At 48.2% G+C, this 144,179-nt stretch overlaps 1 protein-coding gene across 1 annotated transcript; it reads left to right on the top strand.

The window, feature by feature from the left end:
* Positions 1 to 34,701: 34,701 nt before the first annotated feature.
* Positions 34,702 to 118,748, top strand: PAX2 (paired box 2). Its single transcript, XM_056352296.1, has 9 exons — positions 34,702 to 35,135; positions 36,197 to 36,394; positions 64,911 to 64,996; positions 67,079 to 67,198; positions 88,949 to 89,124; positions 90,953 to 91,079; positions 107,411 to 107,512; positions 113,513 to 113,599; positions 114,967 to 118,748. Exons 2-9 carry the CDS (start codon positions 36,309 to 36,311, stop codon positions 115,086 to 115,088), a joined length of 906 nt encoding a protein of 301 aa, XP_056208271.1. The 5' UTR covers positions 34,702 to 35,135; positions 36,197 to 36,308; the 3' UTR covers positions 115,089 to 118,748.
* Positions 118,749 to 144,179: the final 25,431 nt, after the last annotated feature.

Genomic DNA, 144,179 nt, shown 5'->3' with positions numbered 1-144,179 from the left:
ACAGCAACAAACTTCAGAAAGTCAGTAATTCACACACACACACCAGTCACATTGCTGAGGCTTCATCTGTACAGCCACCAGTATTCCCCAAGCCTAACCAAAAAGCATGTGGCATGTCCCATTTGACCCCAGGAGGTAACTGGAGTATTCCTGTGCAGGCCACTGTGTGTACCCTCCCCTCTGGCACACGAAAAGATCGTGCAGAATAATGCAGCCGCCTGTTAGCACACCACCAGAGAAGACTGCACTGTGAACTGCAAGGGGAGATGGGGACACTGGGATACAGCATGGACACGCAGCCCAGATGACTGCCACGGAAACAACTTGGCTCGCCTGGCTCTGCCAGGAGGAATATCTGCCCTAGGCCAGTGACCCAGCAGGGAGACTGTGCTGCTGAAGAGACTAGGAACTCACTTCCAGACCACTTCTTCCATTCCCCTGCCAGCCTCACCTGTTCCCCTGTTACCAGGCTTTGGCCAGGTGCTTCCCATCAAAAGTATTCTCAGGATCTGCTTTCCATTTTTCCCAGGCCAAAGTAGCTGAGGTTACATGGGAAGATCCCAGAGTGAGCAACATATTGCTTAAGAGCTTCAGACAGCAATAGAGTTTTTGATCCTGGAGCTCTTGGTTGAAAAAAGCCAGGTAGGAAAGTGTTCAGAAGTATTTAACCTGGCCTTCTAGACAACAGAGATGAGAAACAATCCAGGTGTGCCAGGGGAAGCAAGACAAGCCACTTCCCTTCTCAGTGCCTCTTTTTCCCCTCTTCTCAGCTTTTCCCTTCCAACCACTTCACACCTCCCACCCTGACGTCTTTAGATGTATGTGCTCTGTGTGTTCGCACAGCACCTTGCACACAGCTATGCTGGCCTCTGCTGGGCTACCTGGCCTCACAGCACTAACAGTGATAAGCACTGTTGCCAAGCAGTCCACTGGGAGAGTTGGGAAAGGTCTGGAACACAAATGGACTTGTGCCAGTACAGGAGGGGAGTGGGGCAAGTCCAGCAGTACTGTAGTAGCCTTGAGAAAGGGGCCAGGCAAAACCCTAGTAGGAAAGCAACACCAGATGGGCTTGCACAGAACACTATCCCGTGGGCTGACACCTGGCTGATGGCCCATGAAACAAAGGTAAGGTAACACAGTAATGATCAGCACAGGGGAGGGGATAGCTGAGTTTGGTGTCAGGCCAATTCACAGGTTTATTAATGACACAGAGCAAAGCATATCAAACACTATAGTGGATGATACCTGATTCTCTCATTTGTCAGCTCAGCAGCTAAGACAGGGCCAAGTGAAGGCTCTCCTCTCTTTTTATGCCTATGGTCTAGTACACATAAGGTCTTCTACCACAGCAATGGCGACAGCACCCACAATTCATTGATCACGTCCCTTTCAAGAATGAAATAAGCCTCAACCTGCTCAGCATCCAAAAGGATAAGAGATCAATCCACCCAGCAAAGCCAAAGGCAAGCTCACGTGCTGGGTTGCATGAGTGCTTTGATGGTTGGATCACACTATACTTAATCATGATAAAATACCAATATGAAAGCAGACAGGGCATGAACACCAGCTATACCATAACAACTGCCCATGGGTGCTTTCTAATACCTAGGAAATCCATGGTAGCTTAGCTTTTTTTTTTTTTGGGGGGGGGGGTGGGGGGGTGGTAAAAAATGGGGTGTGTTTGCCCTTGATGACTTTGCCCTTAGTACAGAGTGCTGCAGGACAAGGACATGCACAGAAACTGCCTGAAATAGCCAACACTCAAGGCACACTCCCGAGCTCATTTCACCCCATGGTAACTCCTTCAGTTGAATCCCAAGCAGCCACAGATGAGAACCTGCCATTCCCTGTTACTCTCCGTGGACATTTGTACAATAGGACACCATGCCAGTGCATCACAGAAAGCAACTATCAAGCTGGTTGCCAGGATGTGTGCAAACTAATCAGTTTGACTGAGAGTACCTGAGCAGGCAGGCACCCTTCCACACCATGGATGCCTGTGGCATCAGAGAAACTGGCCGGAAGAAAAATAAGGAGGAAGGTGGAAGGTGGCTTTCCAGCAAAGAGATGGGAAAGTCAGGTCAGAAGAGATAAGTGAGTTGGCCCTCAGCTGCAATATACAAGTCCCGTGAGCAAAGATAGGTTTAGTTCATGAATGAGAGAAGAAAAAAGCAGCATCTCTACAGAGCACCAGAGACAGAGGAAGGTCTGGGAGTGAAGCAAGTAAGTCAGCTTGCAGGTTATGTGGAAGTGCCCCACAAGAGAGGGTGGAAGCCTTGGAATTAAGTCACTTGAAACTGGCCTGGTTAAGGCATCTAATCACAGAGTGAAGAATAAGCTTCTGTTGACCACCTGGGGAGGGCAAGCCAAAGGACAAACCCATATTCCCTAGGCAGGAGTGGCTCCCACCAGGACACAGCTGATGTAGCATTCAGCTACCCCAGAGCATTGCTCAGTGGGCAGCAACGCAGCCACAGGCAAGCACAGCAATACTGAGGGCTCCTCGCAGGCTCCCAAATCGGTATTGGGAAGTTTGGCTCATCATCAGCCCCTGATGTGAGTTCCTTCCTTTGCCCAAGCAGACTGCTGATTAACTAGGAATTAAGCTGGCATGAGACAAGAGCTTGTTGATGTCTCTATAATGCTTCAGCTGATAGACAAAAATAACTTCCGTGTTGTCTATTCTGCTTCATCTTCTGCAAACATGCTTGGTACTGCCAGACTGTCAGCCAAGGTCCTCCCCATGCTGCAGTTTTACGCTTGTACTCACCAGGAGGAAATGTACAGCTCACTCATGCTCCCTTTCCCACACATCCATGCTCAACCATGTGCAGACTCACACATTCACGTGTGCCCACACACGTTCACACTCATAACTCAGGCACCCACACACACGTTCGTGTACAGAAGTCCCCAAGCTGCCTGTGTATGGGCATCCACCAAATGCTCAGGGGTACACAGGTGTGTCTGTATCATGGCATACAGAAACACACTTTCCTACCTGCCTCTCAGGCACAGTCATGTCAATAGCATGGGGTGTGGTGCATTTGAAGATGCTTCACTTAAAGGTACACATTCCTTCTCCTATACATTCACCACCCAAGCATTCACACACACCCCAGCACAGATACCGTATGCAAATTCCACACCTGTACCATGCTGAGACATAAATTAATATTTACTTACAGATGAGACATATGCATACAACATGCATATTTAAATGTGCCTGCAAAAGAGTGTGGATACACTGCAAACCTACAGAGACACTTTTAAGTCACATTCATGTATGTACGTATGAAGCAGCCTCACTGAGAAATGAATTGCTGACAATTCTGTAAGGGGAAAGACTTGCTCTTTAGTAAAAATCAAATTCTTTGTCTCTTTGCAGTTCATTATTGTGGCAGAAATATGGAGCAGTTTTAAACTGCAGATATTTGTTACCATAATTGACATAAAACATTCCTCACCAACCAGTTTAAGAGAGCAAAAACCTCTGCCCTATCTCCTGTGCCCAGCATACAGCCCGCTCCAATGCCACCATTGCTGCTTGTACTGCAGCAGTACCAGGTCCTGAGCGAGGAATCAGGACCCACAGTGCTAAGAGCTGCACAGAGCAATCCTGACTAAAGAGTTTACAGCCGACATCCCAGCTCCTCGGTGCCCAGTGCAGCATGACAGCCGATTACAGTGGTAGGGCCTGTTTTGCCTGGGTGGGCACAGCGCCTGCTTGCACACTCTCCCCCTTCCCGCCCTGCACTCGCCTTCTCACCACACACCTCTGTGCCGCCAGCTTCCCAGCAAAACACCCAGTTTTCCTCTCTGGACTCACCAGCGGGCACCCGGGGTTCACCAGCCTCCGCGGAGCGACGGCACGGTGCAGACAGATCTGTGCAAGCGCCAGAACAGGCGGCAGCGCAGCCGTGACAGCGCGAAGCTCAGCATGAGCTGCCAAACCCTCCCAAGAAGTGAAGCAGGTATTAAGCACAGAGTCCAGCTTGGACTAGTTATGGATTACAACCAATACCCAAATTAGCAAGTTTAAAGCCAGACCAGGCATGTCTACACAACATAATGGTCTCTGACACACATTTACATTGTCAACACAGTCACTGATATAAGTTTGCATTTTCAGCTGCTTACAAAAATATTTTCCTGTCTCCAGAGGTGCTAGTTCATCAGTTCTGATCTTTCCAAACGTAATTTTTCATACCTTGTTTGAAAATAAATTTTCTTCAGAAGTCAGTGATCTGCTAGTAATGGAAAAACTACACATATGAACTTACTTGTTTCAGAATTAAGTCTTTTCTTCTCCTTTCCTTAACCCCATCCCTGAGAAGTGTGAGACACTACCTAAGTCCAGAACTGCCAGCACTTACACAGAACACGCTTTGGCAGATCTGCCTCCAAATCACTTCAGCAGTCACAGGCTACCTTCAAACTGAGTATAAATCTTTTCAGAAGAGAAGCAGTGGGTTTGTAGAAAAAAAGAAATAATAATTATGAGGAAAAACTCCCCACTATAATTTAGTTGTTAAAATGAAGGAATTCAGGTTAACTTTGTATTGCGTGCCAATAGCAAACACATGCGAGCTGCTGTTCCAGGCTAAGAAAACACTAAATTTAGAGTCAAGGCATGCAATTTTTCATACAGGATTTTGGACATAAGGACTCATAAGAGCGCAAGCGTGGTTGTACCAGAAAAGCATCCAGCAAGACATACTCTGAGCATTCTCCCAGGCTTCAAGAATAAACGGTACTGGCACTAAGATACCCTAACATATATGTTAAACAGGAAGGGAAGGAGCATAAAGAACTTTAAAATCTCTATAAGGAATAAACAGAGACTGCAAAGGTTTTGGCAAAAAAAAAAAAAACAAAACCAAAAAGAAGTACATAAGCTGAAGAGGAAAGGAAAAGGGGAAAGGTACTGTTCTTAATCTCTCCATCAGGTTTTGTCTGACCTAGAAGCCTCCACTGACCATAGAAAATTGTTTTGAATATTAATTTCACAGACAGCAGAAGAGGGACTGATGCCCCTCAGCCACCAACTCACAAGACACTAAATTATTACCTTGCAAGTATTTCTTGAGCTCTGATGGTGAAAAAACATCAGGGAGCATGGGCTTTTGGCTAATCTTTTGACTTTTTGACTGCAACCAGGACACAAATAAACAGTAGCAAGAACCCCAAATAATTCAACAGAGCCTTCACACATCTGTTTGCAACATCAGCTCCCAAGAGCAAGTGTAACCTCAGCAGGAAGCACAAAGGGCCCCAGCAGCTCTGTGGGACAAGCAGAAGCATCTGCCAGAGAGGAACAAGGGCCAGCTGTCCCCTTAGGGGGGACAAGCCAGGGGCCAAGGGCAGCCCCAGCAGACAACAAGCAGAGACAGGAGTCAGCAGCAGGCTCTACCCACAGACCCAAGCAAAGCAGGCAATGAGCCAGCTTCCAGGGTCCATTCCAAAGGAGTCCAGCTGGGAAACAACAGCAGACAGGACTGGAGAAAATACTGCACTATGGGTCCAGAGCCCACACAAAAGTAATGGCTGAAAGACATGACTGGAGACAAAGTGCAATGTACCTACAAGGGTAAGCACACAGGAGACACCTACCTACAACACAAGCCTAAAGTCCGCCCAAAGGACCAGGGGAAGAAACACACCTACAGCACTGCCAAAGCCAGGCCCAGGTCTGAGCTTAAATGGAGCTCCTTGGAGCCCAGCCCATGGGCCAGAGGGTGTGGGGCATCTGGAGGCTCCAGGTAGGGCTGGTCAGGACCATTAAAACCTTTGCAGGGCATTTGGGCCCTTTCCTCAGGAGAAGGTAGGTTTGTCCAAACAGAATGTGACCAGCGTAACACCACAGCCCTGCTCAGCCCATGTCATTACAAGATGTCCCGAGAGGCAGCCAGAGACCCCGGAGCACTTCTGCAGAGGGAGGCTCAAGAACGGTCTGGGCAGGACACAGCAAACCTGGTGTGACCTGATGCTCTCGGGACAAGATCAAACCTGCTCTTGATTTTGTCCAGGCCTGAGGGGACAGCTTAGATATTTAGTGTAACAGTCCTTCACTAAATTAGCAATGACCTGGTTCCCAGCTCTGCTGCTGTTTGTGTCTTCCATCTACTTTTGCCTTTGCTCCTCACCAGCAACATTGAAATACTACTATTGCCTGGTTTTCCCACTTATCTGCTCTGTACTAACTCTGAAAAGCATCCCATGAGGTTCTCAGACAGGTGCTTTGAAGAATAAGAGTTCTTTCCTAAATCAAGATTTTAGAGCAAATGCTAGTTTGTATTAGATCTTTGCCTTACAAGGTGACACCGGAGTATTAACTAGTTAAATAATAACATTTCTGTTAAAATAATCTAACCCCCTGCACTGTTTCACTTTTTTTTTTTTTTAGAGAAACTTGCACCTATTGGACCTGTTCACCTTAAAATAAATGTAAAAAAAAAAAAAAAAAAGCAAAAAAAATGAAGAAGCAATGACAATGAAGTTATAATATTTGTTTAAATAGTATAACTGAAAAAGAAAAATAGTTGCTTTGTGTACATGTGTTTTGTTTTCAGGTTATTCTTTAACCCTGGATCATATGAATTAATGTGATTGCCCAGTTGTAGACTTCTAAAACAAGAAAATGATCTTTATACTCTGAAATGACCATAAAGACACTTTTAAAAAAACGTGGAAGCTGAGAGTTGCATATAATCACTTGACTCCAGGAGCCAGGACTGAGAGAAATTGCTGTTAGGATAATCTCGGGGATAATACCCCAGAAGCTGTAGGAGCAGCTTCTGGGAGGTAGCTGGTAGATAAGGTTGAAAGGCAGCCCTCGCCCCTGCCCTGCAACAGTCACAAGCCCCTCCAATATTTCATTCATGCAAGATTCAGGCTGAGCCTGAGAATAAAGTTCTTAAATGCTAACAACGACCAAGGGAAATAACAACATCCAATCCTTGTTCAAAATACGCTCCCTGGGCTAAAGGGCACTCAGTTCATTACTGCTGAGTGATTCCTTTTTTCTGCTGGGTGTTGATCATTTGCGCTTGCAAGTCTAATTCATTTGTAAGGGCATCTAGAGTTTGGGGAGTTGGGAGTGGAGTAGGGTGGGGTGATTTCCTGCCTTATTTACATCTGAAGGGATATATTTTATTGAAAGTCCATCTGAGTGTATCTCCTGTGTATGTACCTCTTCGAGAGCTGCCTCCAACCGCCCAGGAAAACAAACAGCTGGGGCTGGGGCACCTCCAGCCCAGCCGAGGTCAAGGGAAAGCAGAGAGCGAGTGGAGCTGGGCCGGCTGATGCCGGCAGGGCTCGCGCTAAGGATGCTGCTCTGTGGCGCATCCCAATCCATCCACAGAGGGAATGCCAGAAGCAGCAAAACAAGTGCCTAACTTTCCGTTCTGGTGGGCAGCTCCAAGAAGGCCGCCAGCTGACGCCTGCCGGCAGCCCAGCCTCCAAGCTGCCCCCCGAAAACAGCAGCAAGGACTGGGGGGCAGAGGGACCAGGGCGAGCAGGCTATGCCCCCCCCACCCCCGTCCCCAGCAGAGCGACAGGGGCCAGGTGGGCACCATCCCTGGGCCCCCTCTGGCTCTGCCACAGGCACATCCCAGGGGTGCAGGACAGAATGGGGGGCTGGAGGCTCCTGAGGTGTCACCCCCTCCCCAAAAAGGGAAGCTGAAATAAAAGGCAGAGGGAGCCTTGTGTGTGTTTTTATTATTATTATTTCTGATTAAAGAGGAATTCATTTCATCTTTGCCTCCTGCCAGGGGCTGAGGTGCCGCCATTGAGGTTAACGGTGCGGAAGAATACAAAAAAATTTCATTGAGGAGGATTATAAAAGTTACTAGCTGGAACATTAACAGAAGAGTAACTTGTAAAAAATGCAATATTACAATATTCAGAAGGACGGTAGAGCGTGGTAAAGCTATAAAATTCAACATTAAAATCTTCTACAGCCTAGATAACCTAGTTAACAAACATTGTATTGGAACTACTTTTTTTTCCACGGCGCTGAGGATGCGCGGGGCCAGGGCCGCCCGGGGCAGGGGCTGAGCCCCCCTCGCCAAAAGCGCGGCCGGGGCCCGGGGCTGGGACCCCCCGGGGCCGGGGCTGAGCCCCCCCCCCCCCCCCCCAGGAGCGCGGCCGGGGGGCGCGGAGCCGGGACCCGCCGGGGCTGAGCCCCCCCCGCCAGGAGCGCGGCCGGGACCCCCCGGGGCCGGGGCTGGGCTGAGCCCCCCGCCAAGAGCGCGGCCGGGGTTGGGGTGCGCGGGGCCGGCGCGGCTCCGGCCGCGCAGTCAGCACTAATGAACTTTTTGTCATTAGCAAGGCGTGGGAAGTGATTTGGTTCGGCCAGACCCTCAACCGGGAAGCACCGATTCGTGTCATTTGTCACCGGCACCGAGCGCGCGGACAAGGCGCAGCCAACGCGTCCTCCGCGCCGGCGGGATCCTGCAAACACCCACGGCGGTGTATTAAAAAAAAAAAGAAAAAAAAAAAAAAAAGAAAGAAAGAAAAAGAAAATTAAGGACAAAACGATGGAGGGGAATGAGACTTTCCTACTGTTACTGTCAGTGCCGCTCTGGCCGCCGCCCAGCCTCGGCGCGCTGCCGCAGGGACGCCGGCCCGGCAGCCTCCCGCCCGCAGCCCGGCCGCGCCGGCCGGCCCCGCTGCCCTGGCCAGGGGCGGGGGGCTCCGCCCGGCCGAGCGGGGCCGCAGGGGCTGCGCCGCCGCAGCGCCCCCTCGCCCCCCGCCCGGGCCCTCCGCGCCGGGGGCTGCGGGGCCGCGAGGAGCAGCGGGTGTGGAAGGGCCGGGAGAAGGAGCGGAGCGAGAACCGCTCCGAGCGGCTGCGGAGCGGAATTCAGCTCCCCGGGGAGTTGGCAGACAGTTTGTGGAGATGTTACTCCAGAGTTTCAGACTATGATAAATATGATAATTTGTATAAAATTTGAATGGGTTCTTGTTTTCAGGGAGAATGCCTCCGATGATGAATGTTCATGATTTTCAGATAGATGGCTGATAAAAAGTGTATTGAATTGTTGAAAGCGATTTTAATTTTAATTCTCTACCTGCAGATGTCTGATAATAATAATGTCTCCTAATAAAATAGGAAGGTGTCAGTTTAAGCAGCAGTATTTCGCTTCACTTCATCCTTCCCATCCCCAGACTGTGGCAACATTAACCTCTTCTTATAAAAAGGCACATAAAATTATTATAATTACAGAGTTATTAATTTTAAAAAGAGGGTTAGCAGGATTTTTTATTATTATTAATAGAGCTCGCACAGTACCCCTGCAAGTAAATCCCCGTGTGAAATGATGGATCCGATTGCTAATTCTATTATTAGATATTGCCTAGGAATTGCCTTTCGGGTTTTTAATTAGAGTAATTGAAACTAGAAGAGGCGGGGCTAATTATTTTTATTTTCCCCCTTTGTTATTATTTAAAAGTCATCGATAATGCTCCCTGCATTCAGATCTCGGCTTCAGAGGGAGACCTGCAACAAAGCAACAAAGGGAGAACAGGCAGATCCCCGGCTCTGGAGGCTGCAACTCCCGAGCTGGCAGCGTGTGTGGCGGCCGAGCGGGGTGTTGGGGGTCTGGGGGTCTGGTAGGAGCCCAGCCTCAGCGCAGCCCCTGCTGCCTCTGATCCGGGCGGGTACTTCACGTCAAAAAAAAAAAAAAAAAAAAAAAAGGGGGGGGGGGGGAACCCAACTACAACAACAACTCCGGTAACATGAAATCAATGACCTGGCAGTTACACTCTAATTAGCGCCTCCTGCGAAGCTGCCCAGAGCCAGCCCAGGAAGCGCTGCGGCAGGGCAGGCACCGGCACCGGCCGGCACCGGCCGGGAGCCCCGCTCCCGCGAAGCCGGCCCTGGCCTCCCCCACTCGCGGCGGGGAGACGCGGGGGGCGGCCGGGCCGCTGCCCTGCGCCCAGCCATGGGGGTCCCGCAGCCGCCCAGCAGCCCCCGGCTCCGCTCGCGTCCGCCCGAGCTGTTTTTCTCTCTCCCCGAAAGGAGCAGACGATCTTGTCCATTCATCAGACAGGCAGGAATTTGGTGCTTCTGGTTGACTCCGAGCCGGGTGATTCAGGGAGAAAAGCAAGCTGGACGAACGACTCGGGAGTGTAAATTGGAGTGGAGGGCGCAAACCGCCTCGCGGAGAAGTACGGTCTTATAAACAACAGCATCATCTGGCAAAAGGGTAAAGAACTGTGCCGAGCTCACCGCTTTTCTAAAGCATCACGTTGATATTTTATACATGCACAAGAGGGGGGAGAGAGAGAGATACGTGTGATATATGTGCATAAGCACAGGCTGTGCAAGCACACAGGAGCGTTCCCCCTCAAATCTCCGCACAGGTGCATCTCTCCCCATGTTAGATGCTCCCTAGCTGTCTCCGAAAGAAATCGTTATACGCAATAAAATATATATAAATTAAAGTATCTCCATTTTGATATAGAGATTCGGGTTTATACTATACATTTCGTGCATATTGCCACGTATTCCTCTCCACAGACGAATGTATTTCGGGTATATGCGCGTAGCTGTGAATATAACGTATATACTTATAGTCATGCAGGGAATCTGAGAATTGGCAATACGTCTAGCAATAAGAGAACTCGTTAGATATATAGTTGCATAAAGGATCGTGTACAGTTACATTAAGTCCCATTAAGAGAGAGAATGTCGGTCTGCGCCGTTTCGCACACGAAATTACAATTACAAGTTCATCGCGACAGAGTGGGAGGAAATTGCCAGAAGCTGGGGTGGTCCGGTTCCCCCGCCTGGTGCCTGCGACCTCCTTCCCACCGGGGTGCTGAGGGGTTTAGGGAGCCGGAGATGGGGAAAAGGCATTTATTCAGGGCAATTAGAAAGCAGGTACCGCTTCAAAAAATGGATTTATTAAGGGGGAAAGGAGTTGAAATTATTGTTTAAAAAAAAAAATTGCGCATAAACGAGTCTAACAAAGTAGGGAAGCAGAAGCAGCTTGGCGTGTAAGGTATCGCACTGGAACTGCTTCTACTTCAGACCTCGGGATTAATCAAAGAAATCGGTGCGGCTGATGAGGAGTTATTCAGCAGCTGAGCTCTGGAAAACTGCATCCATGCTTTCTTTATACATTTTATTATTTTCAATTGGGTTGAAAAATTAGGAGTGTTTAGAGAAAAGAAATACACATTTCTTCTTCCAGCGGGCTGGAAAGCTTTGATTTCATTTCCCCCCTCTCTTCTTATCTTTCCTTCCCTTTCTATTTTGCCTTCCTCCCAAGTTTGCGGTGGGGGCCGCAGGGAAGGATGCGTTTGAGAAAGTCCGAAATTGAGGCGTTTTTCTGGAGGGGGCTGCGGCCCTCCGCCCCCCCGCACCCGCGACTCCCGCTGACACCACTCCCCCCGGCGCGGGGAGCCGGCAGCCCGGCCGTCCCGCACCCGCCAGCGCCAGGCGGGGAGAGACAAACGCGGGCGCGTCCTGCCCGCTGTCCCGCACCTGCCTGCAAACCGCGCCCGGAGGGCTCAGCAAGTGCCTCTGTCCGCTTGCGGGCGGCCCTGGCGGGGGGTGGCGGGTGCCCCCCCTTTACGTGGACGTTCGTCGATGACCAAACTTTGTCGGGAAACTTGCGGGAAGACCCTGCCCCTGGCAGTCAGGGGAAAGATGGCAGCTGCCGGGGATGCCCCTTGCCATCAGCCCTCCGCAGCTTTCTCCGCTTTCCAAACCAAGGGGAATACGCCTGTCCCCGGGCTGGCCGTCTCCTCCCTCCGTTATTTTTAAGGATAAATCTTTAAAGCGGTTGAACCAGAATCTCCGTCCCTCGGCAGGCTCGGAGGCAAAGCTGATAGGCTAAGGGGATGCTGGGGAGGTAAAGTTGCTGACACGAGTGGGAGAAGGCAGGAGCGGCCGCAGCCCCCGCGCCCACCTGCGCTGTGCCGCGGCCACGCACGCCAGGGCCGCCCGGGAAATACCCCCGGGGGCGTCCCCGGGCGGGGAGCGCGGAGCACATCTCCCCCTATGGCCGGCGGGGTGGGGGGGCAGGGAGGAGGGAAAGGAGCTCTTGGGCCACTCTATCAGTTATTGAAGGACCCTTCCTGGACCTGCAGAGCTCAGGGGCATTTCTCATCTCAACTCCAAATAGGAAAGGAAAAAAAAAAATGCAGTCAGCTATCTTTAATCATTGACTCGAGGGCACATTTCACATCATCTCTCAAATCTGCATTTTTTATGAAGTGGCCAAACGTGTGCTGTGTGCCTAATTTTCTCTCCCTTATAGCGTTAAGAAGAGTAATGAGAAATCGGCTGGAAATTACTTGCTTCTGCCCCTGCAGCCTTCTTCTTCTCATTCGCAGACTGGAACTTTTATCCCTCTCGCACACACTTTTATATCAACTGGTTCAGAGCCCGGGGGCTGCCGGGGGGTGGCGGGACAGGCGGGGGGGGGGGGGGGGGGGGGGGGGGGGTGTTGGCCGCAGCGGGAGTTAGGAGACAGACCTGCAGAACTCCCTTTTCTCTGCAGCTCCCAGACCATAACAGAGATTCTTGTCACAAGGACAATGGTTGTGTTCCCGGTATAAGGTGAAAGGCACACGAGTTACACCTCCCCCGGCTCTCACTCTTCCCATCAATGTCCCTCTCTCGAACCCACCCGGCCCTCGGAGCACCCTCAAAACTCAGCGCGTCCCAGAAACCCGGGGAGCGGGAGGCAGCGGGTGCAGGAGGACATTTCCTAGGTTTTAATATACGAAAACGCATTATCACTGTTGTCATTACTGTTCCTGTTATCATTATTAGTGCCTGGAGTATTGGAGTTTTCCACCGAGGTTTGGAGTTTTCCACCGACGTGGAGGCGGCGTGTAAGGACCGGCTGCTGGGGAAGCGAAGTGGCTTTCGCTTCCCACTTCCCTGCACCTTGAGGTCCTTCTTTCGTCGCTCCCGCAGCCGCCCCCCAACCGTCGCCCCCGCCCGGCAAGAGCGGAGGAGCTAGACAGCCTGTCCGTGCCTCCCCCCCGCGCGGGGCCGCCTGTCCTCCTCCCCACCCCGGGGGAGCCGTGCCGGGGAAGGGCAGGTCCTTCCCCCCCCTCGACGTGCCGGGGAACTGTTGCTCCTGCCCGAAGGCCCACCCCGGCGGCTGCGGGCCAGCGGGGAGCCGCCTGCTGCTCCCCCGCGGGGACCCCTGGTCTGCCGAGGTGGGCGGGGGCGGGGGCGGGAGCCGCCGTGTCCCCCCGGCGGGAGGCACTCGCTGTGGGGCGCCGGGCGCCGGCTGCCCCCGCTGCGAGGGACTGGCGATGGCAACTGGAAGTGAACCTAGAGCAGAAAAGTGTGGGGGGAAATAACTCTTACGGCTCAAAACAGCGTTAAGCGGAGATTTAGGAGCTCCATAAAATGCCAATGGGGGAAAATCGCCTCGGCGCGGGCTGCCATAAATGCTTCTGCTTTTCTGTTCTAATTCTGATGTCTACCAACTGTTTGACAGCTCTTAAAAACCTCTTCTCATGTCTTTTTTCCTTTCCTTTCCTTTCCTTTCCTTTCCTTTCCTTTCCTTTCCTTTCCTTTCCTTTCCTTTCCTTTCCTCTTTCCTTTCCTTTCCTTTCCTTTCCTTTCCTTTCCTTTCCTTTCCTTTCCTTTCCTTTCCTTTCCTTTCCTCTCTCTTTTTCCCCTCACTCCCTTCTTTCGGTCCACAAATGCTAGAAGGGTTTTTTTCACCCCTCATTTTCTGTTGCCCTCTTCTCATATTTTCCATCTTTCCCATTAAAATATTATCTCTGTTCTGTCTATTTATCCATCCATCCATCCATCCATCCTCCTTTCATCGTCAAATTAAACGTCCCCTTCTTTATTCAGCCCCTTTTTTTTCTAATATTAGTAAAAATCAATGTCTGTCTGTCTGTCCATCCATCCTGATTTCCACCTTCTCACTTAGTTTCATCCATCTTTTATTTTCCCCTTCTTTACACATTAGTACAGGGCGCGCTCTGCGCCTCCAGCCTCTCGGGTTTTTTAAGTGATCTTCCACTTTCCCCTGCCCCTTTCTTCAGTCCTGGCAACGGCGAGGGGTGCCCCCCGCGCCCGTGCCCCCCGCCCTCATTCCTCCCCGGCCCACGCAGCGGCCCCCCCACGCTCCCCGGCCCCGGGGCAGCTCCCCGGCCCCGCCAGCCTGGCGGGCTCCAAGCGCAGGGCACCCGCAGGCCGCCGGGCCCCTCCCTGGGGCCACAAACTTGTGCTGAACTATCCGGGGAAGGAGGGAGCGCTCACACCCGCCTGTCCTGAGCCCCCGGGGGAGCGCTGCCGCACCGGGGCTGCGGCACACCGGACCCAGGGAGCCCTCGCCCGATGTTGCCAGCTGCCAGGGGACGGGGGGGGTGAGCGTGGGGAATGTGCTGGGCGGCGCTCCTGGGCCCCAGCCCTCGCCACCGGGGCTAAGCGCCGCCGTCCCCGCCGGGACCGGGGCATAGGCCCCCTGAGCGGGCCGAGGCCGCAGCCCTGTGCCCGGGGGGCCCGGAGCGGAGCCCGGCACCGCCGATCTGCACTGCCCCCTCTGGCGGGACAACGGGCAATGGGGCCGGAGCCGCCCGGCGGCTGGGGCCCGAGAGCCGCGGGGCCAGCGGGGGTGCGCCCCCGGGCCCCCCCGGGCCGGCGCCGGAGCTGCCGGCCCAAAAGCCGGTTTCCCGCAGCCGGCCGGGCTCGGTGCCCCGGGGCGGCAGCGGGATCGTCCGCCCGCCCAGCCCGCTCCTCCCCGCGCCGCGTCCGGCCCCGGCCCCGGTCCCGGCCGCAACTTCACGCCAAGGCCGCGACACCGGCATCGCCTGCCGCAGCTCCGCCGGCCCCCACCCATTCCGTCCCCCCCAAGCCCCCGCCAGCTCCGCGATACCCCGCCGGAGAGACCCGGAGGCAGCGGGAGCCCTGCGGGAGCGGGTCCCCCCCCTCCCCCGCCCCACAGCAGCCCTAACCCACCGCCTCCCCAGGCGCTCGCCCCCCGCCCCACACCTCTCGCGACCCTCTTCCCACTCCACTGCTCTGCCACCAGCCCCGTCCCCAGGAGGGCAGCCTCCCCCCGTGCCAGAAGCATCCCTCCGACCTGGGTAGTTCAAAGTTGCTCCCGCTGGTCCCACGCCCCCCCCCCCCCCGGGCAGCCCCTGGCCGAGGGGGAAGCCCACTCCACCCTCTGCTCCTCTCCCCTTCCCTGCGCCCTCCCCGGCACCTCCACCCCCGCCCAAAGGCACCGGGGGGGCGGGCCCGGCGCCGGGGCACCGCGCGGGGCCCGGCGGCAGCGACACGGGCGTCCCCGCGCCCCTGAAGGTCGCCCCCGAAACTCCCGGAAGGGGCCGGCTGGCCCCGGGCTCGGCTGCCGAGGGGCCGCGACGCTTGGGGGCCGCCTCACCTCTGCCCTTGCACCCCCCGCGCAGGCTCCTCAGCCCGTCCCCCCCTTCGAACCCTTTCTATCCTTCCGAGCGCACCCGACCTCAAAGGGAGACGAGGCACCGGACGAAGGAAAGGCACCCACTTCCTTACGCCGCTCTCCAGCCGAACGGCCAAGCAGTGTGCCCCCTGCTCCCCGTGTCGCTGGTGGCTGCCCTGTTACCTGTTGCAGCCACTTTCTGCCTCGGTCTATGGGAAAATATCCTGCCTCCCTCCTGCATCCCACATCCCCATCAGGAGTTTATTCCTTTAAAACACTCCGTCCCCAGTTTCCCTCCAAAAACTCGCAGGCGCCCGGACCCCAGCCCGTGGCGGAGGAGTCGGGGAGTTCCCGGGGGGGTCCTTGGGGGCCGGGGGCCGCGCTCCCGCGGCCCGGGAAGAGGCGGCCGGTGCTTGGCGGGAGCAGGGCGAGCCGCGCTCCCTCTGCCTCCGCATGTCCCTGGGAACTTTCTGTTCCGGAGTTAACTATTAACTGCAGGAAAACAGGCAATTTTCTTCGGAATGTGAACTATTTCCTTTATCCACCAGATAGATGGGGGTGATTGATTAATATGGAAATTTATATTAAAATATGGGTCGCAGGCATGAACACTTTCCCTGTAGTCACAGCCGCACAGAGGAACAGGCGTCCAGCGCAAAGCGGCGCACGGAGCTACTGCCGGGGTTCTCCTGGCCCGCCAAGACGCGTTAATGGGGAAATGCACGCGGAGGCAATTAGGACAGCTCACGTTAACACATTCCGAACAGCGCTGAGGGAAAGGGCGCCCGGAGGGGGCCCAGGAGCACCCACACGGGGGAAGAGGGGGCCGGCGGCCCCGCCGCGGAGGCGGGGGGTGCTGGGACAATGCTCGGTGGCCACCTCGGGAGCAAAGGCGGGGGTCCCACATGCTGGCAGGGCCGGGGGGGGGGTGAAAACCAAAGAGAGCCAGGCACGCGGAGACGGCGTGCAGCCAGCCAGGTACCCCCCGCCCGTCCGCAGGGAAAGCAGCTCGCTGCGAGGGGAGAAGGCAGGAATTGCAGCGGCAGGTCCGTGATTGCGGGCTCGAGTTGGGCAGCACCTCGGCAGGGCTCCCGGGCAGGGACAGACGTATGCCCGCGGTGTACCGCGGGTCCCCCCCTTCTCAGCCGCTCGCCCCTTGCACCCGCGGCGAGCAGCGGCACTTGCGGCCCAGGCCGCCCCCCGACGGGAGCTGTCGGAGCCCGCAGCGCGGTCAGCGGCCCGGTTGCCGCCTCCCCGGCCCCACCGCGCCCTGCCGTTCTCCCTCGGCCGGCCCCGTCCTAATTAACAGGCGCCTCTTTTAATTAAGAGGAGGACCGGCTCGGTGGCGACCCCCGCTCTGCCCGGGCCGCCCCCCCGCCGGCGGGACCCCCGGGGGCCCCCGCCGCCCCCGGCCCCGCAGGAGCGCTTGGCGAGGCACCTGCTCCGCCCGGCCCGCTCGGCTCAGCCCCCCGGCGGCGTTTTTCGTGCTCCTTCCCCCCTCCCTCTCCCTGCCGATTCAGATGTTATCCCACTCACCCCCCTCCCTTCTCCTCTCTTTATTCTGGGGAGGGGGGAATTTTCCAGTCTCCTTCGCCGCTTTTTCCTCTTCTCCGGGTCTGCCCCTCTCCCCCTCGCCCCCCTTCCCCCCGTTTCCCTGCTCCTCGCCCCCCCGCCGACGTTTGCTTGTCCCGGTGCCCGGACGATCATCGCGGTGTATGAAGTTCTAACCTGGTTTGTGTCAGGCAGCTCTCTCTAAGCAGCCTGGCGTGACGGATTAAACATCAACTAGTTAAATAAAAATTAATATCAACTGCCTCCTAACTTCTAATGTCATGTTGTTTATAACTAATGAACTGATTAGGGGATAAACACATCAGGAAGACATTTCTGCTTCCCTGCTCTTTCGAGAGAGATTTGCAGAATTCAAAGTAAATCTCCCAGAGTCCCTCCTGGTTTTTCCCACACCAGCCTGGGAGGGAGGAGGGGGATCCCGCGGGGTTCGCTGGGGCCAGGTCGGAGGGAGCCGGCGCCTGGGTGAGGGTCACCCGCGCTTATGTCAGCATCTCCCCGCGGCAGCGCGTTTCGGAGCGGCGGGCAGGGCTGGGGCTGCGGCGGGGCGAGGAGCCTCCAGACCCGCGGCTGCTGCCGACCGGGGCTGCAGACGGCGCCTTGGAAAAATGCTCATTGCTGCCATTATTGACTTTTGGCGTCCCGTTTTAATATTTAAAATTAAATTTCTCTTCCCCCCCCGCCCCCCCTTGCTTGAAGCGACAATCGATGCTTTTTAAGTGTTACGAAGGAAAGCGCTGCCTCCACCTTCTTTATTTTTACAACGATCCACTTGTCTGGGGCACGCTTTTCGCCAGTCCGCGTTGTTAACATTTTCCTAAACACTTTAGAAAAAGAAACACATGCACACACAAAACCCCCAACAGCCTCATCTTGGAGACGTCCCAAGCTTTTAAAATACTGTTTGCCCAGCACCGCCGGCTCTGACAAGACAATAATAACAGGGGAAGCTTTTTAAAACCAATTTAGCAAATGCAGAAATGTAATTTTAATGAAGAATCGATAGCAGAATGGTTCATTTTTCCTGGGACTCCTTGTTGGAGCTGAGAGAGACTTTCAATCAATGGGAGATGGAAGAGGGGGGCTGGAAAAGAGAAAGAAAAATATTCGCTCGGTGATGTCTTTAGCACTGGGAATTTTTCTTCTTTTCTTTGGAGCTTTGTTTTATTAATTATTTATTTTCAGTCGCGAAGCCTCTACCAAAATGAGGCCGTAAGAGCAAGGAAGAGGCGAGTGGACAGATAGATGGACGGACGGACGGAGGGGATGGGCAGGCAGACAATCCCGCAAGAGCACAAAGCCGGGTGCTCCCAGGGGCAGACTCCACGGGACTGCCTGCCGCCCGCCTGCCAAGTCTGGCGGAGCCCCCGGCCGGCTCCCCCGGCCGCCCCACCGGGAGGCTGCCCGAGCCCCGCGCGGAGTGCTGCCGGCCCCCCGGGTGGGCTGCGCCGCCGCATGGACCCCCCTGCCCGGCTCCCCCCGGCCCGGCCCGCTCAACCCCACCGCCAGAGCCCACCGCCTCCCTCTTCAACTCGGAGGAAGTTCCTCCTCTGTCCCGCGTCCCCCTCTCCTTGCCAGCCCCTCTCCGAGCACATTTTTATGGTAATAAGACAACAAATTAATCTGCTGTTGCAACAAGACTTCCCTACAGGTAGCCAGTTTGCGGGAGGGGGGCAAGGGGAAGCAGATTCAAAGTCCAGGCGCTGCCCCCCCGCAGCCCCCCCCCAAGCCCCTTCCCTCCCCGGCTACACAGCCCTGCTACACTGGAGCAGGTGAGACTCTCTCCACTTTTATAAGCAGCAGCGCTGCACTTGCTTTGATTGTTATTTATTTTCTCCTCCTTTTAGCCTGTCCCGCTCAGCAGAGCGGCGTTTCTTCCTCTGTGGCTGGCCTTTTTTTTTTTTTTTTTTTTTTGGTGGTGGTGCTCTGGTGTGTGTGTGTGCGTTGTTATCTAAACCGTTTAGTTTTGGGTGGTTGCGCCTAGATCTCGAAAGTCAGCGGGGGAAAGCAAGACACCCAAGCGGGGGAGAGAGAAGCGAAGAAAAGGCCGCGGCGGATCTACTGGTTTGCAGCCGTCCCGGGGAGACGGGCCATTAGGCAGAGGAGCCATGGCTCACAGCTCAGGGAGAGCAGGTAAGGGGGGGGGGGGGGGCGGCTGAATATTCAGCAGGGAGGGATGAGATCGTCACCCCCAACTCCCTCCTTTGGCAGGAGGCAGCTTGCCTCTGCTCTCCTTCACACACACCCCTCCTCGCCTTGCCAGATTCCCCTCTAAGACTCGTCACCTCACCTGCTAAATGCCCCGCTGGCCTAACGGGGGCCCGCTCCAGGCCCCCTCGACGGGCTCGGTTCCCCCGTTCGGACCGGGAGGGCTGTGCCAGGACCCGCAACGCAGCCGCCCTTCAGGCGCCAGGGCGAGCCGGGCCGACCCCCGGCCCCAGCCCTAGCCCCGCCGCCCACCCCGCCGCCAGCCCCCAGCCCGCTTTACACGCCAGTTTTGGCGATTTGCCCCTGCCCCGCAGCTTCCTCCCGTCCGTAGAAAGTTCAGGGCATCGCCTAAACTCTCCTCCCCGACTCCCCACACCCGACCTCGGCCCGCTGTGGGGCCCTTGGCGCCCGTCCCCGCGCGGGGCTCACCGGCCGCCCAGCGCTGGCCGCTCTCCGCGGGGCCGACCCGGGAGCCGCGGCAGCATCGCCCCCACGAGGGTTGGCTCTGCTCCCCCCGAAACCTGCCCCCGCCGCCCGGGAGGCTCTCCGGATTGCCCCCCCCCCCCCCCCCGGCCGCTCCCCGTCGTCAATTTTATGATTTGCAAACAAAGCTACAAACCCCGCCGGAGAGGAGGCTTTCCCCGGCGCTGCCGCTTGCGGTAAAGGCACCATTACGCGGATTTGGTTCCCTCAAATCACGTATATAAATGGAGCTGCTTGTAATTTAGAGATCGGGGAGGGGAGAACACAGAGGTTTAAAACGCAAACCTCGCCGAGCGCCAGTACGGGGCCGCTGCCGGCCGGGGGGAGCCCTGGCGCGCGGGGGGCCGGGGCGCGCGGCTCCGCTGCCTGTGGCCCTTGCTGCTGGGGTCGCAGGGTGAGGTGCCCCCGTCTGGAGAGCGGTTCGAACAGAGGGACACGGACGGGAGGCAAATAAAACCACCCGCCCTTCAGGAAAACACATCTCTTTTCTGTCGATAGATTCCCTATATATAAGCGCGCGCGCACCGCCTCAGTAAATCTTAATATCAAATACGCTGTGTGTGTATATATATACGCGCATATACGCACATACACGTGCGAGCGTATATTTTCATAATCGAACCAACAGAGTCTATTATATATGCCGTATATTACATATAAACACCACGAAGATTCACCAAACGTAAAGGAAAAATATAAAGGCAACAAAAAAGGCCTCCCGAAAGAAAAGGCCACAGCGGCTTTTTTTCTCTGTTCTGCACCGAAAACCTTCAAAGTCGAAACTAAAAAAAACCTTCAGAAAGTTTGCAACTCCCTCTGCTCCTTTTCCCTTCTGTGTTTTTAAAGGATCTGCCGAAGTCCCTTTGCATCTGAGGTTTAAATAGGGAGATCAATAGAAAACAGTTGTAATGATCTAATTAATTATGGCAAAATTAAAAGCGAGTAGAAAATCAATCTCTGATGGTGTTGAAGATGGAATTAAATTGATAGTCCATCTGTTCACCTCCTAGACCGTATAAATATGCAACCCAAGGACGGAGCTAATGGGATCAAGCTGCCTGGGAGACTCTCTCTCAATCTCTCTCTTCTTTTCACTCCTTCCCTTGCCGAGGTTGAGCTCCCGGGCTGTCCCCGCTCCCACCGCGGCCCTGGGGCTGCCCCGCGCCACCCGCTCCGGGGGGCAGGCGAAAGGAGCTTGTGCCGAGCAACTCACACCGACACCAGCAGCCTGCAAACCCGAGGGCAAAAAGCTGTATGGTTGGGAGGGGTGTGTGTAAAAAAAGGGAAGCTGAGGAGACAGCCTTCAGTGACAGCGTGATCCCCATCGTGCTGTTTTTAAATCAAACGGACAGGCTTGATGATGATGATGATGATGATGATGGCTACGGAGTAGGCTGGGGATGCTCGCTCTCCCTCCCTCTAAGCGTCTTTTTTACATCGGTGGGGGTTTCAGAAAAGTCAGCCGTTTCTTTAGCCGGATTTCTACAAAATACCGTGTGTGCGCTGGCAGGGAGAGGCGACACATTGAATTGGTTTTGTTTGTCGGGATTTTCCGACTGTGTGAAGCTCTGAGGGCAGAGACCCAACGGGAGGACCTCGGTGCCGCCGTGTCCCGACGCCGGCCCCCCCCGCACACCTGCCCGGTCTCCGCCGGGCCAGCCCCCCCCCCGGGCTGCCCCCAGCCCCCTCCCCCCCACACCGCCCACCGCGGCGGGCTGCGGGGCTGCCAGCGCCACCTCAGAGGGAAGGAGCGTCGGTGTCGGTGCTGAATTAAAGAGGGACAACGCAATTCCTGTATTTACCCGTTGAAAAAAAAAAAAAAAACAAACACCAATACCGAAAGAGCCTTTTCTCCCCATTTCCCGCTGATTCGCAGGTGCGGGGCCCCCGCACGCTAAGCGCAGCGAGAGAGGACGAGCTGTGGGGCTGGGGGAGCTCCCCACCGCCCCGGCCCCTGCGGACTGTGAAAAATGAAAGCCAGGGGCTGCGGGTCCGCCGCTGTGTATCGCCCGGGTTAGAGCTGCGTGGGGTGGGACGCAGTGCGGGGGGGGGAGGGGGGGGGAAGTGTCGCTTAAATAAGTGAAGCCTAAATATAAATCAGCTAAGGCGGGGGGGCCCAGGCCCGGCTCTAACCGCGTGTGCACACCCCCACCACCGCCCCTGTGGGGGCCAAAAACCCGGCCCGTCTGCCCCCGGGCTGTGTCATGCAGCCCTGTCAGAGCCCAAGCCCCGCCGCGGAGAGCCCCCCGGCTCCGGCTGCCGCCACCGGGCCCGGGCCGCGCTGCCGGGGCTGGAGCCGGGGCCGGGGCTCGGCGCAGGGCCGGGGCAGGGGGCGGGGGCCGGCGCTGCCTGCGGGGACGGCCCTGCCAAAGTTTGCCTTCCCCTCACACTTCCCCATCCGGCCAGAAAGAGTGCCCGGGGGGGAGCAGCCCGCAGCAGCAATCGGATTTATTAATTGATGTATTGAAAAGAAGGATTGATTGACATCTCCTAATGGAAATTACAGCCCCGCTTTCCTGCTGCACGCTGCCCTCCCGGCTATCCCTTCATAAAGAAACCCTTGAGGCGAAAGGTAAATTTTCATTTAAAGTGCCCAATTTCAGTCCTCAATTTCACAGATTAGATACATTTTAAACACAGACACACATATTGCAAATCAGAAGCTAATTTAATTATAAATCAAAACTGGGCATAAATCTGCACTCACCACAAAGGATCCATTTAGCAGAATGCAACCACCTCCCCTAACCCTGGAAATCTGCCTTGCAGAAATAACATTGTATATACATTGCCAAAGTTATGGCTTGTGCACAGTTCAAAGAGATCCACGGGAGATATTTTTTCCCCACGCTGGGGGAGGGGTATAGCCCCGTGTGTCAGAAATTAGCCGATCACATGGTGACAATTTCTCTTTCTCCTAGAGAAAGGAATTCTCCGATAAATAAAAGTTTGCATAGATGTAGAAGGTTGTAATTCTGAACTTACAGGCTGGGAGGGAGTCGGAAGCGGCAGATTTTTGAAGTCCAGCAGGTCAGGATCAACACACACGCTCACACACACTCACACACGCACACACACGCACCCACGCACCCACAGAGCCGGGGTTCGTATTGATTTGGTGACGTTTGGTTTGCAGCCTTCAGAGGGCTGAGGAAGGAGGGAAGGGATCAGGGTGCAAGAGAGGAGAAGGCGAGACAGGCAGCCAGGAAAAGCGCTCGGCGGCTCGGACGGGCGCCGTCCCTCCGCCCCGCCGTCCCTCCGTCCCTCCGTCCCTCCGCCCCGCCGCCCCGGAGCCGCTCGCCCGCTCCCCGCTGCGCGCTGCCCGCCCTCGCCCGCAGTTGCTCCCTGACTCCATCCTTCTCCCGAGTCTGCCCGGCTGAGGCATCCCGGGGAGCTGGCGGGGAGATCCGGTGTCGGCTCACAATCCAGTCCTTCCCCGCCCCCTCCACCTTCCAGCTCCTCTTTTTAAGTTAAGATTCTCCCCTTCCCTCCTTCCTTCGATTTCTCCTTCTCTTCCTTCACCACGCCGGAGACTGCCCTTCCCTCAGCCCCGCCGTTTCCCCGCACTCTGCGTTCCCCTGCCTCTCGCTCTGCGTCTTCCTCAGATGCACTAAACTCCGAGGCCATTAACAGCTGATGTTAAAGAGGAATGACTCTTCCTGCCACTCTTTTTAATTAGGCGCCGAACTTGGGCTGTCGCGGCTCCCAGCCAGGGGAAGGGAAGGGAAGGGAAGGGACTGACCGAGACCCCCTGCGCGAAGGGAACGGGCGGGGAGAGAGAACTGAAACCGCCCGGGCTGCCGGCTTTCCCAGAAAGAGGGGAGGGGAGAGAAAGTTTCCCCACCGACTTACGAGCAGTTTCTCCTGAAGCCCCGCAGACCCCCGCTCCCCTCCCGCCGGTGCCGGCACTGCTCCGCGAGCAGGACCCCCGCGCCCGGCCGGGCGAGCCCCAGCGCTCACCTGCGGCGCTCGCACCGGGCGGAGGGGCCGCGCCAGGTCCTTTGTTGGTGCGTGCCCAGCCTTTGTTCGGCGGCGGAGAGCAGCCTGCCTTCCCGGCCCCCGCTCCGGCGCGGCCCCGCGGCCCGGGAGCCGGCCCTGGCGGGGGGAAGCGGGGGCCGCGCCAGGGCTCGCAACGGGGCTTGGGGAGCGCTGCCAGGAACGCGGCCGGGGCAACTTTCTCTGGGGAGGTGGGTTCGTGTGTGTATAGAAATTGTCCGGGCTTAGCTTGGCGGGGAAGGGAAAGAAGACGGGCAGGGGAGAGGGAAAGGAAGAAAGATGGGAAGAGAGAAGGGGGAGAGAGAGAGAAAGACAGAGAGAAAGAAAGAAAGGGAGAAAGAAGCTGAGAGAAAGGAGAGAAAGAACGAAAAGAGAGAGAAAGGAGAGAGAAGGCGAGAAAGAGGGAAAGGGGGGGGGACGGGACGACGGACACAGAGGGAAAGAAGCAGAGCAGGAGAGAAAGAGAGAAAGGAGAAATAAAGTCTGGAGGCATATCTATCACTTTCTAATGCATGTGTGGAGAAGCCTGCGCCCAACTTCCCCCGGCCCCGCGCAGGACGCGGAGCGCAGCGGCCGCCCCGCTCCCCGCGGGTCCCTTTGTGCCACCAGTTTGGCGATGGGAATCCCAGGCAGTCATTACCACACTTTGGCCCCTCTGACTGCTGGAATTACCCTTTCCGGGGACTTTAATGGGCAAGCCATAGGGTTTTTCGCTGATCCGCAGCAGTTTTCGCTCCCTCCCCGTTTTTATGGGTGTATTATAGTTAGGGGTTATATAAATGTTTTTGCGTGTGATAACTGTAAATCCTAACATTTGCAAATGGCCCGGAGGCAAACTAACCTTGGACGGGCAGAGAGAGGGAGGGAGGGAGGGTCTCCCACTACTGCTGATTAAAAGGAGACTTTAATAAGCGTCTAATTCACTCATCGGGAGTTTTATGGAGAAATTAGAGGAGGACAAAAAAAAGACATCTCCAGCGCGGAGGGAGGAGGCGGCAGGCAGAGGGGGGCTCCCACGCCTCCTCCCCGGCGGTAGCCCAGGGCAAAGGGAAGAGGCAGCTGGGCCTCGCCAGCGCCGCAGCCTCCCATCACCAGAGGGCCGGGAGGGTTCAGATCTGGGCCAGCTCCTTTGGGCCAGGCGCAGCACGGCCCCCCCGCGCTCGCCCCCAGCCCCGCTGTGGGCAGGCAGAGGGGTAGCAGGGCCGGGGCACAGACAAAGGCAGCGCTCCGCGGCGGCGGCTTCGTGGCGAGCGGGCGGCCGAGCCGGGGCCGGGCCCCCCGTGGCGGCGAGAGCTGCCCCAGCCCGGGGCCGGAGCGAGGCCCAGGCCCGGCGCCGGGAGTCGGGAGCCGGGAGTCGGGAGCCCTCTCCCTGCCTACCCGCCCGGGGAGGGCGAGGCTGGGCCGGCGGGCTGCGCCCAGGCCGGCCCCGGCCCCATGTGTCTGTGCCCGGGAGGCTTGGCGACTCGCCCCAGCTCCGGCCGGCCCCGTGCGCTGAGAGCTGGCTTTGTTGCAGAAGTGTCTCTTCACATTGTTGGCTTTTCCCCCCAACTCTTTCTTTCTCCCCACCCCCCACCCCCTCACCCCCCACCCCCAATGAGGCTGCAAAAGGTCTCCGGCTTGTCTCGTTTTTGTGGCAAACGCTCTCTTGTAAAGAGGAGAGGTTAAAGTGTTGGTGACTGAATAAAGAGCAGCACACGTGGGCTATTACCATTCAGGGCAAACAAATGCAGAGCAGGGAAAAGCCAGCAGCAGGCAGGGCAGGGGGAGCGCGGCCCCCCGCGCACACACGCACCCGCCCGCCGGCAGGGCCCGTCCGCCGGCCTCCGCGCGGCCCCGGCGCCCCCCAGACATGCAACCCACCCATGGCTCACAAAGGAGTGAGAGAAAGGGAGAGGGGGAGACATGAGGGGGTCTTAGATGGGAAAAAAAGAAAGTAGCTTTAGGGGGAATGTGCTGTGGAGTGTGAAATTGCAGCCCGTGGTGCTCCATATTGTACCAGAAGCTCTCCAAAAACTCATCCTCCAACGTGACCAGAGGTGCTGAGAGGGGGAGAGAGAGGGAGAGGGGGAGAGGGGCTCAGAGACACAGGGGGAGGGGAACGATGGGCATCTTTTATTCTTTTTGCTCTCTCTTTTTTATTAATTGTTCATTTAAAATCTAACTTCGTGCTTATTTGTTAAACTCAGCCACCGAGAGCAATCTTGGGTCTCCTGGGCAGAGCGGCTGGGGGGGCAGCCGGCAGGGTCCTGCTCCACTCCCCTCGCCCTGCCCGGCCCGGGGAAAACCTCTCAGGCAGCTTTGATCTTGCTCCCACATCTCCACACCGCTGCCTGGCACCTCGTCCCTGCCCCATCGCCCTCTCTCCCAGGAAGATCAGACCCCAGCACCCCTTATAGCGAAGGAGTGATCCCTGGTCCAGACACCCCCTTCCCCTGGGTGCTGGCTGGGGAGTGGCAGCAGGATGTCTGCTCAGGCCAGAAATCACTCTGTCCTTAGACAAAGCACCCCAAAAGTCGCCTGGGAAGGTTTTATCAAAGCACTCCCTTCCTTGAAGACCCTTCTCACACTCACACACATGCCAACTCCTTCCTTTAAATGTCCACAGCCCTGCCCCCCCCCTCCTTTTTTTTAAATCTTTTCACAGCCAGGGATTTTGCCCCCAACTTTCTCACATGAGGTTAACTTAGTTGTTGCAGGTCAGGAAAATACATACAGAAGGTCAGTGCACATTTCTCCTGCAAATTTGTAAATATGGTAACGTGGTGTTGGGCAGCATCAAGGGCCTGGCTAAACCACCTCCGAAGCACCAGCACTATGGCTGTAGATGCTCACCTGGTGCTCACACGGGGAGGAAGACAGGCGGTGCGTGGGGCCAAGGGACTCATGGCACCTCGATGCAAGGTCAACACAAAAATTCTGCATCCTCAGCATGCCATCCCACTAGCTAAGGTCGCGTTTAGCTGGTTTCCAGCATAACCAGTGACAGAAAACCTGTAGAAAACTGGGAGCCAAGCTGGGCACAAGCCCTGGCCCCAGAGAGGATGATGATGGCAGACATGAGGGCTTTGCTGCAGGCCTGGCGTCTCCCAGGGGCTCCCGTCACCTCCCGCATTGTTCCCGGCCCGAGCGCCCTTCCCAGGGCCAGCAGCCGGCGGTGAGGAAAACGCCAGGAACAACACTTGTTCCACCCGCATCCCAGGGACACGGCCAGCACGGCAGGTTGGCCAAGCCAAGGAGCACGGGGCAACCGCAAAGGCCTTGGAGGGAGCTGACAGGGCCCTCCGGGTATGTGTATTGGGGCCGGGGGTGGGAACAGGATCAGTGGAGAAGATTTCGGCTGGATCAGCTGGAGAAAGCCGGCTAACGAAGCAGATCGAAAGATAGCTATCGCAGCAACTCCCCCCAAAAGTTTATTTTTCTTGAAAGTTCCGCAGAAAGGCAGCCGTCTCTTTTGAAGTGTAAATGTTCCTAGCTGGGAGGAAGGGGGGGGTCTGGGTTTGCGAAGAAGGGGAGATCCTTAGATCCTCTTTGAGAAAGAGTAAAAGAAATAAAAGGGGGGAGAAAAAGAGAAGAGAAAACAAAACAAAAAAAAAAAGAAGAGAAGGGAAAAGAGATGAAAAGAGAAGAGAAAAAAAGAAGATATGAAAAGAGAAAAGAACAGAAAAGAACAGAAAAGAAAAACGAAACAAAACGAAACGAAAAGAAACGAAAAGAGAAGAAAAGGAAAGGAAAGAAAAGAAAAGAAAAGAAAAGAAAAGAAAAGAAAAGAAAAGAAAAGAAAAGAAAAAAGAAAAGAAAAGAAAAGAAAAGAAAAGAAAAGAAAAGAAAAGAAAAGAAAAGAAAAGAAAAGAAAAGAAAAGAAAAGAAAAGAAAAGAAAAGAAAAAAGAGAAAGAGGAGAGATGGAAAGGTTCATTTGAAGTGGGATGAGGAAAAAATGCACCCAGGGCGGGTGAAGTGGGAATAGGCTGGGGAGATGCATGTGGAGCCGCGGGAGCAGGAAGAAGCCCACGGTCTCGGCCTCACCCGGTCCCGCAGGGAACAGAGCCGTGCCGGGGCCATGGGGACAGGCCGGTATTTTTACTTTGGGCAGACAGAAATTGTTCGGTGGATTTAAATGTTGACAAAGCAATTCTTCCAGGAAGTCTGGTGCGGGATGGGGTACCAGGTGATACTGTGGTATGCGTGGTGAGGGTAGGGGACAGCAAGTGAGGAGCTTTTTCCTTCTTCTTTTCCCTTCCTTTCCCTTCCTTTCCCCTTTCCTTTTCCCCTTTCTTTTTCCCTTTCCCTTCCTCCTTGCCTTCCTTTCCTAAGAGAACGGTCCCGTTCTACCAGGCAGGGGCTCCCCCGTTTCCACAGGTTCCTCCGCACCGCGGGACTCAAGACTCGCAGAGGGCTCACGGTGTGTTTCTCGCGTCCCTCACTCCTGCCGTTCTCCTCACTGAGATGGGGAAACAGCACCAGGGAGGGAGGAAACTACGGCAAAACACATTCCTGGGGGGAGATTCGGGGCTCGCCCCCCGCCCCCCCCGGGCTGTTATCTGCTCGCCATACAATCAACAGTTACAAGGGCCCGCAGAATCCCCGCGGGAGGCGAGGCGGACGCCCCAGCGCTCCTGAGGGCACAGGCGGGGGGTGACCGACCGGGGCGCTGGACAGGGGGGCGGGCAGGACAGGTACCACCCGCGGGGCGCGCCCCGCTGCCCCTGCCCCCCCGCCTCGGGCCGCGGCCCGGCTCGACGGGGCGCCCGGGGAGAAAGGGAGGGGCAACTGCCGGCAGACGGGGGGACTGTGCCTGCCGGGCGGAGCGGGGTTACGGGAGGGCCGCTGGCCGCCGCGGGCAGCACGGGGGCCGCGGGGGGCGGCAGGGGCTAAGGGCGGCGGCAGGGCCGGGGGTCGCGGCAGCGCCCGGGGGTCGCGGCGGCCCCGCCGCCGGCCCGGCCCCGCCGCCAAGCCGACCGGAGGGCGCCATCTAGGGGCCGCGGCGGGGAGCGCCGCTGCCCCGCACCTGCGCCCGGCCGGCCCCGCCGCGGGTGGGCGGCCCCGCCGTGGGCTCAGCAGCCCGGCGCGGGGTGCGAGCGGCTGATAAGGCGGGCGGCGGGTGAGCGGCGGACGCGGGTGGGCGAGCTGCGGCCGGCGGGTCCGGGCCGCCGAGGGGGGGGCGACCCCGGAGCGGGGCCTGCCGGCGCAGCGCAGCGGCCGCTCGCGAACTTGGCGCGGGGCGGGACCCTCGGGCGCGGCGCAGGGGGCCCGGCCGGGCGGGGGGCCCGGCCCGCGCGAGCGCGGAGGCGCTGCTGGGAGGGCGCTGCCGGGGCCGTGCCCGCCGTGCCTCTGCGCAGCGCGGGGCCGGGGCGCAGCGCTCCTTACTTGGCGCTCAACCCTCGGCGGTGTCAAAAAAGAAAATTATTATTATTTTTCCCCAAACCATCCCTTTTTGCACGCAAGGGAACGAGAGAGGGGAGCGGGGGGAAAGAAAGATAAAGCATCAGCTGAAGTGCCAAAATGATTTATGAGACAGTAGAAAATATTTCATAAAGATCTCTCACAGATTCTTTACTTAAACCAGTTAGAAAACAAAAGCGGCTGTTTCGTGACAGATCAGCAGAGGGATGGGGCAGGATGACGGAGGAAAAGAGGAGCAGGAGAAAGTACGTTTCAGGTGATGATGAACTCGCCGCCTGAAAACCAAAATTGAGCTCGCAATTCGTGCCTTGTCTTTCTACCCCTGGTTATCACCCTCAGAAGGTGTTTCTCCCTCGCTCTCTGTTGCTCTGCCAGGTCAAAGACACGTCTATTTTAGCCGCAGACTTACCTGTGAAACAATTTTAAAATTCCACTCTAGCATTAAAAAAAAAAAAAAAAAGAAAAAAAAGAAAAAGAAAAAGAGAAAAAGCGGCGGGGATGGGGAAAGTTGAATTTGCTGTTATTTCCCCAAACGCGCGCGAGGGGAAACTTCGCAGTGGCTGCAAGGGGCCCGGGTGCGGCTCAGAGGGGTGCCAGGAGCCCGCCCTGCCCTTCTTTCGTTCTCTCTTGCCTCCTCTCGGGCTCTCTGGCTTCTATTTCTTTATTTTTCTTCTTTATGTCTTCCCCTCCTGATCTCCCTCGCCCCTCTCCTTTTTCCTTCCTCTTTGCTCCCCACCTCCCTTCTCTCTGTCTCTCCCCGTCCGCCTCCCGCTCCCCGCCGCACCCCGCGGAGCCCTTGGCGTGCACCGACCACCCCCCGCCCCGTTTCACCCCCACTAATAGACCTCGGTAACAGAGCGGGGCGTGAGCGGGGAGATGAACCGCCGGGCCGTGTGCGCGGCCGCTCAGGGAGTTGGGATCCAGAGCCGCAAGTGACAACAAAGCGGGGCTCCCGTCCCCGCCGCGGGCCGTGCCGTGCCGCCCCGCACACGCGTGGCCCGGGGCGCTCCGGAGCGCGCGGCCGGGTCTCCCCCGCCGTCGGCGCTCCCGAAGGCGGCGGCCCCCCCCCGCGCCCAGCGCCGCCGGCCCGGCTCTCCTCTCCTCTCGTCTCCTCTCGTCTCGTTTCGTCTCCACTCCTCTCCTCTCCTCTCCTCTCTTCTCCTCTCCTCTCCTCTCCTCTCCTCTCCTCTCCTCTCCTCTCCTCTCCTCTCCTCTCCTCTCCTCTCCTCTCCTCTCCTCTCCTCTCCTCTCCTCTCCTCTCCTCTCCTCTCCTCTCTCCTCTCCTCTCCTCTCCTCTCCTCTCCCCTCCCCTCCTCTCCTCTCCCCTCCTCTCCTCTCCCCTCTCCCCTCTCCCCTCTCTCCTCTCTCCTCTCTCCTCTCCCCTCTCCCCTCTCCCCTCGCCTCTCCTCTCCTGGCCGCGCTCGGCTCGGCGCGCTGGCGAATCAGAGAGTGTCGGAATCTATTGCCTTTGTCTGACAAGTCATCCATCTCCGGGGAGGCGGGCGGGGGGCTGAGGGCGCTGCGGCTTTTAGAGAGACACACACCGGGAGCGGAGGCTCCAGTCTCCGGCCCCGGCTGCTCGCAAGCACTTCCCACCTCGGGCCAAAGTCCGCCGGGCGCCGGATCCTCGGCCCGGCCGAGAGGAGGGGGCGCGCCCGCCCGCCGCTCGCCGCTTACCCGGGGATTGCTACTCCGCTTTGAACTTAAATGAACTAGCCCCGGACCGCGGGAGGAGGAGGAGGAGGAGGAGGAGGAGGGAGAGCCGCGTCCTCCTGCGCCTTCTGCCGCCTGGCCGCCGGCCGCACCTTGCTCCGGCACCCCCTCCCCGCCGCCGGGGATGCTCTGAGCCCTCCCAGCCATGACACCCACCTGCCCCCCGGCGCCGCCAGCCCCTCGCTCCCACGGACTCTGCTGACTCCGCCGGCCCCACCGCTCCGGCCCCCCAGAGCCGGCGCAGCCCTCCCGCCCCCCGGAAAGTACTTCGCGCCCCGCTCCACCGGGCAGGGGGGCCAGCGCAGCCCGCCGCTCCCCTCCTATCCTCTCCTTCTGTGTTTTATTTTTTTGTTTGGTTTGGGTTTTGTTTTTTTTTTTTGGTGTTGTTTTTTTTTTTCTCCCCTAAGTCTTGAAGTTGAGTTTTAGAGGCGACACGGCGGCTTCAGCCGATTTCTTCCCCTTCCTTTGCCTCCCCATGGATATGCACTGCAAGGCAGACCCCTTCTCAGCAATGCACCGTGAGTACTGGAGCCCGGCTCCTTCTGCTGCTCTCCCTCCTTCTCATCCCTCCATTCCTCCTTCCCCAACCATTCTTCCTCGCCTGATCCTCCTCCGGGTCCATCCCTTCCCCGCCAGCCTCTCCTCCCGCGGCCAAGCCCGGGCTCAGAGCCGCTCAGCAGGCAGGACGGGCACGGCCGGCCGCGGCGGCAGAGCCAGGGTCCCGGGCAGCCCCGGGCCCGGGGGGAACGGAGCTCCGTGCCAGGGGCGGGGCGGGGGCCAGGATCCCCAGCCCGGGGGGCAGGGGGCTGTGTGCGACCGTGCCTGCGCTGCGTGCCGTGTGTGTGCGAAAGAAAACACACACACACACCCCGAACCAGACCTCTCCTCCGCAAAGGCACTTTCCCCATCGCCCCTCAGACAACGCGAGTTCATTCCTACTCGCGTCAGCCCCGGGCTGGACCTGCACCCCCCGCCCCGCCGGGCGGGGGTCCCCCGACCCCCGCCTTGGCTCCGAGCCCCCGTTTGCCCCGCGGTCCGAGGCTGTTCGCGCTGACTCCGGGTTTCAGTGGCAGAGGGGAGACGCCGGTTTAAATCCACGGCGGGCTGGTCGGCGGCTCCGCGCCTCGGCCGGGCTTGGTGAAAGGCTGGGTTGCGGGGAAACAGGACAATTGTGTGGCCGGGAGATGTGGCGGCTTCGGAGGCTCCCGAGAAGCCACGGTCCCTCCTGGTTTATTTACCAGGTGCCCGGTGCGCATTTTAAATGTATTCCTGGCGCAGAGGAAAGCGCATTCGTGATGTATTTTCACTTTAAAGAACCTTTCTATAATAGGGGAGCGAAGGAAAGCGAGAAGACCCCTTTACCAGGGACTGTAACAAGGCATTTTCAGGAATTTTAATTTCACCGCACGGAAGGAAAATAATTCCGAGATTTAAATTAAAGAGGAAGGAAAAAAAACCTACAACAACCAAAAACCAAAACCAAAACCGAATAGAAAGCCGAGACTGAGAGCATCTTGAGTCAGGAAATGAATAATTAAGAGCAATTTGTAACTTTTGACACCGAAACTTTTTGAGGACACGCCCTGACCCCTGCATAAAAACAAACCTAAAAGATGCAAAATGGAAATGCTTGAAGTTTGAAAAATTCCGATTTTGCCGTGAGAAGGGAGGCACAGAAATATAAACCCACGATCAGATCCCCAAACGTGGATGTAGGTAACTGTCTTCCTGTTTCCAAACCAGTGATTTCCAGGAAACATTGCTTAAAATGTAGCGTTTCATTTTCGAAGACCTTTAACAGCAAATGGTCTGTGCATTAGACATTATTTTTGGTTTCCAGCGTGCAGACGCGATGGCAGTCATTCCGCCTCCGGTGCGATCCGGAACATGTAGGCAGCCGAAAGAGGCGTTTCACTGCCGCTGGTTTTTTAAAAACTCCAGTGAGATTCGTGAACAATTCTGGCTCTCGATTATGAAAAATAAATAAAACCAATTGATTTGTTCCCTAAAGTGCATTTCTAGAGCTACAGACCTCCATATTAGTCAGCAATTAAAATACGTACGAGCGCGGGCTCCTGCCACACAGAGAGCAGAGCACGGGCTGTACGAACGCGGCACCGGCTGGTGTGTGTGCAGACGGCGGCACTTACACACGGATAAATACACGTAAATATCTTTACTGCTCTGATAGAAATAACCGAGGAAACCACGGGGCAGAGCAAAACAAACTTGTGTGAAAAATATCCGGGCTGCAATAATTTGAATTATTAATTTTTAATCTTTTTTGCATCTGTTGCCTTTTAATACTTTGTAATGCGAGTGATAAAAGGTGCTTTGAATTATTTATCATGGAGTTGCCGAAGAAATTGCTGTCTTGTAACTTTAGAGGCAACATGTGCAGAAGGGGTTCTGAACAATTGAAGAAAACGCAGAGCAACACATACCCGCGGGTTTTAGTGGAGGAAGATAAATACACCCCCCACAACCCACCCACCCCTTTCCACTCTGAAACCCCAAGTATGTTTTAAGAAAGACTAACAAAAGAATGCAACAAATAACCCCTGCTCATCGGGGAAGGGACGGGGAAGCCAGCCGGCGCCCGGGCCGAGGCGGCTGGGAGGGGGTATGTGGAGGTGTTACTGAAGGGGTGGGGGAGATAGAAAAAACTCTATTTGTGCGAAAGGGCTTGGATCGATCGCAGGGCAATGAGAGTTTCCACTAAGTTCAGAGCCAATAAGTCAGTGTCAGAAGCAGGGGAGAAAAAAAAACTCAGCGAAAATACAAACAGATCATTTTTCAGCAAACCGCAAAACGAACTAAGATCTCCTGGCGAGGAAGATACAGAAGGTTAGGGTTGTGTGAAAGGAAAGCTTTAATGCAGTGCGCGCTGCACAGCTATATCAGCTGGGCGCCGCGGACAGGGACGCGCAGGTAGCGCCCGCGGAGCCGGCAGCGCTGCTCGGCCCGGCCCGGCCCGGGCAGCCGCCCTCCGCCGCCGTGCTTCCCTTTATTCCCGTCACTCCCTTCCTCCTGCCCATGCTTAGCAGGTGCAGAGTTATTTCCCCCACAAGTTATTTCTCGAAATGGGGAAAGACAGATCGGGAAAAAGCGACTCTAGCAGTCCTATTTGAGAGAGAGCGGTTTTTTTGCCCGGAAAGGGGGGGGGGGGGGACACAGAGGAAAACGGAGCATTTTGAGTTCTCCCTGAATTAGACTTGTGTGGGGGAAAAAAAAAACACCGGAACGTGCGAGTCGGTTAGATTAATTTTTTGTAACTGGAGGATTTTTCCTTCAAAGATCGAAAGCTGAGGACAGAGAGGGTCTGTCTGTTAACGAACACTGGCCGCGGGACAAAAAATATTTTCTTTCTCTCTCCTTCCTTCTCCCTACATTTCTTTCCCTTCCTCTTTTTCTCTCTGAATCCCTTCCACTCGCATCCGAAAATAACGGGAGAGGACGCGTTGCAGGGGGACACGCCGCGGGGTAAGGGAGGGCGGGGTTCGCCAGGAACTGTAATTGACAATGTGATAGAAAATCGTGGAAAGAAAATGAAAGGCGAGAGGAAAAGCCCAGGAGCAGAGAGAAGGGGACAGCGGCAGGGTCTGCCCGGCGCCGCTGAGCAGCTGAGCCCCGGAGTTGGGGAGCGCATCGCCCCCGAGCCCCGGGAGTGGAGCGGGCGCTGCCGCCGTGCCCCGCACAATGGCCCCGCCGAGCTGCCGCTCCGGCGTCCCGGGCGGGCACGGCGGGAGGGGGGTGGCCCGGGCCCGGGAGGGGAGGCGGCGTGCGGGGGGGAGAGTCCCCGGCCAGTCTCCGGCCCGGGAAATCCACGCTGCCTTCTCCTTCCTTCCCTGCTTTCCTCCTTTATCTTTCTTTCTTTCTTTCTTTTCTTTCTTTCTTTTCTTTCTTTCTTCCTTTCTCCTCCTTCTTTCTCTCTCTCCTGTTCTTCTTTCGCTCTTTATCTTTTCTCTCTCATTCTCTTTCTCGTATTCTCCCCGTTCTTTCCTCCTCCTTTCCCTTTTTCTCCCTTTTCCTCTTCTTCTCTCTCTCCCTCACTTCTTGCTCCCCCCTCTCCACCCCCTGCCTTCACCTCCATCCATCTGTAGTGACTGGAGATTTTGCAGTGCGAGTGGCAAAGAATCCACGACTAACGGTGTGTTTCTGGTGTGCGTGGGTTGTTGTGTTTTTTTTATTTCTCTTTCCCCAGCAGGGCACGGGGGTGTGAACCAGCTCGGGGGGGTGTTTGTGAACGGCAGGCCCCTACCTGACGTGGTGAGACAAAGGATAGTGGAGCTGGCTCACCAGGGGGTGCGACCCTGTGACATTTCCCGGCAGCTGCGGGTCAGCCACGGTTGTGTCAGCAAGATCCTGGGCAGGTAAGGAAAGAGGCAGCTCCTTTTCCTCCCCTGGGACGGCAACGGTGCGTGTCCCCCCCCCCCCCGCTCCGGTGTGACCTCCCGCCCCTGCGGGCTCTCCCCGCCGCCTCCCCGGAGAAGCCCAGGCCCCGCGGCTGAGCAGGGCCCCCTCCCCTGGCCGCACCGAGATGCCCCTCCCGCCTACCCCCGCCCCGGCGGGGTCTGGAAACTCCTGGGAAGACAAACAATTTCCGAGGGGAGGGCGGGAGAGAGAAGGGACTGGGGTGGGGGTGAGGAGGTGGAGGGAGAAAAAACGAAAGAACGACAAAAAACCACCCAACAACAAAAAGATCCCCAACTCACAACAATCCGTGAGCGGCCTTAGCAAATACACGGGTAAATAAACAAACAACGGCGCAAATAAATAAATAAATACCCACGGTAACCGATGGCCGCCAAACGGGATGTGAAAGACCCCCGGAGGCAAGGCGGGGGCCGGCCTGGCGCCCCTGCGTGCAGCTGTGCCCGGGTCAGAGCTGCGGCACCGGCGGCGGGGGCTGCCTCGCACGGGCACCCGCTTCCGAGTGCCCGAGGGGGTCAAACGGCGCCCCCGCCCCCACCGGCGCCCCGAGAGCCCGCCGGGTGCTGCGAGCCCGCACTGCCGGTGTCCCCGGCCCGTCTCCGCGGTCGGGGGGCTTCGCCTGCGGCTGGCCGCACCGCGGCGGGGGCTGCCGTTTTGTTTCCTGATGCCCGGGCCTGGAACGAGCGTGTGCGTGTCAGGCGGGCAGCGGGGAGGCAGCGGCGAGCCCAGCGCCCCCGGCACCTCACACACACAAAAAGAGGGAAAAAAATAAAATAAGGCGGGGGGGGGGGGAGGAGAGCGGGAGCGAGCCCTGGAGAGGAGGAGAAGGAAGCCCCCAGCCCCAGCCCCGGGAGGCCGCGCCATGCGGCACTCGAGCCGCCGCGCACCGGCACCGCGCACTGGCGGGCCGGGGCCGGGGGCCGCTCCGGGGGGCAGCCGGGCACTCGGGGGCGGTGGGGCCGTTCCGAGCACGGCAGGTCACTGACCGTCCTTTGTGCAGGTATTACGAGACGGGGAGCATCAAGCCCGGCGTGATCGGCGGCTCCAAACCCAAAGTGGCGACCCCCAAAGTAGTGGATAAAATCGCCGAGTACAAGAGACAAAACCCGACAATGTTCGCCTGGGAGATCCGGGACAGGCTACTGGCCGAGGGCATCTGCGACAACGACACGGTCCCCAGCGTCTCCTCCATAAACAGGTAAGCGCAACCCCGCAGCCCCGCTCGCGTCCCCGTCGCCTCTTTATGGCCCCATAGTCCCCCCCGAACGGCGCGGCCGGCCCAGTCCTCCCTGGGTCAGGTCAGACCCAGCCTGCTCCTGCCCCCCGCCCGCAGCGGGACCCCGGCCCGGCCCGCCCCGCGGGGCTGCCCCGGGGCTGGCCGCTGCTCGCCGCGGGGCTGCAGCCTGCGCTGCCGCCCGGCCCGGGGCGGGCGCGCTGCGGCGGAGGCTGTAGGCTGCTCAGGCCGGCGGGGTGGCGGGCGGCGGGGCCGGGCTGTCCCCTGCCCCCCCCAGCACCCCCTGCCCGGGGGTACGCGGCCGCCGGCCTTGCCGGGGCGTCAGGGCTCCGAGCCACCGAGCCGCCGCCGTGCCCGCAGCCCCGCGCCGCGTCGCGCCGCGCCGGGGGAGGCTCCCCTCGCCCCCCGGTCCCCTCCTCACCGCTAGCCCGAAGGAACGGCCCCACTTGCGGGGCGGCCCCTTCCCCGGCCGGGGAGCGCTGCGCCCTGCGACCCCCGCTCGGGCTGATCCCTGCCCTGGCCGCCGGCTGGGATCGATTCCGTAGTAGCGAAGGATCCCCCCATCTCCTCCCCCAGCTGCTAGGGCGCGACTCTTGTCGGCGGAGGGACTCAGGTCTCGGGTTTGAGGTGACAAAAATAACCGTATGACAGGCAAGGAAAAAGGATCGATGCAGGAGAAAAAGGCCGGTGATAGATGTGATCGAGTGCTGCCTGCGAGGCGCTCAGCCCGCTCACACGGCCGCGATCTGAGCGCGGCACACCCCGCACCCCGCGCTCCGTACCCCGCACCCGGCAGCGCGCAGCAGTCTTTGCATGCGGCAAAAGTAGTTCGCTGTTTTAGTGTAATGTACGTACAGATCCTGTGCCTATGCCCACAGACACACAACCTCTAGAGAGTGACACAGGGGTGTTGGCAGAGGTTACACACACAGCCACCAAACACCTTGCCGGCGGAGTAAGCACACATGACATTTTGCATGCAATCCCAAATATACAGTACTTCCCGCTCAAATAAACACACGTAGCATATATGTAAATACGCATGCAGGATTTCATAGTGTCTGCGCAGATAAAAACACACAAGTCAGTATATTGGCCCTTCTGATATATAACAAGTTTAGCTAGATTTTTTTTTTAAACCTGGTGTATTTATAGCAAGGGAAGCAAAAAATAAATAGCAAGGAAAATGCGGCGGTATTTTTTGTCTTGTGCTTTTCATGGCAGATTTATCAAAATATGTCTAATAACTCAGACTGTGTATTTCTAAATCTGGCATCCTATATAAATGGGTTTTAATATTTTGCAAATGATATGGAATTATCCCAAATCATCTTGAAAACAGCAGGTAGAATTAGCTAGTGGAATGTACCTTGGCTAAGAAAGATTCCCTCAGACACACTGTCTCTGTAATATACTGCTAGGCTACCCTAGGAAATTATCCCTGTGTGTGCCATCTGTATTAAAATGGTTATTAAGTTATGAACAGGGTAACATAATACTGATCGGCTAATTATACACCCTCCTAAAAAACCTCCAGGTCTCTGTTACTCTCTCAGTCAGGTATTGAAATAATAACAGTTTGACATTCAGACACCTTACAAAGGCAGCTGTGGAAGGACAGCCGGCTATCCCTGGGAGGAATTAAGCTGGTGGTACAGAAGTCCAGAGGAACGGCTGCGGGCTCTTGGAGGAATAGCCTAGACGGACCCGACACACTTGTATGCCCCGGTTAGCTCAGGGGATGTCAGCGTCCAAATGCCACTGAGGCCTCAGCCCCTCCTGCTGGACCTGCCGCCTGGTGTTGGGGCGCGATGTCCCAGGCAGAAGGCAGAGCGCCAGGTTTTGTTCCCATCTTTGCCACCAGTTTGCGGCAAGGCTTTGGGTGTTTTGCACCTCAGTTTCCCCACCATGGAAATGGAAAGTGATCCTTCTCAGAAGGCAATGGGAACAGATGTCAGTTAGATTGCGCTTATAAAATGCTTTGAGAAGGACAAGTGCTTTGTAGCCTCTAAGTATTATTATACTAAAAAGGCTCAGCTGTGACCCACCATGTTTGATTCATACTGTGATGGCATTTGATGTCTAGTCAGCAAGGTACAAGAGCATTTTGGTTTCACACAGTTCAGTCTTTCCCCATTCCTTTTAAATGTTCAGGCCTGACTTCCCATTGTTCACTGTTGTATGAGGCTCCCTAAAACCCACACCTGTGAGGAGGTGAGCCCATCGCACCACAGGACATAAAATTTGCAGGTCTGTGCTAGGCAAGAACAGGAGAGTGAACTGGGAAAAACTGCAGCTGAATGGGAAATAGTATGTAAGGGCCCAATCCTGGTGCCATGGAGAGTAGCTTAAGCTTCATCACTCCAGTGACTTTTGTGACTCCAGCTCACAAAACTCACAAAATGTAAAGATGGGACTAAGTTCACAATTTAAAGACACATTTTCCTTTCTCCCATTGCCAAAATACATGTGTAGAATCGGGTCAATCCTTTGTAACAGCACATCCCTTACCTGTGGTGCAATCACAAATCGGAATGAATCTAACACTCCGAGTCTCTGAGCACCTTCAGATAGATGACAATTTTAAAAGTTAACCTTCTAGAAATACCTGGCACCTTATTTTTGCAAAATGTGTTTTTTTTCCAAAGCAAAATCTGCATTGGCTCAGTGTCCAGAACTGTTAGAGCTACATCCACGAGCGCTTTAGTATCTTGAGACTATATGCGAGGCATTTACTGAAACAGAAGTTACCTAGGTCCCTGGATAGGCTGTGAGTAGTGCACTTAAAAACAGAGATCTCCTTGTACATGGAAAAAAATTACTTTTGGTTATTACAAGATTTTTCTGAAAATGTATTAATTACATTGTCTTTCCTTTCTTTCTGGGGATTAGTCTAACATTAACAAAGGCTTTTGGGTGAGAGACTACAAAGCAATGCAGTTTCAGTTCAATTTTAAAAGTCTCCCTTAAACATTTAAAAAATCTGTTTTCCATGATACCTGAATTCTCCGTGCCTACATTGCACTGATCTTTCAGTATTGCACTGAGAGTATCAGGATGCATTTGGGGCGACGTGTGTTGAGATTTATCAGAAACTTGTTCATACCAAACTCATGCAGATACAAACTCGGGTGAAAATCATGACTTAACTACCCTGTCAAGATTCAGGAAAAATATTAAAGTCTTCTGCTATGCAGTAATTTTCCTTTAATTATGGCAAAAAAGTCTAGAGCGTATACTAGTTAATAAGCAAGCACACCAGAACTGACAGGATCAAGACAGAGCAGTTATCTCTGCCGTGGGAGCCTTCCTGTTTCTGCTTCACACATTAGGTACTATACGGTATAAACCTATTGTGTATGTGTAGATACACACACACATACACACAAACATATATATATACATGCATATATGTAAACACACACACTTAGACACAGCGCACGTAACTGAGAAGCAGGCAAGTGATTAAGAAGCTCTTATTTCTTTGGTAAGCAATTAATGCTTACTTCAAATCACTCGAGCACCTTGCTTCTTGAGCACCCTGCCAGCCTGAACTTTTCCATCTATCATATGATGACAAACGAGTTACCTTTGGTCACTTTGGGTTAGAATATTTTGACCAGACTTAGGCACTGCTGTAAGCCTTGTGGCGGTCTCCTAAGTGTGAACTTGGAGGCAGATATTAATGAGAAATTTTCCTTTGTTTTGCGGCATGTACAGTTAGCCTCAGAACACAGGTTTCATGAGATAATGATCACCCTAGAATCTGAATTACACAGTGTACTTCAGTAGGAACAGGATGGAGCACATCACGGACACACGTTCACAGTGATGCAGCAAGTGATGCAATGGGCACCGTAGTTTATGCGTTATTTTCTGCTTCTGTTAAATTAGTGAATTCCTTACAGGAATTCCTTACAGGTCCAGAAAGGCAAAGCAAAACAACTCCCCCCACAATCTGTTCCTCTCTCCCAGCTCTCTTGCAGCTGGGTTCAGGATTAGGGACTCCCCCTTAGCCCTTAGCCAGGGAATGCTGAATCCGAAGCATTACGGAGTTCCGTCAGCCTTCTGGATATGCCTTGGACCCTGAGCTCCTGAGAGCAGACCTAACTAATACCCCATGGCAGAGAACAGAGTTTAGCAGACATATTATCTCAGTCAAGCCATTAGATGTTTTTTCAGTCGTCTCTTAGGTATTGGGTAGATGTTAATTCCCAGTGTTAAGCGTTTGGTTTGGGGAGATGTCTCTTGTTTCATTATACAACAATTGGCTAATAATTCCTAGTTAAAGTTTCCAATAATGATGCGCTTTTTAAAAACACATATGGAAAGACACAGACATTGATTCAGGTTATAATGACCAGTGAAATACATGCGTACACTGAAATATTATTGAGCATGTGGCCAATTTCAGTGGCTGTGGGCAGGCCTGTAGTTTAGACCAAAGAATGGCATATTAGGAGATCAGATTTCTCTTACCAGTTCTTCCATTAACTTCCCAGTTGATCTGGGGCAGGTCACACGGACTCCTTATGAGGCTGCTTTGCCATCTGTAAAATGAAAATAACAGTATTTAGCTACCTTTCTAAAACTCATTGTGACCCTTCACTGAAAATGCCCATGGAGTTACACGCGTAACGAGAAAAGGTTCAAAACTGAAGCTAGGTTGTTTTACACCAGCTGAGGCTTTAGCCCACGCAAGGGAGACAGAATTGAACAGAATCTTGATTGAGGTAAACGTAACATCTCAAGACAAACAACCGAGTCTGGCAAAAGGCAGGTGTATTAGGGCAGGGGCTGTGTCATATGCGGAAGAAATCAATGTTATGCAAGCTGAGCTTTCTGAGTCACTCTCGCTGGCCTCGCTTGAGAATTTCCCCAAAGGACACCCTGGACAAAGTCATTGGTGGATCTCTCCTGCCTTTCCCACCAAACAAATCTGGAATCCTTGGAGGACAGGTAATAAGTCTAGGGAGATGCTGGAAGAGTACAGAGTATCTCTATAGTGGCAGTTTGTTCATAGTGACCAAAAGCAGCAACCACTGCATGGCCTGCAGTGAACACGGGAGAAATTGCAGTTTTAACCAGCAGGTGTGTGTGTGTGTGTCACACAAACCTCTCACCACCACCAGTATTTAGTAGCCACAAGTCAGTTTTCTCAATAGAGAGGGCAAGGATTAGACTGGCCATGTAGATGGGATTAGCCTCCGACTGGCAGTGTGTTGGCGCAAGGCAGGGGTGAAGGAAGCTTGCCTGGCAGTACCTGACAGAGCTCACCAGCTCTCATAAGCTGGCACTTCTTAGGGCGCACAGAAGGAGCTCGGGATCCTAGCAGGCATCCTCTCCCTTGGTGGACGCCGAGCCTCAGGTTTCCATGGGATTTCCTGCATCAGGGCATGCCCTCAAGGCAGAAGACTTCTTACGGCCAACTGCTTTCAGCTGAGCAAAGGAAGCGATTGGGTCACACAGGGCTTCATTACAGGGAATATACTCCTTTAAATTCAGATTCTTTTCCATCAGACACAAACCTGGTATTATCTTCTTTTTATCATTGCAAATAAAGGACAGGCTCATAAAGCAGAGGTTACAGACAATGTTACTGCAGCTGAAAGAGTAAATGAATGCTCATAGCATTTCTCTTTGTCTTATTCCTCATATCTGGCCACTGGAATGTTGTATGGTGGGAACCACAATAAGCTAGCCGCATTTTTTCTAATTTTCATATTGCGGAGATATTAGCTCAACAGAGGTGGTTTCGCAAGTAAAACTGATTGTGCCTGGGAAGTTTTCAGCTCCCTGTTTTGTGAATCTTGAAGTTCAGAACCACATCGGTCCCTTTATCACCTAAAAATCCCCGCCCTTCCTTTTTGTATAGATGTACAGAAAGCCTGATTTTTTGTTGGAAGTTTTTTCAAGTTTTTGCATCTAGTGAAAGATTGCTACATTCTGCCATAGAGGTAGCTGCATTTCAGTGCTGGGTGAGTGAGTCCTATGGAGCTAAACCTCATTTACCAGAATCACTATTATGTGAAAAAACTCATTTGACTTTGGGAGAAAAGAGGAGAAAATATAAGTAGCTTGGCCAAGCAATGACGAAGTGGTGAGAACAATACAGTGATCTGAAGGGCACAGTCCCTCCAACAGAAAAGGAATTATTCACATTTAAACAAAGCAGTATAGCCAGGAACGAAGGGAGGCAAACAAGAAAGGAGACATTTAAATGGTAGCAGAAGGTATCGCCTGATAGGGAGGTCCATTAAGTTGTGGAATTGCATCCTATAGGAATTCCTGATTTCTTGGAATGTATATAACTAGACAGCGTTAATAACAAGCAAACACAGAATAACAAATAATCTTGTGTTGGCTAAAGAGATAGATAATGCTCTAGCAGGCCAGCTGGACCCTTTATGATATGATGACATGCTGCATACAAAACAAAGTCGTGTTTTCAGCCGTATATCAAATATCCCAGAAAACCCGTCTCTGATCCTAAAGCCCGTTCAAACAAAAGATTTCCATACTACCTGAATAAAAAGATACGACTTCAAAACTGTCGAATAAGGCTGAGATTCACTTAGATTCCATGGTCTTTAATTAAGGCATGTTGAAATGCAAATGGAGTTTAGGCTTTCTACTTACAATCAGCAAAATATTTAGGGATCCCACTTAATGAAAAGGTAGAGACTTCCAAAAGCATTTGTTATTGGCCTGACATGCGTGCAGCTAACTAAGGCTTTAGGAAATCCCATCTGTGTGTAGATGGCTCTGGTGATGATTAGAAAGGTTTGAGTTTTTCTCCCAAACAATCATTCTTTAAACTGAGAGCTAATGGGAATGAGGACTTTTCCACTGCAATCCCAGTTAATCTATTGGAGCCTATACATGCATGGCCGTATTTACCAGTCCCAACTGTTTAAAAATGCACAGCCTAAACCATGCAGTTGGCATAAAAATCATGAGTATGTGTAATACAACATGGGGATGGTTTTACTTGTTTTCTCTTTTCTACCCTATATTTTAAATGGATTTGGGTATCTGACTCCCATTAAACAACTTTAAAAACACCTTTGGAGAGCCAACAGGCCCCTGTACAAGTGCCCGCAAGCATTGGAAGCACACTTTATTAAATGAGAACTGAAATTCTCATGCTATCACTTGACTAGAGGAGCTGGAAAACCCACAACAAACACCGTTAGGCTTGTGATGAAATACTAGACAGTATGATATTCAGTGCTAGCCTCCAATTTTCTCTAGTGCCAGTAACTGAGAGCTGATTTTGTAGCACTTATATGGCTATCTACCCAGCTGAAAATCACAAATCTAATCACTTGGTTTCCAAACTCCTCAGAGTGCACTTACAAATATTCATTTCCAATCAATTTGCACCTGCTAATATTTCTCAACGCTCACATGCGATGACAGAGTCAGAAGCAATGCCGGTTCTTACTGTTTCTATTGCAATGGCATAAAGAGGCTCTGTGCATAGATCACAGCCCACCGCCCACCATCCAAAACAGGCACAGCGTAAACAGGAATTTCTTTCGAGAGGTTCTTTTAGAAAATCAGTATATACACACGTCTGTCTTTACACCCTCCCCTTAGCTTTGACGAGGCTTGTAATTCAGACAGTCCTCAAGGTTTCAGGGATCCTGAAACAAACATCTTTGTTATAGGAAATAAGATATCTGGCCACGGCTCACCCACCGAGCCTGAGTCTAGGTAAAAAGGCAGAGCAAAACTGGAGAGTCCTCTTCTTCAGGCTCACAGCTGATGAGACGGAGGCTGAGCACTAGCTAGGCTGCAACTGCCTCCCCCTCTTCCCTGATAAGTAGGCATATAAATAAATAAATAAACGGCATCCTAACTGCACTGAGAACTCAATAAAACAATCACATCAAATATGAGGAGGTATAAATCTCATGTCTGCACAGGTAACCCACTCAATTGCTTTTATTATGGCTCAGCCTGACTCCATTTATTACCATCCGTGGTCTGGGTGAAGGATGTTTGCATGGAGGGTGGTCTCCTGGTGAAATCCTATCCCTGGAGCAGTGACAATCAACCCATACAGAGGTGGATTTTGGTGGGGAGACCAAAGGCAGATCCATCTGTCTGCATGAAAACCAATCAATAACCCTGTAACTAGACCCCTTGTCACTGGGAAATGGACAACAATAGTTCAATCCTGGAGCCACAGGAGAAGAATAGCTGTGGTTGGGGTGTGAGGAATGACAGGATGTATGCATGAAGTGTTTGAGACATACGGACAGAGTATGTCTGTCCATACAGATACTGAGGAGAAATGACAGGATAGGCGGAGAGCAGCGAGTACATTTATATATATATATTTTTTTATATATATATGTAAGGCAAATTTGAAACGCTGATGTGTTCAAAGGTGGGTATGGCAAAGCAAAAAGCAGAGTTATACTGTGTTTTTTTACAGGACATTTATATGGGGACTGTGAGTGTGATGCAGGTACCTTTGGTGGCACGCACCTGCTGGTTGGATACTACCTATGAGTATATTGGCATACGGCAGGGAACATGGATCTCTGGGCAGGCACACAGTCAGGGACACAAAATGCTGGTAGGCTAAAGGAAGCATATGCGGGAGTTTGATGTGGCCGGGGAAGGATATTCCTTTGTCCTCTGTCTGGCTTGGGATTTATGTGTGTACTAGTTTTGACAGAGAGGAGGAAGAGTGATGTGCCTAAAGCCTGAGCTAACGGACTGTGAGTTCACAGATATGCTTCCCAGAAAATACTACGTATGAAACATTTACCCAAACCTCACTGTTAAATGAGGAAGGGAAATTCTGGAGGCTTATTTCTGCCTGTACGAAACACAGAAATAGGACATTTCTTGCTGCTGTCATTCCCTAGCTCTGCAGTTCCTGTAGTGTTTCTAAAATCTGCAGAGTGTATTGTTCCCCAGGCTTCTAGCAACTCCCCCAACACAGGCACACATGCATACGCACACAGATATGCTGGAGTTGGCCTCTATTAATTGTCCTCTCTTGGGGGCCAATTTAGTTTTTATTCCTTCGGCTCCATTTTGAACAGTTCCTCCTCTGCCAAGGTAGGCATGCTCCCCTCTCGGCAGGGTCCAAGGCACAGGGTTAAATGTCCATCTCTGGTTGGGAGGCAAATTGCATCAAGAATAGCAATCAGCTCTGCCCAAAATGCCCATCACTGTATTGCAGTTCAGAGGGGAGGTATCCATATTTTTCAAGGCAGATTGATGTCTGTTCGTTAATTTACAAAAGGAAAAGCAGAGACTGTGACCAATTGGCAGGGTCACAGAAGAAACCCTCACGTATCTGTCAGACAGGATACCCTCTAGTTTCAGGGTAGTTTGGATGGTTCTGGCAACAATAATAGTACCCATTTCTTTGGTCAGGAAGGGTTAATATACCGGCCCTTTGACTCTTGAACTAGTCCTCATTTTCTTCAAGCTGGGCTGAGATACAGGGCAATGTCGTTACTCGGCTGCCCATTTTCAAGCTCTCACTTTAAAATTGTAATGGAGTCTTTGGGCACTAACATTTGGGCACTTCCTAAAGGGACTGTTGCCTTTCAACATACTCGTGTTTCTCTAAAAATTCTTTTAAGAACAATTTTTGGTCACTACCTTTAAAAAGGAAGACCACAGCACCATGTAGCTATGTAATAGTGCTTGCTGTTAATATTCGCCTACGTTTAAGACCTTTCTTGGTTGTCTAAATTTAGACTCTCGAGCTTGAAAAATTACACATTTATACATAAATTATACATGCACAAAAATACATATACACTTATTTATAAAATCAATATGGAAGACAGAAGGTGTAGAAAGGAAGAGGAAAGGAAGGAATAGTATTTCTGAAGAAAAAGACATCATGTTTGCATACTGAGCACATAGGGGAAGGGTATTTCTGGGACATGCTATGTACAAATGGGCCAAGGCTGTGCAAGCAGAAGTAGAGTGGAAAATGTGCAATGTCACAAATTCCCTCTCCCTGTGGAACAAACAGTAAATTTAGAGTTTTAAAGAGCCAATGTTTGTGGTGCTGTCTCTGGCAGACAGACGGCCACAACACAAAGCTCCTACAGCAGGTGGAGAGCACAGCTGGGTGGGGTTGGTGGAGGAAAAGGCAAGAGATAAGGATGGAGTGAAAGGCTAAGGCAGATGTGACTTGGATTGGGTCAAAACCAGACCTGCTGTAGTTTCAGAGAAGGCAGTCTTGGCCACTGGGCCAAACAAGATGCAGAGTCACCCAGTACCGGCATCCAACTCCCTTACGTGGCTTTAACAGTTTCAGGCTACGTGTGTGCCTGAGTGGGGAGTCTGTGTGTATGGAGGCAACCAGGATGGGGACAGAGTAAGTGTATCTGGCTGTGTATTCCTGTGAGGTGCGCAAGCTGGAGAGCAGGGAGGAGCTGCATGGGTGAGTTTGTGTGCTTGCACGTGAGACAGCATGTGTAAATTGTAAAAAGATGACTGCTGTGATTCTAACCCCCTTTTGAGGATTACATGAATTTTTGTGACCTGCAAATGTTTTACGAAAAATACATGCCTATGGGTGACCCCCCATCCCCATGGGTCTTGGTGTCCAGCAGATGAAACTGGCAGGGCTGGTGGCACAGGGAGACATGAAATGAAGGGAGTATGGCCCATTTCAGGAATTGCCCCTGGCCCAGTGAAAGGCAGGAGATAAAGCGATCCTAGGGAACAGTCTTTAGAAGACTGCAACAGGAAGGTGCCTGCCCTGTAAATGAGGCCTTTGTACTGCTCAGAGCACCACCTTTCCAAAACGAAAGCACCTTCTGCACCATTTGAATGTGCTCCTAGATCATTCTGTGCACGGTGAGGTAATCTGATCATGGAAACCTGGGTGCATTTGTGCAGATAGACCGCCGAGTCTCTATTGTTCCACCAGACAATCTTCTCTGTAATGGATATTTGGGTGAGACATGCCCTATACCCCATGACATGTGTACAAGGAGGAGCGTGGGCATATCACTAGGGCAACATGTCCAGCTGGGAGTATAGACTTATAGCCAGTAGGTATTACTGGTCTGCGTGAGAACTAAGAATAGTCTTAGCCATGGAAACAACGTCATAATCCTGCAGTTACACGCAGGGAGTCGTAGGGGCAAGAAAAGGCGTGGTAATACGCATCTTGGGAAGCCCATCTGGTTTCATGGGGCTCTGCACAGGATGCTGTGTGACTGCTTCCCATGGCAAGGCAGCCATGTGAACGCACTGATGAACCGTGGCTGTGAACAAATGCACGGGGGGGGTCCTAGCAGTGCTCACTTCTTTGTCAGGAGTCCTTTTGGGCAGACCTGGGCATAAGGTGCTATGGCAGCCAGACCACCAACATGCTGAGGAGAACGCAGCGGGCAAGATGGGCAGTGCCAGTTACACAAGTGCGTGCGAGTGTGCGTACAGCAGAGTGGCGTCTGCTGAGGCGTGTGACCGCAGAAGGCGTATGGCAGGGCAGATACATGTATACATGGAGATGTCATGTACAAATGTGGGGACACGTGCCTGCTGGGGGTGCCTTGTGCATCTGAGGGTACAAGGGGTGCCTAAGGCACAATGTATTTGTCAGGGAGTGGATCTGTGCTAGTTTGTCGATAGGTGATGCAAGAAGGGGATACCTGGGGATAGCGGGGGCAGAGGCGGTTATGCTAAAGGAGATATTTCTAATGATAGCCATAGTTTAATGCACTGGACTCTGCCCTCCTCTCCTCTCCCCTCCCCTCACACTCTTCTCCTCATTACCCAGGTTATCTTGTTTGGGTTAAGAGGCCAATTTCAACAGACTATAATTGAAGAGTGAAGAGAATCTGATAAGATAAGGAAGGGACATCATTCCTCAAGGGATCAATAGAGGTTTCATGTTCCTCCTTCCCCTGCTGTGTCCCTAACACGCTAACACTCTGTGTCCGTGGGCCTGGTTTATTTGCTTTGCTTGTCTGCAAGCCCGGAAAGGAAGCGTGGGAGAGGGGTGGGGGGTGGCTGCAGCCCCTGTCTGTCACACAGACAGAGCAGAGGAGGGGGCATAAGAAAGGGACAATGGAGAAGTCGGAGGCAATAGGAGCCAGGAGGAGGCAGGGAGGTGTCAAGCCTGATGCCCTCCTGGCTCTGGCAGGGCCACGGCTTGCAAGGGAGGTGTTCACCTTTGGCCTTTTATCTCAGCGGTGTGTGCTGCAAGGGAAGGATACTGATAAGTTGTCTAGATTTAGACTTGCTTTTCCTAGTGTCCCCACGCAGACAAACTCAAAGCTTTTTATAAGTACTCAGGGGGCAACCTCTCAGGGCCCCTCAGGGTGAGGGAGGAATAATTACCCCTACCACAAGGAGGGCTGGTAGCTGCTCCTGATTAGGTTTATGTTAGGATCCGAGGCTCAGGCTTGATGGCCTCAGTATCTCACAAGCCATTCTTAGCAGTTTTTTGGACCAAGCCAGCATAAGCAGATCCTCCTAAGAAACGTGGAGTTGCCTCAGCAGTGGATACAGGTCCCCTCAGGGCAGGGCTGCCAGGGCTCCTGCACCCCTGGGCAGGAAGGTGCCCTTGCACAAGCCGCATGAGACCCATGTGCACCGGCAGCCGGGGCAGCCAGGGCAGTGCAGGGCAGTGCCTCCAGGAGACCCAGCCTCTCGCATCAGGCGAGCACTGTGGGCGCTCCCCCATCCCCATGACCAGTGTAGGGATGCTCGGGCACGGGGAGGCAAGCGGAGAGGTCAGCACAGTGCAGGAATCGATCCAGATCCCATACACCAGGGCCGGGCAAGTTTCTGGAGAGCTTGAGACACGGAGGGGTCTGGGGCTGAGATATCTTCTTCCAGCTGATTTCTCTTTTATTTTTAACACCCAGAGAAACAGATGCTGAGAGCAAGTCAGTCATGCAGTGAGCATGTGGCAGAGTTGGGAATACAACCCAGATCCCCTGACTCCCAACCTCAGGCTTTAACCACTAGACCATGCTTCCCTCTAAGCCACCTTGAACTTTCCTCGGTGAGGATGGGGGCTACTAAGCCTCTGTGGGCTGCAGTTTACCAAGCTGTCAGGAGTGTGCTCACTGGACCGCCTCACCAGAGACAGCCTTCCTCACGCATGCTAAAAAAGTTGAAAAGAAATTCATTTCATGGACGGTGGCTGCTTAAAAAAGGCGATTCCAGCATATGTATGTGATAAATGTTAACTGTGCATTAATCGCATTAAAGAGGACCCTATAAACTTTTCATTTCTAATTAAATTCTGGCCGGTGATTCTGGCGAAGCCAGCACACTCCGGGCCTTTGTTTATGTGGAAAATTAAAATGCAAATACAATGGAATTTATTTCCATTACTAGAGTGATATGCTGGGCTCCTCTGTTTAACAGCCTCCAATTATTTTCAAACAGGTCTCTCTCCCCCTCCCCTCCCCCCTCTCTCCCTTCCTCACTCCCTCATTTTTTTCCTCCCCCTATTACCCTGATGCTGCTACCCAGTGTGAGGGGTGGAAGCTGGTAAAGCAGTGGGTGGGCTAAGGATGGTGTCATCTGTTCAAGGTCAAATGCAGGCAGGAATACAGAGGAGGAAGGGGGAAAAAGACTGGGAGAGCACAAACAAGCAGGCAGGTGAAGTAACAAGACTTGAGCTAATGCAAGGAGGAGTAAGGAGTTACCTGTTAGCAACCTCACTGAAAAATAAAAGCTAAACTCACTGGCTTGCCATATCCCAGCCATATAGATGACCTGACTGAGAGAGCTCACAGGTCTTTCCCTGATGGGATATTTTGGTGAGAGGGTGCAGCTGAGAGCTCTCTCTAGAAGTTTCCTGGATCTTTCACAGCCTTTTTCATAGACTTTGTCTGGATGTGGCTGCTGCTGGGCCAAATCCTGACGGCTGAGGAAGCACAGAACAGGCCCAATGCCAGACACATTGCCTGCACAGAGCAAATAAATCCACGCGGCAATGACACATAATCATCAGCTGAAAAATAACTGAACTTTCTTGTTCATTTCCAAGGGACCAAATGTGGCTACACAGTCTTAGGGCATTAGTGCACAATATCCACACAAGTCAGAAGCCATTGCACAAACCCAGAGATTCATCATACATTTAAAATGTCTTAACATATATATTTACTGCTAAACGCTGCTGACATAGAATCCCATTCTTTCTTACATATATAAGAGACCCAGGTCAGCTCAGACATGGAACACTGCCAGGCAGTCATGCACAGATCAGAGGCATCTGCTAACTGACACGGATGCCCTTCTATGCATTAATACAGAAAGTCATGCAAGAAGACCCTTGCAAAGGCAAGTCTTCATTGTAGACATATGTAGTTGTTTGTAGATCCCATCACAGGCTCAGTCAAATCTATTTGAAACTGCACAGTATAGTCTTGCATATATTTGTGAAGAAACCTAGGATATGGAGACGTCGAAAAATGTAACTGAAAAGCCTTAGCAAAACCCCTGCGTGCACCAGAAGGCGCACACACCTGTAAGCGCATTCACACAGCCGTAGAAATACGCTGACACACACAGACACATGGTTATTCACAAGCAAGTGGCCGCAGGCCTTGAAGCGTGCAGCTGAGAACCGGCCACACGTGCCACCCTAAGTGTCACACACGCGCGGGCAGCGCACCCTAGGCACACCCCGCTGGCAGGGAGAGCTCGGGAGCCAAAGGGATACTCTTTTAGTGCATGTGAGCATCTTAAGGAATCACCTAGTGTAAATGATCCTGCCCCAGCCGAGACAGGGAAACAGGAGAAGGACACATTCACTTACAACACTGAAAAGAGGCCATTACCCAGTCAAACAACCCAATCCCTGACATCATTATTCAATACACAGGAGCCCTGAAATGCACACTAACTCAATCACAGAGACACACGATTACAAAATAATACTGATGGAATCAATGAGACAGACATGCGGTCATACAAAGCGCACCCACCCCGGTGTTAATACACAGTAACAGCCACCCAACAGGCGAATACAAAACAGCCATTCACCACCACAATGGCAAAACACGGCCGTTCTCAAAGGAGACTCAAAACTCTGGCAACAACCCCCACCCTCAGCAGAGGGGGCTTAGACCAGCACTGGGGGTGTGGGCAAAACCTGGCTGCTGTCAGCCTAAAGAGTAACAAATAGTCACAGCCTCGCCAGGAGGTGCCCAGTGTGCTCATCTCCTAGTGAGGCTGGTGGACCCCCAGAGCATTCAGCACCATGCAGGATTGCACCTGCAGCCATTGAAACAGACCCGTTGGTGAAGTGACATGTTTGCTTAATGACCAAAAGGGTTATGTGGTCACTACTAATGCAGGCAGGGGTGCATGACATTCAAGACTCATCGTAACACAAGCCAACACAAGCCAGCAAAACCTACTGAGTATCAGAAACACCACACGTCCACGCTATGGATGGATGCAAATGCTGCTCTGCACTCTGAGCCACAGAACCATCTCACAGACGTGCCTCTGCAGAACAGCCCAGCCCTCTTCCCGAACCACAGCACCACACCCAAACCCATCACAGCACTGGTGTCTCTCCCTTTCAGAGAGGAAAAAAGCGAAGTGCCCGCATAAAGCATGCTCGTAACGCCACAAATAATCGACCTTCCTTGCGCCTTGCAGGCTGTGCCACAGCATGCTAACCCAGGCGCTTAACACGCGGCCCGAACGGCCGGCTTTTGCAAAAGCTGCATGATCTTCTGGGGAGGGAGGCAGGAGAACTGGGCTCTGACGTCCTTTCCCTGGCACAGCAGGCATCCGCTCATACCAGGTTGTGTGCACAAGAATATGCTGTTACTGAAAAAGCCCATAAGGCTGGGGGAAGACTGCTGTCGGTTCTGTGTGCCTGCGTGTGCTCTGTGTACAGGAATTCCCCTTCCTCTGCTGAGTGCCGCTGCTTGTAGCCATTAAAAAGCCCAGGTCCTCATGCTGGGTGTTCAGTGAGTATTGATTCAGTCTGCAAGCAATTTTAATATTTCTTCAGGGACTTTCCAGCAACAGCACAAGTCATTAATTCACCCTCCCAAATTGCTTATTCAATAGCAGGAACATGGCTCCTGAATAAAGTCCCAGAATTTATGTGACTCACATGAGTCAGGAGGTCAAACAACTGTTATGGAGCGAAGTTAAAAATCCAAATAAAATATTGACACTTTTTTGGGGAGTGAGAGGAGGGGGAAGGGGGAAGGGAAAGAAAAGGTATTTAAAATAGGGTTTTGTTGCAATGCCCCCAGGATAAAGAATGGAAAGAGATTGAAGACAAGTTGGAGTTTGTAAAATCAATGGGATTTATTGCATATCCGCTTGGCATTTAATAACTCCTTCCTTTCCACCTCCCCCTGCTCTGTATGTACATGGGGAGATAAACTCTTCAACAAAACTACAAATAGCCATCCACAAAGTACACAGATGGGCACCCAAACCCCAACACATGAAGGCAGGGATGTGCAGGGATGAATGTTACTGTAAAGCAGTGGCAGAGCATCACAAGATTTCCTTAGGACCCAGAGTCTTGCCTGAGCTAGGCAGAGCCCATCACATGTGGCGTTACTTATGCCCATGTGGTAGCAGATAGTCTATGTCCACAGTCTTTGTAAAGAAAAAGAAGGGAGGGGAAACTGAGGCACAGAGTGAATTAAAAGAGCCTGCGCAGTCACACAGAGCCCATCAACAGGGCGGTGGGATCAGGATCCAGATCCCCTGATGCCCAGTTAGTGTTTTTGCTGCTGAAGGACGCTGCCTTTTACAGGACTGAAAGCACACACAGTGATGGAGATCAGACTGCAGGAAGGCATCCATCTCACAGGAGGGACACACAAACCACACTAGAAGAAACGCATCCACAGACACTACACAAGCCCATCCGTATGCAGATAGATGCACACGCTGATACAAATACATCCATACTTTTACTGAGCTCATTGCTATTCAGAAAGCACTGCAGCCAGATTACACACACAAGCGGACACACACCTGCAGACAGACAGACAGACATGCCAATGACTTCGTGTACAAGTGCACATGCACATACCTGCACACGCTGACACGCCAGCGTAGCCTCATACAGCTGTACAGCCACACCGAAAAGGCCATGCAAACTGATGTGTTGCTACAAAGCTAGATTTTGCTTACAGTGGCCTCCTTCTAGCTAGGTTTACGTAAATGGATGTCCCCACACACTCAAATGCATTCTGCATAGGCATATTAATACATAGGACTGTCTCCTTATTATATTATACTGGTAACTGTTTCAGTGAAACTATGCTAATTTTCTACCAGTCAAAGATCTGAGACTGTAGGAGCTGTCAAACAACATTTATTCATTAGCACTAACACCACAAAAAACAAACTCACAAAAATATAGCCTAACCATCTAATCAAATAATACTTGATGGCTTAGGGATATTGAAGGGGGCTTTCTTTGCTTTTTTTGTTGTTTTTATTTGTTTGTCTGGTTGACTTTTTAGCAAAGATTTAGGGCAGGTTCTTTCTCTGAGTCGAGATTTTCCAAATGGCAATTTTTCAAGGGCTTTATTGCATTGTGATAAAAATAATGTTCAATGACATTTTCCTCCTAAGACATCTTTTGAGCAAATACACAGTGTGGTTTTAAAATTAAGCAAGGTAATGAAAAGTTTGAAATTTCCATAACAATGCTTAAAAATGTTTAATATTTTTGCATTGAAAATACGCTTCTGTGTTATTTCTAAGATTGTTTTGTTCATGATCGATTTTGCAACTGCCCTTTAAAAACTGCAAGATAGAATCTTTGGGCCAGCTTATGCTACCTCCTGTCTTCTTAGAGGACAATATATTCAAGAAAAAATGTAAAGGCAGTGTAGTTTTTTAAATACCATCACCTGTGTTCCCCTGTTCTCCTCTGCCTACGAATCCTGCCTGCATCTGATCTTGTCCAATCCAAGTTAGATCAAAAAATGAAACACAGGCTAATTTACAGCTGGAGGTATTCCAATTGATTAGGTGAACAAGTACTTAATTCAGATTACAGGGACCATGTTTTGAAGTAATGGAAGTGGATAAAATCACTAAAATTCTCTAGAACATTGTGATTTTCAGAAAGAATACGTTGTAATTTGTAATACAGCATTCCACAGCAAAAGCCTAAACTGTAAAATTTGAATAATTAAATATTTATAACCTAGGTTTTCAGACAGTGTTAAACAATTGCTGTGCCTCTTCTCTGTTTACCCCAGCCAGTGCCTGGCTCCATGTACCAAGCTCTGGACAAATCAGTCTTAGAGATCACTAAAGCTTATGGGGAGAAAAGTTGCCTGCATGGGGATGCAGGGATGAGGAAACACCTGTGCATGTGGGGGGATCATTTAAACTGCTGCTCTGGGGAGGCTGTTTGTCAGCTCGGAGTTGTTGAGGGAGTCTCAGCTGAGATGGTTTCATTGACAGGGAATAGTCAACAGGTGTGTTTACACAGGGGCAAATGACAAACTTAATCTGAATTAACTTTGCAAGTGCATTGGTTAAAAGCATTAAAACATTGTTTGGATGCTCATTCAAAATTTGAATGTCCTAAATTGAATTTAGTTTACTTCATTTCCAGAGTGAATTAAGCTAAACTAAAGCTGCCTTAATTCTAAACAAGGGAGTCAAAGGTGTAATGTAGTTTAACTAGACCACTTTAATTTTCACATATTTAGTTAATTCAAATTAGTCATTTTGCACAGCTGTGTGTAGGTAAACCCTTAAACTGCTAACTCGTATGGACAGGGACTGTATTTATACAGGAACCAGGAAAATGGGTCCCAAGACTCCAGTGTATGCTACCAGCCATCGCCACTGTAACAGAGGAGGGCAGGAATGAAAGGTCGCTGAAGGCCTGCAGAGCCCTATAGCTCTGCGGGTAACTGGGTGGATGCCAGCTGTGCAGTTTAGAAATAGGTCACAAACTTACACAACTGTGCAAACGTACACACGGTTATGGGTCTTACCATACAGCAAGGTTCCACATTAGTTATGTATCAGTATTCAGATATGTTAGATATTACATCACAGATATTATAGCCTCGTTATGGATAAGTTCTAGGTGGTGATAACTTATTTGTAATAACTGTGCTTGGTGCTGTACAAAAACATCCATACAGCTAGCTGGTGATGGTTACAAGCCACAGGTCTGAACAGCCTATTCGCACATTAAACTCCGTTAAAAACTGTAACGGTTGAATTAATGTTTATTAATTCTTCATGGGGTCTGAATATATAATATGAGACCCAAACATCTAACTCCATATAGCCACAGTTACAAATGCAGACCTATAGGCAAAGACAGACAAAGTACGCACATTGTGTGGTAAATTAAAACATACGAAGGGACTAACGGTAGTGTATTTGCAAACACAATACAGATACACAACATACAGCAAACATATATATTTGTTTACATATATATTTATGTTTATATATAAACATATAGCAAACAAAACATATAGCTCGTGCTCTCTAAAGGTTAAACCTGGTAGTAACTTGCATACGTCAAGCCTACCAGTTACAGGTTTGTCTTTCCATTTCAAAAAGATGGCTTTGTCCTGTAAATATGAAAACCAGACTGCCTGCTATGGAGGTGGGCACCGGCTTTGTGTTGGGATGTAGCAGCCATGCCCTGAAGTGCTCACCTGGGCCTGACTGCTTGGGGCAGTATGATAAAGCAAGGAATAAATAATACCAAGAGCAGTGAGGACTAGAACAGGAAGGGAAAGATTCAGGTTCTCTGTGGAAATTTTCAACTTCTCAGTGTGCTTTTGAATCAGAACTTTGATAAAATTCTACAGCTGTATTTCAGTGTAGTTGGAACCTGCCACTTCAATCAAATCTCAATATATTCTTCTAAATTTTTTTTTAGCATAGTCTCTCATTCACCCTAAACAGGCCATTTTAACGGGAAAAAAACAATTTTTCCATTCTGAGAAGACTTAAATTATTCTCACGATTTCTTTAAAACCCAAGGTAAAAATAATATTAGATCTAAATTGACACATTCCCAGCACTGTTTCAGTTTGGATTTTGGGCAAATGTCTGCTGCTAAGGGTTGTGCTATGAAGCTTTCACCAGCTCCAACGAACACCAGGGAGGCACACACAGCGACGCCCCTCAAAGGGAATCGTTGACTTACCCAGCACACTCAAGTGGAGCTCTGCAGGACACAGAGATAATGCACAGCTAACACACAATCCTGCAGAGACCAAAAGTTAGAAAGTCCTGAGTCGATATCCTCCAAAATGAAGAGACTGGCATAAAATTCACAAGGCTGTAAATGAGAATGTATTTGGGTTTTTTCCCTTTGCCTCCAGTTCTGGCCACTTGGGAGGCAGCCAGGTCCCGCTTCCACCTGGCCTTTGCAGCTATGAAAGCCAGAAATACCTCGGTATTAAATGAAAGCTGAAATAATTGCTTATCTTCAAGATCTGAGGCTTACACAAAATGGCATAACTTGCAAGAGGGCTGAGAATGTTATCTACATTTATCTGGTTCCTCCCAGTTCAAGACTCCTTTCCTAGTACACACATGTCTTCTGTTAATCAAAATGAATGTCCACAAGGAATTCAGCACAGACTCCTGAATTTTAATAACTGGAAATGGGCTCAAAGCAAAGCTTTCAATTAAAAGTTCCCATGCTCCAGATTAAGATATTTAACCTTGGCAAGCCCATGTGTTTCTGTAGGTCTCCTTAACTCACCTGCTGGCACAGCTGCTGCTGCGACAGCTCCGGCCAGTGTTGCGTGGCTGTCACCGGTGTGCTGGCAGCTCCTGGGGCTGTGCCCCACACCAGCCCCATGCTGCTGCAGCGACGCTGCTAGCAGGACCCAAGCCAGCCAGTCCCTAGGGAACAGAAGATGCCGCTTTGTACTGCAGTCATTGCAGTGTAGGTGTACTCTTAGAAAACGGTGAATGCCTAAGAGCTCAAAACCTTCCGGGCATTTTCATGGCAGAAACCTCTTGCTAGTGAAGGGTACCTAGCCACTGGCAATGCTTCTCTCCTGCTCTCTTCCTGTGGCTTGTTGTTTTTGAAGCTTTTGGTCTTTTGCTGCAGAGATTATGAGTTTGTAAAAGGGGAATGGTAGGTCTGTAGCTGCTGGGATGGATGCTTTCAAGTGTGCTGTGAGTTGAACATCTGCTCTGTGGTTGCTTGTGATATCAGAATGTGGACTTGATGACCCATTGACCCAGGTGGTTCCTCCCAGGCCTGCGTTTCTACGTCCAAGACGAGCAGAACTCTTTTTGTCCTTTAAGATTTCCTTAATTCACCTTAAAACCAAGATGTCAAACACCTACAGCCAGGATCAAGTTGACTTCCAATATTTTGTAAACTGTATGACATCTTCTAGATGTTTGGATTTTAATGAATTTCTGGCTTTCCTGACTGTGAAGAAAGCCTTCCAAACGTGAACCGAGTGTAATAAAAGTAGAAACACCTGCCTGAGGACATTTCTATGCTGCAGTCACTGCTTGACTGCAGCTCATGTAGATATACTTTAGCCAGCTTTAAGGCAGGCAGACCGGGTCCCGATGGCTCTGTAGCACAGCTTTGCACAGCACAGCAACTATTCAAGCACACCTTCTGCTTCCCAGGTGGGTTCTGTACCCTAACACAAATCCGCCTGGATGAATGGGAAAATGTTTCTTAAAGCTTCATGCAGCAAATTCTGGGAGGTCAGGCTAGGCAACCTATACACATGGGGCTGACTGCTGTCAACCACATCAGTACCAGTGGCATGAAGTTGTGTGTTACTGCTCAGCAGAATGAGTTGGCAGGCTGCCCCCGCTGCCTGGCAGATCTCCCCCCTTCCAGAAGGCAGGCATCTTCACCTTTCTCTCCTTTCTTCCACCCCTCTTCCTCACTTCTGGACTTGTACCGTGTAGCACAGCAGTACTGGAATGGGCAGAGATCTGCTAGAAGCTGAACGTTAATGCTTTGCTCAAATTAAATGAAATAAAACCATATGGTGTCATCATGGGTCACTGATTTAAAACAACAAAAAAAATCCTAGCTCCTCTCTAAGCCCTTCAGATAGTAAAACTGCTGCTGTGAATTCTGCCTCTCCGCAGAGTGCAGCCAAGAAATGCAGTCAGAAAAAAGAGCAGGATTGGGCTTTCTCTCTCTGGGGTCTGGAGTGAGCAGGCTGACCTGGAACACAGCGGCACATTCTTCCTTGTGTCTTCAAGCATGATGTCAGCGTAGCTCTAGTGAAGTTGACAGACCTACACAGATTAACAGCAGATAAGGGGTCAAATTTTCTCAGGGAGGGCTGGGACTGTGTTTTGGGATATGTAAGGCATCTCCATTTCAACCTCTCATCTATTTAGAAGCTTCAGGAAAACAGATAATCCCTCTTCAGGCACCTTTTGGGACTGTCAATCTATCTATCTAATCAAGTTAATCTCTCATAGTTGTGCTTATATACTAATATAGTACATGATCACCCTCCTTCTCTCTCCCATTCCAAAAGGTAGGGAGAAGGAAATGCAATTTTCATGACAGGAGAGAGTTTGAATGTGTGAATATTGCTTGTGGCCCCTGAATATGGCAGGGTTTGAAGGCATTCTGCTGCCTTGGCAGGGAGCACCAGAGCCGCAGGCCAGCTAGCAAGGAAGCTGAGTCTGCTGCTCCTGCCAATGTCAGCTGTTGTTCTGAGGGCTGCAAGTGTTGCAGTGGATTTTGAGAGCAGTAGGAGAAGCTACTTGTCCCCCCCACATCCTAATGAAAATTATGTTGTGGCTTTTGGGGGGCAACTGCCACTCTCATCTTCCCAACTGCATCTGCTGCCGCAAATTCAAACGTGATCACCAAAGCCAGTGCAGCTGAAATACGGCTCCTGTTGCCTTTGCCTATCTCCCTTCCCTTCACGTACAGCCACTGTCAGCAGGGTACATGTCACTTCTGCTTCAAGCAGGGGAATGAAGCCAATACTGTGCTACAGCTCGCTGAAGCACTTACTTGGCCCCTGTTATTGCAGAGTCTGAGCCCTTCACTCCTCCTTCCAGCTGTCCTCACTGTGCCCCAGGTGGCACGACAATGCTTCTATCTTCACACTTCAGGCAGGAAACAGAGCACAGAGAGAAATGCCATTTGTCCAAAGTCTTGACGAGAGGTCCATGACAGAGCAAGGAACTGAAGCCCTTTCCCTAAGTCGGATTAGGCTCTAACTATCAGACTTTCTATTTCCCATCCTTCATCCCCAAATCCCTTGGTTGTTTTCCCTCACCATGCTATGAAGCTTGCTTTCCACTTTGAACTTGGTGCAAACAAGACCTTCACCCCCCCGCCCCCTTTTTCTTTTACTCAACTGTGAATTCAGATGTGCCTTGACCCATGCACAGAAACATGACTCTCTCCCATTGGAGCTCCTTCCATGTTCAGAGATCCTTATGCCTGCTCAGCACCAGTCTGCAGCTGGGATACTGTTGGCTCCATGGGGGCTGTCACCAAGGAGCCCAAACCTGCCTCTTCCCATCCCATGTTCTCCTTCTTTTCCTCAGGCATGCTTTGATGCCAGCATCGCTGGGATGGTCACGAGGCCCTTTGTAGGAGCAATCTGATGCAGAGAAGGCATCACTGTCTTGCTTAGCCCTGCACTGAGTCCCCTGCAGCCTGCCTCGTCCCTGCCGCCGGCACAGCCCGCGACTCAGCAGTACGGCCCTGCACTAATTAAGCAGTGTGGCACAGCAGGGTGTGTGTTCCTTGGCCATCACAGCCTCCCTTGGACACACTGCAGAGAAAAGGCTGAAGCTTCGCAATGTTAGCCTTCCAAGAACCGCTTTAATTGCCCAGTAATGCACACCCTGGGGCCTTGTAATGTGCTTCTAATATGGAGCATTTAAAATATGAATACTCCAAAACAATTACAAGGAGTTTGGTGCTCTGCTGAGTGTATCCTTCCACTTTGAAAAATAATCCATGACAAAGGAGTATGACTAAAGCGAGGATACCAGTGCTTTCCGAAATCTGTTAGGGTCTCCTCCGGGCAGCAGGACACACAGCTCTTTCCCTTAGTGCAACTTCAGTCTGTTCTTCCAGGATTAAAATTGCTAGACTGGGACTCCAGAGGAGTCAGACCCACCTCCTCTCCCTCTGATCAGCCCTAGTATGATTCTTTCTATTTGTGATACTAATGACTCTGCCAGTAATAGTATGAGAGGAGAAACCACAGAGTATGTCAGGCCTGAAGAGAGTTTGGATAGAAATGTCAGAGAAGCAAGGGACGTTCCCTGTGAGCTGTCATTTTTTTAGCAAATAATTTCTGGACATGAATTTACAAGGAATAGAAGAAAGTTCTGTTTCTCAGACAGGACTATGTCTCAGCTAATTTTAGCTTCTAATATTTCTTTCTACATTCTTGACCAAATTTGATTAGTGCTTCTTACAACTGTCATACTGGGAGAGATGATTTTTGCCTGTCCATCTGTATTCAGAACCAGCAAAAGGAATTGCATTAAACCAGCTGAAAATAATGAAATAGAAATCAAACATCAGAAATTCACGATCTGATGCTGAACGTTTAAGAAAGTCAAAGGCATTTGGAAACAGGCAGTTGGTTTCAGCTGGAGCTGTATGTGGTATTAACTCTAGAAAAGAGTTACTACAAGCCAGCTATGGTAAAACTCATGAATTCCAGGAATGGATGTGTAATTCACAGTACAGTACTACGTACTGCAATGACATTACATGCCATTACTTAAGATAATATCGCGTATTAAATTCAGATTGTGAAATGAAGTTCAGTTGCTTTACTGCAATCAAAGATCTATAAATGTCCTGTTGCTGAAACTTCAGAAGGTTATGTATTAAATCTGTGTATATTCTCTGAAACTCAAAGTAGACAACTTGTGCAAAAACCTCCCACTGGAAAATGAAAAATGGGAATTTACAGTAAATACCAGTTTATGCCCCTAATTAAACGCAGACACTGTTACTGGAGTCACTGACTGTGATGGAATTACAGCAGGGATGAATTTAGTCCAAAGTGACAATTTCTTCTGGAGGAAAGAAAGGCGTTTGAAAATATTGGTGCTTACTTCGAGAAATCAGCACTGCTGACTGGTGTGCCAGGATTTGTGACCCTTCTGCTTTTGGGAAGGGCTGAGGAAGTGTTCTGCAAAAAAGCTTGTTTTTTCTCCAGTGTCTAGAGGCAAGAACAAGCCATCAGAGGCAGCAAGAGGTGGTCAAGGTTTTGCTCCCTCTTACACAGCAGTAATCCAGAAATCCTGGGTTTGAGGCAGCAGAGCTGGCTTAGTGCGTATTTTAGTCTCGGGTAAGGGTGTGAAGCTTTCAGCAATCCTGAAGTTTAAAGGCAGCATTATTATGCTGTATCTGTTGCTACAGGACCAGGTCAGCCCTGTTCATCTCTCATTTGCTGTTTCATTAGGTGGTCTCGTGTAGGACAGCCTCACTCAAAGCCTCTTAAAGCAGCAACAGCAATGCCTAGCTATCCTGCTGTTTGTCACTATCCCTAAATGCTTCAGCCCCGGGGGACACACTGCCGTGTTCCATGCTGAGCATCAGGGCCCTGAGATTTCTCCTCTTTACTTACGCACTAGAGTTCGGCCATGACTGCAGGACAAAGGAGCACTCCTGGGCAGAGCCTCTTCAAAACCTGCCTCTTCTTTTAGCCATAGGAAACAACCTTCTGCCTGAGGCCTCGTTAGGTTTGCTGTTCATTTGATACCAAGAATTATCTGACCCAGGCCACTGGAGGCTGCACAACCAGAACTGCTCCTCTTTGCTCACCATTTCCAAGCGCTTTCCCTTGACATAAAACCAGTTTCGTTCTTAGGAGGGGAACGTTTTTGAACAGAGCCTTTCACCCCTGGGTCACCAGCTGAAATCTGGCCCTGGTTGGTAGTGACCAAAAATCATTAGCAGCTGACGGCTACTTGGTGAAATGAGCTGGTGAGTCTCATTCCAGTTCCCACTGGACACATCTCAGTAATCACAGTCACAACTGGCAGTGACTGGCATTCTTAGCCAAGAGACCATGAACTGAACAGGGAAGGAAATTGAACCTTCCTCTTCATCCTTTGCCGGGGTTTTTGAAGCATTATGGACAGGCATTTTATACTGCCATTGTTTCACAGGCTGGTTTCACTCTAAAAGGCTTTTTGAAACTTCGCAATTTTCATGCAGCGTGGTTCAGCACAGCCTGATCGGCCATCTCAGTATAATTAGGCTCATCTTATGGTTCCCCTCTCTAGAAGCTGAGCTGTCTGATGCCACCTCCCAGTACGGATGGAAAATCTGATGTCATATCTCCATATGAATAGAACCGTCTGATGTCACCTCACTGCTAACAGGATTTTTTATAATATGTCATCTAAGGCTGCAGGGATAATCTTCTAATCCATTCACTATGCTACACTACAATAGAACGTAACACAGTATAATGTGTAGGTTAACTTAGACACCTTCAGGCAGATTTTGGATAGACAGACGGACGGATGGATGGATGGATAGATACATTTATACAAAGTATACATACATTATATCACTCTATTGATTTTTAAAAAGTTGCAGGTTTGCCTGGCTATAATGAGATTTTTGAACTTTGTGTTGCGATCAATGAGGGGAATATTATTGGCCTGGAGAATTGATATACCTGCTCTCTGTGGCTTGTTCTGCTCCTGGACTGCCCCTGCCCCCAAGGTGTACGATTCCATCAGACACTTAACCTCTTTTACAGTGTCATCAGGCTAAAAGGAATCTAATAGTGACACGGGACTTGTGCTCAGCACTCTGGCACTATTGCTTTCCTGTCACAAATAATTTATAGCTTTCTATTTCCATCCCTTTGCCTGCACCCCATCCCCTCTTTCTGTTTCTCTGGGCTGGGGGAAATCAATAAACTCACACAACCAGAGTGGCACTTCAGGGGGTTTTAGGGGGAATGTGAGAGGAGAGGAAAGAAAAGAGAAAAACAGAAAAGAAAAAAGTTGTATTATTTGCCCTAGCACAGACTTCTCAGATCAGCTCCTCAGCTAGTGCAAATAAGCAAGACCTCAGAATCTGGCCCTGAGGCCCTCGGACACCTTCTGAGCTCCTCAGCAGCTAAGGAGTAGGGCCCCTGGTACTGCTGAGCTGTATGGGGTGAAGATCTGGATCTCCATCCCCAGCTAGAACCTTGCCATTCCCTGCCTCCAGCTATGTCCCAAGCAGCCTCTCTGTCACTTCCAGCTACTGCCTAGGCTTCATCACGTGTGTATCGGAGTTTCCTAACTTGCTGAGGTGACAGCGCTCTGAAATACCTTTCTTTTCCTAAAAAGATTTCACTCTCAGGAGTTGTGCTTTTTAAAACATGCCTTCTCACTGCCTCTGCTTATCTCTATCCATGCCATACCGCTCACCAGCCAGACACTCACTCTTTGAAGTTTTGCCAACTTATTCTACAGAACGAATCTTTAAGGGAAGATCTCGGGTGGGCAGGGAGAATGCGTTATTTGCTTTCACTTTCTGGAAAGATTTTTTGGAAGAAGTTAAAGCTAATATAATGCAGGGCTGAGAGTTCCAGAAACTCAGGCTGAAGAGCATCTGCACTCTTCACCCTAATTGGAAAGGCTCATTTTAATGTCAGAAAGGAATCTGGCCTCCATAGGTCATGGCTTATTCACAGAGTTCCTTGCTGAGACAGTCGTCCCTGGGTCACAGATACCCAGCACCCGCCAGCAGGCAGGGACCTTGCCAGCCAGGCACTAGGTGCTAGTGATTTACCTTCACCGCTGACCTCAGCTGGATTTAAACCACTGACACAAAGGTGAAAGATTTCATGTAACGAGAAACGGAGCACTGGCAGTTCAGTTTATTTTAATTCTGAGCTGCATTATGAGCTCTGTGGCATTCACGGAGACATCTTTTTGAGTTCCCGTGCTGTGTTCATTCACCACCTGATAAACACCAATTTTTGCCCTCTTTGTTGGGGCTTCTTTTTCCTGGTGATCTGTATCCCATCACCACTTCCTACAGGAACCTTCTGCTCCCACCTTCTCATTTATCAAGGGCAAGGGCTTTGGCAAAGCCTTCTATCAGTACAAAGCCTTCAGTTCTATGCCAGAAAGGTATTTTTTCAGTACACAACAAAATTAAATCTACACCGTTTGTAAATCCCACAGTGGCTCTACTAGCTGCAAAGCCTGCCTTGTGATCATGCTGGCAGATTAGGTCATAAACGATACTGCAGTTGCTAACACACAGGAGATCCTACCTCACTCACTGAGCACCACAGTTATGCAGGGAATACCCAAGTTTGGGGAAAAGATGACAGAGCACAGCAAGGACAACTTGTTGGGAATGGGACCATTGAAACAGTAGAATCAGAACCACAAGAAGGCAAATGACGGCACTTTGCTGCACCCAGAGCTCGGATCAGGCCTTCGGGTTCCGATAGCCGGGATTACGGGTGTGTGAAGGCAGAGAGAAGTTACAGTTGAGTTCTGAAAGTGTTTTGCTCTTTTCCAGGATCATCAGAACCAAAGTTCAGCAACCTTTTCACCCAACACCAGACGGGAGCGGGACAGGCGTGACTGCACCAGGACATACTATTGGTAAGAAGACCGGCATGAGGGGTGGTGGCAGGGCAAGTGGAAATGAGGATGAAGCTTCGTTGAGGGAACAAAGTCTGAGAAGCAGGTGCTAAGCAGAGCAAAAGGGAGGAGTGTGTGTGTGTGTGAGAAGCCTCAACAGAAATCAGAGGTTTCTGTTCTTCGTTGCCCTTGTTGCATTGTAGGGAAGGGAATCATGGCAGAGAAACCAGCCCAAAGCAGGGGTTTGCCCAAAGTGATTCTGCCTTAACATCCATTTCATGGTCATGCTCTCCCCTTCACCTCCCCAGAGAGGAGTATTTACTGCTATCCTGTCTAAGAACCAGTCTTCACCTTTTGTCTCCTTCTTACCCTGACTCTCTCTTCCCCTCCCTCTCCCAATTTCTCTTCTCTCCCTTTGCTGAAACTGGTCTGTTTCTTAGAGCTAGTAATACACAGACATGGGTAAGGTATTCCTGATGCCTCACAACTGAGTTCTTCATTGTTCTAGCTCTGCAGTCAGGTATCCCATGGGTGTATTTCACTGAGAAAATGCCTTTTCTGCTGGGGGAGATGGGTTTGTCGAGGTGAGCAGAAGATGGAGGCTGTAATAAAGTGACCAAATGTCTCCTGGTCTGCTGTGTTTAAAGGTACTGTGCTAGATATGCAATGAGGTACTTTTCACTCTGTGGGCCGTAAGGTGCATATGTCTGCTGTTGCTAGTACAGCTTATCCACTAACAATTCAGAGCAGGAAAAAAACACACAGTATTCTGGGATACTGTGAAATACAGTGGCTTATTTGTGGCCTTAGATGCTGTCTTAGATTGTGTTGGTTACTGAGAATCAGTTGCTGTACAAGGATTTACTGGAAAGTGCTGGTCTGCAGGGGACAGAGCTGGCAGATATAATCCTGTACACAAATTGTGTTCAGGAGCACAATGGAATTAACAGGCCAGTATGGAAGAGCATTTCTGGATGCCCTTTTAGTCTGGACTTGCTCACTGGACTGGGGATCACTGACCACAACAGATGGATTGGCAGGTATTATTCCTTCTTGGAAAAGTAGCGCAATGTCTAGAGAATGCATTGGCTGAGATGGGATAGCGATTGCGAGTGCTGCTGCTGGAGTCTCTCATTGCTCTGGGATGTACTGGGAAGTGTGGGTCTACATTGGATAGTGTTGACAGATTCTGCTCCACCCTGGAAGGCTTGTATTGGACGTATTGATTACTTCATGTCAGTGCTTTATGAGCTGAATGATGGGTAGTGGCCTATAAGAGAATCGGGACGTTCTCCCCATTACAGAGACACACTGGGACATAATGAGCATGCCTACGGAATGCATAGCTCTACTTGTTCTATAGTCTAAAGCCCCGATTATCACAAAATGATAATTTCCAATCTGGATGACGTGTCATTTCTGATATATTGGAAACTCACGAGCAATCTCGGACAGCCCTGAGTGGCACGAGGAGCCTGCCTGTTGACATTGGCAAGTGCCAAAGGAAGACACTAGATTGTTACTGATCTGGGTCGGAGTGTGTATCACCGACTCACCATTTGTCGAGTAGGGAGCTGAAGTGCCCAACACTGAAGTTCTTCTAACCTATGCTAAGTAGGTAATTTTTCAACGAGTGTTTTGGGTGGACATGTAAGAGGCTGATCTGGCTAACACAGAACATGGTGCTCCTGGTGGAAAAATGCTAAGAGGAAATGATCTGGCAAAATACAGATGGCCTAGGAAGTCACAAGAGAATGTGGCCTGTGCAGCATTGCACTCAGTTACCATGGCATGCACTGGGAAGCCTGATTGGAACTGGGGTATAACAACAAGGTTTAGCTTCTTGGTGGAATACACCTGCTTGTTATTAATGGCCTTGTACTGGAAGGCTGAGGAGCTACGGTATAAGAATGGACTGGCAAAGCTGGGATGCAGCAACATTAGCAGTAGAGTGAGTATGAGTCCTTCAGTGCGAGGGACTGGAGTCTGCTTAGCGCCCAGGCTTTCCTATGCGACTGGTGGCATGTGTAGCTTTCAGCTGGGGGATCCCTGAGTGCTGTGCTGCTCTCCTCATGGCCCTTTTTCCCTTTTCCTTTTGTCCAGTGCCCAGCACAGCATCCCCTCCCGTCTCCAGTGCCTCCAATGATCCAGTGGGCTCTTACTCCATTAACGGGATCCTGGGGATTCCTCGGTCGAATGGCGAGAAGAGGAAACGTGATGAAGGTAGGGGGAGGGGAGAAGCTCATCCTCCCTTTTATATTCTTTGTCCCCATGTACAGGCTCCAATTTCAGGCCAAGGTTTGCAGCTGCTCCAGGGGCTAGATCAGTTTTAGCAACAGAGACCCGTTCCCCGCTACTGCCCTGCTGGCTTGGAATGCTCTTCTTCCGAGGCCCTTTCATGACAGGCTGCGTCTCCAGACATCTGCTCGGCAGGCAGAGAGCCGTCTCCATTGCTGGAGCTGATCCCAAGTTCATTCACTGCTGGAAACGGCTGGAACTGAACTCCCCAGGTGCCAGCAGGTGCCCGGACTTTGAACTGCGGGTAAACGTGGTTTCCCCGACTCACTCGTTTTCAAACAAAATGCCATCTCGGAGAAGCACCAGCAATGTGGGAGTTATCTTTCATTCCCCTTGCAAACAAGTTCCTGCCCTGTGACGTGCCATGAGCTACATTAGCTGGTGCTCATAAGGGCCCAGTTTTCTATGGGTAGCATCTACCACAGCAGAACTGCCACGCTTGCAACAGTCTGAAAGCAGAACAGGAGGCCTCTGAGTACTGTGGCCCTAAGGCTGTTATCCAAGCCTTTGCTAGGGCTCTAAAGAATTAGGATTAAGCTATTTCCTTTTCCTTCCTACCTGCTGGGAAGGACTCAGGGCAAAGTAAATCCTGAAATAAGCCAACAGCTGGAGTCCCAGGTCTAGACAGACTGAGTCAGGAGGGGTGGGTAAGGTCTTGGTGCTCTTGTGGTGGCTTTGTAAACTTTTTTCCTAAAGTCTTGCTCTTTTAATTTGATGCATTAAAAAACTGAGGGCCAGGAGGTGAACTTTTCGTAAGAGTAGTGCCTGACCACTTTGTTTGGTTCAGCTCTGCCTTCAGTATGTTGTTTCCCGCTGTTGTCTGTTGCGTGGAGGGACCTCTTAGCAGTACCGGTGGCTCAGTGTGCTGTGTGTGCTATAACCCCACACCTGTGCGGTGCAAGAGAATGTGAGGGTTCTCTGCGATACGTGGCAAGAAGAGAAAGCTCTTCGGAGAGAGATGCTGTATTTTGGGGTTTTGCTAGTAATTTTCTCAGTATTGGTTCTGGTGAGGTTCACATCTGTTAAGTTGCTGATCCAAATGAACATAATAACCCCATGAAAAAAAGGCAGTCATCATGACCCCCTTCTCCCTAATACAAAGTAGAACTAGAGGTAAGAACCCAATCCAGCTCCTACTGAAGCAAATGGGAAGATTTTTGTGATGTCATTGGAAATTGGATCAGGCCCCAGAGGAAGATCCACTTCCCAGCTAGATGGCAGTAGGGCCCAGCTAAGAGAAAAGTGTCACAATCGAAGGGCTGAGTCAATGCCTCAAAGTCAAAAAATGTCAGGAATAAGAGGGTGCAAACATTGCAAACCCCTCCAGCATTTCCCATCACTACATATATAGGAAATAGCAACATTTCAAACTGAGTGACAAGTTTCTCTAGTGGTTGTGCTAATCTCTTGGCAGTTATTTGGGGGTTTTGTGAACCCCTGTTCTCATACCGTCTAGCACAGTGACCACCAGCTCTCAATATGGTGCCTCCATACCTCATTTTGAAATGAAGCAGTTCAGTCTGGCTTTAGCAGCTGTTCTTTCCAAATACCTGGAAAGATCATCCCACTTTAGGTGCAGCCACGCAGTCACCTCCAGCCTCAGAACCAGAGCTTTTTTTGAGCGGTACAACTAAATGCAGAAACAACCAAGTCACAATCTAAGACTCTGACACTTCACAATGATACACTGACAGTAAGAACAACTCCCTGTGTCTGTCCTTAATTCATCCCAGATTTGATTTATGAAGAGCAAGCAACACTCTGTGACTCCCTACTGCTGGACAAGAGCCCACATATCCCACTAGGAATGAAAAAGGTACCAAACAGACCTGGAGATGTTGCTTGCCTTTAGCTTTCAGAGTTTTAGATGGCAGTTACATCACACTGCTGCAACTGCCTTAGAGAACAGCCTTCATCCTGCCACCCCAGATAGATGCTGCAGGGAGATGTTGTGCTGTCCCAGAGAAACCTTGCATGGGACCCCTAGCCAAGAGTTGAGTTATCTGGGCTCACACTGGCCTTAAGAAATGCTGAAAGACATCATCACTTTGCAGAGTTGGGTCCCAAGGCTAGAAGGGTCCAAGGGGAGGTTTTGCACAGCTGGGAACCTGCACTCACTCCTGGGCAATCTCCCCTGTAGCTCTGAGGGCTCTGATTGTGCTAGCTGAGATGGGGATTAGGAAAGCCTGGCAAGAAATCCAGTGCAGGTACCTCTTTCACGCTCATGCTGTATGCATACACCTTCTCAGTATTTCCCAGAGCTTCTAAGCACTGCTCTGTTGCAGTTTCTTCACTGCAGGGTTTATTCTTGCGTTGAAAAGCCCTTATGAGCTCCCAATGCACATCTACTTTCCCAGCATTTTGCGGGTGGATCTTCCCTAAAGGAGACAGAAGCAGCAGCATTGCTTGCTCTTGCTTTCCGCTCTGTTGGACCAGCTCTGCTGCAAGGATTCCTCTATGAGGAATGCAGTTAAGCAGAAGGGGGGGAAGTACCAAGCTGCTCCTGAATCCCCAGTTCTGAAAACCTTGTTGGCAACCTCTGTGATGGCTGGGGGGAACAGGGTGGGAGAAAGACAGAGGAGCACACCCCCTCCCCCAGGTCCTCCTTGCTGCAGCTGGTGCTTACATTAGACAGTAGCACAGATGATTAAGAAGAGGAGAGATAATTATGTGTCAAGATGATGTAGCAGAACTCCCGAGTTGGACAGAAGGAGCCAGACAGATGCATGAGGTGGGCTTAGCGATGGATGCTGACAGTGAGGTGTGCCCCTCACAAGGCATTAGAGGGAAGAGGGGAAATCCCAAACTATCAAATGTGCTGGCTGCAACTTCGAGGGTGGCCTGGGATGACCACGGCATTGAGAGTGAGCTGGCAGGGAGGTAGCTCTGACTGTCTACTAGTCACAACAAGGAACTGTCAGATCACAAGTCTTTCCTCAAAACTCACTGTGTCTTCCTCAGGTGAGTGCCTAGGAAGGATGGTCAGGATTTGTCTTGTTAAGACCATGTATTCCTTTTATTTCAGTTTTTGGTCAGTGATTGTAAACCCTCTGGCTTCCATGACAGATTAGACAAAGCAGAGTTGGTGTCCTCTGATTTTTTAAATAAATTGGCTAAAAAAAGTTCACCTCCACTTGTGGATGCCATTTCTTGCAGTCTGCAGGCACTGCCAATGTTGCTGTAATTTCACTCTGACCTTCTCCACCACTTACGCCCACCATCTTCCAGAGGCAGAAGTGTCCCTGGAGCATGTAATGACTTTCCCAAGACCACTGAGGGTCTTGCAGTATCGTGCTGCAGCTGGAAACAGGAATTCCTGGCTCTGCACGATCCTAATGTTGTACCATGCTGTGATGGCAGGCCAAGCTCAGCAGGGTCATTGTCAGACTAAGCAGCAGCAATAAGAAGTCCAGAAGGATAAAGGGGAAAAGTAATACACAAATATTTCTGTTGTTCCATAACCCCCAATTGATAGCTGAAAGGATGAGAATTGGGGTGACCCAGAGGCACTAACAAGAAATAGGTCTCACTCATGCTTGTAGTCTTGAGCAATGTATAAGGAGAAAAAGAGAGAGATGGGGAGGATAGGAAGGACAGATAGATAGATAGATGGATGGAGGGACAGATAAACAGATAATTGGGTAGTAAGAAAACAGTATTTCAAACTGCTCCCTGCATGCCACAGCATCTCCAGCTGGGTGAAATTTTTGGGATTTTTACAAAACCACTCTCATTAGAGATGGCTCTTTCTCTCCATAGGAGAACACAGACTTCTATAGACACAAACTCTCACTTGGGATTCATCTTCCAGTGAGGCTTGTGCTGTAACATTCTCAGCATTACTAATCTTGGTCCTTGGCAGTATCTGCAGTGTTTGACAGCATTACCGGCAATAATACCTGCCATGCCGACAATGGCAGAGATAATATCCCCCAGTATTATCGACATTAGCAGGGATCATATCTGCAGCCTGCCATTGGCAGAAGCAGACGTAATGTGTCCGGTATTATTAGTATCAGTTGTAATAAAACCCACAGGCTTGTTAGTATGATCAGTGCTAATATCAGCAGCAGGTTTGTGGGAGAGGAGGGGACGGAGTGATTGCTACTGTAAATGGCAATAATACTCGGGCTGTTTGCAGTAAAGGAATCCCCAGCAGAGATGGGGGAGCAAACCTGAGAAGGCAGAAGTTCCTCCTTTCCTTTCTTCACCTGTCATTTTGATGATTAGAGTAATTTACATTGAAGTGAGTGATGCAGGGCTGCATCAGTGCAGGGGGACAGTAGATTCACCAAAATTTTGGCAGGTCTGGTGGCATTTTGCAAAGAGTGTTAGCTGTGTCAGCCCAGGTGGTTCACTGTACTCTTCAAAATGGGGTTCAGCTATGCAGAACAGGGTGCTGCCTGCTAGCACTAGGAGCATTTACACTGTCAGTCCCGTAGCTGCAGGACTTTCAGCATCACTGCCCTTCCGCATAATTTTCTGTTACTACCACAATACCCTCTACTGAGAAGCATTGCTTTTATTACAGGTAGCTTTCTTTTCCTTCCCTCCAAATGGGAGGATGCTGACTGCAGGGCAGGGTTTTGACAGTGTTCAGTTTGGGCTTTTCCTACCTGGCCACGATCTCATTTTCCTACTGGGAAAGCAGAACCTCCTCCGTTGGGTGGAGTGTGAGGCAGGGAGATCTGCAACACTCCCAGTCCTGAGAGCTGTTTTTTTTAGATACTGCCCCAGGACATAGACTTGTCTTGAAGAAAATTGTGAACTCAATTGTTTAAGTGGAAAGTAGTGCAGAGAGGAGAGATGTGCAATGTGTTTAATAGGGTCTGTGTTTTTGAGCAGATACACAGCAGCTGGATGTGCCACTGCAAGTATGATCCCATTTGTGTGGTTCACAGTGGCGATAATATAATTTGGCAGATGTAGTTGTGACATCTCAAGTGACTTTGTGTCATTGTCAGTGGCATCAATATGTGTTTGCTGGCAGTGTGGCTGTGGTTATCATGTTGTTGTAACTGTACCACTATAGGTTGTGGGTCGGTGACACCACTGATGAGATGGAGTGTATCACTGCTTGCTACGCTGCCCTGTTACACTCAAGGCCGTTACACCCTTCACAGAGGCGGCTGTGAATTGTTTCTGGTGGTGTGTCTGCATCGCTGCATGCAGTGAGGTTGTTTCAATGTGGTGATTGTTGGTACACTGGTGCAGGCTGTACTGTACTGTCACTGCAATTCACAGAGTTGTTACTGCAGCTGATGTAATGTGTTGATTGACAACTGACTGTCACCTGGCCACGAGGGTGAAGTCAATATGGCTATGTCACTGCAGCACTGTGTTGAGAATTGTGTATTTTCACAACATAGGACTGTATTGTGCCACAGCATACTGGGGTTGTTTCAGGACATACAGCACGCTTATGCTGGCATCTGCAGTATGATGATGCTTTACCAGCGCTGTAGTTGTTCTAGTGCGGAGAGGTCTAGCCCTTAACTGTCCTGTAGGGAAATGCATTCATTTTCCTATGCTGCCTGCATACATTTGCCAAGAGTACAAGTGAGTCATTCCACTTGACTGTATCATGGCATCTGATGTACGTTCACCTCTGGGCGTGTCAGGTGTACCTGTTCTCCCAAAGCCGTTGTGTTGCTGAAGACAACAGAGTGAGTTTGGACCCCTCCAAGTGACACAACCACACAGTCTGTGGTGTGGCTGCATCATTTCATGCTGTGATTTCTTGTCACCACAGCTGATGTGCTTTGTGTTGTGCTATATGATTACTTTATTGCAGGTCAGCAATAGTCTTAGTGACACTGGAGACACATGCAGGTACATTGCCTTGGGTGCTGACTCCATGTTCCAACCATCGCACAGAGCTGTGGGGCGTGCACTCAGCAGTTTATGGCTGTGCTAGTGGAATGAGCAGTTTCTGGAGACACTCTTGCAGTGTCTTCCACCTGCCTTCCCTGTTCCATGCAGTGTGGCAGAGTTTCCAGTGGCTGCCAGCTTGCAGCAGTGGCGTATCACTGCAAACAGCCGTGGTCACAGGGGATGTCCAGGTGCATTGTGTCTATACACACAAGTGTAGGTAACACTCCCTGCCACTGTAGATGAAAATGTAAACTGAAGAGGGAGTTTATTCTCAGCAGCCACCCACTTCTCCCTCCTGAGGGTCTCTAGCTGGTGAGACTTAGCGGCAGGACATAAAAAAAGTGCCTGCTACTGATCCTGCACCTCTTTAAATAAAACTGCAGGAGGATGGTCAGAAAAGGGAGAGTATGTGTGGAAAAAGAGAGGAGGGGGAAGCTGGATAAAGGAGAGGACAATGAATAAGTAGCACAGCACTGTCAGAAATGAGGGCTGATGCTCCATGCGTCTGGAGGTCAGCCTGTAAGCAAAAGGAACAGTGGGTGTGCGTGTGTGTGTGTCCGCACACACCCTGGGAGTGTGGGGGGTACGCGTTGCTCAAGAGGACTTCAGGTAAGGGAGAGTTAACAGCTTACATCACAGAAAGCAGTTTGGGCAGAATGCTCTGCTTCTGAAGCTTATAGTGCTGCTTAGTTTGACAGGTTTGGTACTATCTGAAGACAAGCTGGTCTGGCTTCAGCTGTATTTGTGTGCGTCTCTGCTTGTGTATTTGTGTCCCTAGGAATGCACGTCTGTTTGTTTTTTGTATTTCTGTGTTAGGATCACTGGTTTCTACTACTCTGTGCTTATGTGCTGGGGTGAGTGGCAGGCTGGACCCGTGTCTTTGTGCATGCCTATGGAGACCTGGAAAATGTTTATATTAAGCTGTGTATAATATTGCCTAGTAGGAGAATGCATACTGTGGATCACATGGATGTCTGGGCATGTATGGCTCAGTATTAGTGCTATGTATTTCTATGAATGCCAGGTATTTGTATTCACATTTTGAGCATATATGTGAATGTTGTATATTTGTATGTATATTCTGTGTGTATGTGTTGTTACATACTTGGAGTATCTCTGTATCTTTGTGGTTGCTGGATATGAATACGTAGCCTGTTAGTGCTGTGCACTTCTGTATATAGTTTGTACAGATGTGTATTTGCATTGGGGTTATATATTTGCGTGTATGTTGTACATATATATCGGTTGTTCTTGCCTGTGTGAAGGTTGTTTATTTATGTAAATAGTTTGTATTTGTTTACATGATTTAATTTTGTATATGTGAATTTAAGGAAATTACTTTGAGTTCCAGGTTTTTGTTTAGTTAGTGTATGTATATTTTTGTAAGTTATTTGTTTATTCAGAAATTACATTTAATTGACATGCACCTGCATTAGTACCTCCTTGTGTCCCAGTCTGCATTCTTGTGTCTTTAAATGTTATTGGCTACATTTGGTGAGTCTTGCTCATGCATAGAGCTTTTCTTTAAGTTTATTTGTGTGAGTGTCGTGAATGTGTGCTTATCTGACTGTTTATTTATGGGTATTTAGTTTGTGGTTAGTTCTTCTTCCACTTTTTGACTCACTCCTGGGAGGAGTTGCTGCAGCTGATGTGTCAGCAGGAGTCAGGCAGCTACAACTCCTCCCAGCGTCTCTGCCTGCTCCGTGTCTGCCTGTGCAGAGGCTGCTCCCCGGTTTTGCTGGTGCCCGTCTCTCTCTGGACCTTCTTGCTCTAGATGAGTTGTACCCTGGCTCTGGCTGCACTCAGGGAGGTGACTGCTACGTTTTGTCATGGATGTAGAGAGCATGGGAGTCAGAGGGAGCATGGTGCCTGGATCCGTGAGGATCCCAGGTGAATGCACAGTGGATGACAGAATAAACTGCAAAAGGGATCAGCTGGCAGTGTGCAGGCAAATGGCATTTTAGAGGGTTGTTGGTAACTGGTATAACAGCGGATCAGGGTGCCATGACAGTGGGAGACAAGAGTGACACTGACGCTGCTTTTGGGGTCAAGTGACATGGCAGTGAGACATAAGGGCAATACTGCTATGGAATCAAGGTGACACAGCGTTGAGGCACAACTGGGATCAAGGTGACATGCCGATGGCCCAGGCTGATCGATCAGAACAGGGAGGGCTGGGAAACCTTCATCAAGAATCAGCTGAACAAGGCAAAGTAGAACAGGAGAAGCAGGGTGAAGAAGATTGGAGGCAAATCAAGGGACCCGTACTGCAGCTGTAGCAGCCAGGTCACCGGCAGTGTGGGACATGCAGCGTCCCCATGAGGAGATCAGTTGCATCGTGTTGTGGAAGGCTGGGCCAGTCTTTTAGCAGTGGCTGTTTGCATCACAGTAATGGAGAGCAGGGACAAACACAGTGATGACATCAGGTGATGGACATATCCTGTGACAGTAGCCACAGACCACAGGGACTGTGTGGGATGGGGCACTATTCCCAGTTGCTGGAAAAACAAAGAACCTAACGGGCAGTAAAACAAAAACAAAGGAGACTTGGAAGCACCTGACAGCCCTAATTCATCACAGCCCAAGATTTTTTTTCCCCCCTCATGTTCCCATTATATTTGTTTGTAAAAGTGGAAATCAATTTTGAAGGTAATTTTCTGGAAAGAATGGAAGGGAGGTGGGAGGGCCGGATAAGGCAGAGATGGCAAGAAGAAAAAAAAATTTAGGCCAGGCACAGCCCAGGGGCAGCTCTTGGCAAGGTGAAAGAAAATTGCATATTCAATCTCCATCCATGAATCTCCCTTGCTGCTGCCCGCCTCCTGCTCGAAAACAATGAAGGCTTTCTCCCCTACGCTGCACAACGCCTGAGTATCAGCGCTCACTTTAACTTCAGGGTCATTAATTCACCTGATTATTGCAGGAGAGGAGAGGGTTGCAGAGGCATCCTTTCTAAAGAGCCCTCCCTTAGCTCATCCTTTGATTAGTTTGGGGTGGGGGGAGTTGAGATAATGTGTTGTCTTGGACTCAGTTTAAAATGGGAGGGGTTGAAGAGGGGGTGGAAGGAGGTAGAGGTGGAAAGGGAAAGATGTGGCCCGGCTTGTTGTGGAAGGGAGAGTCAGAAAGCAGTCATTCTTGCATCCTTCTGCTGTGGTGTTATTGCAAATTAAAAGTAGCTTGTTCCACTCCATAGCTATCTTTCAGGGAGGGGAGGGGCATGGGTATATGTCGGCATGGGGATGGGGGGGATCTTATCATTGCTTCTTCAGCAGCCCAGCGTAGTGTCACCCTGTGAGGTGACATTTGAATTTACAATTCCACTGAGAAAAGCCATTAATTCACAAATTAACATTTCTCCCCCTCTCTCTAGCTCTCTCTCTCTTCCTCTCTCTCTCTCTATCTCACATGGATGTGCAAGCAATTGAAAAGACAAAGGAAATAGCCTTAAGGAAGAGACTTTACTGCTACTCTGTCTGTGCAGAGATTGCTACTACTGCTTCTAGATAGATAAACCAATTACCTGAGCTGCTCTGTTCATGGCAGCCTGCTATTACCTCCTTTTGTAGGGCTGACTCCATTGCTGGATTACACTGTGTGTATCTCATTAATGTAAACCAGCATGATACTGGGCACTGTCCGTGACCCTTCTTGCCAGTTCCCATTGCTCTGCAGTGGCAGAGGGAACTGGGAGAGGAGTCAAGAGCAGAGGTGATGGAAGGCACAGACGTACTTCCTAATGTACAGGGACCAGGCCACACAGAGAACCTGCTTAGAATACCTTCACTGAGCTTAGGGAGACAGGGGCTTCCCTTTTCCAGAGGGGATGCATAATGTTAACTGGGGTCTCTTCCACATCTTGGTGGGCACTGAGAGTGCTGCGCAAGAGGCCTTATGCATTGGTACCAGGTGTGGGCAGCCCCTTGTGGCTCCATTCTCAGCATTACCCTGAGTTTCCTCCAGGTGTGGAAATGTGCATGGTAGGCAGAAGCAGAGGTGTTAGTGCGAAAGCTACGCATACATAGCTATAGACAGACTGCACCCAGGAGCTAACTGACTCACAGAGGTACACGACAAACCTCAGAATAGGAAGCAAAAATAAACACTCTAGCTTATGGACTGAGAGGGCCAGATATCTCTGTAGCAACTACACTGAAAGCCAGTCAATGATGCCTGTCGACACATTCTTGTGAAAGACAAACACTGGACGCTACTTCCACACAGCTCCCAGTCCTCTTCTGATTCCCTTTTGTTGCTCTCTCCTGCTGTGCGCCTTCTCACATGCTTACTTCTGCTATCCCTGCTGCTGTGTATGCTAAGACAGCACATGTGTACAGTACACACACACACACAGGCACTCAGCCACATGCTGATGCCACCCCAGGCACACGTCTGTGACACCAGCAGCCTGCCTGTGCATACCCACAGCTCTGCAGACACCCCTTCTCCCCACCTGCTCTGGTGAGGTCCCTTTCAGTGGCCCAAGCCTGCCCTGGGGTGCACAATGGTTGGCACCTTCTGGTGCTCTCTGCAGACAACCTTGCAGGAACACACCTGGCTACCCCTGCCCTTTTGCAGGGTCACACAGCCACGTGTGCCCTAGCAGTGTGGTTTACATAAAGCCTTGCACGTTAGTCTTTGCTCACTAAGCATTCTACCTATGTAGAACTGAGCAGAAATCTTCACCGACAGGTTGTTCACCCCATAAGGGTTTGACAGGCCCTGTTCAAGCCATTCCCTTAACTTTCATGAAAGGCAGAAGCTTGCAGGGGTTCTCCTGACAAAAGAAAAACAGATCAGAACTGCTGTTTCTGGAAGCCTGGTCTCTACATGCTCAGCGCGTGGAGCTGAGAAAGGTGTGTGCCTTTCTTCAGCGCTGCCTTGGCTCCTTAAATCTTCCTAAAAACTCACCCCCTTAGCAAGAGCATCTACCTCTCTGACATTTCCTACGCCCCACACCATGCACAGCACATGGCCAGGGAGAAGCATCCTGCAGCCGGTGCTGGAAGACGCATCACGATCAGCAGAGGAATCGGCAGGCAGTGCCAGTAATTCAAACTATCCTGACCGTTCAGTGAACCTGAACCTGCTGACCTTGACAGCACTAGACAGCAGTGGCCTCAGGAATCCCAACCTTTAGAGAGGCATCAGCGGAGGATGGCTCCTGCTTTCTCCCTTTCTTTCTCTCCCTTCCCGCCCCCCCCCCCCAATCACATCCCAGCAGCCAAGGGGCTCAACAGTCAATCCCCAGTGCACCAATTAGCTCCTAATTTGGCTATCTCTGCACTCCCAAGTCTATGTCAATGTAATGTTAAGCATTGCTTGCCATTCATAGATGTAAATCATTCCTATAGAGGGGTGTCTTCTTGTGCTAAAGGAAAACACTAAGCACCTTGTTCCCTGTCAGGGTCAGAGAGAACCCCCTCCTCCTCCTCCTCCCAAAATGGGGGCTGCTGCTGTTTGGAAGGAAAGCAGGAGCAATTTTGCCTCCCTAAGTGATAGCATCAGATCCTCTAGTCTTGTTTCACTGGATCACAGGGGAAAGCAACAAGATCTCACTGAGTGATTAGCCTGTGAGAATCCTGGCTGGAGAGATGAGGGGCAGGGAACTGATTTGCGTGCTGCAGGGGGGAAGAGGGGGGGGTGAAGAGAGAGAGAAACCAGTATGCTTAATTTTGCCACAAGAACTTGCATTAAAGAAAAATGCAGTTTGTGAACATTTTAAGAGCATTTCAGGGAGTACTGGATTTCCTCCAGCTATCTCTGTGGCTGCCAAGCAAGACCTGAAATAAACAGCATTTTGTGTTGGCCTGCAGAGGCTAGGCTAAGCTCTAAGTCCTTGCATCTGGAGGACAACTCTGTTAACAGTACATGGCCTGAAAGAAGCAGTTACAGATACCTATCTACTGAGACGTAGCAGACATGTCTGTCTCCATCCATAACTCTGAAGGTGATTTTTACATCCATCAATCAGATAAAATAAGGGGCCTAAAAATAATGCCTAGGTCAACCTTTCTCCTTTGCTTTTCCTTCATCCATCCAAGCATCCTACTGCTTACATGCCATCAGGTTCAAGGTATACAGTCCTCTTCTCACACAGGTTGTCATCAGCTACAGAACACACAGGAGCACGGTGCCAGAACAGGAGCTAGGTCATGGGTATCACTGTTTCCATTTGGATATGGAGTAGGCCAGCATTTCTTTTTCTCACTCACTCTGCCTATTTTGGGAGCTCAGAGGTGTTATTCTGCGTTTAAGCTAGGGGATCTGCATCAGAACAGGTTTGTAGGCATCTGATTAAGCCTTAATGAAGTGGTTATTGTGTATGAAATGTCCATCAAGTCTTGAGTGCCTTCTAGTCCTCTCTTAGATGCTTTAGAAAAAGCTGTTATAAAGGACAAGTGCACTTACAGGCTTGGGTTTCCCAAAGGAGCTGTTGGGTTTTTTTTTGCTTTGGCTTTTGGCATTTAGTGTGGGAAGAGGTAGGCTTTGAACAGAAGAGTTGATCTTGCAAGCAGATCAGAACTATCCTAGAGTTTGGGACAACTTTACTAAATCCCAGGAAATTTAAAAAAAACACCCCTCTAGCTAATCCTCAAAGATACTTACAGCTGTTCTCTGCAGAGCCCTCTCTTATTTGTGAAACTGACTGCTACCCGTGACCGGGCCTCCTCTTGTTTGGGGAGGTATCTCTTACAATTTGGGACATCTGTCTCACATGTGTCTTATAGAGGTGATATTAGTACAGGTTCCTTCATATACCAATAAGGGCCTTTACATGAGCACATGCAGAAAGATTCCAAATTACTCTACTAATGATTTACAGTTATTATAAGAAAGAACATTAAAAAAACCCAAAGAGTTTGCATGTTGACAGTCCAAGCAGATTACTGCATATTGCAAGCCTGTAGCTCTTTCATTGCATGGCATTTTGCAATTACCCATCCTGTATCATACATTGTTTATTAACCTTCCCATTCTTAAGATCTCATTTAATACTGAAATGTGGCTGACTCTCGGGTGGACCATGGCAGATGTTGAACAATACAGAGCATCAACTGTGAAATTTTGCTGTGCCATGTCCAAATGAAACCACAGGAGAATTAAGATATGCTGTGGGTAATCACTCAGGCTGGATTTTGTTCAGGACAGCCAGGTTAATGTCTGCACTCTTGCAAAAAATGCCATGGGAATTTTAATGACTCTGAGTGATTGGAGCCTTTGTTTTATGGCACGTCAAAAATGGCAGCTCTAAAAACACACTGCTTGAGCACTGGTTTAGTGCTGACTCAGAAGAGCTTCCAATAACATGATTCACTAGCATCTGGCTCAGGGGCAGGCACAGCCGCCTTCGACTTGCGAGGCTTAGGTAGAAGTGTGTATGAGGGGAAAATAAGGTGGAATGAAAGGAAGGCAAAGTCTAGAGCAAGGGAAATGGAAGGAAAGGAGGTATTAAGAGGCATGTTAGTGGGTGACCAAGCCAATGGAACCCAGCAGGCTAAAGAGAAGTTCATATTTTCTAGACACTGCATCGAAGGTGTCCATGGCCTGATCCAGATCTGCTGAGCCCTAATGCTGGTGGCCTCTCAGGTGTCAGTTTGCTCCACTGGAATCTCAGGGATCTCCCAGAAACTGGGAGATGGGGCTAGATGGGGACAGCCCAGCTCTGTGCTCCCTCCCTTGTCTCTAGTGGTCCTGATAGCAGCGTTGATTTGCATGTCAGGCAGGCAAAGCACTGCTTGAGAAAAAAAAAACCCTCCGAGTGTGGCGGTGTCAGCGCTCGCTGTTGTTCGACAGTGTAAAATTAAATTAATAAAGCCCCCAACACAGGAAAACATAACAGGAAATTAATGGCCTTTACTGTCGCTCTGATGCAGTCATTTGCAACCCTGCTTTCCGCACCAAAGACTTCATAAATGCAAGCAGTTTCTCTAAACAAGCATAGTTAGGGCTGCATGCAATGTAATTTTTTGCGTTGCTTCTGTCCTTTGGAGCTACAAAAGCCACCCTTTTTTATGTGCTCACCAAGGGGGATCCTGCCAAGGAGTAGCCCCCCAACAAATGGGCTTAGGAAGGTGAGAGGAGGGAGCTAAGTCACACCAATGATGTTAAGAACATCTTCTGCCCCGGCATAGGGAACCGCATAGCTCCCGGTGCCCCGCTTTCCCTGCGGCAGCAGCTCTCCCTGAGGGCTCTGCGCTGAAGGCAATGTTGTGGACACCACAGCAGCATAAATCAGGATAACCCTTCTGATAACTTTCAGGATGTGTAAATCTGTATAACCACTGAATGCAAGAGACTTACAGATTTACACTAACTGGAGGATCTGGCCCGCTGCGTGACAGTGCTGCTTGCCACTCTGCCAGCATAAACAAAGCAAATGTACTGGGTCCTGGAGGCAGCTGCATTTCTGTCTGGCCAGCAGTCAAGCCTAATAGTGCTAGTAAGAGAGACTGGACCCATGCTCTGTCCCTCATTACAATTAAATCCCCAGTGCTTCTTCTGAGCTAAGTGAACTGTTGCAGATCTGCAGCCACCTGACTAGGAGCAGAATATGTCCACTCACCTCCAGCATACCCAAAGGTCACAAAGCAGCAGTGACTGCTCGCACAGCAGGCACCAGCTCTGACTACCCGGGCTAACATGCCTCATCTGCACACCCACACATGCTGTAGTACATGTTGCACACACATCTGAGGCAGCTGCTTGCATCCCACCAATACCTGGAAAGGCCCTTACTGGTGTATTCAGTAAGGCTGGATGTGCTGATTATTACTAACACATAGACCTAGGTCTGTACAGACTTAGTTTCCCAGATGCTCTGGGCCAAATTTGCAATCATACCCTTAGATGCTGTAGTAAATACATATGATTTTCATACGCATACACACACACTCCCTTAAATGCGCTTTGCATGCTCCCATGATAATCCAAGACAGATCTGAGTACACACTTCATTATGCATTTGCACACACAATTCATTTCATTTACATTCTCATTGAGCATTGCCATTTTGCTCATGTAAGCCCTGCATTAAAGCTGCACTGCCTGTCCCTGCTCCATCTGAGGGACTCAGTCATACACAACCCTTGCGGTAGCAGCACGGCAGCCCCTCAGCTGTCAGGCACCGGCACACATCTCACTCTTCCTCGGTCAGGCACACTTCCCACTTCCCTGCATGAGCAGCCTTCCTTGCTCACCGATTCCTCATCTGTGCTATACCCTCATTTCAAAACATAAAATCCCTTTGTTTCTGAACCTTTTGGCTCTAAGTCTGAGCATATAAGGAACAAATACACACAGTTTATGTGTCGCTGACACACTTAAATTACAGAGACACGTGGACCGACACAGTACCATCAATTAGCATACTCAGTTCCAGGCTTGAGGATTCCCTTGAGGCAAATGGTCACAGGAACCTCAACAACTGCAGAGTTCACGAAGGCTGATACACTTCCTTGAGGTGATACTGTTCCAGCACTCACCTCCCAGTATCCCTGTTTCTGCAGGATCCTGTACATAACCTGAATTTGTACCTGATCTTCTTGCACTATCACAGTGGAGACCCCTGATAACATTCCCTCTCTATGCGCTGCTTAACCTCGCCAGCCCCCCTGCACTCACTTGAGATCCTTTCCATCTGACTCTGAGGTTCATCTTTCTCCCCACCTGTTCAGTTATCACAGTGAAAGCCCTGACGATTCTTGCAGCACTACTATGTGCTGAAATACAGCACTGACCCATCTAGAGATGACGTCTTCTTCCATGCTGCCCAAAAGGCTGCAAAAATTCTTCTGCAAGGAAACAGAAACCAAATTTTTCAGCCCTCCTTACCAAACCCTACTGAGTAGGGCAAGAAAGTCAACACAGGTGAAAAGATCACCAGATTAGGGCTGCTAGTCCTCACCTTTGTCCCTGCTACTGGGAGCACAGCATTAGCTTAATAATCATTGAGGATGCAAACAAAGTCTTTAGAAACACCACGACTGCAGACTGGTGCTGACCAGGACGCCAGCACCAGACGCTTCTGGCCAGGTGAAAATGTGTGATTTGCTCCCTCAGCCAAGGTCTTTGTCTTTGAACTCTCCCTTGGTTGGGGGTCAGCTCAGACGCAGATGCAAAAGGTCCGCTATTCCCAGCAGAAGCCTGATGCCAGGGTTTGAAGCCTGGGTCTGAAAGCGCTGCGCTCCTTCCTGGCCCCGTGCCGAATGCAGCGTGAGGGTCTGTGCAGGGCTGGCTGCCGTGAATGACAAGCACTGGCTATCGATCGCGTTCTGAACTCGGCCCAGCCGATAGAAGGTAATTAATGACTCCATTTGCCTCAGTACCGAGGAGAACAATTGAGTTTGAAACTGCAACAACTGGCAGTGCGGGGAAAGGCCCCCCGGGACGGCCAGGAAAGCCGCCTGACAGGCCCAGGCTGTGCGGGGACACCGGAACACATCAGAGGGGGAAAAAAGAGAAGGGAAATTGGATAAAGGGGAAGAGCAGCCCTAACACAAAGGGTGACTTCAGGAAGGGCAGCACACATAGTGACGAGTGCCCAGAAAGCAGGACAGGACTGTTCTGGGCTAAGCCCCCCAGCTGGGATGGTGACAAAGGCAGGCTGCAGGAGGGGACAGGCTGTCTCGCTGGTGCAGGGGGATGGCACTGCAGCAGCCGGCTCAGCACCACTGCGTTAGACAGATGCGTTTCCCTCGGAGGCTTTTGACAATTAGATGGGTTCTGCTGTGTCACCTGGCTGGCAGTTCTCATGCCAGTCACATTCACTTTTATTATGACTGTGATTTTTATTGGTAGCGCTGCGAGGCCCCAGCCGAGATTGGGGCCCCACGAGGCAGCAGGCAGACACGTCATGGGGGTGGTAACAGCCTCTGCCCCGAAAGAGAAAGTATCTCCATGTTTGCATGCCAGCTGCACGGCTTCTCATGACCTTCCTACATGTTTCTGTGCCACAAAGGTCTTCCTGTGCCAGAAACACTTCTGGATTGTTTGTTGGAGACAGCCCTGTCCCACCCTGAGCAAGGGTGTTCTCTGTTGCCTCTAGCCAGGGAGGTGACTGCATTACGCTGCTCTGTGCTACCTGTATGTGGTGGTGACTTTGTGGCTTCCAGGCCTGGGAACATCTCTTGTTTTGGAGCTATTTAATGGGTGTATTCCCTGCGTCAGATGTAGTTAAAGTTGTTCCTCTGTCCTCTGGCACAGCATTTCCTTGTTATCTGTCAGGATACTTCTGTGACACCTGTGGAGCATTTCTGTGTCTTGTGTCGAAGGTTTACGCCGAACATCGTGTGTGTGTGTGCTCCCTCAGCAGCCCCTCAGGAGGAGAGATGTTTCCTGTCACATGTGCAAGGCCAGTCCTGATCGTGCTGACAGTGACTGTGTGTTCTTGTGAGGGACACTGTGACCGAGGCCATGGTTCACCTCTCAAACTGTTAAGATACTTCTGATTTAAGAGAGAGGTGTCCCTGTGTCACAGCACCACACAGTTTCCCTCTCCAGTAAAAAGGGAACTGGGAAAGGTGATGCTGCTTCCTAATGCTACAGCTAGTGCAGTTATCCAGGTGGCACCCCCAGACTTCTCCTGCAGCTGAAGCCTTGCTTCACCACGGTACCCCTTCCAAGAGCTGCTTTCTTGGCAAATCCCCGTTCCTTAAGCTTTTACTCCTAGCACTGTTCTTCATCAGCTGAAGTGACTGTTGCCCACCACAGTGCCATTCCCCATGGGATCTGCTAGTCTTCCCCAACCCAAATTTTCCCCATGAGCCCTCCCTTCACTTTCACCCACAGCACTTTGATGGACCAGTCTCCTCTGCTCCTTACTGCCACCTTTGCTCATATCTATGCAGTTGCCAGCTCCCATACTTGGTGTACTGTATTTGAGGCTTCTCCTGATAGTCCAGCTCACCGTCATATGCTTAGATGAGAATTGTGACTTGATCTAAACCCAGATATAAATGCCTGTCCCTTGCAGTTTCAGGGAAAAAATGAAAACGCATCCTCTATAGGTTTTGACACCAGAAAACAAACATAGGGGATTTACAATCCCTTGGTTTTGAAGAAAATATAATGATCTATGACTGTGAATGTCTCAGTGTTAGCAACACAAGATGTATAAATCTGTCTTTCAGGATCACCTCTCTGAAACTTTGCTTTGTAAGTAAAATCCTTATGCACAGGTCATATTATTGCTCTGCGAAGTTTGGGATTTGCATGCCCTACCATTATTAAGTCCAGTACTAGTGCAAGCAGTTTGGACAAGGCCCACCCTGAGGTAGCCTACAGGTCTCTCTCAAAAGTTTCTTTTCTTTTGTAGATTTTAAAGCCTAGGCCATGGCAGACTACCCCCTGCCCTGTATCCAGATTCCTGTACTGCTTTTCCACTTCTCCCTATCTATTTGCTTGCTTTGATCATTCTGATTTCTTATCTAACCCTGCTCCTTCCCCTTCTCCTCCCTTCATCTTTTTCTTTAATTTCCCACTGACTGTACAGGTCCCTTCTTATCAGCCGGTCCTGAGTTTCCCAAATACACATAAGCACATGCACGCGCGCGCGCTCACACACACACACACACTCTGTCACAAATAAATAAATAAATAGAAAGGTCAGTGAGCAGAGCAGCAATAACCCCTAAAACAGTACTATCAGAGGGACATGATTGATCAATTGAATTCCATAGCGGCTCAAAAATGTGGGATTAAGTAGTGTATTATACGCACAATGAGTTGAGGCATGATGTTCATTTCAAGTTCATTTCGCCAGCCCTCTGCCACCAGATCAGGCAATCAATAGGGGCAGCAGATATCATATATCACCTCTCTCCGTGCTAGGGAGAGAGCACCATAATCTCTCGCAAATTTAGAGTGACAGATTTGTCAAGATCTGAAGGGCCCCTGAATAAATGAAGGAAAAGAGACTCCTACAGTGACTTGGGAAAGCTGTGGTTTCAGCTTCTTCACACAAAGGCATGGCCTGTGCACACACAGGAGACATGCGTGCACAGGGCTCTGCAGGCAGATAAGAACTGCAAATACACATGCATGTGTGCACCAATCTGTATAACCACCCAGGGCAACTCACTAAGTGTAAAATCTGGTTTAATTACAATCAACGGAAGTTTTAGCATACACGTGAACACACGTCCACTCACACCAAACGCCATGCATGGTGTAGGGCTGCCATTCTTGAAAATCAAACATAGCCTAAATCAGCCGCTGCAGATGAACGGCTGCTCAGAGGCATGCACAGTGATGCAGAATCTAAAGAATATCAGAATAATGATCTGCTGTAAAAATACCCACATGTATTAGCACCATGGTGTGCACAGTCGTGCACACTGACTGACACGTGTGGAAAAATCCTCAAAGGCAAACAGCTTTACAGTCTGCAGACAGGTTGAGACACGTGCTGTTACAGAAAGAAGTATTTTTTTTTTTTGCTTGAGCCTGGACCCCGGAGCTCTGTGCCGGCTTTCTGCAGGGAGGACCGGACAGCAATGCCTACTGGAACTGGCAGCATGAGCCTCAAGCTACCCTAGTCCTCCTGAAAGCCACTCCCTGCAGTACCAGCCCAGTCCATCTAAAACATGAAAACTGCACTGACATACACAGTGTGCAGTCCACCAAGCCTCATCTTTGCTTTGTTTTCTCTTAGTCAAATCTGTCATGAACTCCAGCTTTCGGGAACTTGAGAGATTTCCCTTGTGCAGATAAGCCTGAGGAGAGGAGAAAATGCCAGGGATCCGTGCCAGTGAACAGCCCTGCTCTGGCTAGGGGTGGAAAAGAAAGAGAGAAGGGGCTGCTCGAGGGAAGGCTGCTGGCCAGGACAAATCAATATGTAATATTTTCTATGGTCTTGTGAGTGGTACTGTACTACGTTACTGTATATAATGTACTATTGATTATATCATATCGTATAATCACCTATAAACGGATATATCTCATAGCCAGAAGGCAGCAGGCTCAGTTATAACTCTGGGCCACCAGTTGGCCATGAACTGTGCCAGCAAAATACCCGCCTTGGCACCATCCACAAGCTAAAAGATGAAGTGGCGGAGTGGCACGGTTCTGTCCGTTGCACAGCAAGTGCCAATCCAGGCTCCCGGGAACATCATCTGCCCACGAGTGCCTCGCAGTCTCATGGAGTCAGGGAAGAAGTCTATGCAGATCCCTCAACCATTTTCTTGACAGACAGACAGCAAGTTTCTGAGATTCACAGACTGGGAGCCACCACTTCAGCCAAGAAAGGCTGAAGTATGAGGAATAATAGTGAAAAAGCAGGAAGGTAATCACAGCGCAAGAGGGAGAACCCGATTTCAGGTCAGCCTTGTGTCTGACGGAGCACAGTAGGTAGAGACTCAGCATGGAGGGTATGAAGGTACATCAGCCTGGATGAGACAGGGGATTATAACCAGTCTCACCAAAGTTAGGCTGAGAGGTGACAGCAGAAAGATACTCAGCACAGTTGGAGAAGATTATAATGAGCAGACTTGCCTCAGATGAGATGAGGGATTATGACAAAGGAAGATTCACTTCAGCTGGGACAGGAGGTTATAACAGACAGACTCACCTTGGATGTGACAGATGCTAATAGCAGGAGACTCACTCCAGATAAAAAGGGGTTATAACAGAGATAAATGTACCTCATTTGAGTTGGGGGATAACAGGGAAAAAAAAACAAAAACAGGTGGGTGATAAGATGGTTTATCACAAGGAAAGATTCACTTTGGATGGGGCAGGGCATTTATAACGGGCTTACCTCGGAGGGGATGAGTGGGCTGTAAGAGATGTGGGATGGCACAGCAGAGACAGAGACACCTGGAACATGGCAGGAGGCGCTGCAGTGAGACTGAACTGTGTCAGCGGTCTGTTGCAGGGACAGAGAAGCACTTCTGGCAATGCTTCTACCAGAAAAGGGCTTTTTTCCTAGGAAGAACAAAGGAATACCAGGAAGGCCAATTCCTACAGAGTAGGACTAGGTTTTGTAATACAATAATTCATTTTGGATAGGAAGGGGGACCAACAGAGACAAAGATTCATCTCGTTTTGGAGGGAGTTTTATAACAGAGATATGGGTTGTGATAAATCACGAGCTACACATAGGAGAATGGGACAGAGATCATAACAGAAACCAACGTATGTTGGATGGGGCAGATGCTCCACAGGGAGAGACTTGTCTCTGGTGAAACATGGAGTCAGAAGCAGGATTATTCCTGTTATCTGAGGGGATGAAAGACTCATCTGGGGTACAACAGGATAAGATCAGATGAGAAGGAAATTATATCAGAGATATAACTTCTATTGGGACTGGGGAGGTACAACTGACTGACTCACTTCCAAGCTGTAAGAGAGCCCTTTCTCCATCCCAGGCATCCTCAGCCCTCTCCAGTACAGGCCCACCCTCAGCACGCTGGTTTCTCTATGAGCTGCCTCTCCCGGTAGCCTTCCAGCGATGCTAATCGCTCTGCTTTGCTCCCATTTTATGCTCAGCGATGGAGATTTGGCAATTTTTAACACTGAAAATCAGCGGAACCGAAACTCATCTCTGAGCCAAGCACCATTCCCCACAGCCTCACTCATCCTGGGCAGGATTGTCCCACAGAGCCTGTGGGAGCAGCCTGGCAGCTCCAGCAGACAGGAGAGGGCTTCGCCTGGGTGCTTCAGCCCCTGCTTCCCGCAGGAGCGGCACAGCTCCCTGGATGGAGGTGGAGTGCCCCACTCTTTCCCACTCCATCCTTTTCCTGCATCCCTTGCTGATCCCAGCCAGGGTGGTGCTAACTCCCTGTTTTCTCTGTCTGTGCCCTGCAGATGTATCCGAGGGCTCAGTTCCCAATGGAGATTCCCAGAGCAGCGTGGACAGTTTACGGAAGCACCTTCGTGGCGACACTTTCACCCAGCAGCAGCTGGAAGCTTTAGATCGAGTTTTTGAGCGTCCTTCTTACCCAGACGTCTTTCAAACATCAGAGCACATCAAATCTGAGCAGGTGAGGGCCTGGCCCAGTAATGGGCACCCACAGGATGATGACAGGGAGATTGTCTCACTGAAACCACTCTCTCCCTCTTCACTCACCCCTTGCTCTCACACTGACCTGTTATTTCACATACACCACACTTACATTTTACAGCACTTTCTAGTTGTAAATATACCACTGTGCCGATGCACATGTGTACACAAGTTCTACCTCATCTCATGAACTTGCCATGTACGCACGCACTTTGCTCTCCCTAAATCCCCATGTCCACCTTTCCGTTGGCACAGACTCCTGCAGGCAGGCGGGCACGCTCTTGCCCTGAACGTGCAAACACCGCCATGCATGTTCACCGGCACACAGCACTGCACAGAAGCTCCTGCACTCTCAGATCACACTGGTGACCAACGAGCCACAGGGCTGGGCTTTAACTGAGCATTTTCCTTCATGGCCCAAAGCTGAGACTTGACTCCCATCTCCAACCTAGTTTTCTGCACTTCTGCAGCTCTGCCCCCCTTACTCCCCCGCTCCCCCGGCCTTTTATCCCAAAAGCTGTTTGTCTTAATAAAATGAAAATCAAAAGTCTTTTTAAACCGCCCCAAGCCATAAACCAACAAAGGAAGAGAAGGAGAGGCTGGCTGTGGACTCCCTTCATCCCAGAGTCCCTGGGTTTATTACAATGAATAACCTTTATTTACTTTCATTAGACTATTAAGCACCAGCACAGTCATTTTTCCCCCTGAAACTCTGAGCAGGGCCCATAAAGCAAATCCGAAGCCTAATTGAGTTCATTTTAATTTCTCTCCGATCACAGCGAATTACTCTGGTGATAAATCAGGGGGCAGGCTCACCCCCAGTAGAAGGCCTAATTTGCAGCTAATTACAAAACTGATTTCTACAGGAAGATCAATACAAGAAGGAATTGGAAATGACTAGGCAGTCCTAGCCAAGCAGGGACAGGGGCGGGGAGGGGGCAGCGTGCAGGGAGCCTGCTGGAGGAGGGGGAGATGTCAGGAGGGGGTTGGGGAAGCGCATGGAAAAAAACGGAGCAGAAAGAGCAGAAAATCAGTTTTAATTTAACGTAATATTAATCAGAGCAACTTTTCCTGCTGTTTTGTAGCCTTCCCAGTTTCTCCAGCTCCCGCGTCTGGTCCGGAGGCTGCCACAATAAAAAGGCAATTACCAGAACCTTTCGGACAGGATACCCTTTCAGATTCAATGGCTCTCCCCCTCCCACCCTTCTGTTAGCCATGTGGCTCCCCCCTCCCCAATTTCATACCCCAATGCACAGAGTGACAGAGGCAGGGGATGAGGCTTCTTTGTTTGTTTTTAAAGAGCTAGGACAGAGGTAACAGCGGAGGGGAGGCAGTCAACTCAGCAGAGAGCCTGGCTACAGTGGGCCAACACTGGCTGCTTCTTACAGCCCGCCTGTCCCAGTCATGTCATTGCAGCCCTCCGCTCCAGCTGTCCTTGTCACCAGGGCAAACACCTCCTGCCTCCGCTCAGCCAAGAGGAGGAGATGTGGATTTCCCCTCTCTTCTCCCCTGGGTTGGCACAGGCAGCTATCCCCATCCCCACAGCACTGAACTGGGTCTCAATTGTACTGCAGTAACGGGTCAGATCCCTCACCCCTCTTCCCCTTCACAGCAGCACACAGCGGGTGGTATAGTTCATCCTAGGAACCGCAACTCCCCCCCGCAACCCATCTTCTCTGTTTCCTCCTTCTCCTCCTCTTCCATCTGTGCAGGGGTTTGCATCTCTCCTCTTCCTCCCCCCCATCTGTACACTCTTCCCTTTCTCCTGGCGCATCAATAGCGAGCTGTCTTTCTGCTCTCTTCCCCAGGGTAATGAGTACTCCCTCCCAGCTCTGACCCCTGGTCTCGATGAAGTCAAATCAAGTCTATCCACCTCTGCTAACCCAGACCTGGGGACAAATGTGTCAGGACCCCAGACGTACCCTGTGGTGACCGGTAAGCTGCCTGACCGAACAGCAAAACCAAGCTTTTTATTTATTTCCCTCATCACCATTAGCTTCTGCTTTTTCTGCTAATGCAAGATATCCCTCTGTGGCAAACATGGAAAGAGACAGAAAGACTGTGGAGGACATAAGGGCTCAAGAGAAGCTTGACATTCAGAGTACTGGCAGGTTTGGGTACACCTAGAGCTGCCCAGCTCTGATGCAAAGACAGGCAAACCAGGCATGAATCAGGAACTTGTGTGCCCAGATGGGGCTTAGGGATGGATGTTGGTGGAGGACAGCCATGTCCAAATAAGCACTGTGGTTTTTGCCTTTGTGTCTGAGAACAAGAGGGTTGTGGCTTACCCATGATCCACACTTGCTTTTCTTCAGGAGAAACAATAATTTAAGTTTTATTCAGCCCTGGCATTTGGAAGGGGCATTTGCAAACTAAACACTGAGGTCTGCTGAACTGTGACTGCTAAACAACTTCTTCCTTAAGCCCATGAGTCTCTAGCAGCAGCTGGCAAAAGATTTTTTTCACAGCCTTCCTCCTTGCCTCACATGCGGGCACATGAAACTCAGGTGTGTCTGGGAGAGTAGGGAATGAGAGCGAGTGCATGACAGCAGAGGGGTTGGGATGCACACAAGTAGGAGGCAATTCCTGCAGCAGCTGCTCCACAGAAGCTTCCTCTCCGCTGATGGCACATGCAGGACCTGTGCGGCACAGGGCCGTCCTGGGGCCATGGGGCACACCACCCTGATGCTAGTGTTAGATTGCCTGCCCCGTGCGTGTCTAGAGCCGTAAGGAGGTATTCTGGTGCCACAGCTCTTCTTCTCAGGCTTTAGTGGCCGCTGGTCCCTGCCCACACAGCTACCACAGGTTTGCACATCTCCTCCCAGGTAGCTAAGGCAGCTGGCAAGGCCCGAGCACCTCGCCCGTTTGGTACATCCCTCCTTCCCTACAGATGCTGTGGCCCCTCTAGAAACCTCGCGGTGGAAGTTGAGAAATAACTCATGACAAAGAGGTGTAAGTCCTCTTAGCAAGGGAAGGAGCTGTTGCCTCTTAGCCAAAAAACTGTCCTGTCATGGCACAGTGTCAAGAGCACTGGCATTTGAATCTCAACTTTTTCTTGCAGCAGCCGCAGCTAATAGCCCCTGAGGTCAAAGCAGCTCCTGGCTGAGGCAGGCAGTCATCGCTTGTTCGGTCAACACTGAGCAAAGGCATATTGTTGCATGCAAATTTTGGCTACCCAAAACTTCGGGACCAGGCAGGATTAGTAGCTGTTATCCCAAATACAGAGGCGATCCAGTGTGAGGTCTGCAAAATTTCATGGAGAGTCATGGGGAGGCAAACTGCCTATTTAGGAAGCGTCTAGAAGGCGTGCTACTCCCAGACTTTTTTTCATGGCTTTTACTACTATCAGGCTTGATCCAGGATCCTTGTAGCCATGCAGTTTCTTAGCCAACCAGAAAAAAATGGCTCAGCTGTGGCAGAATTGCTCCACGTTTCTTTGCATTTGCATATGCAAGACAAAGCTCAGCTGGTGTCCATCTACTATTTAGCAGCTCTACATCTCTTACAGGAAATACTTCCCTGTCTTTGGGGTGCAAAGCCAGTTGGATAGTAGTGCTTTCCTTCCTTCATGGAAGGCAGATCCCCATAGCTGGATGTAAAGGTGAGACAACTAAAATCAGAGTTTAAGGTTCAAAGGGGCCATTAAAATAATTCTTTTTAGTCCTTCTGCCTCAGTGAAGATGGTGCATTCCAGCATGTTAATATGAGAGCAGAATTCCTGAAGGCTGAGGACACTGCACAAGCTTTGGACAGGACTGTCACAAGGGGACAGCAGGAGAGAGATTTGGCCTTGCAGAAGAGGCTGTGGGCTGAGGCAGAAAATCTTCTTGCCCCCACCCTAGTGCCATCCCCACTCTGTTCCCTGCAACATTCCCAGCTCAGCTCAAGAACATCCCCATCAGATCCATCTGGATCCAAGAGTGAGAAAAGTTCATTTCAGACCCAGCTTGACATTCCCAGGTGGCAACTTAGCACTAACATCTCAATCTGTATGCGACATTTCAATCAGCGCAGAGTAACAAAAGCAGAACTATTAGCGTTGGGAGCTGTTCACTGGTGGTAATGATGGGGAAACTCAGAAACTGGAAATGAAAATGGAAAAAAAACCCTCAACACCCTGAAAGGCAGCAGGGAAAGAAGGGCGGAGAATTTTTCCTCTACACTTAGGCCAGGATCCAATGTTTGGATTAATGATGCCATTACCCAAGAAAGGACTTCAGATAATGCTCATTCTTAAAATGTTTTTGCTGGCAATTAAATGGTTGCAGTTATTGATCTTCATTGATCTGATGTCCTCAATTTGCATAATCTATTAAAGATGAATGATTCATGATATGTTTGCTATGGGGCTGGGCAATGCTTTCAGGAAGGACCAGAGAGGTGAGGAGCTCAGTGCTGCCTCCTGATCTACCCTGGCCAGGAAATTAAGGAAGAGGCTGGGAGCATGCAGATTTCTTTGGTATCGCCCAGATTCCTCTCCCAAGAAGGGATACTGGAGTAAGAGCGAGTACTTAATTGCTGGCTGCCTGTTCTGCTGCTATAGTGTTATCTTTGAAATGCCTCTTTGCTCTTGTCGCAGGGCAGTCTGTGAACCCAGGTGATAACAGAAAGAGATGTGAAACAAAAATCCACCCACACAGGCTACAAACTTTGCGTGCAGTCACTTCAGGGTGTAAGATTTACCTTCAGTCTACAAGATGGTCTCCTCAGCTCAGTCTTGCCAGACAGAAAGAAGTATCACTAGCTCCTTCCAAACCAAAGCTGTCCAGCCCTGGATTCTTGCCCTTTCTGAATATTTCAGAGAAAGCCCTTCTCCACTCTCTGTCTCATGACTAGCTTTCCTCAGCGAGCTCTCTCAGCTCACACCATTCTGAGAATATACCCCTCCAAAAGCCATCAAAACCTCAACAATATATGGCTACCTGAAATCTGGGAACTTGGTGAGATAGTTGAGTACAGGTGTTGCTGAAGTCCCCTTATCTGCTTGTAAGCTTTGTTGAACCGAAGAGCTAGAAATGCTGCAGAGCAGGCAGCCCCCTCCCCAACATGCAGGATGGACCTCCCCAAAGTCCTGGGCATCTACTCCAAGACAGAGCTTAGCATCACAGTTAGGTACAGCGCAGCCTTGCCTAGTACTGCCAATATCAAGCTCTCCCTTTCAGACAATTATTCTATCTGATGCATCTTAGATGGTCCATTTATTACTTATATCTCCTAAAGCAAGTAAACAAGAACATTTGTTCAGTATGGAGCAGGCAGGTCACCCTTATTTCTCCCCAGTAAGTACCTGCAAGGCATTTCCATGAGTGAGCTGACACTTGGGGGCTAGTTGGGCACTAGGCTAGGAAACATGCTCCTGCTCTCCATCATATAGAACAGTCAACACAGAAATTTTCAACTTCCTTCTGAAGTATCAGAGAAAGCTCTAAGAACTGTCTGAGAACACCATCTCCCCTCTTCCTTCATGCAGTAAGCCAGCTACATCTTGCCTTGATGTTGCATGGCCATCATCGCTAGATTGGCGTAGATCTGTGACACCTTTCCCTGGACAGTAATTTTGAACCCCAGTCAGATTTCCTAGAAGCAAAGATCCAAGCTCGAACATAACATGGCGAGTATGTGCAGTACATGCACAACACCAAGACAAGAATTTTGTTGTTCAGAGATGTTCTACTTTGGTTATTTCTATTGAGTGCAAACGGCCCAGGCAGATGGGTATAAACCTGTACAGGGCTAAGTAAACACAGAAAACCTCAATAGCTTTCTTTTATTCAGTAGTTTCCATAGATCTTTGAGTTTGGAAGGTACTCGGTAGCTAACACCCAGAGGTGAGTGGAGGACAACCTCAAGATTTTGGCACTAGCAACAGGAGTACTTTAAAAGCACAAGGTTGTTCTCAGAAGCCTTGAATAATTTGGGAACAAAGATTAAGATCCTTCTTTAAGCACTATCAGAAGCCACATCTTTTGGAATAGGCATGCATGAAAGAAGTGAGGTGTCTTCAGATCAGGTTCTGAGCTCTGGGGACTTTGATAGTTTGGGAGCAGAGTCCTTTCCAGCTCAGTTATCTAGCCCAGAAGTTACACAACAGAGAGGTAGCACTATGGGAAATAAACCGCAATGAACTTTTAAGGTATGGTTTGAAATGTTCTTATTAACAGACTACTAAAGGGGAGGATTTACGTACTAGATGGATCCTAAAATTACAGCAATGGTAAAGAAAAAACTTCCCTTAACTGAATCCTGGCAGTTTTAACTAATCAGACCATGTTTCCCAGCTCACTACAACCAGTGAGATCTGCAAAAAAAAGTAAAGGTAAAAGACAAGCCCAAGAGAAACGGGGCAAAAAAAGCACTTCAGGAACTTCTACCGCTGACTGAAAATGGGAGTATGTGTCCCCATCTTGTCCTGTGAGGCAGTTTCTGAGTGCTTTGTATGCTACGGTTAGCACCTACTAACAGCAATAGGTAACTTTTTAAAATCAACACCACCCACCAAAACAGCTACCGCATCCTATACAGAAAACGTTTCCTTCTCTCTGGGAAAGAAACTTTTCCCTAAAGCAACAAGTATCAGCCAGAGTGCGAAATCCTGATGACAGCTCATGATGTGTCAAACAAAAGCACCAAAAAAACCACAAACCCCATTGGTCTAAATCTCCTCCAGACCTTCCCTTTTCGGCATGGGACCAGAGTTTTTGTCATTTTAAGTTATTTTTTCAAATTCATACATGAATGTATGCAAAAAAAAATTGGAAATACTGACATAAAGGCTACTTGCTATATCTGAAAGATGTACAAAAATGATACTTAAACAGCATCTGATTTTATGTAAGTTTTCAAGAAACTTGTGATGCTGAGCATAGAGAAATCACTGGCTAGACACCTGGATCCAAAGTTTTTCTGAAATGATAAACAATCTTTTGAGAACTTTAGCCTCCTGCAAGGTGAAAAGACATTATTTCCTTCGTTTCAGCCTAGTGAGTGAATGGAAAAGAATTTTGTTCGGTTCAATAACCAGGTCATTCAAAACTAAGAAACAAACTAGGATTTGAAAAAAAATTTGTTTTCTTCTGTCAGTAAATGAATTAAGCTTGGTGTGAAAGGATGAGATCTATTAGTTCTAAAATCAGTTGAAATGTCTCCTTATATATATTTTTTTTTTTCTTCATTTATTAGTCATTTTTAATGCAAAACCTGCTTCAAAAGGTTTGCATTTTCTGTTCTAGTATATTTAGGAAGTCAGGGAACTTGTGGTCATTTTATTTAATTAGCATGAATAATTACAAATACTGTTTTTAATTTAATTCTAATTTCCAACCAAATATAACTTGACACAGATCACATGTAAAAAGTTAGTAATCTCATAAAATAATAATATGGACTCATCATTCACTATTTTCTCATGTAATAACATGTAAAGACAAATTATATTAAACAGCATAATTGCTTAAATAAATGTGCACAGATGTAGTTCATCTACTTAGCAAAAACTGAAATAACCACGTTTAGTGTAAATTTTGTATTTGTCAGAATATTTATTACCACCCATAAAATGCAACCTTTTAGACAACAGCATCACAGTGCACATGTAAAACAAGTTGATCCAGCCTGCTGTTTTAAATCATAATTAAAACTGACCATCACGTTCAGTTGTACTTATATCATTACGCTGAGAGGGGGAGCATTTCCTTCCCCTTTTCCTTGTTGGTACTGGTGAAGATTCCCTGCCTTGCTCCAACCTTCTTTAGCCTCTGATACCAGTGAGCAATGGCCCCGGTCAGGGTGTGACTGAGCTGACTTAGGAAAACCTCAGTAAGAACCCGCTGAGGCCTCCGGCTGGCTTTGGTGATGGCCACCCCTGGAGATGCAGACCCGCGCCCTGCGGCACAGCACCACGGCTGCAGCCGCCAGCAGGCAGCCAGCCAGAGGGGCACATCGCTGGGCGCCCCAGTGCCCCCAAAATGGAATATGATAATCACTCACGTGGCTGCTACGAGGCTGTTACTGTCCTGCCTCATCAAAATGAAGGAGGTATTTCCTGAGAGTGAGCCTCTCCTCTATTCAAGATGAGGAATCGGCAAAAGTAGAAGTCCACAGGACCTCCCAACTTCATCAGTTGTTTCTCATCCCTAAGAAGAGATAGCATCTTCTTATCTAGTCAAGGAATTTGAAAAGGCAAAAGGTGTTACTACTCTTCTCCAGGACCAAATGGCTGAGGGTGATAGATGGTCAGATGAATGATCCTTGCAACAGACAGGAATAGCAGGGGGCAATCACATAAACTATTTCCATGCATCCAATGGAAGTTTCACTTCACATCACTTTATGATGCTGAAGAATGCGGCTTGTGGGCTTGAAAGGCACACTGACGTGAGGAACCCAGAAATGAATGGGCCCGAAAGAAATAAGGAGTTCACCTTCCTTAAATTAGCATTTAAGTGAATGATAGCAGTGAATGACAATAATGCTGTGTAGTGACAACAGCTGTGAATTGGCATGACCCGTCTGATTTCCCTCAGCAAGGGGACAGCACTGCAGGCTGCCACATTCTATGCTGCTGGTGAAAAACGGACTTTTTTAGAGAAAATAATTGTATTGTCTTCCCAGCAATTCAGTTTTTGCCTTTTCTTTTGAGGCTAAATGCAGGATCCAGGAAGTATAGCTATGATGAAAATTTTTGTGATGTAGACATTTTCCCACTGACAGCAAAGACAGTGTTTTATATCTGAGTTAGGCAACACCTGTCAGCAGGTGTTAATAACTTTTGATCTCCATCAGCTGTACTGGATTTAGGCAGGCCAGCTGCCTGTACAATTCAAACTGCCCACTGCAGTCTTTCAGAGAAACAGAGAGCTTTCGGCAGTCTTTGGTCCTTCTTTGCAAATTTTGGATTGCTGTGGGCTACCCAGAAAGATCTATCCTATCTTATGATCAGTAGAATACCACTGTGATGAAACCTTGGAGGTATCGGTAATGAACACTGGGTGAAAAACTAATGTGTTCTAATTACATTTCCCAGCATATATTTCAAAAGCATGTTGTTTAAGAGGTAACATTCAAGTCCCAGACCACCAAGGAATAGGCATATGCTACACTTTAAGGCAGGAAGTAGTTGCCCAGCATGACAGGCTGGGACTTCAGAAAGGGGCAACAGTACAAACTCCACTGAATCTCTCTGCCTGCCAAGTGTACAAGCTGCACATCTTCCCCCCGACTTGAAAGCACATCTTCCTTCATCAGCTCCATCTGCAAACAAATGTACTTGGAGCCACATGAAGTTGACTTCAGTGGAGTTCTCAAGTGATTAACATAAACAGTACAACTAGCTTTAACGAGTAAGTCCAGATCACAGGTCTACTGGAAGCTCCATGTTACGAAGACTATAAAACTTCTTCCGTCCAAAGTAACATAGAGAGTCAGCACATCAGATTACTTGGAGAGCAGCAGTTCACCAGATCAGACACAAAATCTAGATTTATAAAATTCAGTTTTATAAAAATTGGGGCAAATAGATTTCAAAAGTTGACAACAGTGATGTTACAAGAGTTTTGACTCTCAGTGGAAAGCAATCCAAGGCAATAACCTGCAAGTATTGGGCTAAGAACGTGGATGGATCTGTGCAGAAACAGGAAATAAGCTTGAACACACAAGGCTCATTGTCCAGTTAGCAGAACACAAAGAGAAGACAAGAAAGGTACAATGAGAAGCCGATTAGTCTTTGCGCACTTTTTCTAGCAAAGATCTGTTGTGATCAGGGGGAGGGAAAAAAATAGGATCATTTTTCTCTTCAGTGCAACTTGCATAATGCTCTTGCAAAAGAAAAGCTAGAAAACTAAGAAATGAAAGAAACAGTGGTTCTGACATGACAGAAAGCAGAAGTAAAAGATATGCAGTGTCAGTCCAGTTTGGTCTTTTGCACGACTTCTAGAATCTGAGGCAAGGTTCTCATGTGGGATAAAGTGATGTGACTCCACTGGCTGTAGTGTAAACTACCAGTTTGTGAATGCTGAGGACTCAGGCCCGTTCTGTTTGCCCCAGTGAAACTTTTCTAAGGAATGGAGAATGCAAATATGGAAAAAGATGTTTCAATGGTGGGTACAAGCACAGGATTTTAAACACCTGCTTTGGCACAGGGCTCCTACATGAACTTGGGTACGTTTTCTTTGTGCTCAGTTCCTCACGGATACAACAGTGATCCCTAAGGGATGCTGTAAGGATATGTGTTCTAAAGAGCGAGGCGCTGCAATCATATGAATATTTGATAGAGACCCCAGGAGAAGGCAAAGGGTAAAATTGTCAGGGTGGTGAGCAGTGTTGTTAAGTGGTTGTGTACAGGCCATCCCTTATGCAGGGATGCGCCATCTTGATATTCTTTGTTTACTGAAAAGGAGCACCGGATGGAGGTAGCTTATCCTCCAGGAAACCAGCAATGAAAAACAAGCAGCTTATCTAGTCCTGCGAACCCCTCTGCTTCCCTTCCCTTCAGCAGCAGACAGCACGATAAAAGCTGAGACAAGTCTCTGTAGGAACCCAGAGCTGTGAATCTTCCTCTCACCCTGTCTGGCCAAAATCCCTTCATTCGCAGGGGGAATTTAGGCCAGAGATCACCAGTTCTAGCTCTCCGCCAGAATAACAGAGGAGAGGGTTAGAAAGGAAGAAAAACAGCCATAACTCAACAAGTACAGTCAGAAAAAGAAGAGATGCACAAAATATGTAGTCCTCTGCTATGCTTCCAGCCATATCCCCACTCTGCTGACCCTTTCAAATTTCCCCCACCATGACACTGGGTGATTTTTTTTTTGGTCTCTCATAAACAAGGATATCATTTGCCATTTAGATGAAAGGAGGCTGGGACAGGAACAGATTTCAGTTGCTTTGGAAAGGGGTTGCAGACTCATTCCACCCTGCATTTGATTACAGGTCAGTATTCCGGCCTTTGGGGCTCTCTGACGCAGCCTCACTGAGGGACACCCCGAGGCACAGAGAAGCCAACAAGGCAGTGCTCCGCAGCTTGCTGGCTCTAGAAGGATGTGGGACAGGAAGGGGCAAGTTCTCCACCACAAATATGGAAAAATTAGACAAAGGAGAAAGAAATGAAAACAAAAAAATGGCAGCTGAATTTTGACGTGGTTAAAATGAAGAATGGGACCGTGCCATTCACAGGTGGATAGATAGATCAATCAATTGATCTCATCTACACTGACACACTTTGGAGCTATAATTCACTGCTGGGGCAATTATTCCAGCACAGCAGTGGCAGGAGTTACATCGGAGATGGAATTCAGGTGCTTTTAGTCAGGGGAGAGTTGGACAACAAAGGAGTAAAAATTAGTAAATGCCATCCAGCAGTAAAGATACGTGGGATAGAAGTTACGTGTGTGCAGTTGCTGAGCGTGGAGGAAAAGACAGACAGAAAAACAGACACATAAAAGTCTGAGTTTTGGTTGTGCAATCATTCACTGTCTGACCTTATTCTTGCCTCCTCTCCACTACTCTTGGAGAGAAGAGCGTTTAGCATTATTGTGTCCCAGTCTCTTTGCCATGTTGCTGTTGACTTCTTTATTCCCCCGCACTGAGTAAATGGTGCTGCCTCTGGAAGGTGCAAGGAATTTTTCTTCATAAGCCTTGATGTGTTCAAGAGAGGGCTGGACTCGTCTCTGCTGTGAGTCTGACAGGGGCTTTAACAGCCTCACAACACCGGGACAAATAGCTCCTGGTCCCTTAACCCTTCCCAGCTTTGCAAGGCAAGGCCTAGCACTGTTGTTCCCATCGCAAGGGCTTTAGACAGTCTTTCAGGCTGAAATCCTCTCTGTGGTGGCTGGGCAGAGCGGAAATCCAGGGGCTGGATCAGATTGGCCTAATGCTACAGGAGCTTAAGCGGTCTGTTTTACCAGAGATTATGGTTTCACTTACACAGAGCGCCTGAAAAATGCTGTGGTTTAGGAAGGATTATAGCTGAAAATTCCATGCTTTAAAAGAGAAATAAAGCAGGGGAGGGACTAGGAAACCCAACGTGCCTGGAGGTTGTGCAAACAGGATTAACCTCTGCCCATAGCACCTCTGCTTCTGCCCACCCACGCTTCCCGTGTCCATCTTTTTCTCTGCCCTTTCCTCCCCGGCGGCTCCCCACAAGATGGAGAGCTGAAAAAGGAGCCCAGAAAATGCCCAGGACCAAAGCATCCCTAGTTTATTTAGATATGACTGTCAAACTGCTTCCTTGAAAAATATCACTTCTCTTGCAGCCCATGAAAGCCAGGGGAACTTTTGGCCCTTTGCCTGCAGGTAGAGCTATTCATCCAAATTATCTAGTATCAACATTATATGGATAAAGGCTTCAGCACTCCCAGACTGCTGGTGGTGACTCTGCCTGTCTGGCCTGAAGGTAAATCCGTGCACTCCTCGCCATCTGATGACAGAGGATGCAGGGGAAAAATAGCTTTAGGGGTTCTCCATCTGCAGAGACTGGCACTAGCACATGGAAGCTCACTGGTAGGATTGTAGTTGTAAAAAGCAGAAGGTGGGCACTGATGTGCTGCCTACTCTGGTGACTTTAATTAACTGTGCAACAAGAAGCAGGCACTCCAGCTTCTGTCCCCCATATCCTTCACAAAAGGCCCTTGCCAAACAGAGCTTCCTATAGCAAAAGGGGAGAAGAAATTACAATCCTCACAGCATACCAGAGACTCCACACAAGTAAACTAACTAAAGAGGAACTGTACACCTTTTGGCCAGGACTGATCCTTCCCAATCAATGGAACCATGAACATATGTCTTTGCTGCAAAGGAGTGTCAGTGATCAAGAGGCCTTCGCTGGCCATCCAGGTTAGAGGTACTTGGAGAACACAGATGGCAAACCATCGTTTTTGCCAGGTAGCAAACCTTTAGGAAACAAATGTCTCAGGATAAACAGCATTCACACACAGAAACTGCCCAGCCCTTTATTGTCTAGGTGAGCATTGCAGTCTCGTAATAAGTGCCTAGAGTTAATTAAGGCAGTCCTACATTAATGAAGTCAGATTTATGACCTAATTATATGTCACATTTCTATTTCTCTGTATAAATCAAAACCACCAGAACTAACTTATTTCATAGGCCATTGGCAACACTTGCCGTCATGGCAGAGAGATGGCTTTCATTTATTGGCTTTAATCTGTCCACCTGAGGGTGGATGGTTTGCTAGATGATTTGGATTGGATCTGATCACATCATCCATACTTAGCTTCAGGTGTTCAAATACAGGATTCTATTACTGCTGACCCAGCAACGGTGGGTGTTCTGGAGTAATCGTGCTTTAGGTCACAGAGTTCTCCAATTCCCAAACCTCTTACTTGGCAGCCAAGTTCAGAGCAGTTGCAAAGCTGTATCTGTTGTGCCTGTGCAAATCTGCATATCAGAAATGGAGGCCCAACACAAACAACAATGAAAATGAGACCTCTTATAAGTCACCCACTTTTCCTCTCCTCCATTATATCTCTCTGTCAAGGTATCTGTCTGGCAACACTATACTGTGCGATCAACCAGAGTCAGTTCTGACTGCTTTTATGCTTAAAGCTCCGAAGTGTGCCGCTGTGAACATGATCAATTGATTGATCTATTTGTCTATCCACCTATTAATTGCACAGTCCCATTTTTATTTTAACCAACTCAAACTTCAGCTACACCTTTTTTGTCAAAGCTTTTCCACAGTTTGGCTTGAGAAGCTTTGGCTGTTACAATGAGCATCCTGTTCAATAAGATGCTCATAACAGTGCTGCTCTCCTGGGGAAGGTTACCTTGAGTTTGAAGAGACAAAGCAGTGTAACTCCCTGGGCCAAAATGTGCAAGTGTAGCACCTTCATGTGCCCTCGGCCAGTGAGAGAAAGCAGCAGGAAAGGGAGCACAGAAGCTTCAGAGCATTCTTCTCCTTCCCAGCCCTACGCTTCTTCCTGTCCTCCCTCTCCTGCATGTTCCCTTCGTCACCTCTCCTCTTCCTGCATCCCACTCCTCCCATGCCACTGCACTCCATTCTCCTCATCTCCTGCTGCTCCTGCAGAGGCATCCCTGCGGTCAGAGCCTAGCCCCCGGGTACGTTTACTGCTGTTGTCTCAGCACTGGCTCCTCTGATCTACTCCTAACCTTTTTATTTTTATTTTTGTTTTTAAATTAATTTCCCTGTAGATTTTAACCACTCCATTTTCATTTACCCATTTTGTTCTTCCTCTCCTCCCTTCCCCACCCTCCTCTTCCTCCCCCTGTTCCCTTTGTCTGTCTGTGTCCATCCCTTACCCTACCACAGAAAACCTCTCCTCTCCCCTCAGTATAAAGCAAGAGCCTCATGGAGCCTCTCTCACCCCTTTCACCCCCACCACGCCGGTCGGCTCTGGGCAGGCTGATCTTCAGCCCTTCCACATGGCCCTTTCAGACGATGCGTCCACGCCTTGCTACAGTGCCTTCCTTCATCATGGTGCCCACTTTGGGCAGTCCAGCAGCCAGCCTCTGATAGCAGGTAACCGGCCTTGGCCACGAACTCAGTGGGGATGCTGCAGGCAACGGGTTCAGTTTCATCTGACGGGGAGACCAGTAAATGCTGCAAGCTCTTTGAGTGCAAGTGGGAACCAGAGCAACCAACCATGATCCAGTTCTGTGTATGCAGCATGTGTTCTCAGCTCCATGGAGAAGCAAAAAAAGATTTCATGCCTGTCCTTCATTTTTAGCATAAAATGGGAAAAGAAGCTGTAACTACCTAGAAGCAACTGGGTGTCCCCGTTGGATGGGTCTGGGACTTATTACAGAAACACTCATACAGCAAAGTCCCATGTTGCCTCAATAGCCATAGCCCCTGAGTTCTGCAGGCCCAGCAAGGGTGCTGTGTGCTAGCCTAGGCAGATGGTAGCAGCTTGACCAGCCCAGCCAGCTCTAGGCCTGACAGGGTTGTTCAGTGTGGGTTGTACAAACCCTGAAGTCAGATAAATACATAGGCAGCTGGTGAGCACTCCCACAGCTACATTGTGAGCAACATTTGAGTCTCCTGGTTTGGAGTGTCAGTGTCAGCTGGTGCCTTCACACAGCAGACCAAATAGTTAAGAAACAGAGCGTCACGTCTGAATGTCCAGACCAGGAAGGGTGGGTGAGAGACTATTCATGTCTTACAGCTGAAGGAATACAGACCTGAGGTAGGCAGCCTTTAAGGGAAGGACAGAAGAGAAGAAATAGGTCGCAGAAGGTGGCAGCACTTAGAAGCAGCAGGGTGGAGGGGAGGATGTGGAGGAAGGACAAGTTCCAGGTAGGTACCAGGGGAAACTCCTGCGCAAGGTGACTGAAGCAACACTGCTGCAGAAGCTCAGGGGGTGCTTGGATGAAACAGTGGATATCATTTTAGGTGACCACTGAGGCTGTTGTCACTCCACTGTCAAAGAATGTAATTTGGGCTTCTTCAGAACAGACAAAGTCTTAGGGCACACTGCAGTTCCTAGTGCTGAAGAAACACATCTTACCTCTGTCTCCTTCATGTTCCTGTATTATTTTTCTCTTTTGACCTAACATCCTCCCTTTGTCTTGTCAGGTGAGATTTGCATTTCTAAACCTCCCTGTAGGACAGCATTAAGTAACAGCAGAGAAGACTTTGAGTTCATAGCACTGTCTTGGTCCAATCTTACTGCAGCCAGCAAGTGCCTCTGAGCTCTGAGCACTTCCTAAGCCAAGGAGTCTCCTGACAAGACTCCAACAATATAGGTCTCTGGGGATGCAGACATGTATGATCACCCTCTAGCCTAGAAGGCACTGTGTTTCAGGAGAGGCACTTGCCTTAGGACCCTTATGGAGAATTAGACATGGGAGAAAGTGTTCAGAAGCTCAAACAATGTCACAGTGGTGAAGGTGCTGTTCCTCATCCAGAGGGCTCTTGGAGAAGGGAGAATGTCTGGAGTTGGAAGCATGTTATGAGCAGGATAGGTGCTAGCTTTGCCACAGCCCTGAAGTACAAGAATTTAATAATCCTATCTACCTGTTGGTAATGAGAAGAGGTAATGAAAGGGGCCTGCTTGTATGTAACAGCATTTTCAGAGTCTCTCTGTGGAACTCTTATTCATGTTGCTGATACCATACTTGTTTGTTATCTTCTTCTTCAAGATTGGGAGATTTGACAGATGATCACTTCCCAATGAATTTTCCACACTGAGTTTTGAACATCAGCCTCTGTGCACTCATGTCTGAATAAAAACACAGGGGCGTATGTGCATAGATCGAGTAGCAGAGTGAGTGTGTATGTGTTGCCACCTGAATGGAAGTGTCAAAATGAATTAATTTCGCCTGCTGCTACATAATGTTCTCTCTAACTTTTCAGTGACACTGTTTTCTCACTCATCACCTGTTGTTATTTCTCAGGCTAGTCAATAAATGAAACCAAAAGAACATGAATTTTAAGCATAGAACTTTCTTGCCTTAAAAGAATGTCAGGGGAAAAAAAAGTACTACATCTAGTAGGTGCTAATCATGTAGCTTAACACACAGCTACAAATCACTAAAGGAATGATGGTGATAAGAGTAGAAGAGTGTAGAATATAAATCCCTGAGGCATTATATATTTATTTTTATCAGTATTGGGGAGTGGCTGGAAAATGGCTCAGCTGTTGTCTGGTGGTTCTGTGCCACTACCTAAGAGGAGGTGAGCTAGGAACATCAGCCACTGATCAGAAAACTCTTCATGGAGAAAGAATGACCTTGCATTTCTTTTTTCTTGAGCAAACCACCTTAGTAATCTTTAGTCAAGATGAATCACTATGAAAGTGATGACACTGGTTTAGCCTACCTCATCCCAGAGAAACTTCCTCCCTTCAGGTTAATGCTCCATGTTGATTAGTTTTTGCTTTGCTGTATAACTGGTTTTTTTATTTCTGATTCCCCAGCCAAGGTCCATGTTTGTTCCAGGGCCTGCTTTACCAGTTACCATTGTGCCACTAGTACAGCTAAACCAACTCTTACTCTTCTTTCATTGGCATATCCCAGCACGGTTCCAGTAACTCCAGTGGTGTTAACGGGCCATATTTAACCTGTCACTTCTAAAGGCAAATCAGACTCCAGCCCTCCAGTTAGAACAGACAGGAGAGACAAAATTTAACAAAGGAACAACAAATGGCACAAACTTCTCGGTGAGCGACAGTTCACCTAGGAAATGTGAAAGGCTTTGGATGCCTGGAACAGGCTGAGATCTCAGTAGGCAGCGTTGGAGGCTGAGCTGTAAATCTCCCAGCAGCTGTGGGGGAAAGATTATCTTAATTTATTTAGCTTTTTTTTTCTTTTTTTTTGCTTTTTTTTTTTGCTTTTTTGTTGGTTTTGTTTTTGTTTTGGCTTGAAACTCCCAGCAGCTTCTGAGATGATTTTAGTTCATTTAAATGCAATAAGCGCTAACAGCAAATGCCCTTCTGGCTGGCCCATTTTCAGGCTAACCAGTCCAAATGAGGAAATGCCTCTGGCATCAACCAAGAAGCCTCCAGCTGCACTTCCTAAGAGATGAAAAATAAACTACAATCATCCACCCAGTTCACACCCCTCTCTACTTCTTTGGTGGAGAAAAGATACTACGACTTCAAGCACTGCTAACAAAAATTGGTACCTGTGATAAAAATGAAGTGGAACTCAAACTAATTTGCATGATCCTGTTATATATATTACACTAGCACCTGGAGGGAGTCAACCAGTATTGATCTCATGCTAAGCGCTGTGCAAATGTACTAAAAGTGTGCCCTTGCACCAAAGAGTTTGCAGCATAAAAAGAAGCATAGAGAGGTGAAATGACTTGCCTAAAATCATCATCAGGTGAATGGAGAGGTGGGAAGACAGACAGGCACAGAAAACTCTTGGATCACTTTCCAATGTCTTGCGCATTGATCACGCCCTAAAGCAACATCACCACAGTTTTGGAACTGCATCCATTGCATATAGGCAGGACCTCAGCTACTCTGGCAGCAACTATGCTGCCATTCTCTGTCCAGCTCAGGGCCATTTTGATTTAAAGTAGATCCAAAATCTACAATGAAAGAAAACAAATTATTTTGAGCCTCACAAAACTAAGTTTTAACATCCAGCCTTACAGGGTGAGATCAAAAGCACCACGACCTTCCCCCAGAATTGTCAGTGGATGGACAGCACTTACATAAGACAAAGGCTGCACAGCACTTGCCTACCAAGCTGCTAGTCATGTGACAGTGGGACAAAAGGTGATATCAAATCAATATTGAAAGACCTTATCCCTATTGATCACCTGCCCTGATTCTTTCCCTTTCCAGGTCGTGATATGGCAAGTACCACCTTGCCTGGCTACCCACCCCATGTTCCCCCAACTGGACAAGGCAGCTACCCAACCTCAACTCTTGCAGGAATGGTTCCTGGTAAGTCACCCCCTCAGACTTCAGTAATGGTGCACACGTGTTTGAACAGTGTACTAGCACTGTAAGAGCTTTCACAGTTGGCTTTGCTATTGTTTTGCTGATCTTAAGGGCTATTCTTTTCATAAAGAAGTCATCAGGTGCCTATAACCAATGTAGCTAACAACCCTTTTTGTAACGTATCCCTCTCACCCTAGTAACTGATTCACTGCTGCTATGGGCAACTAGCTATCTGTAACCTGTGGCAATTAATTGGTAATTAATTAACCTTAGTATTCATTAACTAATGTAATTATTTTCCAATGACCCGTGCAGATTATTATGTACTGCTCATGGCTCAGGATATTCAGCTATCCGCTAACTTAGGGTATGGACTTACCTTCTATCTAAAGCCAAGGCATCAAATTGAAAATCATCAATGGTAATTTAATACCCGCAGTTTTTGGAGACCTACTGTCCATAGCCTAAACTAGCTAAGACTCAGCAATGATTAACAGCATTTCAGGAGAAACTGACTATTCACTTTCAACAACCAGCTACTTGCCCATCTCCTGTTTGTAAGACAGTGCCTCCAATCCAAGAAACTACCTACGTAACCCTAGATCCAAAGGCAAACTCTTTCTTTGCTACCCAGTGCCTTTGGAGAAATACCTTCTCTTGGCATACGGATTCTCCCACTGCTTAGGGAGAAGAGAAGAACATTTACCCTAGGGCAATTGAAGACTGTCTTACCCCAGGCTCTGTTCCCGGCTCCTCTGATGACAGTTATCCCCAGTAGATAAATTAAGAGGCAGGATTTTTGTTTCTCAGCCACCGCAGCTCAGAACTTCACTTGCCACTGATTTCTGTTTGTGTTACTGCCCTCGGTTGTGAGTCGTGACAGCTAATGAGCAGGTACACAGTCCATTCAGCAACCTCTGCTACTGAAGGGATGACTCCAGAACTAAAGCAGCAGAAAGCAGATGACAGAAAGCTCTTAGATCACTGTGATATGATTTGCCAGGGCTTATGAGTGAAAAGCCTAACTTAACCTTCATCCGAATCTCGGAACAGCTAGCTAAATGAACATACACTATAGCGAGGACAGTGAAAATATGGCTGATAGGAAATGTTTGCGAGTCAAAGTCTTAACGTCTTTAAATGACAAATCACTGCTTATATACCATGGAGTACTGGCTAATACCTATGGTCACAGAGCTAACAAGCTACCTACAGCTTACAGTCCTAAGGCAGAACAAAATCTTGGGCTATGTTGTGAAGAAGATGAGATTGACCTCCAGATCAGGAAACAATAGTGGATTGGTCCCATCCTCACCCCCACTTTAGTCCCTTGGAATAGTTGACCAGTTTGCAGAACTTTTGGGGTGGTGCAGAGTTGGCAAATTTTAGGGCATCTCCTTCTACACTAAATTTTTCAAGGAGATGGTTTAGCTCCAGAAGCAGAGAAGCATTAAGACAATATAAATCAATTAAAAAACCCCACACAGTAACACTAGGTAGATGCAGTTGTCAATATTAAAGTCAGTTATAGGTCAAAACTTATAGAAGGTTGTGGCATGTTGAAATATTTAATAACACCAAAGTAGCTGGGTCTCTGAATAGGTACTTTTAAAAAACAGGCTCTTCTCAACTTCTAACTGTTCTCAACTGTTCAGTAACTGCTATGTAAGTTTAACATCCTCATTGCAAGGATGATAGTGGCATCTAAACTGGGACAAAAATCTTAAGACCACTAATATGACAGGAGCCGCTTATCCAAGAATAGGGTATTTCAGTTCCTTAAATGTGAAGGCTACTTGTCCATAAGACAGCAGTGTCCCCAAAACCACACAAATACCCCCAAAAGGAAAAGGAGCAGGTGATAAAGAAAAAAGTTGAGTTACACTTCAAAGAAAAAAAGATTATTCAAGTCAAATGGATATCCTTACATTACACCTGATGTCAATATTCAATTAGAGGAAGTTTTCCCAGTGTCCTAATTGGGCATCCTGCAGTAGTTGCTCCCTCTTTCCACAGAGCACCAAGCTCTGGCTGTTTCAGTCATAGCCCACTGGTCAGACCCAGCCTGGCAGCCCTTCTATTCTTGTCTTCTAACCTGATGGAAGCCCACAAGCTGGAGATAAAGAGGCTTCCTGGGAAGGAACAGAAGACTTGGCTTTAATGGGTCACACCACAGATCTCTGCAGCCACTACTCTCTGCAGGGGCCAAAAGTGAATGCCTGGGGAAGGGTATAAGAGTAGAGGAAGGATGTATCGGTGCTTTCTCAAAAGCTTTCCCAGCCTCCAACAAGCTGCAGCTCAGAGACTTCCTACACCAGATTTAGTATTTTTCTATTTAGTATTAAACACCCTGGATAGGTTTCCCTTCCACAAACTTGAACAGTATCTCTTGAACCCATACAAGCCTTCAGCATCTGTAGCAACCTATGGTAAGATGTTCTGCAGCTTAACTGCATATTATGTGAAAACTACATCCCTTATTTGTTCTGAACCCGCCACCTGCTAGGCTTACTTCATGCCTCATGGTTTCTGTATTAAAAGACTAAACGTGCCAAGATTTAAATACAGATACCAAGAAATATTGTTAGTAAAGGTTCCCAGAGCACAGATTGCACAGAGTATAGGCCTCATGAGATTGATCCTCTGTGCCTGCTTGCAACCTCTGTTGAGAGTCCAGGTTGAACTGAGAAAACAAATATGATGTTGCCAACAGTTTGTTACATGCCCTCAGGCTGAGAAAGATCAGGGGCCAGCGCTTTAAATACACTGCAAACAAGAAGCCAGCAAGACAGCCACTCGGGGAGTATCTTTAAGAAACATACTGGCGCGCAAACAAACCTCATTGTCCAGATGTAAGTGAATATAAAAAGGTGCCCTGTCTTCTCTACATAAAGGCACAGAGCTAAAAATAGAACCGGTCAGAAATGAGAATTTCCAAGCCATGCAAAACACTGTGGTTTTTTACATTTGCTTTCCTCTTGTGTTCGTATGAGGAATCAAAATCGAAATAGTTCATTTTGCAAACATCAGGATGAAACATTTCAATAATGTCAACATGTTCTAGATGTCAAGACATATTAAAATAATAAAAGAATTGAAAGGAAATTAAATGAGATGAGAAAGGCAAAATGAAACAAAACAAGAAAGTTGAAACATAATACTTTGTTTCAATTTGCAATCATTTCAGAACTTTTCTTTCCAAAACTCCATTGAAACTGACAGGCTCATGCAAAACATTTCCATTTCGATGAGACAGCATTTTCCAGTGGAAAACTGTTTCTGAGAAGATTGTTTGACCAGTGCTGACCAAAGCCGCTTTGTTCTATCCGTGACAGCCTTTCACTAGACTTCTACTTGTATAGCCTAGAGAGGAGCTTGTCTCCAGTAGCATTACGTCCATGCAACATGGTCAGTCATGCATGCAAGTATCTCTGAGGTTTATGCGGATGATGTGGTGTGATACATATCCTGCCTTTGCCCTTGCCCATAACGGCAGGTCCCAGGCTGTAGGTGTGGATGTAAGTCCTGGAGCACAGACCTGAAAAAGCAGGAGTTAGTTCCTCAAAGAAGGATTAATCAGGTATTGTGCTATGCTTAACCCATGTGTCTGAGAGAGGTTTCCTGCACAGGTAACAGAGAACCTTTGATCCCTGCCTTAATTCTTCATCTCTCCCAGAAAGGCCATCTAGTTTCTGCAAACTGTTTTGGTGAAGTGAGCAGCCAGTGAAGGGAACTGCAGTTTACACAGAGCAGCGCAGAGTCTGCAGAGGGCTGGTGATGGCAACGGCAGGGAGTCGTTAAACAGAATCCAATGTTGATGAGGAAATTACACTTGTTTCATTAGTGATTGGGGAAGGCGATAGCTCAGTTCCTCTTGGTCACAGTTGAGCTCAAAAGCTCATTATCCTGCTGCATGCATGCTTTCACTCCTCGTCAATAAACACTGTTTCCAGTGGCTGCCCTCCCTCCTCCCCAGCTCTCCATAGCTGGGGCTTTTTCTCCTCTACTTAACCCATGCTTTAGGAACACTATAAACAGTTTAGGGTGACAACTCAGAAGAGGGCGAGAGAGAAGCATTGAAATAGCAGAACAACTTTTCTCCATGCAGAGAAGTGACATAAGTTTATATGAGGCATTTCAAAGCAGAAATTCTCATCCAGATAGGTTTTTTTTCCTTCTTTGGGGGGCAAACTCATTCCGGTATATCTCACAGATAACTCACTTCAGTTAGAGGTAACTCTGGACTATGCATTGCTTTTTGCCTTTGTATCCTATCCCACAGCATCTTGGTCACCATAGCAGGTTTCACCTATTTGTTCCCAGCCAGCTGTCAAGATTTTCAGTGGAGGATGTTTCTAGATATGGAAATATGCTGAGTCAATTATCACTAAAACAGTATTTAGAAAGGTCCATCACACAAAATGAGGTTTGAATGCTGAAACTAAAAACTACTGTGGCTAAAACAGCTTTGGATGATGATTCATTTTGATATGTAGACATTTTCAAACTGACTTCTTTGGTTATTACACAGTGTGTCTTTGAAAAATCTGGCTGGACAGATTCTCTTCATGTTTAAACCACGGCAAATCCCCTGACTTCAACAGACTTAATTTTCACCATTGAAGAATCTGTGGGTTTGGCTTTAACCCTCCGGTGAGGGGAGATTTGCGGAGATTACAGTATAATTAATTGACATTTATTTGGTAATTGTATCACAGGCATCCAGCGTGCCTTGCATTGCCCTCTTTCCCTATTCCATGGTATCTAGCAGGAACCCCAGGTGCTTTACAAACACTTCTCTCCTAACAGCTCTTTTCCTGCCCCAGGGCAGACCAGAAGCCAATAGTCACACTGTTCTTTCACTGTCTTTTAACCGCACAATACCTTTCATATTGCATTAATTGTCCCCAGTCTATTGACACTGCATTAAATTGAGCTTATGATCAGATAATGGCATATTTTTACTTAACAGAATCATACATTTTTAAATGTTGGGAGATTTATTTTCAATGCAGCACCATACCTCCTCAGTTACCACATACAATTCCTTCAGCTGTGCACAGCCTTCTATAAAACAAGGAGACTCAGCTCCTTATGCACAATAAGAATGAATATTTAAGAAGACTCTACAACATTCAAATCTTGGGTCAGAGCCTTATTGGATCACAAAGCTCGCAAGTATTTTGGTTTGGGCCCATTTTACTGAATGTGAAAAAGGATGCTGTAGCTCAGCTTGCCTTTCAGATTCAGAGTAGTACCTAACGTGCTAATCATTAGAAAACTATCTGCCAGAACTGGAATACAGCAAGTTTTCTATGTAACTCACTAGCTAAGCATAAAGGTGGGGTTAATCATATATGAATCAGTTTTCTGGCTACCATCATCATATAGAGTAAGAAAGAGTGATTCATACGTTTTCCATTTTGGTTTGTATTTAAGCCCACCCTGCTCTCAGACCATTTCCAAAAATGAACAGTACTCTTCTACACAAAAACATCATCACCCTCAGTACCCTGTGAACAAAACATGACAATACCTATCGCCATCAACAGCACTGCTAATCCCAATGTGTTTATTGTGAACTTGTCCCATCAAGCTCCCATGTCTGCTGCCTTGAGAACCTTAGATCCTATTTAAAAGAAAGCTGACGGCTAATTGCCAAAAAAACCTGCACATGCAATCCCACTGCAACCTGAGGAACTGAAGTCAGAAGGCAACGAAAAGTAAACCATTTTATTTATTTGTATTACTGAAATTCATTATTTTAAACTAATTTCTTGATTCTGAAAAGGTCAGCTTTATAAGTTTAAATTTTATGGGTGAGTAACACTGCACTGAACAAACTACAGTGTCCTCAAAGGCACAGTCTCAGTTGGGCTAGGAAGGTACGTATGCTAGTTTTTATGTTGGCATACGGATTTGGCACGAATGCTGGCTTGATGGAAAAGCAGATGTAAATCTTCATTCCTAACCATATTTCACACCTTCCTTGTTTTCTTCCAGGGAGCGAGTTCTCAGGGAATCCCTACAGCCACCCTCAGTACACAACCTACAACGAGGCCTGGCGGTTCAGCAACCCTGCATTACTAAGTGAGTACCTCTTTCCCACAGCACACCCCCAGCTTCGCGCTCCTTCTGTTTGTCTCTTTGTTTTCTTTTTTTTTTTTTTTTTTTTTTTCCCCCCTAAAGAGGGGTTTTCAAGTATTTGAGCAGGTGAGAGGCCTTCTCCCTCACTCTCCAGTCCAGCATCTAGATGGGTATACACCTCATGTGTGTTTTGTATGTGTTCTGAAGCCGATGACACTTCCATGAGATGGTTCAGAATTCCAATTCAGCTCTGGCTTCTCTGTGGGCTGCATCCACAGTTCATTCTACATTAGATCAGAAGTTAAACTCAGGTTCTGCTACTCTTTCAGGCTGCAATCAGCATCCATTCAGGATCTGATTGAAAACCCAGATGAGGTTTCACTCCTCTCTCAAGCTACACCCAGAGCCAGCTGCTGGGGATCTGGAAATCCCATAGAAGTTCTTCCTATCAGGCCAGTTGGAACAGTGTCCGGAGTGGGAGGCAGCCTGCATCACTAGGTTTATAATAGCCTGTAGAGATTTCTTGCAAGGGTAGATCCATCTTCAGTGACTAATACGCCCAGAAAGAGTCAGGGTTTTTTTCGGAGGGGAAAAAAAACTCCGCAAAGACTGTGTCTTCTAACACAACGTTTTTTTGCAAGGGAATAGGAAAAGATTTATTATATGAAAAATAAATCAGCTGTGATTATTACTTACATATTTACTGAGGTTTAACAACTGGGTAATAGATGCACATTTCACTCTAGTGTTGTTAAACCTCAGTAAATGTGATCTTAATAATCAATCACTATTTAACACACATTCAATAAACATCTAGAGAGCTTTCATACCAAATGCGACCAAAATCCCAAACAATAAAACCCTGTAATTTTGTTTAATTTCTCCCCTCCTGGTTTTAAAAGTGACCTGTTATACTTTGTCAGATATGTTGAGGCTATCTGGCCCTGACACTTCCTCTGTGGCTGCAGATCAGGTGTGGCGTATTTGTGCTGCAGCGCTCATGGGCTTCCCTCTCAGCAGCTTACTGATGGCCAGGAGCAAAAGGATCTCCTTCCCATAGAGGGGCTCCAGAGCCAGCGGCCACAGTAGCATCATCTCCACACAGAAACGCAGTCCTTGCCTGGCCTCCACTGATTGCCTTTCCCTAGCCCCATTAAGAGCAGAGTCCCCAAATTTGTTCTTTTGGTTCCTTTCTTCTTCTTTCTTCCTTTCCTTTTCAGTTCTCCTTCGCTTCTTTTCTTCGTTTGATTGTTTTGGTTTGGTTTTTTTGTTTGGTTTGGTTTTTTTGTTTGTTTTTTTTTTACTGTTTGTCCTTTCAACCAGTCCATTCTTCTCCTGTGTTAACTTTCAGGTTCCCCTTATTATTATAGTGCCACATCCCGGGGCTCCGCACCTCCCACTGCTGCCGCTGCCTATGACCGCCACTAGTTACCATGGAAACCACATGAAACTGCAGGGCGACAGCTTAGGCCTCCACATTGTACCTGTCTGATCACCTCCCTCCATCCCTGGGAAGGGTGAAGAGACCTTCTCCGTTCCTCCCCAGTCCAGTTCCTTCCTCTTCGCCACGAAGGCACCGGACCAAGCGCTCACCACACAAGACTGAGACCCCCGCCCTCCCCTGCCCCCCACCCCCACCGCTCCCCCCGTGCTGGGAAGAGCCTGTGGCCCAGCGGCTTCTCCTGCTGGAGCCCTCCACCGCGCCTGGGCCAAGTGCAGCCCCACCAAGCCCCCTCGGCTTCCAGGACTTCAGGGGGACTGGGAAGCAATGCAGCTGGCAACCATTGCCTTATGGGACCCCCTTCTTCTGGGAGCGGTAGGGGCCAGGGGAAGCAGGGGAGATCGCCGCTCCTGAAACACTGATCCCCAAAGATACGGTCTCCCATGGCGGACCCTTCGGCATGTGCAACCCGCGATGCTCACCCTGTTCCCCAGGACAGAGGGAACGGTCTGGCTAGAGCAGAGATGGCAGTGCAGAGACCTGCCCCGCCTGGCAATGAAGAAAAGGACCAAGGACCTGCGCCCCGCGAGGGGTTCTCTGCGCACCTCATCCCCACGCTCCAGCACAGCCCCCCACGGTCGGCTGCACCTCGCGCGCGGCGGCTTTGCAGGCCAGAGTCGGGAGGAACCTCACACACACCCACAACTTCTGTGACACACAATCAGCTCAGACAGGAGGATGGAGCAACATTTACAAACCAACCAACGGAATGAAGAAATATATAAATAGATATATAAATATAACTGTGTTTTTATGCTTTGTCATGAAGGTCTGTAAAAAGAAAAAAAAAAAAGAACAAATCCCCAATTTTCTAAAAAACCCAAGCAAACAAAAACAACAAAAAAACCAAAATAATAATTAAAAAACCCTACAAAAATAAAACTCCAAGTCCCATCCCTCCCCGCCACCTGAATGGCAGACAAGTTCCTCTGACGTTTGATGCTCCTCTTTCACTCTAGGGTTTTGTTTCCTTTCTGTTTTGCACTACAATGGGATGGTGGTATTGGAGAGGATTGGATGCCAGCTCCACCCCTGTCGCCTCCTCCTCCTCCCCTTTCCCAAATCCTGTCTCTGGGGAGCAGTGTGGACAAGTCACATCTGACAAAGTTACCAAACACATCAGTCGACAAAAAAAGCACTCTGAGTCAACAAACGTTTTCCATGTCACTGGTTGGCAAACAAAGAAAACAAGCCCAGCTGCGCTCTAGCTGCGCTGTGTGGTGGAAAGAGTGGGGCTTCATGTGGGCCCATCTGATTGCCCTCTGGACAGCTGAGACTGAGATGGACAAATTCAGGATTGGCTGGGATTATTGCTTGGTTCCCTAGCCCTTAGCCTCTTCTCCTTCACCTTAACCCCTGTACCTGTGATGACTTCAGTTCACCCTCATCCCAACTCTCGCAATTTTAGATACGTCCAGCACCCATTCTCCAGACCCTCACTGCCGGTGACAACAGCCTCATGATCTGTGCCCAACACCTAATTTCCTAACCACTGCAGCCTTGCTGTTACGGCCCCCCTTCGATTCCCAGCCCATCTGCTCATACACCTACTAATTTATAGGCCTTCATTCAAATCCATATGCCTGCATTCAACCAGCCAGTCCCAACATACAGCCCCATCTTTTCATCTTCAATCCTATATTGTGCACCCCTAGTATTTACCCCTTACCCAAATGCTCACCTGATGATTCTCTAGGGATTCTCTGCTCTTTTTGGTTCCCAAGTGACTGGCAAACACTGTTCTGCAAAAGGCTAACTGTCAATAGAAACGCTTATTACTCCTGTATCGTCAGCAAACTCATAAACTGTTCCTTGCACTGACACTTCCTAAAAAATACTCAAAGAAAACATGAAGGCAGCTATAGCCTGTCCCCAGGGCATCAAGTCTGCCAAAGTAGATCTGTGTTGTTTTAGAGAGGTTTCAGATAAAACTTGTGGGCTACTGTCCATGGACAAAGACAGGATTGAGAATCAAACCCCCGAAGGGCATAAAAGTGAACAGCGGAGCAATCTGTACAGCCAACATTATGTATAAAATCCAAAGTTCCAAGCCTCAGAGGAGATGTGGTTGTGGACTCGGTATTCTGTCTCCAAGTTTAACTTGTATGTATGAAATCCATCATCAGTAAACAGCTGTGTTGATCCCAAAGGCCCCTTTCACCTAACACTTTTAGCCCTTGCATGGCTCTAGCTGATTATAGGTCTGTGTCTTCTTTATTGGGGTGCCCAAATGATAAGGGTATTTGGCGGGATGTTTACATAGAAGATATAGAGCTAAAATCTGTTCCTGTACAGAATAAAATCAAAGAGGTTACTCCTGTTCTATTAAAAGTGTCATTCTGCATGTCTTACCTCTGAGTGACCTGCTGCAAAGAGCGGAGTTGTTACACTGTCACCAAGACCAGAATTTGGCCCGTTATCTCATCTTATTCTGTATGAGAAGCAAATTCTGAGTAATTTCTGAAAATTTACTTTCACCACTCCTTCTGTTTTCCTCCACAGACACCAGACAGATGCTGGACCCTGTTAGCAAAGTCTCCCCTTTAGTGTCTCAGTACAGCCTTTGCTCTCCCTGCGCACCACCCCGTTTCACGCAGCGGGTGGTCGGGGCAGAGGCAGTAAATCCCAGGACCAGCAAGGAGAACCTCCTGAGGAGGCTAGAGAAAAGGAGACTGTCCTGCCTCACACTTGGTGACCTGCAGTCCAGGGGCCACCTCAAGAGAAGCTAGCAGCTCAGAAATGCTTATTTTTATGATGGTGTTGTGCTAAACTTGAGACACGAGCTAGGGTATGAAAGCAGGATTTTGGTTGGCTTACTCATGGCTGGCTTGATTTGACCCTCGGAGGGCCAAATCCATTGTTGGTGTAACTCCACTGATAAAAGAGGATTTCCACCAGGCACTGGATTGGTCTGGAAAGTTCATAAGTACGGCATGTAGTTTGACCAGGAAAATGAAAAGGAAAGCAGAATTATGCAAAGGACCGGGCAGTCTAATCCTCTTCCACCACCATCTGTAGACCCCCATGCGAATGTACTGAACTACATTTGCCAAAGAGTTTCTTGTGTTGGTTGTTTTGATTTACAGTCGGTGGATGCATTGTAAAGCAGTATTATAGCTAAAGTCTAGTATCTGACACAGGGATTTATGTGGTGATATTATGCAGAAGAAAACCATCAATATTCATATAGATTCCATTAGACTGGACTATGCAGGAAACGCAAAAATTCTACCAATTATTTAATATTATGTTATTTGCAAAAACAATTGCTGCTTTGTAGGAAGATAATGTGTGTAATGTGAAGGCAATTCCTCTTGTATATAAGTTCATCTCCATCTTCATCATGGTAGTTATTAAAACAACCTCGTCTCATCCTGTAGATAAGGAACACACTGTCTGTACTGTGCAAGTCTCGTTGTGCTCACTGAAAACAAAACAGTATGTTCAATAAAGCACAGCACAAATCCAGAACCTGAGGGAACAGCCAAACCTTGGAAGGACCCCTTCCCCAACAGGCCAACAGTTGCTTTGTTATAGGTGGATTTTGGGCTTTTTTTCTGTTCTTTAAAAAGTTTTACAGGAAAAAATGAGAAATAATTGGAGGAAGAAATCACTATGCAAAATCCAGTGAAGTCTATGACTCACATCTCTCTCCTCCATTCTGCTGTCTCTTCCCTTTCCCATTTCTTTCTCACACCCTCTTTCCATTCTGTTTCTATCCCTCTCTTTTATTATTCTTCATTCCCAATGTACTTTTCTGTCCAGAGAGGGAACAGGATTACTGATGGAGAGCAGGTATCTGGGACCTCAGACTCCCCAGTTCTCCTCGTGGCTCTAGAGAACCTTTGTCAAGTCCAATTTCCCCCCTGTGTCTCAATTCCAATCTTCTGTAAAATGGGGATAACAACAGTTCCTAGTTCACAGGGGGATTGTGCAGCTGAATTAATTAGCACCGGCTCAGTGCTTTGAGATCCTGGAAAGAAAATTCTATCGAAGTGTTAAGTATTATTCTGAATAATAATTAATGTTTCTATTACATTTCTCTCTTTTTCTCACAAATCATTCTTCATTTATTTATTCTTCCTTAGCTTTCCCTTCACATCTTTCTTCTTCTATCATTCTTAGCTTTGCTGCTACATTTGCTTTATCTAATGGACGAAGCAGAAATGTTGTGTGACTGGATCTCCTTCTGTCACCATTATTTTTGCGGGGGAAGAATCTCATGAGCTCTCAAATGCCATGCTTCACCAGAAGCAACAGGGACCATGGCATTTAAAACTGGGCAGCACTACTGAGTCCTGTTCTCTGAAGCTCCTGTATTTTTTTGGCCCAACAGGATGTGGGGCAAGATGGGAGGAGGGTTGCACGAGGTGGACGCATTCAAGCTGGCACCCTTGTGACCTGTAAATCTGCTGGGGATGTTGGTGGCAATGAGCCCTGCTGTGGAAACAGGGAGAAGTCCACATCTTTCTGACCCATCGGTAGCAGTGATTCAAATTCAGAGTAAGACTTCAGAATTAATCACAACATGAATGTGAGGATGTTAAACAATGAAAGGAAAACAAAAAGCCCTGCATCTCTTTCTCCTCTTGAGTATATAATTATATATGCACATGAACATTTTCCTAAAGGAATTTTTGGGTTGCTGAACTGTTGCAAAAGCCCCACCCTTTTGTCCCCAAGGAAAAGCACCCCTCTGGGAAAATAAATGAGTCATAGCTGCCCCCTTTGGCACTGACAGAATGAGGGCTTCTGAGGGACCCCACAAATACCACAGTGTGCTCCTTGGCTGGGCCCAGGACAGTGGCAAACTTGCAAAGCAGGAAGGAGGGACCAAACAGTGACAATTACAGAACTGATGACAAATCCAACCGTAAGCAGCCCTGCCGATGCTCTCCAGGCTAAGCTAGAAATGAGATCATGGAGGGGAGGGGGCCAGTGCCAAGTACAGGGTCATATCCATTCTAGGCTGCTGCAGCCACTCTTGGCTTTTCCTCATTGCTTCAGTTCTGTTTGACCCTTTTCTTTTCTCTTTTTGTGCACATGAGAAATAAAAACAATTTTTTTTTTGTATGTCATTTTTGTGGCTTCTGGCTTGTTTCTCTTTCTCTCCTCTCCCGTCCCACTCCCCCCTTCCCCAGCGCTTCTCTCTGCAGTGGATTCCCCTTGAGGTCTCCAGGATGTTAATTTGCTGCACCTAGCACCCTTCGGGCACCATGTAAACAACACTATCATTGCTAACAACCACCACGCCATGTGACGGAAGGCAGCACACGTGTCTGCAACACCCTACACTGCAATCCAGCCTCTGAGCCCCCGCCAGCCCCCACCCTGCTCCTATTCATTCATTGCCAGCAGGACTCCCTCTTCTACTGATCTCACCCGACTGACTCCCAATGATCCATAACACATCAGGTATCCCCAGCTAGTTCAGAAAATCAAAATGCTCTTGGGTAGCCACAACATCAGGTAACCCAAACTCCCCTTCCCCTCTATGCCTGTTTCCTCAGAGCCCCAGCTGGGGATGAGCAACACTGGCTCAACACATCCCTAGGAGGATTTTAAGTCTTCCAGAATCAGCCCTGATGCTCCATCAGAGCACTGGGGGCCTGTGCACGAGGTCGCAATAAAGTGAGGGTGGCTGACAGCTCTCAGCTCCCCACTTCTCTGCTACCCTTGTTTTAGTTCCATGAGAGGAATTCTGTTAGCTTGTTGTTTTATTATATCCTGCTCTCTCTTAATCTCTATCTGTCTTGGTCAACCGGGGGGCAAACCCAAATGCGATGTCATTAATAACCATTCTCCAAGCCATTCATCGTCTGCCTAACAAAGAGCTAGGCATTACATTAAGGTATGCTATAAACATACCAAATACTTAAGTATTCACTCTGTTTTCCCTCAGTCAAGCATTAATTCTGCAGGAAGTCAGATGCAGTTTAAGGTCATAGAGGCAGGGTAAAAATGTAGCAAGGAGTCAAGCTAGGCAAAACCAATTTTGCTTCTACAATTTTTAGGCATTTAAAAATATTCTCACAACAGCTCATGAAAGCCAGTGGGCCACATTTTCTGCTGCTGCATGTGTGTATCTTAAGGAAAGCCTGTGCAGAAGTGCTGTCATGAAATCAAATGCTTTTATGAAGCCTTTGCTCATCAGGCAGTTAAAGTATTTCCTTTTGTTTCAGTTTATATTTTCCCCTTGCAGCATTACAAGAATAGGCTGAAAATCCTCCAACAGGGCATTTTCCATAACTGAAAGTAAATTTGTTCAAATCCAAACAGTCTGTAAAACCAATTCAATTTTCACAACACTGCAGCAGAACTGCCTGGCAACTCTCTTGAAGTCAGAGGCTTTGGGTTTGCAGGGTCCGCTGCCCGCGAGGCAGGCCTGGGGTGCGATGCAGGGGTAGGCTTACGCTCAAAATCAGAACAAAACTGGACTCCAAGACTCTGAAATCTTTCATGTGCCAGAATTTTCTTTATCTACCGAAGTTTAGGTGATAGGAATCAAACAGTGGATTAACAGATGAGATCCTGGATGTCAAACTCAGTGGAATAAAAAGAAATTACTAATGTACATTCACTGTCAGAGGTGAAAGACAGGCTACAAATCAACAGACAGATGCACCAGAAGAAAGCAAAATGGATTTTCAAAATTAATCCTGGCCAAATAATCTTAGAAGAAACACTTAGAAACTAGCATGATCATCTCATTTGTATTGCACTGAATACAGCCCAGAGGATCACAGCCTGACATTTCTGCCTAAGTCTCTACAACTGATGATAGATCTATAGCAAAACTTTGGCAATTTTGAAGAACTTGTATATGTTGCAGAAAGAAATGCTTGCATGAAAGAGCTATTTCTACCATTCCAACTACTGTTACGTTGCTTTAGTAATCCTGCATAATCAATGGGAGTTCTGGGTGTGAAAATGTGCGATGAAATTAAAAAGAGCACCACAGTCTGTCTCCTAATGAGGAAAATGATATTGTAAGAGATTATGAAACACTAAGTTAAGAAAACCTCTTTATGATTCCTCTGACAAGAAAAATAAAGATAAGTTTGAACATTCTGAGATGATGACAAACCTTCTTTAAAAATAAATACATTCTTTAAAGAGATGTAGGCAAATAAAGATGATACACATCTGAAAGTATTAATTGAGGCAGCGGATGAATTTACTGGACGCATAATCAGTACTGAAAAACTGTAAGGACCTAGGGAACAGCAAAAATGGAAGAACAGCACCAATGCTTTAAAGGAAAAAACTGATCCTGAAAACTATCATCTAGTAGATCTACAGAGTGATGATTGTATCCAAAGGAAAATACTTTAAAATATTAAGGGAAGGATCAGCTCACTAAACAAGTAGCGGTTAATGAACACATGCATAATAGACAGTCTGTACATAAATTCTTGTCTGCTTTAGAAAAAAAGCTGGGAATATCCTTAGGACAGTTAAGTGATTCAGGAGCTACCTGCAGTGAAGCAAAGCAAGTTTGTTAGAGTCTGTATTGCCAGCCCCTCAATACTTGAAAAATCATGGACCAAGTACACATAAAGCTCACAACATTGACTGGAAATAGCGTAATTTGTACGTAGCAGATACCATTTTGTATATATGTATATTTATATACATGTATATAAAACAAAACCGAAACAACTCTTGCTTGACTTATAATTTTAGTGTTCTCAAGACATCTACAGCTATGTTATTAATTGTGCCTCTTCCACCGCAAGAGTCAGAAATTCACATTCAGTGAAAACAGAGTCTCACTGCATGGCAAGGACCCTGTGGTCTAGTGCTTTCGTAAGCAAATGTCACAAGACCTGGAAATAGCCCTGTAACTCCTGGCAAGGCTGACAGAGCTGGTCTGATACCAAAGCTTGTCAAAGACTTGGGTTTTTTCCTGCCTTCTGCTTTGTGACATTTTGGTGGAAGCTGCCCATGCAAAGCATGTTTGATCATTTCAGGTTCAAAACTCTACCTGAAAATTCATTCCATAGCAGCTGCTTGGAGAGGACCTTTTCCCACTGTTCCTTGTCCATGCAGCCGACCCCCCCCTTGTCTGCAACCCCTGCTTCCTGCCACTTCTGCCCTTTCCTTCAAGACCCCTTCCAGTGCCTTGCTAGTTCTCCTGCCCTGGGCATGTTGTCCCTCAGCATTGCCCCTCATGTGGAACATGTGGATTCTATGTAAATATCCTTCCTCCTCCCCTGCCCCCTACCCTCTCAAGTATAAACCCTCCCATGTTCCTTGTCATACACACTGGTGAGACCATCGTGCACCCCACCTTCCCTGCTCAGGCACTGTTGGCTTCTCCACACACCCCTTTCTCCCACACATTGAGAACCTTCTCTATCCTTACTGTTTTCTGCTGCTCTCCTCAGTCCCGTTTACTACCCTGACAGGAACATCAGGTTTCAGGACAGATGCAATGTCCACCTTTACTATAGGCAGCTGAACTTCCCGCTGCCAGAGTCTGTAAGTGAGTGCTGACCAGCTGAAACTGAAACCACCTGTGGTTTCCAGGAGGAAAACTGTAAGGGACCATCTGACGCAATGCAATGCATGGCCGTGGTTTCACAGAGCACTACACAGTAGTCTTTGGTGAAGGATAAGCTTTCTCTTGTGAAACATAACAAAAATGGCTTCACTTCTAAATTATCTCCTTTCAAAACATATAATTTGCATCTGAATTATTGTTTTAAAGAGACACACCAACAATGACGTATTACAAACATTGCAGCTTTCAGCCCCAGACCAATTTCAAACACACCCTGTTGAACACTTAGAAAGGAAGACAAACAAATCTGACACAGTAAACCCAAAGGGTACAAGACTGAACAGTGTGAAATCTCACACAGATAGAGTACCTCTGTGTACAGAAGAAAGAGGCATTTTTCCTCCATGTCAATGTCCATCAGAATGCAGTTTTAACTACAGACCTGCATTTGGCACCTCCTTAAGACACCAACAAAGGTTAGTTACAGCACCCAGCTAACAAGGCAGCTTCACCAGGTGCACTTTTCAGACTCATATTATGAAAGTCAAATCATCATTAACAAGCAAATCAATCCAAAGCCCCATATTTTCATGCCCCTTTCTCTAACATCAAGACCACTAGGTTTTAATCTTACGTTTTTAACATCTCTAGTTTATTTTTAAGGAAACCACTTTTAATGTAACTGGGAAAAGTGAGCTCATGGACCTAGATGCAGTATACTAGCAGCTATTCTTCTGCTGACTGGTTTTTTGTTCTTACTGTTTGCTAATTGAAAAAGATTGAAAATCACTTCTCTAGACACGCTTCAAATCTCAGAGCATGACATAAAATCCAGGAATCCAAATTTCTACCAAGGAACATCTAGCTAACAGTTAGCTGTCTAACCCATTGGGGAAGTTTATATATCCTATCCCCCTGTTAAAACTGAGTAGAAATAGGATAATAGCTGGCTAACGCTATCAGCTGAGACAACCTTTTATCTCAAGCAGACACGGTCCACACTCAGAAGTCCCAGACAGGCTCTGCTCAGAATCATTCTCCTTAAATGTCATGGATTGCCTGTTTTAAATTGAAAAGTCCTAGAGAAAAAAACAGCAGTAAAAGAATTGAGCCAAGGCTGCAAAGCTGGGTACCCAAAAGTTAGCAAGTTCCATAATACAGGAAGACTGGACAGAACTCTGTAGGCAACGTGCTGGAGGGAACAGGAGAGAAATTAATTAACTTGTCATACTTTTTGCTCTCTTAACTTTGTAGAGCCTATTAGTAACCCATGGTAAGATTCTCACAAGAGGTTTGCACCACCACGAACAGACACCCCTCGTACACCCCCCACTCCCTGTCCATTGGTCTTCCCTACAACACACCTTTGTCCAGTGATCCATTTACATCACACAAATGTAATATGCTAGTAGGTTAAATTTGCTAATAAGCCAGGATGTGAGCATGTTACACCTACTTAGTATTCAGTTCGCTCTTTTATAAATGATTTGGTACAGAATCAGGCCCTCCTCTCCCTCTCTAGCTGACTCTCATCTGATTCTAATTCAATTTCTCTGCCTATTGTTTATTTCACCACTCCCCTGTGAAGTGTCAAATGCTGATGTTCCGTCAGCCTAGAACTGTCGTTTATATTTGTCATTCAGTCCTTGTTAAAAAATAAAACAGGACTGCGCCTGCCTTGGAGCGCTCTGCCTGGGAATTCCCTGTGGTAAAATTAGTCCATTTAGATGGAAAGTTTTGTGTCACTCCCCTGTCTAAATTGGCAGATCTGGCTCTTTTGCAAAAACCAATAAACTGTGAACCTTGATGCATCTGTCAATCAAACTCATCTTTCTTGAGCAAAGCCAGATGACAACAAAAGCTGGGCAGGCTCCTCCGATTGGTTCTTCTCATTTAGGCATATCAGGAGGCACCTGTCACTCCTCTGGCTCAGCATCGTGCTCAGAGGGACTCCATTCACGGAGAGATGAAGCCTTACTGGGGGCTGGGTTGGGGCTGGGATGGGGAAGGAGGAAGGGGGAGTTTACCCTCCTCACTCTCAATGCAATCTGCGGCTTGGCTCCTTCCTCATGGCTCTGGTGAGAGGCAAGGAACTGGCATGGTTTTTTCCACACCTTAAGTGAAAGCTTTGATTTCTTAAACTATGCAGGTTTTCTGGTGGCTAAAAGGATGTAGCAGGAGCGGTAAATGTGACACGCCACATCCCTGGGGCTCTGGGGACTAAGCTACAATACCACAGAGGAGAGAGAGGAGTATTCCAAACCCCTTTCCAAAGCTGCTGTCTGCAGCCTGCCAGGTCACCCACCGAGAAGAAGCAGAGGGTATTTCTACCTCTCTGCTAGGAATGGCGGGGATGGCAGACTGAGTGAACAAGGCCTCACATGCCAAGGGAAGCATTTTTTTATAAAGGCGTAAAAGAGGAAGAAAAAAGGTAGCAAAAACAACAGCTCACAGCATGGTGCTTGAGAGGAGCTGGGGCACTTAGGAGCTGATGATACCTGTGGGAATGATCCCCAGAGAGATCAGACTTCAGGGGACATCTCAACTTGTCCAGTTTTCACTGGAAAATTCTGAATTCTGCTGTCTGCCCCAAAGAAGGGTGCCAAATTTTTATCGTTCCTTTTGCACTCAAAAAAGCGAATTTAACCTAATTTTTCAAAGTGTAATCATTTGCATTAGGTTGCCACTGAACCATTCAAGAAACTTGCTCTTCCACAGAGCTACTGCTTGATGATGGATTTATGTTGCTTCTTAAGCACTGCATGACAAGCTCATTTCAGGCACCTCTATTTTTCCTTTCTACTTTGCTTTGCTCAGAACAGCTCTGCCATCATATGCCACTTACATTGTTTGCAGGTATCAACATAATTCTCTCGTCAGTGCGGTAGCCAGCCAGTTCTCTCAAAATCAGAATGTGGTACATGACTAGCTCTCACAGTTGTCTCACAAGTCTCACAGAAGTTTGGTGCTTTTGCTCCAGTTACAGGATATATAAGATGAAAATCTCAGCCTTCCTAAAACAGTTGTGAGTTCATTTGGTTCAACCATCCAGTTTCAATTACAGGCTCAAAATGACAACACAAAGCACTTAAAAACACACAGGAAAAGAGCTCTTTATGACATTTAAGCTCATGTCATTATTCTTGCAGGTGGACGAAAGCAATTCTTCCTTACTGAGTGTTTGAGACTCGCCAAACTGGGCATACAAAGTACTGATTTTCATGTGAGAAATGAATCTGGTAAAACATTGACCAGATGATGCTAGTTAGCATTCATATACACGTTTGCTGGGCTACACGTATAAGGTCAAAATACAATCTGTACATCATAGTTTGGGGTCTTGAAAAGCCTGCTGAAAGATTGCTTATAGCAGACAGCTGCAGGGGTACTGAACAAGTACACAAAGTAGCATAGCCACAGGCTACAGGCACGGAGAGAAACATTACAGTCCCTATGTACTGCGACTATGAACCATATTACAGCATCACCTAGAGATATCCAGACGACAACTCTGCGTTATGTACTGTACAAAGTAAGACATCACTCCTGTCCTGACCAACGCACTTATCATTAGACAAAACAGAGAGGGGAAGCGAGTCATTCAACGCTGCTTACCTGGTCCTTGACAGAAAGGGAATGACGCACAAACCTCACCAGCCGTGCCAGCATGCCGGATCCTCCTGCCCTTTATGCAGGTAGGAATAAAAGCAAAGTGGGCCACCGCCAATTAGCCCTAGCAGAAGGATACTGGCAAGCAATCACATTCTGGGAAGAGACAAGAGGTGGCTGCTCAGACCCACCTCAGTGACGTACTTTGAAAGGTTCGCCATATTATTGAGAAAGTACAAAAAAGATAATGAATCTTCAGCACAGGTTTTCTACCTGCTGCATCCTTTTCTGGCAGGGGAATACATACATATAGTGTAAAGAGTGTCTAAGCAAATGAGTTGGAAAATGCTGTGAGAAAATAGAAGAGAAACTTTAGGATGTTACATAGTGGAAAGAAAGCGTGAGCTAACAGATAGCTCACAGAAGCACATCGACAGCCTGAAGAACAGCCTTAAAGCTATTTATGCAGGGAGACTCTTAGCCAAGATTCCCAAATGGAACTCTCTAAAATGTACCCCGTATTCAGGGATCTAACTAAATACCACAACTCTCCCAAATCACCAACAGCCCAGCATTTTCCCAGTTCATGAGCATCTGTTCTTGTTGTAGATGCACTCAGGAGTGGATTGAGATTTCCTTCCATGATTTACTCCCATCCCAGTACTCTACTTTGAGGATTCACTAGCCAGTAACCATAAGAAACTGGCCGGTATTCTGAACTGTACAATCTTTTGTTATTCGGTTTCACCTTTGTCAGCATATTCCAAAGGACATTCCAGTTGTGACCAGCTCCTCAAAAGGGTCCAAATGTGAGCTAAGCATGTAAATATGTACCGCTCAGTATTTTTACCAGAAGGCTTTGAGGAGTGTTTGGGGCACTCAGCTGCACATTACACACTGAGCTTTTGGGGAAAGTTTTGTAACAACAACTGCTGAAGATTCCTGAAAATCGATCCATTGTTTTTAATGTGTCTAATCAGACCTGAGCTTTAATTAATTTATTTATTTTTAACTTGCCCTACTTTGAAAATTCTCTTAAGTTCATTAGGAAAAATCTTACCCTCTTCTTCTACAAGCTAGGATACATATATACCATCCAACAACTTCTTAAGTTTTACTATAAATCAGAAGGGATTTAAATTATACCCTCTGCTCCAACTATTTCATTGTGCTCCCCCTTCTGTCTGTATCAGGTGATCACTCTCACTAGACTGTGGTCATTTCTGTCTGTAGCAGGAATTCTCTTACTGCTTTGTGTCTGCACAGCAGGTAATGTAGCGGGCTCCTGGCCCACACCAGAGGTCTCAAAGAGCTACCACAAAATAAACTGTAAATGGCAAAATATTTTTTGGGGAAAGACCACAAAGTACCATTCCTAGGAAAAATCCTGGTGATGTCGAACATTTCTTCTCCTTGGAGGCAACTTCTCTGCCATTACTGACTTCCCAGAAAATCCTGCTCTGGGTCAAGTTGCCATATGAGAAGTTCCCACCAAAAGGAGGGAGACAGAGTACAGACAAAGCTAAAGGGAACTTAGCACAGTCTTGGATTCTGGAAACCCGGCACAGTCTTTATTGTTATCTCCAGTATTGTCCTGTGTGTCTTTCTATTTTTATCTTTGAGTATGGATTGCCTATTTTGACCCATTATTGTTTGTTTATTCATCTGTTCTACCTCTTCATATGTATTTTGCTTGGGTGATACAGCAAAAGCAAAAATTCAGTAACATCTTTATTTGCTCTGAGACTTGTTTGCCTTCACAAACCGAGACTGAGCACAGACAACACCTGTTCCCTCAGAAGAGAGGGAGACCCCAAAACATTTGGGACCCGTGGTGAAGGAAGTGCCGGGGAAGGCAGATGCTTATGTGGCTGTATCACAGGGCTGGGCTTCATAATTTTTGTGTTCCATTCAGAGGTGACTGGGAGGAAAAGAGGCAAGGCTTTTTGGAGCCCTTCCTTCTGGGTGAGTTGTACAGCAGCAAAGGTACTGGATTTGTGTCACCTCAGAACTAAAAGGGCTTTAATATGGGAAAAGCAACAGCTTTGATGCATCTCTTCCCTTGTGCAGCCATGCAGAACACAGAAGTTGAGCCTGATTATTCAGTTACATATGCACAGAGCTACATGTATGTTTTTTTGTGCAATACATATCTGTGTACTACCTCAGTAAGCATCAGAGGCTGCATTAAATGGACAAGCAAAAGCCTCAAAAGGCAGCTGGAATCTTGCTACTGACTTTGGTTTATGCTCCAGAACAGCAGAAGGGTTCTCATGCTCTTAATTTGCCAAAATGGGTACTTCTTAGTTTGACATTCCCCATACTGCTAAAAGAGGAGATATATACTGACAAAAATCATAAAATCATACAGCTGCCAATGTCCTTACCCTCCTCCTCCTCAGACATTAAGTGTTGTGATTGCAGGTCCTCTCACTTTGTCTCATTAACCCAGTTTCAAGGTGACAAGTGTGGTGAATCTGTAAGCTTAGCAAAGATGGAGAATGATGTTCCTGACACTGTTTCTCTCCAGGCACCCAAAACTAGCCAGTGTTCTGTCTAACATGGCTTGCTCCTAAACTGATCAATCTTCAAAAAACCCTGGCAGGATTCTAGTTGCAGTAAGCAGGGCCAAAATAGTAACAACTATTGTTTCTGCCACCTATCCCCATTGTATTATATTTTTTCCCCTCAAGTGAGCTTTTCTCATCTGTCTCTTATTCAAATGCTGAACAAGTCACCTGAAGTACAGCCTAGACTCAAGAAGCCAAAGACAGAGGAAAATGCACATTAGGAGGAGAGAGGGGAACAGTCTGAAAACAAAAGCTCTAGCCATCACCTTTTTGCAAAAATGACCCATGCCTCCTCCATGGAGGATTTCACGTCCCTGGAATAATCATGGTGTGAAAGAGCTCCTTTTCTTGCTGCTCTCTGAATTGCCAAAGTAGTAGACTAATACTCACAGTAGTTTCCGCTGTGAATTCTAGCATGACTCCAGTGTTTGAAAATATGCAATCCTGATAGCAACCAACTTGTTTATGCAATCACTTGCAGTACTGAACTTGAGCAATGAGATTTTACCTTTCTGTCCAAGGTCACTACTGTTTCTCAGTCCTACAGCCAGATGGGTGTATATCTACATTGAGGTTAAGTCCCTCAGACTCATTTGAGACCTCCTATCTAGCTCAGTTAATGTTACAATATTAGTATGACAAGTTACTTGTGCTGTACTACAGACAGAGATCAATTCTACAAACATCAGCGAGAATCTCAGTTCTGCTCCTGACAGTATCCACTTGGCTGGGAGGTTAGTCCCTTGGATTTCCTTTTGCTAGCCATAGACAGAGTTGATTAAAAACAAATTGCTACACAGACAAGTGCCACCTCTAGCAACAGATAGAGGTCTCCTGCTTCTCTCCCAAGATCAGGCACTGGTGCCGTGCCTTAGAACACCTCTGTTAGGATCTTTAGGACTTCCCACAGCTTCAACTGGAATCATGACCAAACAGAAGGCACTCAGGGATCTATCTTCAAGTGACCACAATAATCTTCCTTACAAATCTCACATGAGCACAAAAAGCTCTTGTTTCTGCCCAGATTATCTACAATTTTCTGTAAACTTCCATTCCAGATTAATCACTACATATGGAGGCGAGGCGAGGCAAAGCATTATTATCACTGTTATTTTCTCCACCAAGTACAGAAGAATCTTCTGGGCTCCAGGAAGAAATCTTAGCTGAACTCTTCACTCAAAGTTCCTTCCAAATTCAAATCTCTTTCATGTCTCCAGAAATTTTCTGTTCTGTTTTACAATTATGCCATATCCTTACCTTTATCTTTGCTCCATGTGGTCTGCTGCTATGCTGCTCAGGGAATTCTTTGACCTCTGCATCCCCTGGTGTCAGGAAGTCTCTTAATTGCAATTCATCAAAACGGTTCCTGAACGCTCTGCAGAAGGCAAGACAGAGGCTTCCTTAGCAGAACCAGACCCTGCAGGTCACAAGAACACAAGAAAAAGATGACACTTGATTAGGTTACAAAAAGCAAATTCAAAGCTGATTAAAATTTTTCCCCACAGTTTGTATTTTGACCAACTGAATTCATAACCACAAGAAGTTATGAAGGTCTCAGAAAAGACTGGGAAGTTTTACAGATTAAAAAAATAATAATCCAGAGTTATGAGCATTCAACAAACATTCTGGAATGATATGAACATTTCTGGTATTAAGACAATCCAGATTACATGAGGTCCCAACAAACTGCAGATGCTTCCTATGTCTGCCCATTGACAGTTCTGCCTTCCTGTTGCGAGTACTGCTGGAGATGGTAGACCAGACAAAACATAAGCCTGGGCCAGTCTTACAAATTCTATACTCCTAAATCCACAGATTTAGCATTAAAGTTAAGTAAATTCACACTGCAACTCTGATGTACATTTCTAATAGCCACTGTGCAGGAGCTGTATATTGAATACTTTTTGTTTGTCTTGCCATCTTAGCTAGCTACCTTTTGTATCCTGGTTAGCTCTAAATGCAACCTGCTCTGTGCTTATTTTGGTCCATTTTGTCTTCACTATTTTATGCAGACTTCAGTTTTGAATCATTGCCTTTTCAACGACAGGAGGTTTTTCTTCTCCATTTCACAATACAGAAAGATGTGTTTTGTTTCAGGTTTTACTCTCTTTTCAGGTTTTAGGGATAGTATTTTTTATAAAAATGTTTGTGTTTCTGTTCCAAAGGTTCAGTGACATAAGAGAAAATACGCCCATTTACTTCATTAATGCATTCTATGTCATGTTCATCTGACTGGCTCAGGACAGCCTGATCATAACCACTTTTCTCAGAAGCTTGCTTTCTCTTCTGTATCCACCACTGTCAATCAGAAGTCTGAAGTCAAAAGAGTTACACTCATGTAAACAACACGTAAGTGAAACTGGAATCAGGCATTGACTTTTAAGATAGTTGTTTTCAAGTTCATTGCCACAGCTACCCCAGAGGAGACTCCTAGTGCACTGTGATCATCTTGTCTGGCCTCTGATATGAGATACCCATAGGGCTGCTTTGAATTAATTCCTGCTGTGGGTCCAATAGCTGGGACTGAGCTAAGGGAATCTGTTTCTGAGGAACATTTGCTACCAAGTGTAAAGATTTGAGTGCTGGAAAATACAGTGAACCCTAGCTAAAATATTTTGACAGGTGATTACCTGCACTGTTGGAAACATGCACATTATTTCTGGTTGAATTTACCTACTATCAACTTATAGCTGCTGGAGCTATGTCAGATCTTTGTATACTATGTTGCAGAGCTTTTGCTACCCAAATTGTACATTCTTCACTTTGCTTTATTTTTCTAAACTGTAGTACTACTAATCTTGTTTTTAATGAGGAAAAAAAAAACCCCTTTGTAAATAACCTCTAGTTAGGCTTCATATCTCTGTGTGGAGGCCCTCTTTATAAAAAGACACAACTCCAACACAAGTGCCTTCTCATTAGAAATCCATGATGTTTTTGTTCTGTGGGATTGCAGCCAGCCAGGTTCCCCCTTCACAGATACCTGCAGTTCAGACTGGCCCTTTCTGAGCACCACATACACCTCCTAAGTTTTCTTATTTCTCTGTGTCTGTCTGCATGACTTCTGTGTAGAAAAATCACTTCTCAGCTATTATTGCCACCATTGTCAATTTGTATATGTTAGTTACTATATGTATTATTGTTTGTTGTCTTAAACTACAACAGAGCTGGTCCTTGCCCCAAACAACTTACATTTTAGGATCCCACATTAAAAAACGCTACATTCATACGCATCCTCATTAATCCTACTATCTCAAGTCATAACTGTTATTTTGGATCCACTCATCTCCAATAGGAGTATTTCTAGATCTGATCCCCTGCACTACAGATGAACCTGAGCTTTATTTACCTGAGGTAACTACAATGGAAACCTGTTACAGAAGCCTTGAGAAGGAGCTACTTGCACCATTTCCTTGGCGTGATCACACCAAGAGAAGGAAAATAAAAGTGTTTGAAAACAAACTTTCCCTCTGCCCAGTATGTCTTTGCATGACTGCCTTTTCTTGTACACTTGCTCATAGTACAGTAACTTTTAACTGGCTTCCTAACTGGCAGGAAACCTGGGGGCACTACAAACAGTCTCTCTCAATCTTCTGCAGTTTGACTGTGCCAGCTCCCTGCTTCCTACATCTCCTCACCCTGATCCATTTTAGCACTCTAGAGACCTGATGCTCAGATGTTCTCAGGTAGGATGCAGGCTGGAGGTTTGACCCAACTTGGGGTAAAACCAATGTAAAGACAACCATAAACAAGCAGTCTTCTCAATGCTCAGTCGCACCATTTTTACCAGATGAGAATTATTTTTGCATTTGCATTACATCTGACTGAACAAAATAAGAGAGAGCCCATCAACCACCACACCTCTCGTGTTTCACCACCCCCAGTGTAGGGCTTGCCACTCAGATTCAGTTCTCTCTCCAGGCTGTTTACAATACGGGCACTTGTTTTGTCAGCTGAATTGATGAAGCCTTTGGTTCCAAGACAAAGATGATGACTAAATGCTGGTAAACTGACCCACAGTGCTCCAAAACCCAAAGGCAGATCCCACTAGCCTGCAGCTAAAGGCTCCGGATGGCAATTTCAGAAATGCTGAGCTCTTGACTTAATGCTGCTTCCAGTGAGATCAGCAGGAAAGCTACTGGTAACTTTTCCACTGATCTCAGCATTGAGTATCTTGGAACATCCCACTTGCAGTGTAGGGAGAGGTGGGGGAGGAGACAGAAGTGAAGACGACACTAATGGAGCCTATCCTCTGCACGTGCACGCAACCAATATTTCACAGACATGCCTTCCTTGGATCAAGTCTTCACTACACCTCTTTAGGTCATTCAAAAATTCCTAGAAAAGACATAATTTTAAAAATCTATCTAATCTTTATTTGAATACTTTTGTTTCATCCAAATTGAATTTCTTTCTGGCTTGAGTTGGTTTTAACATTATCCATGCTGTAGCACATGCATGTGCATACATACCCACACTTCTGCATTCAGAAGCTGTGAAGCCAGAGGGACTAAACGATCATCTAGATTGCGCTGCCTAGAAACTGAATCCACACACCAGAGTCACAACATTTTAATGACAATGTAATTACAATGTAATTTTAATTATATTGGGAAGTCACTTGTTGTCTCTATCTTGGACAATGAAATAATGTAACCTGAGATCATATGGTACCAGGCACCCCTCTCTGACCCATACTGAGGGGAAACTGGGAACCCAAACCGATGACATTGTTTTGTAAGATGTGATTCCTTCCTGGATGTCCCTGACCAGTAGACACAATAGCAGATACCAACACATTGTGAGGTGCTGGACACCACTCAGTACCTACTGAAACAGTATTTGGGCATGTATTAGCATTTTGAGGGTTAACCAGATTTCCCCCTAGCTTCCCACTCACTTTCATAGGAGGAAGAAATAGATTTGGGCATCACATATGGAGGCTTCTGGCTGGGCCCCGGAGACACCACACAACAGCTACTACCTCTTGCTGTTGGTTTGGTTGGGTTTCGTTTTTTATTCCTTTTCCCCCAAGCCATGGTGCAAATTGTGGAAAAGCAGCATCCTGACTCCTGTCATGAGACAAGTGGCACTCCCTTCCTCCCCCCTTTCTTGTTCCCATCCCTCTTGTGCATTATCCATCACACCGAGTTGAACTGGAGCGAGCCAAAGAAGAACAGAATTTTTCCTCTCTCTTTCATTTTGTTTTTTTAAAGAATCTCCTCCTCCACCTCCCCTTTCTTCTACTCCTCCTCTTCTTCATCCTCCCACCCACCCCCACCCTGTCCATCTCCCCTCATCCCACCACACACCACCACCCCCCTTTACCGATATCCAACACTGTCAACCCAAACACATGATAAATTGCCCTGTCAACAGAATTCATTCAGGGACCAATTAATTCCACAGAAATGAACCAGGAGCCATCAGTTGCTGAAAAACTCCAAGTGCAGGGAGCGAGGAAGCTAGCTTTGTGAGTGAGAGAGAGAGAGAGAGAGGCTTGGGAAGTTAGTCTGACAGAAATTGGTCATTTAATGCTTAAGTGCACCGTAGACAGCCCTGTCATAGCAGCCGGCATGGCAAAAACTCCCCCAGTGCTTTATTTATTAATTATGTGGAGCAGCACGGGGGTCACTTCACTGTCTCGATACAGACTCGTCAACTTTACTTCTTGTCACTGGAAGAGATCCCACAGCATGTGGGATAGAGGGCCAGGCCTTATCTTGGCTCTGTCTCCTGCCATCCTGCCACAACATGAACTAGAAGCAAGTTTGCGAGAGCACCACCTGTGCCCCCCAAGAGAGTGGGCAGCGGCCGGCAGGGACACAAGAACAACCAGAAGTGGGTGGCAAACCATTATCCTTCTGCTGCCCGGCTCTTGAGCAGAGGTGGTGGGAGCCTGGAGATTTCATTTGCAAAGCTTCCTCATTATCCTCCTTCAAATTCTCCTTAGCCATGACGCCTGCAAAAATCTGACAGCAGTTAGGCTGCTGATGTATGATGAGTACTGCCTATCCTGCTGATCAATAGCATCTCGTTGCTCCTTACTGTATTCCCTCAGCTGTCCATACTAGCCACTGCTTCTTGACTTGTATTCGTAAGCTCTCTGAGGGCAGGACCATCTTCCTCGAGCATGTGAGTACAGCACCAGGCACACACCAGATTCTGATCTCTGAGAAATGCTCCTCGAATGCTAGCAACAGAAATAGTAACAATTCTTTTTACAGAATCACAGAAAACAAGGCTGAAGTTGACCTTAGGAGATCGTCAAGACTGCTTCTGCCAAGGCAGCATCAACCACTGCTAAAGTACTTCTACATCTTTTTGTCTAGGCTGTTTTTAAGAACAACAATGAAGGTTACACAACCTCCTTAAGCAATCCACCCCAGTGCTCTACTACCCTGTTCCCCTCTACCCTGCTGTGGCTTTAAGATTTGAAAATGCTCATTTCCCTCACATAAAACATCAAGCCAGGCCCTGAGATATATCTCCATCTTTAAACAAGAGACAGAAATGTGTCTCTACCATATGGCAGAGATTTACAAATGATGCATGGGCTGCTTTTCACATTCTCTTGTCTGGTTGGAAAACAGTGGGATAAATTCTGGTTTAATCCAATATGACATATTTTCCAATTGGGTCAGCAGAACCAAAACTTCATCCACCATATAAAAGCTGAAGAACACAAAGAAATCCTGGGAGTCATGATACTGCACTGGTGCTGGCAGAGTTTGTGTTTCCCACTAGCAACTCTGATGAGTCAAGGGCCTACTGAAGAAGAAATATCTTTTCCTCCACACATGATTACTGGTGTCCAGTGAAGAACTGCAGTGTTGGAACACTTCTAGTCCACACATTATTTACTCTGATGCCTGGATACACAGAGCTACACTTCAAAGTTTTGGATTCTGGGTCTAGATTTTCCCAAACTTTGGGAATGTTCAAATATGGAACTTAAGCACATTTCTGCAGATGTCTCTCTGAATACACACCTGGCCCTCCATACTTATCAGCGTAACAGGGACACATGACTACAGCAGAAGTCTGAGTTGGTGAATCACTGCAGTTCTACCTTGGCAAAAAGTTGTTGCCTTTATCTGTCCTAACCCCTGCCCCCAGTCTGCTTTAAAGTGGCAAGAAATCCTTGCCCTGCCTATCATAGTACACAGAGGGGAGAACAGTTCAGATAAACCCTTCAGCACATCAGACAGCACAACAGATTCAGTTTAACGTCACAAACTACAAAATGTAACCTGCTGATTCAGAGCTACCAGTCGGATCCCTCCAGAGCCTGGAGGACACCTTGGAGGGACATCCTAGACTGCTCCCTTGCACCCACCCCTATCCTAGAGGTGACCTTCCAAGATCACAGCTCCACAACCACCTTATCACACCACGGGCCAGCTGAAAAACTGGAATAACTGTGCCAGTTTCCTTAAAAGAAAGATGCTTTACACAAGCCAGGGGAAGGATATCTACTCTGTCCTCAAGACCCAACAATATCTCTAAAGAATGTATCTTGAACAACAAATGCTGGGAAGCAAACAACTGATCCAATGACAAACTGTATTTATTTATTTATTTATCTGTATTTCTATTTATGGTTCCACTCTCTCAGTACTTATCCATTAATGGATAAATCTTAGTGTGTTATGGAATATACAGCTTGATCAGGAGATTCAGTTGACAAAGGACTATATCAGTCACACAAAATCCTTACAAATCCCTTCCAAGATCAACAGTAGTTGATGTTGCTCCATCAGCTTTAAGTGCATTTTTTAGCATTCATTTCTTGCTAGCAACCAATATTTCGTAGAGAAACGTAGATAAAAAATGTTTTCTGTTCCTTAGTTTCACATGTGAAGAGGAAGAGAATGTTTTACTTCAGCTAATGAGTAACGTACATGGGCAAAGATGGTTTTAGCTGATGTGCAGGATGCACAGCCTGCAGTCATCCTTACCACCAACTCTTACATAACTGCCTGTGGTGCGAGTATTAGCAAGCAGGCAGAAACAGTAACCACTCCCCTATCTTTTTGTAATCATTGCAATATTGTATTAGTCAGAAAAAACCCAATCATTCTCCCATGGAAAAAACCCTAGACTCAGTAACCCCAGATATCCCTGCTAGTTCTGTTCATTTCATTCCTATGCTTCATCTGAAAAGTGATGAGGAAAACAATGAATTCAAGAAGTGAAACATAGGTATACAGTTGTCATTCTTTGGCCTTTAAAAATGTCATATTTCAGATATTCAGAATAGGGATCATAGCACAAGCTAATTCTCTCAAGTTACAGCTAATATTCTGAATGGAACATTTGATTAACGTCATTTTCACTAGATTATAACTTCTTTGTAATAGGAACCATGAATGCCTAGAAACAACAAGTAATACTGAGATCAGTCTGATATAGTAGTGATACTATAAATAACCAAAACAAAAGATAGATAAATATTTTAAAATGTTCCTACTTGGTGCCAGAAATAAACTACTCCTTCACAGAGCAGGCATGACAGGAGAAATCAGATATGAAATAGTTTTGATAGTGGAGGACCTAATAACAATCAGGTCAGAAAATTTAATTTTGTCTTGGGACAGACTTTCTTAGAGAGATGCTGATCACCTTTATTGTCTATAAAGATAGCAAAAAAGATAAAACCTACTCTGTAGCACAGAGCAGTATTTTGGGCTTCTGCTTCTTATCCCGAGAGACATCCCTATTATAGAAGCACCCTGTATTCTCCTGTTACAAGTTTATTCAATAATTTGTCCTCAAGGAGCTCACTCTGCAGGCCAAAGAACTCAGTGAGCAGGTCCCTGCACTGCAGCTCTGCTGTGGACATCGTTCCATATAATCACTTCCTCTCTGAAGCACACATTTTTCTCAAAGCATCATCTCCTGGCAGCATGTGGCAATTTACCTTGCCTAAACTAGAATGCAACAGGTCATCAGTTCCTAATGTGCAACTGTCAAACCACTTCACTGTCTATTGGGGAGTTATCCTGTGATGCAGCTGATAATGATTTGGGGGGGGCGGGGTGTGTCAGTGGGTACAGACCACCATAATCCACAGTTATGCACATCAAGGACACAGGCCTTGCAATATAACTAATACTGACAAGCAAGAAAAAGTTGTGTGATTCTGTTGCTGTTACCTTTTCTTGGACGAACAGCCTGACTCTACAAACCTGCAGGCACTCAACAGCAGAGGATGAAAGGTGGCATTTGGCTGATGAACTTTCCAGTAATGGGGGCTGCTACCTGCAAATGTTCAACAACTCAGAAGACAGCCTTAAAATCTCAGAAACAAAAAAATGTTGGGGATGATAGAGGGTTTCCTCCTCCTTGTTAATCCTTTTACTTTCTCAGCCACATGGCTAGTAAAGTGCCATGCTAAAACTGAAAGTTACTTCTTAATCTAATACTTTCTTGCCGGCACTGTCATTTAAAAGAAAACACACAACTAAAATGTTACAAAGACATAGCAGTCAATAATGCTGGACTGTGTAATCCCAGTCTTGGGTATGCACAGTGTTTAACATGCAGAAAGCGGTATGAAGACTGTATGCAGTCTCTCCTTGCAAGACAGCTCTCACCTGCCCGTGATACCAAAACGGGTATCTAACACGGGGATCGCTTGACTCACTCCCCCGAAGAGGAAGTCAGTGGTAGCTTAAAGGACAGTAGAGAGCTCTGACCCTGCTCCACTTACTCAGGCCATTTTTTTCTTTTAAGCTGCTGTGTGGCACTCTCTGCTGTGTGCTGCTGCCCTCAAAGGGTGGCGGGCAGAGCTGGGGTCCCAGCACTTCAACAGGCTGGTTGCAGCACCAAAGAGCACTCACTGCCCTCACCCTCCTGGAAATCTCAAGTTTGTGCTACCTTACTTGATTCTTTTTGGCTAAACTGAATGTTCTTCCCACCGATACAGCTGGAACCACTCACCGCCCAGGTGGGTTTGCCAGTAGCTGTTCCTAAGTGCACCTCTCTCCACATGTCCAGAACCCTGGGAAGGCAGTACCAATGCATCACTGCAGGACTGGAAGGGTGGGGGGCCCAATTAGCTGCAAAGTACCTACTGAAGCCTGTAAGGACTGAAGGCCCACACATTTGAGGCCTGTATGTGAGAACCTAGTGTAACAAGCAGAGAGAACTCCTGTCATAAAGGTGGCAGGAGCTGCTGTCACTGTGTGAGGAGAGGAACTTTGGTTTGGCCCTGGAGCTTACAGTGAGTGCTTGTTTTCCAGCAGGTAAAGCCAAGCTGCCTTCACTTTCTTTCTGCCCGATCAGAGTTTTCAAAGAGTACCTGAATAATTCAGGGAGGCTTTTATCTGAGTGCAGATGGACACAGGCATAAACTGTTTCCAGAGCCAGCTGGGAAGCAGTATTCCTGGCACTTCTCACCTCCTGCCACTTCTTCTTGACACCTGATCCTAGGCCAGCAGCTCTCCCAGTTCTCATTGTATTGGCAGCTCAATGATGTGTTTGGTGTCAGTGGAGACCCCACAGGTCTCTCAGCCCCCACAGTCCCTCTCTCCCTCTGTGATATTCATTTACCGCTTGAGAAGCACGGTGGGGCATGAAAGCACATGTGGCTCCACAGGTGTCCTTTAAGGATGGGTGTGATTGCCCTTTGGGGAGAAAAGGCCAGTACAGGCACATTGCTGCTTGGCTGAAATCACCTCTGATCCAGAGGCAAAGGTCTCTGCAAGGGACGCAGGGTCTATTTTTGGGTTGGGACAGAGTCAAAGTTGGAGCAGACCTTTTGTACCTAGCTATGAGAGAAGGCGACATCAAGAGCTTTTACTAAGCTTCTGTGGTCTCCCTGTTGCTCCCTTCCTTTTTCAGGTAATCCTGCATCTTGAGACAGGCTTTATTCAGCCTGTTGGGGTTCACCCTGTCCTGAGCAGGACCATCTGTGATTTACATCAGCCCAATCAGGAAAAGAATCCGCTCCTTTAAAGCTATAAGGTATATGCCTTTCATAGACCATTTACAGTTTCTGATGTAGCAATGGACTTGATTTTGTCCAAGTACACGGAGAACATACGCTGAAAATTAATGTATTCATGTTGACTTTAACAGACCAATTCTGGATCTAAACCATTACGAGGAAAGTTTGAATCAGCAAGTATGAGCAAGATGGAAGTTTTTGGTGGGGTTTTGTGTTTGGCTTTTTTTCCCAGTCACTTTCCTATGACTACTCTTTAAAGTATGCTTTTCTCTCTTTCTCTGACTAAACTATAACCTACTATAGGAACCATGAAAGTTTTCTGATTGTTGATGTGCCTTGCTATATTGATTTGTGCACCTGGACATTCACTATGCTAAGGAGCCAGTCTGCAGTTCTGCCTTTCACTGGACTGCGTACATGTTCTGACCCAAAGAAATGGGAATGAACAGAAAAAAGCAGAAGTTAATGTAACATGAGGGTCCCTGTGTAGTTCTTCCATCATGTAAAAGCATAGCTCTGTCATACAAACAAGACACAATACAATTCTTCCCACACACAGTAACTACCTTTCCAGCAGGTTCTAAGGATGTGTTCAAATGGATCCCACCAGCAGTTTCTCAGCTCTACGCAGGCATTCCTGACCTTCGCCTCAAACTAATGCAGGACTTTCCAGGAGCTCAAAACCATGCCCATTTTACAGTTGGAGAGCGGAGGCACAGGAATTAATTACTGTGTGCATGGTCACACGGCAACTCATAGCTCGGCAGAGAATCGAAGTAATGTCATTTAGATGCCACTTAATGTCACTTAGTATTTGATCCGCTAGACTGTTCTTCCCACAGCTGATCACCCTTTTGTATGTAAATCAGCCACTAGAGCTAGAGGAAAGGCACTATAAACTTAGATATTGAAAGAGGGAAAGAAACTGCTGAAAAAAACATAACAAAGAGACAACATACCTGGCAGGGTTTGCAAAGGGAAAAAATATGCTGTGATTAGCAGTTGAATATGCAGAGGTATGGAAACTTCCCCTTGTAATGCTGACAGTTCTGCTCGCTAGAATTTTCTATCACCCTTCAAGCCAAGCAGTGACATGGGTCTGCGAGTCCAGAAATGGGCTCCTTGTCCCAAGATGAACTGAATGTCCTTCAGAACCAGGACTATGTTTTTGTTGTGTGTTGTCCATTGCTTGTGCAGCAGAGCTCTGGTCCTTGCTTTTTCAGAAATACCAGAAGTGATAACTTGAAGAGGGGAGGACAGGTTGGGTACATCCAGTCCTGCAGTTCCAAAGTCTCTCTTCTGTTTCTTGATTTACCCATCACATTATGACAAGTCTTATAGCACAAGGACGAGAATTAGACTCTGGGCCCTGAGGAGAAGAAAGAAAAGGTTATGAGTAGGAGTTAAGGAATGGAATTAAAGAAGATAAACAGTCCTGGAGTGCAAAGATGCTGGCAAGCAATATTATCTGAATGTGTTGTCCTAATCAAGCCCATACATCTATTCAAAGGAGTACCATCACATACACAGTGTTTGCAAGCTCAGGCCATGATTAAACAGCAATGACATGTAGCAGTCTATGAAGGAAAGCAGCGGGTGCTAAAATGCTTAGCTGTTTTTCTTTTGAGAAATCAAGTGTGCTTCAAAGATAACAGGCCATGAAGATTAAGCTGCTACTGCACCAAAGCAGAAAAGCAGATGGAGCCACCAGCACTGCCACAGACGAGTACACAGAGATGTTTAAAGGCTGGAGATTTTATCAGCCCCTGCTCAAGGAGGGCTGTAGGTTTCAGCTGTGGAAGGTGAAAAGAGGCAAAGAAGAAGGGAAGGGGAATAATGTGAGGAAGAAGGATTTCATTAATTAAAAGAGATTAATTAGCACCATAAAAGCAAGCACCATGGATTACAGCAACTGTCAGCAAAGAGCAGTGACAGCTGCAGCAGGGCTGGCTGGCCACCCCCATCCCCGGCCACTGGCCATCTCTCCACCTCAAGCCGCTGGGGCAGTAAAACAGGCCAGCCTGGCAATCATGGAGTGCTCCCAAAATGAGAGGTAACTTAAAGGATGGATCTCATCTGGACGTGGAACAAGCTGGTGCTGGATTTTTATACTTTCCATGTCACCTTGAGCAAGTCCCTGATCTTGCTATGCTCCAGTTCCTGAAATAGGGAGATATTTCTTCTAAACTGCCAATTTAAATTGTAAGACCTTTGGGGCAGAGAGTAGAGCACACCTTCTATTATATTTATAAGGGATCAGTAAGCATTAAAGAAGTGCTGCAGCGAAGAGCCAGTCAGTTGGTAACCAGGGTCCGGATACACACAGCTAAAGTTAGAAAAAATGCTCATGCACTACCTCCTCCCCACAACGTACCTTCTGTATCAAGAAAGTATTTTGTAATTTCACTATGTTGGGGGAATTTTTAAACTATAAATCTGGAAGCAAATATTATCAGTTTATTTTCTGATAAATCTTTGTACTTCTATTGAAAACATTTTTACTTCAATGTTTTCTCCTATTTGTAAAAAATCAGAATAGAGAAAGGCTCTAAAAATCATACCGTCTGGATTTTGCCAGAGTGAAACATTTACATTGCTCTTAAAATTACTTCATTCAGTTTAGTCAAACTTCTCAAAGACTGTTCTTGTTCTGGATCACAGCACGCTTTTTGATGTATTAAAATTCCTGAGAGATTCTGTATTTACAGCCATCATTATAACCACCTCCAGCACATTCCACTGCAGCACCACCAGTGACGTATACTGTTCACATGTGAAGCATCTTTGTGTTTGCTCTTCAGCATCTATTAATCCTGTAAGAACATATTTATTTAGAAGCCAAATAAAGCGTGCTACAGGGTGCAGTTCAGTTACGGATATGCACAACACTGGAAGATCCGATCTCCACTAAAGGTCCCATTTGTTCTGTAAAACCACAGTGGGTACTTCCATGTATGTCAGAAAAAGAGACTAGAAATCTCACGGGAGAGTGCTCTGGAGAGACTCCTGCTCTCAGCTTTCTAACTCTCAAAGACACAAAAGAGTCCCTGCAGAAATTTCTAAGCTTCTTCGTTGCCTCAGTTTCTCCACATACAAACTGAAGATAATATCTAATCCAGCTTCACAATATGTTGTAACACATACTCATCTATTCCTGTGGGGCAGGGAGAGGCTTGAGAGGGAAGCACAAAGCAACGGCAACAGAGTTGGTACCTCTCAGTACAGAAACAAATGCAGTTCCTCTCCAAAAACCTGAATGTTCCAGGTAGACTAAGAATCTTCAAAACCAGAAAATTAAACTCCAGCAAGGAGCTAGGTTGGGTTTTTTTTCTGGTGCTCTCAACTGCCACTGCAAGTCACACACATTATCTGGACTCTCAACATGGGGAAAAGAAAATGTGAGAACTGTGGGTCCCCTGCTGTTCACCCTGCCATTTGGATTGTAA

Source organism: Falco biarmicus, chromosome 9, assembly GCF_023638135.1.
Source record: "Falco biarmicus isolate bFalBia1 chromosome 9, bFalBia1.pri, whole genome shotgun sequence".
Lineage (NCBI taxonomy): Eukaryota > Metazoa > Chordata > Aves > Falconiformes > Falconidae > Falco > Falco biarmicus.
This window is presented reverse-complemented; position numbering and strand designations above follow the sequence as displayed.

Bases quoted from the DNA above. Each gene is read 5' to 3' on its own strand.
- PAX2 (XM_056352296.1), top strand. From the start codon at position 36,309: ATGTTCGCCTGGGAGATCCGGGACAGGCTACTGGCCGAGGGCATCTGC. The intron at 36,395-64,910 runs GTAAGCGCAACC...GCTCTTTTCCAG, and splicing joins AGCGTCTCCTCCATAAACAG to GATCATCAGAACCAAAGTTC. The intron at 107,513-113,512 runs GTAAGTCACCCC...GTTTTCTTCCAG, and splicing joins TCTTGCAGGAATGGTTCCTG to GGAGCGAGTTCTCAGGGAAT.